The sequence below is a fragment of the Metopolophium dirhodum genome, chromosome 1, assembly GCF_019925205.1.
Source record: "Metopolophium dirhodum isolate CAU chromosome 1, ASM1992520v1, whole genome shotgun sequence".
Lineage (NCBI taxonomy): Eukaryota > Metazoa > Arthropoda > Insecta > Hemiptera > Aphididae > Metopolophium > Metopolophium dirhodum.
The window spans coordinates 77,096,976-77,241,154 of NC_083560.1; the positions used below are offsets into that span (position 1 = coordinate 77,096,976).

Below are 144,179 nucleotides of genomic sequence, written 5' to 3' on the forward strand. Positions count from 1 at the left end.
AACCTTAACGGATGGGCTATGAGCCAGTACATGCCCTCTGGAGGTTTTAAATGTGTCGAAGCCAAGCTAGATGGACTTAACAACTTGAATGAGACCTCCCCCATCGGGCGGATGTATGAGGTTGACGTATCGTACCCGGTAGATCTGCACGATAAACATAATGATCTACCATTTTTACCCGAAAACGGAATACCTGAAGGTTCAAAAATAAAAAAACTTATGGTGACTTTTGAGTCAAAGAAAAATTATGTCGTACATTACCGTAGTCTCCAACAAGCTATTAAGACTTTTAATCCTCCAATTCAACCAATCATCCTGGCTTGCAGAATTTATTAATTTGAATTCGGTATTTGGATGAGGAAAAGAGCTTTGAACGATTTTGAGAAAGACTTCTTCAAACTTATGAATAATAGTATTTTTGGTATTTATCTATATGTGTGTGTTTGATTGATTTTATACTAACCCTTTCAAAATTGTATAGGTAAGCGCGCATTTTTTAAGACGAACAATAATATGTAGGTCATACGACTGTAACACGTTATACGCTCGTGTCTTAAAATGTTTGGTTTGGGTGGTTGAGGTCATTCAGCGGTGACCTTGCAAGTTAGGGTACAGTCGGCGGCGGACAAATGTATGTGCATGTGTGTGTATGTTTTTGTTTGCGTTATATTATCATATACGTATCACATTATACACGAATATTTTTTAAGTAATTACTTTCCGACGTATTACGTACCTACACATATAAATTTAATAATTATTAATATATTATGATAACTGCTCACAGAAATCTGAAAACTGATAACGCGGGATAGGGTTGTGCAATGTGGAGGGTACAACAGCCGGGGTGGTGGGGTCGGTCGGCCGAAGCCGGGTAGCATGTGGTCGAGGTCAGCTGTGGTGGAGTGGTGTCGGTGATGGTCTCGCCGGGGTGGAGTGGTGTCGGTGGCGTGACTGTACGCATGCGTGAATATATGTGATGTAAACGTATCGGATCGGAGGATGTGGAGGATCCGAGGGGATCATATGATCACAATGAACAGAGGGATCAGTGTTTTCGAATCGGCTATTATATCCTACTATGATTCATTGTTAAATCTTTCCAACTAGCAAATTAATTTAATAGTTTAAATCTGTACAAGTAACTTGTAAACTATTTGATTAATTTAACTTGAACTAACAAAAAAAAAAGTTCAATCGAAGTTATTATTATTTGTAGTTCATCTTCCTTTTTCTATATTAAGATGGTGCCAGACAGAACACAGCCAGAAAGAAACTCAAAACAATTACCTGTCACCAAACTTCCTATTGATTCTATTATTACAAAATAACAATCAAATTAGTTTTATTGAAATATTATTTAATTTATTATCTTTCACTGTATTTTAAAAATGTATAAAATTTAAAAAACCCAATGAACTCATTTCTGCTATACAATTAATTATGTAACACATATAAATCGTTCCATTTTTACTATTTATTTAATTTATTCAAATATACGATATTTAGATAAGGTATCAATTAATAAAAAAAATGTATAAGATAAATGCTTTTATTAACAATAAAATATTTTCTGGTGTTATAACAATACTCGTTTTTTTGTTAATAAATAATTAGGTAATTAAAATAATAAAATGATCATATTTTAGATGAGTAATAATGACCATTTTTAAAGTCGGTTATTCAATTTATTAGCTTAGTAGGATGTTACAAGGAATTGATTTCATAAAACAAATAATACCAAATGTTTTAAAAAATCATTTGAGGAATTATTTATTTATTGAAATATTCATAAATATTAGAGGTGTGCCGTGCGAAGATACCGGACGCTGTTAGTGCAACGGCATCAACATTATTATACAAATAAACGTCCATTATTATCATTCGTACACCGTTATCATCTTATACTATTATCATTCTGTGGGTGACCTGATCCTGCAGCGTGTACGTACACTGTGCGCCTCGACTTTATCAAGTGCCACATACTCCCGCGTAAGTCCGCCAGCATTCGCTGTAGTGTGTGGGAGGCCGCCCCGATCATCATTTATCAAGTGCCACCTACTCCCACGTAAGTCCGCCAGAACTCGCTGTAGTGTGTGGGTCTACCTGCCCGGGTCTTTAACACCTCACCACCCGTAAATACTCTGATATCAGTTGTCGTTGTGTGCATTAGGTTGCCTACCCGATTTATTAAAAAGCGACATTAATTGGTCGGTAAATGACCGATCGGTAATTACGTTTTGAAACAACATTTGTATTAACTAAAACTTGTTAATAGGGCCAAAGAGGAAATAACATACAGATCTAAAGCCACGGTTGTGTCAGAGTGTTTATTAAAAGATAAAACGGAATAGGACGTAACAAATTCATCAAGGTAAGTCTTAATAAATGTTTTAATGTATTATTTAAGTAATTTCATCAAGTCAAATTGATTTCCCAGAAACTACAATATGTTGTGTCCATGGAGATACAAAAATTCAATTCCATTATTTATAACATGTATCCTATAAGATACAATTTCTTGAATTCAGTATTCACGGAATTCACCAGTTAGTACATTAATTTACAATTACTTTTTTTTTTCAGTTTCATTTAAACATATGTTTTCAAGAACACGGAAGATCATTGCTTTGGCCGGTACCCCTGTGGATAGTGGTTCTGAGGGTTCTGATGATGAAAATGTATCAGAAGTACCTCATCATGAAATGGAGAAGCTTATGGCCTTATTGGACGATGATTTAGAAGATCGGGTATGTTAATTTTATTTTTTAAATCATTAATTTATATATTTTTTACTTGGGTACTAAAATATTTTGAATTGTAGGAATATAATGAAACGTTAGTAAAAGAATTTGAAAGAGAACAAGAAACAGTTGATGAAAATGTATTACAAGAGCATAATATAGAACCAAATTATTTTATTGATGAACCACAGTTATACCAGGATACTCCATTACCTAATTATGAAAACCAGACATATTCTCTGCAAGCTACTCCATCACCTTCTCAAGTAACTCCATCTTCTCAATCAATTCTTTCATCCAGCTCAAGACGTTTAAAACGAATACATAAATCACCAAACAATGATAATCAAGGTAATCATAAAATACAAAGTAATAATCAACCAAATCTAATCAATCTCAAAACTCTAAAAATAAAGAAAGTTCATCTAAAACATTATGAATTTAAATGGAAAAAATCTAGTACTAAAAGCTGAAGTTCCATTAACTCAAGAGTATCTTGCCAATGAATATAAAAAGACTCCGTCGGAATATTTAAAATTTTTTTTTTCTGATGACATATTTAATTTTATTGTGGAACAAACTAATTTATATTCATTCCAAAAATTTAATAAACCAGTTTGAACTACAGTTACAGAAATAAAAGACCTAATTGGTATTATGTTAATTATGGGTATTGTAAAAATGCCAGCGTATTCAGATTACTGGTCACCATGTACAAGATATAGTCAAATATCAACTGTTATGTCACTAAAATGGTATAAGCAGCTTATGCCTTGTTTGCATTTTTGTAATAATGAAGAGACTGATGACATTGATAGTTTTTTTAAAGTTAGGCAACTTATAGATATTATTCGAATAAATTGTCTTTTAGTTCCTCAAGGGAAACGATTTTCCATTGATGAGATGATGGTGCCCTACAAAGGGAAAATTGTTTGCTTAGCTAGTTCATATACAACTGAGAGTACACAAAATACTAGCTCTATTTTAAGATACTCCAAAGAAACAAAAAAAAAGAATCCCTGTGCCATATCCTAATATTTTCAAAGAATATAATTCTCACATGGGTGGAGTTGATTTAGCTGATATGTTTGTGGCTTTGTATCGAACAGGATTAAAATCACACAAGTGGCTCATGTCATTTTTTTCACAAATGTTAGACATCCGTGTTAATAATGCTTGGATACTATATCGGAGACTGCACAGCACTAGGTGAGAAACAAAAAAGGCTAAAAGAGTTTAGACACGAAATAGGGATGGCGTTGACAAGTAAGGACAAGCCAAGAATTGCCCTAAGACCAAATGATGAAATCAGATATAATAAAATAGAGCATTGTTCTGATTTTACCAAAAAAGGAAGGTATCGTTTTTGTTCAACTGGGCAAACCAGTGTCATTTGCTTAAAATGTAACGTAAGACTGTGTCATATAGAAGGTAGGAACTGTTTTAAAATGTTTCACTATAAATTATAATTTTAGTTTGCAACTAAAGACTGGACAAGATGTTAATTTGTTTTCTGTTATTACATATAATTATTATGTTTTCTGTTATTATATATAAATAATATAATATAACTGATATAAGTATTAATTATTATGTTTTCAATTTTTTATATTTACAATTATCCAAACAAATTGTATAATTATATGTTATGATTATAATAAAAGGTTTTTTAAATAAATACTCTAAATTGGTTTTCAGATCTAATATAATTTATAAAACTAAGTAATAAGGAATATGGATTATGTATCTTCAGGAATACATGTGTAAAACAATCGCCTCAAAATGTTGTGTCCTATAAGATACATCTCAAAATTTCATATTTGGGTAGTCAAATTTTTTTAAGACAATGTTTTCTAAGTTCAGTAACCATGAGTTAACTAGAAAAACCTTACTTGAAAATGTTCTGTTGCTTTTCTCAACAAGTGAACATTTAAGGGTTAAGAGTATAATACATTTATATTATAATATTTAAGTGTTACCTACTTCCTAACTTTTGAGTCATTGTCGACAACCGATTTAATATTAGTACAGCGTGAATAGATTAGTAGAATAATATTAATGAAGAATAGCTTAAAAGTAAAATCAACATTTTTGAAAAATCCAATGTGTATAAATCTACTAGCTTATTATACAAACACAAAAGTATCAATATCCTGACAAATAAAATTTTTCAATCATAAACAAACTATGAATTGCTATTAATTTTTTCAAAAACTTGTAGTGTTATATTAACTTTTTTTTGTTTTGTTACTCACTCATGACTAAAAATAGGTAGGTAGGTACTTGGAATTTTTAATTTTGGTATGACCGACGGACAAAGAAAATATACAAAAGAAGAAACACACATATCATTGTAAAATTAATACACGTATCATTCCGTCCAGAACCTTAAAGGTGGTTCAAATGAAAACCTGAGATATAATTATATAAATGATTCAATCAATCTATTTTAAAATGTGTGTCAAAATTCCAATTTCGAGCATCGATTTATTCCCCATGGTATAATAATGAATTAAAAGATATCCTTACACAAAAAAAAAGCACACATATTGAATACAAATTAAATTCTAATGCTCTCAACTATACAAAATTTTCTGTCTTTCGAGATCGTTTTAAATTTATGATAAAAGCATGTTTAAACGAATTTAATTATCGTGTAGAATATTTTTTTTTTTAAAAATCTTATGATTTCTGGAAATGTATTAATAAAAACCGAAAATGTAGTTCCGTGCCTAAGGAAATGTCATATTATAATGTTGTAGTATCATCGGATAAATAGGTAGTTGCAAATATTTTTGCGACTCTATTTTCATAGACTCGACAGATAATGTAAATTTTGACAGTAAGCTATGTGATACCCCTACTTTTGACTTACCCAATAATGTATATTTTTCCATTGAGGATGTCTTTAAAGGATTGTCCCTTCTAAAAGGCAATTCGTCTGTAGGTCCAGACGAAATTCCTGGAGAATTCTTATATGTAATACAATGGATTATTGCGTATCCTCTATAACACTCTTTAGGCGATCGCTGGATGAAGGTACTTTTCCAACATTGTTTAAACTGAGGTCCGTTATCCCAATTCTAAAACCCGGTAGTCTATCTGACGTTTTCAACTAATCGACCCATTTCCATACAATCCCATAATTCAAAATTATTTGAGACCCTTATTTCAAAATATATACAACCTTCCGTGAATAGAATTTCAATGGAAGAACAATATGGCTTTCGTCCAGGATGATCTACTCTATCGTGCAATCTTGTTTTCACATTATCCGTTTTAAATGCGTTCAAAATTAATGCTCAACTAGACGTAGTATTTATCGACTTTGATATGCAGTAAAGCCTACAGAATGCTTGGATCTATAAAAAGTCTAGCCCAGGATTATAAACTTTATTTATTTTTAAAACCCTACAGCCGACTCTAGAATACGGCGCTGTTTTGTAGAATTCGCATACCTCTCGACAAATTGAAACGGCCCATTGAAAATTCCTTAGCTTTGATGGTTATATCCATATTCAAAATCCACCTAATAACCATAAGCCATTCTCTGACGCACTTGACAGTTAACATTGAAACACTTGCAAAACGAAGACACTCGGATAGACTTAAATTCTCAAACGAGCTGTTATCTGGGAAAACTGATTTACCATTCTGTCTTAATTTAATTTAATTTAAAGTCCCTCATCGTCATTCAAAAATAGTGTAATCATCGTGGTGTTCTTAAAAGAACCAATACGTAATATTTATATGTTGTTTGTAAAATCATCACTATAATATTGTTTATATATGTTTACTTTTGTCAAAGGACTAAGCCCGTAAATAAAAATAAAAAATAAAATAAATACCTTTGGCTGAAGTTTCTTACACATTGAAGATTTAAATAATAAATATAGTTAAGCCTAATTGTGCTATATTATCATGATTACAGTGCATAAATAAATTATAAAACAAATTATATTGTAAGGATTTGGGCTTTTTCAGTTCCACAAAAACTACCCACGAAGAAAGGGGAACACTTTCCTCGTGACCTGGGAGCCGCACCGCGTGAGACCCGAGGGTCAAGTCGGTGGAACTCAGAGGCTTTAATCCACGCATGGGGTATTGAAACTCCAAGATTTATTTCGGGGAAAGGGTGAATTGATAAAGACATAATAAGTTATGATTTAAGGTAATCACGTGGGTGTATTTTACATAAGTTTAAATAATAAATAATTTAATAATAATATTTTCATAATTTCGTTACAATAAGTATAAGGTGACACATGGCAAATGCACAAAATACAGTAAAAATAAAGGGCAAATACAATAAGTATAAGATGGCACGTGGCAAATGTCGGGATTAATATAATAGGGAGTCAGAATCTGAATAAAATTTAGGAGCCTGTCGCAAACAATTGTTTCAATATTATAATAAAATTCGGCGGCATGAGTTGACGAATTTGCCAACGAAGTTCACGTGTTTTTTTTTTTGTTTGGTGCTCGAGTGAGCGGCTTGCGACAGCTAATTATAATAAAAAAAAAATGAGGGGTAAGGAACGAAAAAGAAAAAGGAACCCACGCCTTGTGACGCCTATAAATCGTGCTTTGAAAGGGGGGACCAAGGGGAAAATATAATTACGATAAATGGACGTGACTGCTGCTGGCTGTATTGACGTGGGTGACGGGTACTTCGCCCGAACATCGGGCCTGCAGTCGTGTCTCGTCCCATCATGCTGTTGTAGAACAGCGCGTCGATAATAATGTAAAGGTGTCGTTGAACTGATTCAGGGCCGTGGAGCGAAAACTGGCCACGAGGTGATGTATTGCCAAAAAAAATAATACTTCGGAGGCCGATCGGGGTAGACGTCCCTTCACAGGCCGTGAGAAAAAATAAAAGTGAATAGACGGTGAGTACGCCGTCAGGCCGTTTGTCTGGTCGGAGCTTTCTTGCCGTGGAGTTGTCGTGGTGGGGTGGATCAGTGTCGTGTTGATGCGGGATTTGTTACATTATTGGTGTATCGAGACAGTATTGCCTGCGGCCGTGCCGGCGGACGTGACAAAAGCGCTGGAGGCGACGGGTGGAGGACAACCGCGGCACGTCTGCGACGTCACTGCATGATGAAGGGGGGAATGGGGAACAATTATTGCATAACACTGTGGTCATTAGTGCATTAGCGCGCGATATCTACGTTTTATTACTAATGGTTATAATAATAAAGGTGCGTTGACTTGTCAACAACGTTAGCAATAGGTGTGTTCGGGGAATAATATTATAATAAATAAGGCTAAAAATTCCGTGACGTTACAATATATTACACTTATATGAATCCCCTTACCTCGGCAATCTAGATATACAAATAAAACTGAATTAAATAAATATAATGACATTTTAATATGATGATTGTCACTGGCAGGGCTAGATTGGCCAGTCGAGTATTCGAGAACATCTCGAGGGTCCACTAACATTTTGGGCTGGTAGGAGAAAATACTTAATAGCGGCAAGGCCATATAACGATTTTTTTGACTGCTATAATGGACGGTAACCGGGTAAAAAAATAAGTAAATTTTTATGAATAAAAATATTTTGTTTTGTTTTCTCGATAATTTTTTGTTGAGTCGACCGGTGATACTGCTATTTGACAATATCTCTTTATAATGTTGTTATGATGTTGCTATTTTATTTATGATAGAATATTGTCAACAAATGTGATAACTACTGATACGGTAATCATTATTTATTAATAATAACGTTCGGCAAATATGGGCCGGTAGAAAAATATTTCTCGAAGGGCCGAGACAATCCAATCCCGGGTACATACTATATATTAAATACACTATGTATTACATGATATCATGTCTTATAATATTATACCCGTCAATATTATAGATGGTTGATTAATAATTTTTGTTTTGCAAATATCTAAGACTTTCATTATGATACCATATTTTTATGGCTATTGTGTACCTACTATCTATTTAAAAATTGACTAATGAATAACAAAGACGTATTACAAACTATGGTTGGGTTACAGACAATAGGACCATACTTTTTTATAAGATGACGCATTCCTATTAAAATCATTATGATGAAATGTTGGGATTAAATAAGAAACAATTAACTTCTTTAAATATAAATTATAATTGTATTAAAATTTCGTCATGAAAATAAATTATGTCATAAATTTGACTTCACTCGTTTAAAATCAGTAAACTTACTATTAACTTCTAAAAAAAAAATGCATTAAATAAATTATTTCACGTTATATGATATACGATGCACCAATATTATTATGATTGATTTATTTGATAAATCAAACAATTTTAAATCAAAATGTATAAACAGTCGTAACTTTTATTGGGTATAGCTATGTTTCGAAATCACCCTTTCACCGTGCAATAAGAAAGTTGTCAAGATGCCATGTTTCACCACATATTTAAGATTTGAGTAAATGAATGTCATGTTCAGGCTCTACAGCTTATATCCTTGCAGCCGTAAGTAAACATATTATAATATACGCTTTTATACAACTGAATTGAACATTTTTATAATATTAGTGATTACACCCTCTCTAAAACTATGATGGTAACGACGTTGTTAGTGTAACGGATAATATCAGTTTGTTCACAGCATATATTAGATAATCAGCATAGATCATTAATTGTTAAAAGGTATAATAAATAATAGTACTACGGGCGAACACAATAACAATTTGGCAATAGTCAAATACGCAGATACACAACCATGATAGGGAAGGATGTTAGCCGAATCGTCATATTGTTCCAGGAGTAACACAATACATATTTTAATCTTAAATGTTCAATATAAAAAAACCACACCATATTATATACGAACCATAAATCATATATGCGATGACAGGATATGGATATGTATATATATTAAACTAGAAACAACTACATAGTAGCTAATGAATGTTTAGCGTAATTGTAATTGTATTATTTTGACTTAGAATAATTTCACAGAAGAACATTTTAAATAAACACCTTAACTTTTCAACGAGTATATTATATTTAATTTAACCCTAAGAAAAAAATCCTCATCACAACGGTCTTTGCAACCGGTAATCAACACAATCAACACGATTGTTAGTTTACCACAGTAGCATAACGATGGAAAATCATCGAATTCTATTGATGCAAAGTCTTGTAGAACTTACACACATCATAATATGTGTGTGTAGGTTATCATCGTGGATGATACTATAACGTGCTTTGCCGAGAATGCTCGTGCCAACAGTAGTCCGATTATGGTGTACTACGTTATACCATGGAATAACTGTGACACTCTCGGCATAGCACGTCACAGTAATAGGATAGGTCAGTGTTTTTCAAATCATTAACGAATCGTAATAATAAATACGAAAAAATAGATGATTAACATATACATATACTAAAGTTTTAATTTTATACTAATATATTTTGAGTAAAATTAGTAGAAAATTAGTGAATGCCACATTATATTAGTAAGTAGTGTGTATAGTAGGAGACATGAAAAATGGCATGAAACTATCCCAGCGGTAAAATCGTCTAATGTGTTCTCAAACCTCAATAACCAGTTCACATATCATGTTGCACGCGCTAATGACGCAGCGGGTTGTGAACTATTGTCTGTTGGTGAGGTGTGAGTAAGTAGCATAGTTATTGAGTTACAGCGATCAGTGAGTAATTTTTTTTTTGATTTTATAAGTATAGATTATTTTTAATTCATTGCTATGTTGATAAACAAAGCGTTAGAAATTAAAATCCCATTTTAGTGGTTTTTCGTAATTTGTCGGTAGTTTTTCCCGTGGCATTAAATATATATAAAGATTCTTCCATTACCGTTATTTCCGTTAAAAAAATAGTCAATGGTTGGCGATAGCGGTTACTGCTGCTCTCCGCTACCTCCTTTTAATCACTTTTTAAGATAAGCAGCATTAACTATGGTTCTATTCTAACCACAAACCACACAGGTATATACGAGTATTTTTGACTATTACGTATTCGTAAAGATTGTAAAAACAATACCAGACTTTGTACCTAATATAACGACTATTATTTTTTTATTTAAATTATTAAACTACCTGCCTAATAAAGATATTGCAATTTGGGAATAGGTAACTATCAAAAATTGTCTTATTAAATTATACATGATGTTAACACGTGTAACTAAATTACACGATGTGGATACAATCATTTGGTATCTACATTAATTGTAACTGTGTTGTAATTTTGGGCGAATGTAAGTTCTTACACGAGAGTACCAGGTACAAAAAATACATACATTAGTTCCTCTGTGATAGAAAAAGGTACATAATATGTAAGTTCCTACACGGTAAAAACCGGTGATATTGAATTGAGTCCATGCTACTTTTATGTGTTTGAATTGAGTCCAGGGTAATATCTTAATATCTTTGAATTGAGTCCGTATAGATAAAATGTCATAACTACTTGTTAAGCCGGTGACCTTGAACCTTGCACATCATATTATACCGGATACGTAACGATAACGGATATTCATCAACGGTGGTATAAAGTTACTCGTTCAAAATCAATCAGTCGTGCCGAATACTTCGTGAACACACAATTAGTTAATACTTACACAATAATTATCAAATTATAACGAGTGAAAAATGGAGTGTATGTTAAGTGAAAAACAAAAAACATTAAAAATTATTAAAGGTTCGATTTGATGGCAATAAAACCATGTGATGACGAAAAAATTGATAGTTTTACAGATTACATTTTAAATAACTACGTTGACAATGATGTTGCACAGTTTCCCCCCAAAGTTTGGAGTGATTTTTCAGCAACCACTAATCGGACCACTAACAGTTGTGAAAGTTTTCATGCAAAATTAAATGCCTTTTTTCATTCGGGACATCCAAATATTTTTATTCTTGTGGACACTCTTCTGGGAATACAGTCCGATACATATATAAAACTAAGAAGCAAAGCAAAAAGACCATGTAAAAAAACATTAGAAAAAGAAAATTTTTTACGAGAGCAGACAAACAAATACATAAATATGCAAATTGGCAGATTTGAAGTATTGATTAATTTTGTTCGTTGTATAATCTGAAATTTCTTCATTTATGAATTCTTCTTTTTCGGTGGATTTTTTACTGATTTTGGTTTTTTGTTACTAATTGTGGTTACGATTGTGTAAATACGGTTTTGTTAAATGTTTAGGCTATAGAAATAAATCTCATAAAAAAATTTATATTTTTGCAATTTTTATTATATTTTTTAATCATCATATTGTACCGTGTAGGAACTAACGTATGTAGTTGTTTACCTGCTACTCTCGTGTAGGAACTTCCTATTCCCCGTGATTTTTTATACAAATAAATTGTGTCATTTATTTATTTCACTCGTATAAAATCAGTATACTTACTTTCATCGTCTAAAAAATAACAATTATGATCATTTTAATATTGAAAAAAAAATAACAAAATTTAATATTTAAGACGTATCTATACAATTAATAATGGAACTATTACACGGTATGTAGTAGATACAATTAAATTCATAAATTTTATTAAAAGATGAAATAATATTACTAACATTGTATAGTAAAACGTGATTTTCCCAAAATAGAAAAATCGATTATTTTATGTTAAAGTAAATTTTAAGTTCACTTTTTAATTTACACAAAAATATACATTTTATCTTTTACATACCAACTAAGTACTTGTATTCAAGTTCAGTAAACTTAGTATTCACATTTTGTTTTTGATACATTTATTTTACATTAAATAGATCGATATTAACATTAATAAATGGTTATTTTGTTGACAATCACATACCTAGGTGTAAAATTATATTATAATATTGAAAATATGTGTCCTACTTAATATCAATTTTATATTTAAATATAAATACAAATATAATATTAATTATTACCTTCTACATTACCAGCTTTACAATTTATTATAAATATAACAGTTAATGTCATAAAAACTTTATAAGAAATCATGGTTTTTATTGTTAAGATCACTACACTGAACGAGCATAAACTTTATTTTGCAAAGAATATGATATGATTGTCTTCTGAATAGGTATAACTTAGATGCAGTATGATATAATTAGAGATGTGGAATTTACCGGTAAAAAATTTTCGGTAAATTTACGTAAAATTCAGTAAATTGGTAAATTTTGAAAAACAAAAATTTTAGGTGTAATTTTTTTCAATTTTCAAATAATGCTTAAATACTAAATTTCTTACCTTCTTCAAGTTTTTATGAACTGTTCAAATGTTGGAAGAATATTTATTTTCCTTTTTTACCTACCAGTCTATCAAACCTATACTCTATTCCACGAGAGAGCAATCAGTCCGCCGACCGATTTTCGTCCGTGTTCGCGCATGTCCCCACTCTTGAGACCACGTTCGAGCGGTTTCGTCGGTGCGCGCCGACGACAAGCGCTTGAACGTGGTCTCAAGAGTGGGGCGAACCACTTGTGGAATGCCACTGCTATAAAAAAGTATGTGTAAATACGTATTGGGCTATATTGACCGGGCGTATCGTTTTGGTGGCGCCAAAAAAATGTAAAAAAAAATGAAACAAATAACAATTTAGTTGACAGTTGTTGTAACTAATAACTGTTAATTGACTTACAACTAATTTACGAAATTATGAGAGGCAACAAAACGAGCAAATCAAATACCAAAAACAATTTTTATAAAATAAAACTAAATGGATCATTTTATACATATAAAATATTACCTATTTGGTTTATTTTGATATTAATGATAATACAAATAATAATTTTACATATTTCATTTTCTTTTTGTGCATATTAAATGTTTATATGTATTGTTATAACTGTTTTCTAATAAAATAAAATTCTATACATGAAAAATAATGAATTGTATAATGTAGTTTCATTTTTGATATACAAAAAATAGAATACCTATTATTTTGTGAATTAGTACGTAAACATTTTCAAATTGTGTAGAAAGAACACAGATATACAAAGGTTGAGAACCACTTGTTCGGGGGCCCTTATATATTAGTTATAGTACGAGGGTTCAAAATTACTGGAAAAAAAAATACCTCGGTGTGTAATGTTGCGTTGTGCATCAGCGTTGTCTATTGTGTAATGAGTGTCCGGTGATCGAGGGACCGACTGGCTGGAGCCTGACAGATGTTATTCCATAATATGGAATGTATACAAACTACCAACATTCAATCTACGGTCACTAACAATCAAACCGTACGCTAAGAGAGTACTCTGTTTGCACGTTATTTTTTATCCACGTTTTTTTGAATATTTTGTTATTTGAAATTGTAATTTTTTCAAAATTTTTCAAATTATGGAACGAGAATCCGATAATACTATATCTCCAGGAAAGCCCAACCCATGCGGAAAGGTAAGTCATTTTTTAAATATATAATAAATAATAATTCTTGAACTCTGAACTCATTATAATCAGTTTTCTGTAGAGTACTTTTCAAATGTATCTTAATTCCGTGTAAAAAATTGTTAGAATAAAAAAAATAGATCTTTAACTTCGGTAACATTTCATAACTATAAAAGGTGGGTAAGTGGATGTTGCTCTGCTGTACAGTATGTGACAAGTGGGTCACTGTAATGGATGGTGTTAAATTTGAATTCAATGATATAATATTATTGTATAAGAAAAACGATTCTGAGCGAAAACATTATTATGACATGAAACTAAAAAAGTATATATAAATTATTGAACTAGTATTTGATAATATTATATTTTATATTCTGAGCGGAGCGATGAATGTATTGATTTTACAATGATGTGCGTTTTTTTTTAATTTTTAATTTATTTTTCAATTTTTTTTCATTTTTGTGTCTGTCATCACCTTTTAGGACAGTAAAAATTCTTAGATTTTTTTCAACAGTATCTTTTCTGATAGGAAAGTGAATCTAGTTGGTACTTAGGGGGGGTCAGAAGTAAAAATTTCCCAGTAATTTTCAAAAGCGCCATGAAAAACAAAATAAAAATTAAGGAAAAACGGGAATTTTTACGCAAAATCTGTTTTTGAGAAAATCAATTTTGATTACAATTTAAATTCATATTATTACAACATTGGATATTCACTCGATTTTCTATACACGATAAAACGTTGATAAAAAACATGACTATTTTTTAGCTGTTTACAGACATTGTCAGTTTTAATTTTTTTTAGTTTTTTTTTCTATAAATATTAATACAATTTTATTTATTGAGTAAAAAAGCGTTTGTTTTGTATTTAAGAAGAGAGTACTGAATTATTTTATAGTTAAACAGTTGTTTTTGTTTTCTAGCCACAGATTTATTTTGTTACTATTATTAATATTGTTATTTTATGGAAAGTCAAAAGATGAATAGTTATTTTAAAAGTGTTAAATTTTGTTGTTTTTTAATAATAATAAAAAAAACCAGTTATTATTGTATGTTTTAATATTCTACTTTTTATAATATCAACATGACTTTTCCATCACACATGATACATTTTCCCCGTTTCTGTGGCAAATTAAGCAATCTCCGTGCGTTTCTGTGGCAAAAGCGTCAATCTCCGCGGTTCCGCAGCAAATTTGACAATGTCCATTTTTTTTCCTTTATTATTTAATATTATCGACATTTAACAAATTAAATGATAACAGCGAATATCATCAAAATCCATTATCAATCAATGAAAAAAAAAATATCGTGGAGAAATACAAGAAATAACGGCAAAACAGTTTTTCCTAATTTACCGAAAATCACTGCGCTTGGAGATTGCTGACTGCTGTAGAACGCCTCATATATTTTGTTGTTCTAATGTTTGTAAATGTGTGTATATAATAATATGAATGTCTGTAATGTCCTATATATTATTACATTATGTTGTTGACTGTTGTATAATTGTCTATAATTACTTTGACTTCTATTTTAAACATAGTGATGATCAATATATTATTTCTAATTATGTCTAACAAAAGTTTTATCCTAGGTAATATTTTTAAAAATATATTTGAGTTTTTACTAGTGACAATTGAGTAGTTTGATTAGCATTACGAAAGAATTTATATAAAATTATGTTGTACATAACAGACGTACAGTAATTGCGCCGTCTGGCGACTGCCAACAGCGTAGCGCCGTACTGCCGTAGTGGCGTATGCGCGCTGCGCGCGTAAACTTTAAAAGAAGGAGTATCGGTTTGTCACGTGACCGTCCTCGGCTGTCGCCGTGGATGTATGGAAGGGGAAATTGGGGTCCGCCGTCTCTCAAGCCGTCATTCGTGATGCGCGAAAAGTGATTGCTCTCTCGTGGAACGGAGTATATTCCTATATGACAATTGAGTAATTAATATTGGTCTATACTCTTTATCTAAAATTTTAAATGGATTTTTGAGTCTTTGGAAAAAAAACTATTACTTATTTCATTTAGATCAGAAAAAAGTAAGTAAAATAAATCATGAAACTTATATTAAACATTAAACATAACTTACATAGCTATGTTTTATATTTTTTTTTGATAAAATAACATTTATGTTGTGTTACAATCTATTGTTTTAAATACAAATGGTTTTGGTGTAGTAACTATAATATTCATTAAGGACTCATTTCTGAAACATGTAATGTGATTGTTATTTTAAATTGTATATTAGATACTGATACCTATACATTAATAATAATATAACAATGTGTTTATTTAAATAAAGAAATATGTAAAAAAAAAATATACCTAAAAGTTATTAACGCTAATTATTAGAAATTAGTTTGATTAAATAATCAGTTATTAACATAACATTAAAATGTTTTGAAGATTGTGTCAAACAAGCAACTACATTTTTAGTTTTTTATCAAAGTCAATTAGGGTAAAATAATGTAAATTGTAGATGAATTATAAAATCAAAATTAATTTCAACATAAATCAGTTATTGATGCTATAGTTTTAGTGTTTTACCATTATGCAGTTTTTTGATGCTAACCTTATATTACTCCAACCATCAATTTGAATGCCATAAACCTTACTGTTTTTAATTTGATTGTTGACATCAAAACTAATTCTTTCATACTCATTATTCAAAAGTCTTTTGGATAACACATAACGTGAAGGTGGTGTGTAACTTGGCCTTAGAGCCTTAAAAAAGTTAAGCCAATGAGTGTTTTCTACAATTGAAAATGGTGTAGTAGATGAAAATATAGCTCTTGCCATTAACTCGTCCATACGTGACTAAAATAAAGTAATTTCAAATTTATAAAAAATGTTCATACTTCAAAATTTATAAATTAAATATTGCCATATTCATATCAGAAATACACTGTATTCGCAGAAATTAATTTAATTAGTTGATTTTAAATTAATAATATAATTCCTATCATCAAAATAACAAATTTGAAGTACTTTAACCTATACTTATATTAAAAATATATATTATGATTTTTTATAGACACAAATAAAATTAATTAACTATTTTACCTTTTCTTCAGTGCTCATGGTATCAACAAAGTTTAATACACTTTTTTGACTAGGCTCTTTAGGGTTTTTGGTTTCAACTTCAGTTGGTGTCAGTTTGCATGTCGAAGTGGTTGAAATATTCGTTGAAGAAAAGTTGTCTAATGTATACTTTGGTACTTTTGTACATTCTTTATATGTATTGCCATTCTGGTGACATTTTCCTTGTATGGTTTGTTACAATATTTACATAAATACTTGTCACCATGTTTTATGTAGCATTTATTTTTTATTACTTTTGGTTTCATCTTTGTTATGTTGACTTGTATTATTATAAAATTTTCAAAAAATATATTTATATAAATAATATAATTCACATAAATTGCAATAAGACGTAATAACACTAATAACACTGATAAGACGTGATAACCGACAATTAATTTTAAAACGAGGGATTAAACAACGACAATATAAATCATGCTTACTCCTGCATGATTAATACAGTACAAGTGAAACGTGTAACTGTGTAAGTGTGTTGTGTGTAACAACTAACAACTAACAGTCACATAGAACAAGTAACGACAGAACGAGAATATGGTCAGTGTTTACTTTTAAATTAATGTATAAATAGATTATAAACTAAAACATATAATAGTGTTTGCATTTTATTGATGTATTCACGTATTGGATACACCGGCTTTGGGTAAAACCACTAAAACCGTTGATTATAAACACTAGTATTTATAATTATCTATGATAACATTTATTGCACTTGTAAAAACATTGAAAATGAGGGGTCACTCAATTTTTTTCAACGGTAAAAAATTTACCGGATAAAAAAATACTCGGTAAAATTTACGTAAATTTACTTTTACCCGTACATTTTACCGGGTAAATTTACCGAGCTCACATCTCTAGATATAATATGGTGTTTGTAATATTGAAAAACTAAATAAACATTTCTTACAAACAATATAGTCGTTTATAAGATATATTTTAATTCAATATTTGTTGTTGGATTGTTGCTATTGTTCTGTAGGTACCTATTATGTAGAAAACACGATAACAAAATACAAACTGTGTTACACATCTGCAATTGATTTGATTCATATGACGTGTTTAATACAACCATATACTGCAACTTAAAATCATGGTTTTCAATATTTCATTTATCAAATGGATTTGTCAAATGTGCAATGTGATTCTGCTTAGGACCGGTTTAATTGTATTGTTTTGTGGTTGGTACTTATTTCAAATGGGTCTATTCAATTTTAAACATTTAAATTTTCAACTTTAAAGTCGTACATAGTAAATTATTTAGATTTAAATCCACTGAATTAATTTCATTTCATTGTATTTTGCAAATAATATATATTGATAAATGAAATATTGAAAACCATGATTTTAAGATGCAGTATATGGTTGTATTAAACACATCATATGAATCAAATAAATTGCAGATGTGTAACACAGTTTGTATTTTGTTATCGTGTTTTCTACATAATAGGTACCTACAGAACAATAGCAACAATCCAACAACAAATATTGAATTAAAATATATCTTATAAACGACTATATTGTTTGTATGAAATGTTTATTTAGTTTTTCAATATTACAAACACCATATTATATCATACTGCATCTAAGTTATACCTATTCAGAAGACAATCATATCATATTCTTTGCAAAATAAAGTTTATGCTCGTTCAGTGTAGTGATCTTAACAATAAAAACCATGATTTCTTATAAAGTTTTTATGACATTAACTGTTATATTTATAATAAATTGTAAAGCTGGTAATGTAGAAGGTAATAATTAATATTATATTTGTATTTATATTTAAATATAAAATTGATATTAAGTAGGACACATATTTTCAATATTATAATATAATTTTACACCTAGGTATGTGATTGTCAACAAAATAACCATTTATTAATGTTAATATCGATCTATTTAATGTAAAATAAATGTATCAAAAACAAAATGTGAATACTAAGTTTACTGAACTTGAATACAAGTACTTAGTTGGTATGTAAAAGATAAAATGTATATTTTTGTGTAAATTAAAAAGTGAACTTAAAATTTACTTTAACATAAAATAATCGATTTTTCTATTTTGGGAAAATCACGTTTTACTATACAATGTTAGTAATATTATTTCATCTTTTAATAAAATTTATGAATTTAATTGTATCTACTACATACCGTGTAATAGTTCCATTATTAATTGTATAGATACGTCTTAAATATTAAATTTTGTTATTTTTTTTTCAATATTAAAATGATCATAATTGTTATTTTTTAGACGATGAAAGTAAGTATACTGATTTTATACGAGTGAAATAAATAAATGACACAATTTATTTGTATAAAAAATCACGGGGAATAGGAAGTTCCTACACGAGAGTAGCAGGTAAACAACTACATACGTTAGTTCCTACACGGTACAATATGATGATTAAAAAATATAATAAAAATTGCAAAAATATAAATTTTTTTATGAGATTTATTTCTATAGCCTAAACATTTAACAAAACCGTATTTACACAATCGTAACCACAATTAGTAACAAAAAACCAAAATCAGTAAAAAATCCACCGAAAAAGAAGAATTCATAAATGAAGAAATTTCAGATTATACAACGAACAAAATTAATCAATACTTCAAATCTGCCAATTTGCATATTTATGTATTTGTTTGTCTGCTCTCGTAAAAAATTTTCTTTTTCTAATGTTTTTTTACATGGTCTTTTTGCTTTGCTTCTTAGTTTTATATATGTATCGGACTGTATTCCCAGAAGAGTGTCCACAAGAATAAAAATATTTGGATGTCCCGAATGAAAAAAGGCATTTAATTTTGCATGAAAACTTTCACAACTGTTAGTGGTCCGATTAGTGGTTGCTGAAAAATCACTCCAAACTTTGGGGGGAAACTGTGCAACATCATTGTCAACGTAGTTATTTAAAATGTAATCTGTAAAACTATCAATTTTTTCGTCATCACATGGTTTTATTGCCATCAAATCGAACCTTTAATAATTTTTAATGTTTTTTGTTTTTCACTTAACATACACTCCATTTTTCACTCGTTATAATTTGATAATTATTGTGTAAGTATTAACTAATTGTGTGTTCACGAAGTATTCGGCACGACTGATTGATTTTGAACGAGTAACTTTATACCACCGTTGATGAATATCCGTTATCGTTACGTATCCGGTATAATATGATGTGCAAGGTTCAAGGTCACCGGCTTAACAAGTAGTTATGACATTTTATCTATACGGACTCAATTCAAAGATATTAAGATATTACCCTGGACTCAATTCAAACACATAAAAGTAGCATGGACTCAATTCAATATCACCGGTTTTTACCGTGTAGGAACTTACATATTATGTACCTTTTTCTATCACAGAGGAACTAATGTATGTATTTTTTGTACCTGGTACTCTCGTGTAAGAACTTACATTCGCCCAAAATTACAACACAGTTACAATTAATGTAGATACCAAATGATTGTATCCACATCGTGTAATTTAGTTACACGTGTTAACATCATGTATAATTTAATAAGACAATTTTTGATAGTTACCTATTCCCAAATTGCAATATCTTTATTAGGCAGGTAGTTTAATAATTTAAATAAAAAAATAATAGTCGTTATATTAGGTACAAAGTCTGGTATTGTTTTTACAATCTTTACGAATACGTAATAGTCAAAAATACTCGTATATACCTGTGTGGTTTGTGGTTAGAATAGAACCATAGTTAATGCTGCTTATCTTAAAAAGTGATTAAAAGGAGGTAGCGGAGAGCAGCAGTAACCGCTATCGCCAACCATTGACTATTTTTTTAACGGAAATAACGGTAATGGAAGAATCTTTATATATATTTAATGCCACGGGAAAAACTACCGACAAATTACGAAAAACCACTAAAATGGGATTTTAATTTCTAACGCTTTGTTTATCAACATAGCAATGAATTAAAAATAATCTATACTTATAAAATCAAAAAAAAAATTACTCACTGATCGCTGTAACTCAATAACTATGCTACTTACTCACACCTCACCAACAGACAATAGTTCACAACCCGCTGCGTCATTAGCGCGTGCAACATGATATGTGAACTGGTTATTGAGGTTTGAGAACACATTAGACGATTTTACCGCTGGGATAGTTTCATGCCATTTTTCATGTCTCCTACTATACACACTACTTACTAATATAATGTGGCATTCACTAATTTTCTACTAATTTTACTCAAAATATATTAGTATAAAATTAAAACTTTAGTATATGTATATGTTAATCATCTATTTTTTCGTATTTATTATTACGATTCGTTAATGATTTGAAAAACACTGACCTATCCTATTACTGTGACGTGCTATGCCGAGAGTGTCACAGTTATTCCATGGTATAACGTAGTACACCATAATCGGACTACTGTTGGCACGAGCATTCTCGGCAAAGCACGTTATAGTATCATCCACGATGATAACCTACACACACATATTATGATGTGTGTAAGTTCTACAAGACTTTGCATCAATAGAATTCGATGATTTTCCATCGTTATGCTACTGTGGTAAACTAACAATCGTGTTGATTGTGTTGATTACCGGTTGCAAAGACCGTTGTGATGAGGATTTTTTTCTTAGGGTTAAATTAAATATAATATACTCGTTGAAAAGTTAAGGTGTTTATTTAAAATGTTCTTCTGTGAAATTATTCTAAGTCAAAATAATACAATTACAATTACGCTAAACATTCATTAGCTACTATGTAGTTGTTTCTAGTTTAATATATATACATATCCATATCCTGTCATCGCATATATGATTTATGGTTCGTATATAATATGGTGTGGTTTTTTTATATTGAACATTTAAGATTAAAATATGTATTGTGTTACTCCTGGAACAATATGACGATTCGGCTAACATCCTTCCCTATCATGGTTGTGTATCTGCGTATTTGACTATTGCCAAATTGTTATTGTGTTCGCCCGTAGTACTATTATTTATTATACCTTTTAACAATTAATGATCTATGCTGATTATCTAATATATGCTGTGAACAAACTGATATTATCCGTTACACTAACAACGTCGTTACCATCATAGTTTTAGAGAGGGTGTAATCACTAATATTATAAAAATGTTCAATTCAGTTGTATAAAAGCGTATATTATAATATGTTTACTTACGGCTGCAAGGATATAAGCTGTAGAGCCTGAACATGACATTCATTTACTCAAATCTTAAATATGTGATGAAACATGGCATCTTGACAACTTTCTTATTGCACGGTGAAAGGGTGATTTCGAAACATAGCTATACCCAATAAAAGTTACGACTGTTTATACATTTTGATTTAAAATTGTTTGATTTATCAAATAAATCAATCATAATAATATTGGTGCATCGTATATCATATAACGTGAAATAATTTATTTAATGCATTTTTTTTTTAGAAGTTAATAGTAAGTTTACTGATTTTAAACGAGTGAAGTAAAATTTATGACATAATTTATTTTCATGACGAAATTTTAATACAATTATAATTTATATTTAAAGAAGTTAATTGTTTCTTATTTAATCCCAACATTTCATCATAATGATTTTAATAGGAATGCGTCATCTTATAAAAAAGTATGGTCCTATTATCTGTAACCCAACCATAGTTTGTAATACGTCTTTGTTATTCATTAGTCAATTTTTAAATAGATAGTAGGTACACAATAGCCATAAAAATATGGTATCATAATGAAAGTCTTAGATATTTGCAAAACAAAAATTATTAATCAACCATCTATAATATTGACGGGTATAATATTATAAGACATGATATCATGTAATACATAGTGTATTTATTATATAGTATGTACCCGGGATTGGATTGTCTCGGCCCTTCGAGAAATATTTTTCTACCGGCCCATATTTGCCGAACGTTATTATTAATAAATAATGATTACCGTATCAGTAGTTATCACATTTGTTGACAATATTCTATCATAAATAAAATAGCAACATCATAACAACATTATAAAGAGATATTGTCAAATAGCAGTATCACCGGTCGACTCAACAAAAAATTATCGAGAAAACAAAACAAAATATTTTTATTCATAAAAATTTACTTATTTTTTTACCCGGTTACCGTCCATTATAGCAGTCAAAAAAATCGTTATATGGCCTTGCCGCTATTAAGTATTTTCTCCTACCAGCCCAAAATGTTAGTGGACCCTCGAGATGTTCTCGAATGCTCGACTGGCCAATCTAGCCCTGCCAGTGACAATCATCATATTAAAATGTCATTATATTTATTTAATTCAGTTTTATTTGTATATCTAGATTGCCGAGGTAAGGGGATTCATATAAGTGTAATATATTGTAACGTCACGGAATTTTTAGCCTTATTTATTATAATATTATTCCCCGAACACACCTATTGCTAACGTTGTTGACAAGTCAACGCACCTTTATTATTATAACCATTAGTAATAAAACGTAGATATCGCGCGCTAATGCACTAATGACCACAGTGTTATGCAATAATTGTTCCCCATTCCCCCCTTCATCATGCAGTGACGTCGCAGACGTGCCGCGGTTGTCCTCCACCCGTCGCCTCCAGCGCTTTTGTCACGTCCGCCGGCACGTCCGCAGGCAATACTGTCTCGATACACCAATAATGTAACAAATCCCGCATCAACACGACACTGATCCACCCCACCACGACAACTCCACGGCAAGAAAGCTCCGACCAGACAAACGGCCTGACGGCGTACTCACCGTCTATTCACTTTTATTTTTTCTCACGGCCTGTGAAGGGACGTCTACCCCGATCGGCCTCCGAAGTATTATTTTTTTTGGAAATACATCACCTCGTGGCCAGTTTTCGCTCCACGGCCCTGAATCAGTTCAACGACACCTTTACATTATTATCGACGCGCTGTTCTACAACAGCATGATGGGACGAGACACGACTGCAGGCCCGATGTCCGGGCGAAGTACCCGTCACCCACGTCAATACAGCCAGCAGCAGTCACGTCCATTTATCGTAATTATATTTTCCCCTTGGTCCCCCCTTTCAAAGCACGATTTATAGGCGTCACAAGGCGTGGGTTCCTTTTTCTTTTTCGTTCCTTACCCCTCATTTTTTTTTTATTATAATTAGCTGTCGCAAGCCGCTCACTCGAGCACCAAACAAAAAAAAAAACACGTGAACTTCGTTGGCAAATTCGTCAACTCATGCCGCCGAATTTTATTATAATATTGAAACAATTGTTTGCGACAGGCTCCTAAATTTTATTCAGATTCTGACTCCCTATTATATTAATCCCGACATTTGCCACGTGCCATCTTATACTTATTGTATTTGCCCTTTATTTTTACTGTATTTTGTGCATTTGCCATGTGTCACCTTATACTTATTGTAACGAAATTATGAAAATATTATTATTAAATTATTTATTATTTAAACTTATGTAAAATACACCCACGTGATTACCTTAAATCATAACTTATTATGTCTTTATCAATTCACCCTTTCCCCGAAATAAATCTTGGAGTTTCAATACCCCATGCGTGGATTAAAGCCTCTGAGTTCCACCGACTTGACCCTCGGGTCTCACGCGGTGCGGCTCCCAGGTCACGAGGAAAGTGTTCCCCTTTCTTCGTGGGTAGTTTTTGTGGAACTGAAAAAGCCCAAATCCTTACAATATAATTTGTTTTATAATTTATTTATGCACTGTAATCATGATAATATAGCACAATTAGGCTTAACTATATTTATTATTTAAATCTTCAATGTGTAAGAAACTTCAGCCAAAGGTATTTATTTTATTTTTTATTTTTATTTACGGGCTTAGTCCTTTGACAAAAGTAAACATATATAAACAATATTATAGTGATGATTTTACAAACAACATATAAATATTACGTATTGGTTCTTTTAAGAACACCACGATGATTACACTATTTTTGAATGACGATGAGGGACTTTAAATTAAATTAAATTAAGACAGAATGGTAAATCAGTTTTCCCAGATAACAGCTCGTTTGAGAATTTAAGTCTATCCGAGTGTCTTCGTTTTGCAAGTGTTTCAATGTTAACTGTCAAGTGCGTCAGAGAATGGCTTATGGTTATTAGGTGGATTTTGAATATGGATATAACCATCAAAGCTAAGGAATTTTCAATGGGCCGTTTCAATTTGTCGAGAGGTATGCGAATTCTACAAAACAGCGCCGTATTCTAGAGTCGGCTGTAGGGTTTTAAAAATAAATAAAGTTTATAATCCTGGGCTAGACTTTTTATAGATCCAAGCATTCTGTAGGCTTTACTGCATATCAAAGTCGATAAATACTACGTCTAGTTGAGCATTAATTTTGAACGCATTTAAAACGGATAATGTGAAAACAAGATTGCACGATAGAGTAGATCATCCTGGACGAAAGCCATATTGTTCTTCCATTGAAATTCTATTCACGGAAGGTTGTATATATTTTGAAATAAGGGTCTCAAATAATTTTGAATTATGGGATTGTATGGAAATGGGTCGATTAGTTGAAAACGTCAGATAGACTACCGGGTTTTAGAATTGGGATAACGGACCTCAGTTTAAACAATGTTGGAAAAGTACCTTCATCCAGCGATCGCCTAAAGAGTGTTATAGAGGATACGCAATAATCCATTGTATTACATATAAGAATTCTCCAGGAATTTCGTCTGGACCTACAGACGAATTGCCTTTTAGAAGGGACAATCCTTTAAAGACATCCTCAATGGAAAAATATACATTATTGGGTAAGTCAAAAGTAGGGGTATCACATAGCTTACTGTCAAAATTTACATTATCTGTCGAGTCTATGAAAATAGAGTCGCAAAAATATTTGCAACTACCTATTTATCCGATGATACTACAACATTATAATATGACATTTCCTTAGGCACGGAACTACATTTTCGGTTTTTATTAATACATTTCCAGAAATCATAAGATTTTTAAAAAAAAAAATATTCTACACGATAATTAAATTCGTTTAAACATGCTTTTATCATAAATTTAAAACGATCTCGAAAGACAGAAAATTTTGTATAGTTGAGAGCATTAGAATTTAATTTGTATTCAATATGTGTGCTTTTTTTTTGTGTAAGGATATCTTTTAATTCATTATTATACCATGGGGAATAAATCGATGCTCGAAATTGGAATTTTGACACACATTTTAAAATAGATTGATTGAATCATTTATATAATTATATCTCAGGTTTTCATTTGAACCACCTTTAAGGTTCTGGACGGAATGATACGTGTATTAATTTTACAATGATATGTGTGTTTCTTCTTTTGTATATTTTCTTTGTCCGTCGGTCATACCAAAATTAAAAATTCCAAGTACCTACCTACCTATTTTTAGTCATGAGTGAGTAACAAAACAAAAAAAAGTTAATATAACACTACAAGTTTTTGAAAAAATTAATAGCAATTCATAGTTTGTTTATGATTGAAAAATTTTATTTGTCAGGATATTGATACTTTTGTGTTTGTATAATAAGCTAGTAGATTTATACACATTGGATTTTTCAAAAATGTTGATTTTACTTTTAAGCTATTCTTCATTAATATTATTCTACTAATCTATTCACGCTGTACTAATATTAAATCGGTTGTCGACAATGACTCAAAAGTTAGGAAGTAGGTAACACTTAAATATTATAATATAAATGTATTATACTCTTAACCCTTAAATGTTCACTTGTTGAGAAAAGCAACAGAACATTTTCAAGTAAGGTTTTTCTAGTTAACTCATGGTTACTGAACTTAGAAAACATTGTCTTAAAAAAATTTGACTACCCAAATATGAAATTTTGAGATGTATCTTATAGGACACAACATTTTGAGGCGATTGTTTTACACATGTATTCCTGAAGATACATAATCCATATTCCTTATTACTTAGTTTTATAAATTATATTAGATCTGAAAACCAATTTAGAGTATTTATTTAAAAAACCTTTTATTATAATCATAACATATAATTATACAATTTGTTTGGATAATTGTAAATATAAAAAATTGAAAACATAATAATTAATACTTATATCAGTTATATTATATTATTTATATATAATAACAGAAAACATAATAATTATATGTAATAACAGAAAACAAATTAACATCTTGTCCAGTCTTTAGTTGCAAACTAAAATTATAATTTATAGTGAAACATTTTAAAACAGTTCCTACCTTCTATATGACACAGTCTTACGTTACATTTTAAGCAAATGACACTGGTTTGCCCAGTTGAACAAAAACGATACCTTCCTTTTTTGGTAAAATCAGAACAATGCTCTATTTTATTATATCTGATTTCATCATTTGGTCTTAGGGCAATTCTTGGCTTGTCCTTACTTGTCAACGCCATCCCTATTTCGTGTCTAAACTCTTTTAGCCTTTTTTGTTTCTCACCTAGTGCTGTGCAGTCTCCGATATAGTATCCAAGCATTATTAACACGGATGTCTAACATTTGTGAAAAAAATGACATGAGCCACTTGTGTGATTTTAATCCTGTTCGATACAAAGCCACAAACATATCAGCTAAATCAACTCCACCCATGTGAGAATTATATTCTTTGAAAATATTAGGATATGGCACAGGGATTCTTTTTTTTTGTTTCTTTGGAGTATCTTAAAATAGAGCTAGTATTTTGTGTACTCTCAGTTGTATATGAACTAGCTAAGCAAACAATTTTCCCTTTGTAGGGCACCATCATCTCATCAATGGAAAATCGTTTCCCTTGAGGAACTAAAAGACAATTTATTCGAATAATATCTATAAGTTGCCTAACTTTAAAAAAACTATCAATGTCATCAGTCTCTTCATTATTACAAAAATGCAAACAAGGCATAAGCTGCTTATACCATTTTAGTGACATAACAGTTGATATTTGACTATATCTTGTACATGGTGACCAGTAATCTGAATACGCTGGCATTTTTACAATACCCATAATTAACATAATACCAATTAGGTCTTTTATTTCTGTAACTGTAGTTCAAACTGGTTTATTAAATTTTTGGAATGAATATAAATTAGTTTGTTCCACAATAAAATTAAATATGTCATCAGAAAAAAAAAATTTTAAATATTCCGACGGAGTCTTTTTATATTCATTGGCAAGATACTCTTGAGTTAATGGAACTTCAGCTTTTAGTACTAGATTTTTTCCATTTAAATTCATAATGTTTTAGATGAACTTTCTTTATTTTTAGAGTTTTGAGATTGATTAGATTTGGTTGATTATTACTTTGTATTTTATGATTACCTTGATTATCATTGTTTGGTGATTTATGTATTCGTTTTAAACGTCTTGAGCTGGATGAAAGAATTGATTGAGAAGATGGAGTTACTTGAGAACATGATGGAGTTGCATGAGAAGCTGATGGAGTTGCTTGAGAAGGTGATGGAGTAGCTTGCAGAGAATATGTCTGGTTTTCATAATTAGGTAATGGAGTATCCTGGTATAACTGTGGTTCATCAATAAAATAATTTGGTTCTATATTATGCTCTTGTAATACATTTTCATCAACTGTTTCTTGTTCTCTTTCAAATTCTTTTACTAACGTTTCATTATATTCCTACAATTCAAAATATTTTAGTACCCAAGTAAAAAATATATAAATTAATGATTTAAAAAATAAAATTAACATACCCGATCTTCTAAATCATCGTCCAATAAGGCCATAAGCTTCTCCATTTCATGATGAGGTACTTCTGATACATTTTCATCATCAGAACCCTCAGAACCACTATCCACAGGGGTACCGGCCAAAGCAATGATCTTCCGTGTTCTTGAAAACATATGTTTAAATGAAACTGAAAAAAAAAAGTAATTGTAAATTAATGTACTAACTGGTGAATTCCGTGAATACTGAATTCAAGAAATTGTATCTTATAGGATACATGTTATAAATAATGGAATTGAATTTTTGTATCTCCATGGACACAACATATTGTAGTTTCTGGGAAATCAATTTGACTTGATGAAATTACTTAAATAATACATTAAAACATTTATTAAGACTTACCTTGATGAATTTGTTAATTTATTTGAACACCAGACGAGCTTTCGCTCCTTGAGAACGATTGAACAAAATGAAAAAATGGTTATCACAATCACTTCACTGATAAGCGTCAATCATGTGGTATCTATTAACTGAAATCTGTTCACATTCCCGCCAAATATTTTTTTTTTGGTCTATCACGAATATATCAAGTGTAGCCAATAGTCCGATAATAAATAATTTTTCAAATGTCACGAAATTTATAGTACAACCATTATGTATCTAGTAAAATACAAAATCTATTTAAGGGTAATAATTAATGGCATAGTTAATGAGATGTATTCGAAAAACGATAATTCAAACTATTTTATTATTTAAAGTAATATACATTTCTATCGTAGCAAAATAAATATAACTTATAAAATAAACTTATTAATAATATAGGCTGATAGATACCGCTCAATATCGTTTTTTGCATGCAATTTTCACACAATCGTTACCACTGGACCTAGTACCTAGGTACTCAATGACGAGGTACGTTCAATACATTCTACAGACCCACAGTAAGATATCAGAGAGGTTACCTACCTATTGCTCCAGTTGTCCACATGATTTTTGTAAAAACAGACATTGGGCAGTTTGAATTCAGCTTTACAAAAGTTGGAACCGACTTAACTATTTTTAGATCATTATATATTTGATTAAAATATTTGGCTTTCATTTCAATCAGTTAACTTGGTTAATATAATATTTTTTATGATGTACATGTTTAACAGATATTTTAACGGAGTTGGGGCTTTCGGGTATGTACATAATATATTATGTTATATGTGTTATGATAACAAAAACTTATATAGTAGCTATTTTTAATAATGATGTGTTGTCAATTAAAGATTATTACAACTTTTATTATATAATTTGGATAAAATAAGAAAACTATTTTATAATGATTGGTATAACATTTGGTCAATAAGCATCAAGTATAACATCAAGTTACAATATATTTATGATATTATATATTATGTACTTACCTATAGATAGTTCTGGATTCATAAACCTCTGTATTGTACGTCAATTTAGTAAGTAATTTAAAGTGATAATTATCTATAAATTATAATTTTTAAAGTTTGTAAATAATTTTTATACTGGTTACTTTGTCGCTATCGACGTCCGCGAGATTGCGACCGACAACCGGTCTGGCCGCCGGCCCGGCCAGCGGCAGTGGCGACGAGAGCAGCTTTTGCCGGACAGTGGTCGTCATCGCACGTACTACACTTTTTGTCTGTGATAACCATATTATAGTATATGCGTAAACGTGTCGCCGTTGAATAAACGTGTTGTATAGATTAAAAGTGTCTATTCATTTCAAAACCGTTCCTACACCTACAAGTTGTATACAACAATATTATATTATACGTTTGAAAGCATTTTTAAGAAAACTATAAAATGTATAGCTTACATATTCACATATTGTGAAGATGTTTCAGTCATTTTTTTGTTTTCTGATTATGACTCACTTCCTGCAGAATTCTCCACATAATTCTTTTAGTTTTTTTTTTGATAATTAATTCAAATCTTAAAACAATCTTTGTGCATCGTTCTTCAGCACACCGATTTTTATCAAGATCTTCTTTTCGAAAAATCTCATGATTCATATCATCCGGTTTTGTGATTAATGGGTGATGAAATGGTAAAAGTTCCACGTGGCTAATAGAACTTTGTAAAGAATTGTTTTTAACATAGGTTCTTTTTTATTTTTGAACTTACACTATTGTTAATTACAGGAGTGGTTGAGTGTAGCGCAGTTTCTGCAGATAGGTTTGTTTGCGGGGCTAGTGTAGTATATGAGTAAGGGGTAATTATGTGGGTAAATTAGAATTGGCTATTTCATACTAGTAATAGTACATTTAATCCTTCGTATCATCCACTGTCATTAGTCTATCCAATTACACTTATTTGTAAAAATAGTATATATCAAATATATGATAAGTTTGTATATTTTATCGATATAGCATTTATTAGTTATGGGTAACTTTAAGAAAGGGTTCGGCAAGGATGGATGTGAGCTTGGATTTTAGAGCACTAATCAATAATCATGCATGTATGAAAAAGTAGGTTTTAAAAATACCAATATGGCTCCTTTTGCTTCTAAGTCCAAGTAGTTGTAATTTGGTGTAATACAACGATGATCCATATTGTTTTAGTTCGTAGAATCGGGATCCAAAGCATACCCACATTCCCACCCATATACATCAAAAACCACTATTGTATAGCATAAGAATCATTATATTTATCGTCAATGCTACTGTATCGCTATATACACTTATAATAATTTTAGTTGTCGAATATAATGTATTAATAATATATAAAATCACAAGTCTACTACTATTTAAATGTAAAACTAGTTTATGACACTTAATATCTATGTACATTCCTCTATAGTTATGTATTCATAAATGATAAAATCGTAGATCCCATAGGTGGTATAACCCGATATGCAGTTAGTTACCGTCATGAACTGAGATAATATGGACTGTAAACAGCACTCGTATCAGTGGCCCAGTTTGCGAAAGGAAAATCCGTTTAAGGGGAAATTGGAAGGCTACAGTGCAAGTAACTTGTCATTTCCCGGCGAATAATTTCCATAGTCCTATATATATATTTAATTTTTTATCTATGACCCTATATATAAACGTTTATGTAAATCCCTATACCAAAATTATAATTATAATAATTCTGCACCAGGATCAGAGTGATCCGTCAAATTCCCCTTCCATATTCCCCCATATTTCCCCTTCACCCCCCACACCGACCAACCACGTCGTTTCTACTCCATATTATCATAGTTCACGGTTACCGTAAAATGTCTATAATATAATAATATGATAATAATATTATTTTTTATAACAAGTTTATATTTCATGAATTTATTGTCAATCATCACTTGGATGGATGGTTATCATGAAAAATTTAATATACCAGAAGATTTAAATGCATTTAGGAAAAGTTTGGAAAGAAATGAAATTGCATTTGTAGGTGAGTATTTGCCATTATTATACTAAATTACCACCGTATTATAGTTTCCGATTTTAATAAACACACTTTTCTGATAAAGGAAACAAACATGGATGATGCTACTGCAACAGTTGCAATTTTCTTTTAATCAACTTTTGTTTTTGCGTCCAATGCACTGTTTATTCTTTACAGGTTACTCGACGACCCTATGTACATAGATAAAAAAGGCGTTGCGCGAACATTTTGATTTAAAACAGCAGATAAACGATAGGAGAAAAGCTTCTAACGCTCCAACCTCCAAGCGTGGTTAACAAAGTGGCCGCTGATGCGCGCGTTTCTGGTGGTGAATTGTTGTGATGGTTTCGCAAAATAAAGCGTTTGTACTTTGAAATGTATTAGATATAGATACAATTATCTAACACAAATGTATTAGAATGATGTTGTATACGAGTTTTAGAACACCTGTTTTTGAAAAAAACAAAAGGTTGCTAGATATGCTATCATATTGCTAGTGGCCACTTTTCATTCTTCCGACTATATAATGCAAATGCGCTAACTTTAATTCTTACTATGACAAAATCGTTATAATTCGTGCAACAAAAAATAAATTTAGTTGAGTAACGTCCTGTATACCTTGTGTCAATCGTCGTCCTACGTGATGATTATTGTGATAATACTATTATAATTACATGATGGCTGCATAGATATTAAACATAATATTATGTACCCATGCGACATTAATCCAAAATCGTCAAGCCAACATAACGGAGAGAAAAACGACGTTTGTTTCTAGTACGGCGAGAGAGAAGTATAGTTTAATGACGTTTCATAAATTAATATATACTACGAACAAGCTTAATATAAAATATTTCTCTAACTTTACTTACTCGATTAAATAAGATTAAACTAAACGATGGATGATCACGGAATTCTATGAGCCAAAAAATTAAAAATAAGGACAATTTATTAAGTTTAATTGGCAGTGATAGAGTTAAGATACATTTTAGAACAATTAACGTATCAAAATCATTTAAACAACTTCTATAAGATGTTTTATAATATACAACGGTCGTAATCAAAGTAATCTACAGTATTGCCGAAAAAATTAAAACAACTTCTCCATGAAAGGAGACCAATATTTAATTGATAATTAATAATTATGTTTGTCGTGAATAGATTTTCCACAATTCTATAAAATTTAAAAATTAAATTTGATATTTTAGTTGCCACTTCAATTATAAGACTTTTACTCTAATCTACTACCCGATACCTATTTAGAGGGGTTGATAGGATATATTATATCGAAAAAAATTACTTTACGGGAAGAACTCTCAAGCTTTGTAGAATTGTCGGATTTTGAAGATTATTTTTTTATCTAAAAGAAGAAGACTTCCTACAGCCCGCATCGATCTCTGATTTTGTATTTGATTTCTAATAACTGTATTAAACAATTTGTAAAAAAATGCTTTTTTTTTGTATTTCTTTAGACATATTGTAAAGTTTGAGAATAAAATATTGAAAAACAGAGTTCGGATGCGGGCTGTAGAATATTTCCCTCTAGCAATTAAAATAACAATTATAAAATTTGGTTGATTCTACACGGTGGTATCGTTATTCCGCAGAATGCATTTTTGAGAAAAAAATGCCATCGGCACCTGGCGTCTTAATATAATATAATTGAGAAAAAAAAATAATTTAGAAATAAAATTTATAATTCACATTCACTACGTGTGTTACATGCTACGACGACAAATTTTTCAAAATTTCGAAAATTAATGTCAAACTGTTCAATCTTTTATAGCATACCTATTGTACTATAAGATCGTATTTATAAAAATAAAATTTATGTTCGACAAAAAAACCAAGTTATATGAAATATACAATAAAACATTCATTTTTCCACTCTTATAATCGAAATATGCAATAATAATCATTTTATTCAATATATGAAATAATATCCATTTCATCCAAAATATGCGAAGACATGCAAAATAAAAACACCACCATTTATCTCATCATGAGGTGATTCGTGAACATTACTGACAAAATCAATAATCAGAAGTCGCAAAAAACAAATGCTGTTACATATAAATCCTAGCCCTGCTTATAACTCATAAACTACTAGTCCCAAATTCAATGTTTATGAATCAGAATACCTACTTAGAAAAATATTATGCTTTGGAATATGAAATTAAAACTCAATATTGTCATTCAAAAAAGTAAAAACTTAAGAGGTTATAAGGATAAAAATATTTGAAAATAGAATTTTTTAAATAAAACATTTTTTTTAACAAGTTGACACTATGTAAATAAATATTTTCGAAAAAATTAATACTTTTTGAAATATAGAATGTTTTATGATAAAATATTCACGCTGTATAAATCAATAATTATTTTTGTCATGAATAGGTTTTGTGGATGGATCACGTGAAATGACCGAAAAAGAAGGTATTTATCTAAGAAAATATAAATTAAAATAGTTAAATGTTTAAAAAGAAATCTATTACATCGAACAACCCATAAAATACATACATTTTACAAAGTATACCTACAATATGATGAATTATTTCACAAAATAAATAAATGCATAAAAAATAATTATAATAATAATAACAATTAAATAATAGGTACAAAGTTACATGTATTTATTATGCAATGAAAGGCGTAAATATGCCATGATAGCTTTATAATCTGTTATTTGGACGGATTTATATTTTATTTCTTTTAAATTGAATTAACGAAAAAATTATTTGACGATAATGCTGTATCCACTTTTTTGAATCTATTATATTTTATAGTCTATAATAGGTCTCATAAGAATGGAAGTTGATTTGTCAAACTGTTGAACAACCAAATTAATTTGATGTTCAAAGTTCATTATAAGGTTTTACAATATTATTAACAACAACAAGCATATAATTTTGTAAAAAAAAAACTTTTCCTTTTTTTAAATATGTTAGGTATATTATATCCTAGAAAATTTATTAAGTAAGACATAAAGCGGACTGCTCACCATGTTAGTTGCCAATTTCACACAGTTCACTACTCAGTACAATGTGTATATGGCTATTTTTAAAAGGATACATATTGAATCACATTAAATAAAAGGAATAAAAATAAAATAGAATAAAACATCAATTGTAACTATTCTAAGTAGTTTAAATAGATATATAAATCATATAAAATAATATTTTCAAAAAGTGCATAATTTATTTAATTTATAATACAAAGAAGAAGTTGTATTGTCAATTAATTTTAATGTTAAAGTTAAATGTTGAAATGGTAATTTATTTTTGTGTAGACAAAAATAGTTTTTGTTTTTTTAATATTATATTACATAACTTCCGGAGAGGATATATTCCCCTTTTATTAAATATTTTATCTCCTGCAAATAATTCTTATATTTAAAAGATCCATAATTTTCCAAACCTCCATGAATTTGTACAAACAGATGTATAAGTTTTATGGCGAGAATTCTGAAAACAGATTTGAATTTGTCGTCAAGTCATAATTCCCACGATTTTAATATTATCCCCCAAATTCCTAAAAATGTCATATTAAAAAAGAGTATTTAAAGATTTTTGTATTTAAAATTTTGGAGAAACCAAAATTCACCATAGCATCAATGTTTTGTAACTTCCGTTGCATAGTGGAACATGTATAGATAGGTTAGATAATAAATGTTATAAATATAATTTACAATTTATTTTTTATTTTAATTTCTAGTTTTATTTACTAAATTCTTCAATGATAACTTTGATATAAAATCTAAAAGTAAGTATTATTGTTCAATTCAATTGTTTTTATTATTATTTACATACATAATTTGTAGTAGAAAGTAGTTAACTATATTCACTACAATAGTTTAACAAAATTATATATTTGTGTTTACAATGCATTGCAATTAGGTACATGTAATGAGTGTAAAAAACAACATTACTGAATACCTACTATATTTATTTTTTAACTTATTTACAGACAAACTATACACCCCAATTGATTATTGTCGGAAACGCAGTGAGTATAAACAATTAAATATGAAATCATAACATCGTAAATAATCCAATATAAGTACATATTAATAAATTACATGTTAACCAACATATCATAGAATGTTATGATTTGATTTGATATATACTAGATTACTCAGCAAACGTTGTTTTACCATATACATTAGAATTAGAATTGGAATTACACGGGTGTATTTTTAGTAACATTTTCTAGACATCTTTTATTAATAAATAATATATAAATACTAAATACTACAGAATATATTTGTATACAACGCTCACAGTTTTTTTGTCATGTGACAATACAAACATGCTTTCTTTAGAGGTTACTCTTGAAAGAGCGACATATAATTGGCCATGTGAAAAACACTCAACGCTCAAATCTAAACCTGCAACGTTGAAAGTTTGACCCTGTGATTTATAAATGGTCATTGCAAAAGATATCTTTACTGAAAATTGTAGGCGTTTAAATTGGGACGGTAAATCCGATGGTATCAGAGGAATTCAGGGAATCAATAATAATAATAAACTAATAATAATTAAATAATAATTTAGTTTATTGTTGCAGATTAAAATAATAATAGTGTATTATATATTGGTTACTATTGAGCGGGCTAATGAAAAGGTTCTATGTCCAATTTCTTCAAAAATGGTATTATTGCATATATTTATTTAGTTTTCTTCACTTTTTTTCCAGTTTTTTGGGTTTTATAAAATATGTGGATGTGTAATACGCAATATTAACAATGTATCTTACAATAATTGTATTTATTTATTCATTAAAATTATGGTTAAATTCATAAGATAAAATATTGGGTTTTAAAGTTAAGAATCGCTCTGCTGAAAAATTTGATATTGTGACATATGTTACGTCCCAACCGACGTCGACACGATATACATCAACACAGAAATGAAATACGTGATGTAAGGTATGATGAATGTTTATTAAGGTAGTACAAAATTACAATATTATAATATATGGTGTAAAAGAGTGGTGTTACGACTCTTTAAGATAGAATTTAAACTGTGACTGGTGATACGACCTGACTCTGAATGTCTCTAACCGTCTGAAGAGCTCTTGTCCTGGGCTTCTATATATATGATTGTGTCCTTTGGAGTGGGTGGTTGTAGTAGTGGCTAAGCTCGGTCATAAGACAGAGTTCGGGTCTCGTATTTGGTATGCTGGTCGACTCGTATCCTGCGTATGGGTGTTGGCTTTCCAGGAAAGATACGTGTGACGACACCTTCTATAGTTTAATTGTTTTCTCTACGCATTTGCAACGACCTCCGCATGTTATACTATACTAATTGCCTTATAAGTTATAGTGTCAAATATTATTAGAGACGTGCGGCGCGCTGTACATAGTTAATATATGACTATTTAATACGTCGGTACGTAACACATAGAACCTTTTCATTCTCAACCCGCGAATTTGGTTAATCGGGCATGTTTGTTGATTTATCTTATTATTTTTTGTCAATATACAGTGTGATCACGATAAGTGGAAACACTCAATAACTATGTGCAGGCTTCATATATTTCAATTCTGCTTTTTTGACTAACTCATTAACATTATTATACACATTTTCAAATAATTAGACTATTTTTGTGACAGTTAACATTACGCATGCGCTCAATATTTATTTATTTTAATGGCATGACCTATTTTTGACCACAAATAATTTTTTTGTATTTTTTTAATGAATTTCAGTGGTTGAATTTCTATTCTAAGTTAAAAAATGTCCGAGTTATAGTAATCTGATTTACATGGATATTGTTATTATTACGTATTTATTATTATTAAATACGTATTCCATAATCAATTACACCAACGCAAATAACATAAAATCAGATAACTATAACTCGGCCCTTTTTTAACTTCGAAAAGAAATTCAACCACTAAAATTCATTAAATAATACAAAAAAAAATAGTTTGTGGTCATAAATAAGTCATGCGATTAAAAAAAAATATGATTGTGCACATTCCCAAAATTAACTGTCACAAAATAAGTCTAATTATTTGAAAATGTGTATAATAATGTTAATAAGTTAGTCAAAAAAGCAGAATTGAAATATATGTAGCCTGCATATAGTTATTGAGTGTTTCCACTTATCGTGATCACACTGTATATCTAATATATTAAATTCTCGTGTCACAGTGTTAGTGATTGAACTCGTTCGAAATGGCTCGAACGATTTTGATCAAATTTCCTGTGTATATTTTGTAGGTCTGAGAATACGTTTAGGCCCATTTAAAAAGGAAATTGATCACGCCCCCGGTGGTGGCTGCGACACGATTGAGCCAAATTGTCGGCGTATCAAAGGAAATCGGATTACAAAAGAAAACGTACACGTTTGAGCATAATAAACTATGCAACGTTGCCATTTTCCATTTTAAACTATATTATAGAAGAATATTTATTTAAATAAGAACCCAAACAAAAATTTTCAGATTTACTTTATTTGTATGTTATTATATTTTATATTAAGATATTAGGATTATAATACAAATCAGGATTTTTATAAAATGATAATGACAGTTACTTGATACGAATTATTGTGATATGGTGTATGTGGTTACCGCGATTTATTTTTATTTTATATTTTACTATAATTAATAATTACTAATCGTTATTTTTAATAAAGGGATTAAATACTAATACTTTATTTTATATTTATCTTGCTTACTTTACATAATATTGTGAAAAAATTCAACAGGTACACTATAAATTTAATTTTAATAAAAATTTACAAATTTTACCGTAAATTTGGTAAATTTACCAAAAAAATGTTTTACGTTAAATCCACATCTCTAGTTGTAGGTAATAATGAATACAAAAAATCACATGTTTAAAGTGCAGTTGTTATAAACTATAATTGTAAATTTTAAAGAAAACTGTAAGTACTGGCCGAAAAAGGAACGGTAAGTTTTGGCCGAAAAGGGCCTGTGAAACAGAATTTTTTTCCCGGGCAACAGAAAAGTTCAGATAATTTTGAACACCATACACCGAATATTAAAATATTAAAATAAAGAATTGATCAAAGTTTGAGTCATATAGAGTTTGTACGTTTAACGGGCAACGAAATGCACGAGATCAGCTAGTAAACTATAAATACAAGTTACAATGGGTTTATTTTAAATAATATTATTAATACAATTTATTATTTTAATTGACTTAACTAGGTAGGTATACTTAATAATATTAAATACTCAGTTTTGAGTTGCATCACTATTTTTTCAGCAGGAAATATATACAAAAAATAATTATTTGAGTCACGAACAGTGACGTACTGACATAAGTCAAAATGTTTTCAAATATATTTTGTTGTTAAAATTAAGAGGACGCCACACCCGCATGTGTTGTCTCCGTCTTACACACTTACGACATTGACAAAACGTATTTACGCAGTCTGAGTAGAACTCACTCAATGTTGGTTCTAGAGTAAAAATACTTATCATAAAATTGAATTAAAACAATATTTCTTGGGGCAAGACGTTGCGTTTTTTTTAAAAAATTTAAATTTTGAAAAGTTAAAGGTATTTAATTATAATTTCATTTTTATGAGTAGTATTTAGTATTTACCTCAAATCATAACATTTTATCTACACATCAAATATTTATATTTATAAATTTGCAGATTTTGGCAATTGTGGAATTTTGGGTATTATAATAATACATTTATTTTAAATTACAATGATAATACATATAAATTATATAGTTTGAGTAAATTTAATAGGTATTCATATATTTATTAATTTATTCTCTTTCCTATACATTTAAATTGACAATCATGGTCAGATAATTTTTAATGATAATATGATGACGTGGATGCCAAGTGCTAACTAATATATTCATTAGCTTTTGAGTACATTTTCTTGATTTATATTTAATACATAATATTTATATAATTATAGTTTATAATACACTATTAATATAAAATTGTGAAATATTACATAAACATTTTTTTCCATTTAAAATAATTATGTAATTGTTCTTAAAATTTACCATTGTATATTCGTAATAATTTATAATTCTTTAATATATGATTATTTGTACATAGGCTGGATATCGCGCTGTAAGTCCACAAATTTGATTCTTAATATTGTATTAAATTTAGTACGCTTTAGTGCTACTTATTACTTAACCATATTGCATGTAAGTATGCAATCTGGGTGTAACATCCTCTTAAAGGACCATAAAACACTCAACATTGACTTTTATTTAAAAAATCATAATAAAAAAATGGTGCTAATAATACTTTTCTGGGTTCAATAATTTTCGAGTTACTAACTCTTTAAAATCACGCGTGACGTCATAAGATCCTACTCGCGGCGGCAATGTGTACATTACTAATTTTTCTAAATATGTAATTATTATCTTTTTGATATGATACTATGGTATGATATTGTTTATTTAAGACGAATTACATCTGGTTCATATGAGTAACAAAACAATGTATTTTATTACGTATTAATCATTATTATTTATGAACTTACTAGCCAACCAGTCACAGTTTTGCCCGTGATTGGTTGTTTATTTTGTTTTCAGACGATGATATGTATCATTTTTAATTTAAATTTCATCAATTAATGTGATCGGCAAGTGAATAAATAAAACGGTTAATGAAAACGTATTGAAATATTTCTAGCGGTATTAATAGTAAATTCATTTTTATAGCACCTAATTACCCGTAAAAGAAACGCAAATCTTAAAAAAAATATGATTGTTTAACTACTTTTGGGTGTAACATGCTGCAGCCTGCATTAAGTGCAACTCAGCCACCCTCGTATACAATCCGACTACGTCGAATCGTGGATAAAGGGCAACTCTTTCACCGATCACCTTCGTAGTCAGTTTTCAATAATTCGATTTGATACTTAATCTGCCCAAAAAAACTAACGGCAACCGGTAATAAATAAACACAAATAATTTCTACTGTTGTCTAGCTGTAACTGTTACGTCCCAACCGACGTCGATATATACATCAACGCAGAGATAAAATACGTGATGTACTAGGTATGATGAATGTTTATTAACGTAGTACAAAAATACAATGTTATAATATATGGTGTAAAAGAGTGGTGTTACTACTCTTTAAGATAGAATATAAACTGTGAGTGGTGTTACGACCTGACTCTGAATGTCCTAACCGTCTGAAGAGCTCTTGTCCTGGGCTTCTATATATATGATTGTGTCCTTTGGAGTGGGTGGTTGTAGTAGTGGCTAAGCTTGGTCATGAGACAGAGTTCGGGTCTCGTATTTAGTATGCTGGTCGGTATCAGGTCACTTCCCCGTCTGCCATTTCCCCGTCAGACATTTCCCCGTCCAATACGTTTCCCCATACGACATTTCCCCGTCCATATTATATTATTTATAAAATCTTGAAAGAATAATATAAAAATTCCGATTTCGTACTATCTATACATCACGTATACATATCGATATATCCCCGTCCATTAATCTAAATGAAATCGGCTTCAAATTGTATAGATATTTTTCGCTATCGGTGCAAACCCAAATAATACGCAGATAAACTAATAGTCAACACACATTATAGATTGTCTGTAATATTATCTACGATTTATACGGTGACAACGAATCTGATGACGGGCCTACAGTTCAGTCGTCAATCCGCTTTTGATGTTCAATTAATTTTGTTTTACGCCGTCCGTGTTTGTCCGTTGTTTTGCTTATTGTTATAGTGCGTTATTTTAATTCACTCCATTAACAATTTTTACAATGTCTTTAAATTACGTGAAAAGTTCAAAAGGAAAAGACTTACTAGTGTACTCAGGATATATTTTTGAAAAAGATTATATAAAAAAACAAAAAACTTATTGGAAATGTATAAAATACAATACTGATAAATGCCGTGGAAGGGCACATACTAAAAATAGTGAGGTTTCTTTTCATAAAGACGATCTGCATAATCATACGCCAAATAATGAGGACATTGGTGTTAAAAAATGTATTGCACAAATAAAAGAAATGTCGAATCAAATTGAGTCAACTCCACAACAAATTGTTGCTAAAATGTCATGTTCTCCTCAAGCAGTATCTGCCGCCTTACCAACAGTTAATGCAATGAAAAAAACCATTAAACGAATAAGGCATCGAAAAAATGCCCCTCCAGCAAACCCGAGTATGTTATCAGAGTTAATTATTTTTGAACCATATAATATTACCTTAGACAACGAGAAATTTCTTCTATACGATAGTGGCGTGGATGACAATAATAGATTATTATTATTTTCGACAAAAAATAATTTAAAGATTTTAGCGTCTGAGCAAAGTCATTGGTTTATAGATGGCACGTTTAAATCAGCACCACATTTGTTTACTCAAATTCTATCCATACATGCGATAAAATATAATACGGTATTGCCATTAGTTTTTGTACTTTTACCTAACAAATCAAAAGAGAGTTATACTCGAGTTGCCCGTGAACTTTTGATTTTGGAAAAAAATTTAAGTCCGATTAGTATAATGACTGATTTTGAACATGGTCTAATTGAAGCATTTACTAATGTTTATACTGGTACACAAATGAGAGGCTGTTTTTTTCATTTTGGTCAATGTCTATGGCGAAAAATACAAAGCCTTCCAGAAATACGTAAAAAATATACGAATAATGCAGATTTTGCTTTGAAAATAAAGCAGCTAATGGCTTTAGCTTTTGTTCCTGTGTCAGATGTTGTTGAGAAATTCAACGAATTGATGTCTCAACAGTTTTTTGTAGATAATGAAGAGTTATTAATCCATTTAATTGATTATTTTGAAGAGACGTGGATTGGGAGACCAACTAGAAGAAATATACGACGACCTCCAATATTCGATTTAAAATTATGGAACCAATACGATACTACACAAGCAGGTTTGCCAAAAACAAATAATAATATTGAAGGTTGGCATAGAGCATTCTCATCTTTATTAGCTGCGTCTCATCCTACCATATGGCGACTTATTGAGGGTCTTAAAAAAGAACAACAGTTAACTGAATTAAAAGTTAACCAATTCATTGCTGGACAAGAACCTCCAGCAAAAAAGAAAAAATATCGCGATGTTGCTAAACGTATACAAAATATTGTATCTACATATGACGAACGTGATCTGGATGAGTACTTAATTGGCATCGCTCAAAATTTAGAGCTACAAAATTAATTAAAACATTATTACTATTACAGCTCGACAATGTATATTATGTTATATTTACGTGATCAATAAATTATGAATTACTTTTTTTAAAATTCATTATAATATATAAATAATATAATATGGACGGGGAAACGTATTGGACGGGGAAATGTCTTACGGGGAAGTGGCAGACGGGGAAGTGTCCATGAATCTGCTGGTCGACTCGTATCCTTCGTATGGGTGTTGGCTTTCCAGGAAAGATACGTGTGACGGCACCTTCTATAGCTTAATTGTTTTCTTTACGCTTTTGCAACGACCTCCGCATGTTATACTATACTAATTGCCTTATTAGTTATAGTGTCAAATATTATTAGAAACGTGCGGCGCGCTGTACATAGTTAATATATGACTACTTAATACGTGGGTACCAATGGGAACTATTGATAAATAAAAATAAAATTCCTAATGTAAACTTCAATGTCCCCGTTTGAGCACCTCTTTAAAATGAGAATTTTGGCAAATCCATTCTTATTGCACGATGGAAATATGAAAAGAACCTCTATTCCAAATTTCAAGTTCGTACGTTGCGTAGTTATTGAGTTACAGCGATCAGTAACTAAGTAACTATTTTGATTTTATATGTATAGATAACCAATAGCGACCTTACAATAAACAAAAATATATTATTATTTAGTTAAAAATAAAACAAAATATTTGTACATACGGTGAGTAATTAGAAATACAGAAATTAGGTAGGAAGTATCGTTGGGCCAAAATCCTATATAAACACCATATTCTTCTGAATAAGTCTGTCTTATTTTATAAATCACACATGATGGAATTACTATCCTATTGCCCGTTCCAATCGTTGTCTATGCATTTATCCACGAAATAAGCTGTTTGTAAGCCAAGTATCGCCAGACTTTATTTTGTGGTTCACTTTTACACAAAACTTTTTTTTTTCTGTTTTTTTACTTTTAAATCATTTTATGATGAGAAGTAATTAAAACATCTTTGTCTAAAACTAGTTTGTCGAATAAAATATTGTTTGTCACACAACCAGCTATTCCACTAACTTGTTTTACTTTTTCACTTTCTTGACAACAGACGCTTTCTTGATCCGTCGTCATAACTACGCACTGTCCACATTTGCACCAATATAATTTACCACTTCGATTATCTACGTTAATTTCAAAATCATTATTTTCAGTAAAATTGTTTGAATCCTGCTGATTTATTCAACCTGGTTCAAATTTATGATGTTTTACACTCGCCATAACGAACTACAACTGATCCAAAAGTAGACTAAGACATTACTGCTGTAATACTGATCGATAATAATAATAATAATAATAATAAACTAGAAATGGATAATATTATTGTTTTAATAATAGTTGGTGGTTAGCTTATCAATTTACATTCTTCAAAACTATAAATTGTAAATCGTAATGTATAAAAATACTTTGAATGAATTTCTCTCGTATTTTTTTTTTCTTGTGTAAGAAAGCGTCGGAATAAACCACCAGAAATAAAAAATAATTTGAACATGAGCCTATTGTTATAATTTTTAACACGTGAAATTACAGTAAAATTACATATAAATAATAGGAAAAATCCTTGACATGGTAATATTGTTTTTAAATATTTGAAAACATTATTAAACTATACTTATTTTTGTAATAATTTACACTACTTAAACCTATAATACTTTTTTGATTTTAATTCTTCAATATCTGGTTTTGGTGTCTGTACAATATATGTTGGTGTTACATTTTTTTCTGGTAGTTTCAGTGGTCCCGAAGAGCCTTCTATTGCCATCAAATGGACCTTGTTCATAATGTCTATTTTCCAATTTCCTTCCGTGTTTTCATAGGTATTTTTTATTGTATACCGTCCTAGAGTTTTGGAATAAACCATTTTATCTCCAATTATTTTTTTGTCGGAATTATCGTCATGATCTAAAATAGCAATTATTGATTGAATATACATGCCTTCGTACTTCAAATGTATACGTTTTGGCATGCACTTTAAACGTGTGTTGAGGTATGACTCTAGACGGTACGTGTGAATAAAATGAAGCAAATCTTTCAATAAATCTTTGGCAGTAACAAAATTAAATTTTTTGTCTGTGCAAATTCGTAATAATAATAATAGACAAAAAAAAATTATGATTTTTGTGTTGTATGGTCCTTTAACCATATTATTATAGGTATGTAATATGTGGGGAAAATAGTCTATACAAGATATTTGATGAGTAATAAAATGATGAGGAATAAAGACGATTTTTTATTTGCTCGAATATTTTAAATAAATGTATAATTTATGTATTTCAATAATTTTGATACCTATTACGTTACCAAAACTAAAAAAAATTAATTAAAACTAGCATTTATAACGTATAATGTAAATGTATATATTTTGACTATTTTTGGCACATTTCTGTTTCAATATAAATATATTTTGTTGACAGTTCTATAAATTAAATTGGTGTATTTTATTTGTCATGAAAATAATTATCCTAAACAAAATTATTGAAATATTCTAATAGTGTATGATGCATAACAGTAATCAATTAATTAACTTAATATAGGGATGAAATCCGCTGAAAGTAAGCATATGATTCATTGTATACACTATTTTACCTAATATTTTATAATAAATATGCACATAGATCAGCTTTGAGCTTTATCTGTTATACTTTGTAATGATTAATCAAGCCCGGATTCAGGGGAGCCAGAGTGGGTCATGACCCCGGGCCCACAACAGATAAACATTAGTGGGACCCTTCGGGATACTATTTTTTTTTTATTAAATCAGAAATAATAGAATAAAATACATTTAGGTTACCCATAGGCTATATTGCTATAATATATCGATAATTGATATGTTATTATTATAATTATACTGACAATATTGTCTTTATTTAGCAGGATAATAATTGTAAGGAAATGGGATTTATAGGCGTACTTGAGTTCAGTGAATACCGTAGATTGCGAATTTACGACGATTAAAAGTGAAACATTATTACTAGGTAGGTTAGATTATATAAAATTGTTGGGGTTATGAGGTTTTACACTCGCCATAACGAACTACAACTGATCCAAAAGTAGACTAAAACATTACTGCTGTAATACTGATCGATAATAATAATAATAAACTGGAAATGGATAATATTATTGTTTTAATAATAGTTGGTTAGCTTATCAATTTACGTTCTTAAAAACTATAAATAAATTGTAAATCGTAATGTATAAAAATACTTTGAATGAATTTCTCTCGTATTTTTTTTTTTTTTTTGTGTAAGAAAGCGTCGGAATAAACCACCAGAAATAAAAAATAATTTGAACATGAGCCTATTGTTATAATTTTTAACACGTGAAATTACAGTAAAATTACATATAAATAATAGGGAAAATCCTAGACATGGTAATAATGTTTTTAAATATTTGAAAACATTAAACTATACTTATTTTTGTAATAATTTACACTACTTAAACCTATAATACTTTTTTGATTTTAATTCTTCAATATCTGGTTTTGGTGTCTGTACAATATATTTTGGTGTTACATTTTTTTCTGGTAGTTTCAGTGGTCTCGAAGAGCCTTCTATTGCCATCAAATGGACCTTGTTCATAATGTCTATTCTCCAATTTCCTTCCGTGTTTTCATAAGTATTTTTTATTGTATGCCGTCCTAGAGGTTTGGAATAAACCATTTTATCTCCAATTATTTTTTTGTCGGAATTATCGTTATGATCTAAAATAGCAATTATTGATTGAATATACATGCCTTCGTACTTCAAATGTATACGTTTTGGCATGTACTTTAAACGTGTGTTGAGGTATGACTCTAGGCGGCACGTGTGAATAAAATGTTTAGCATGAGGCAAATCATTCAATAAATCTTTGGCAGTAACAATTTTTTTTAACGCAAAATATACGAATCACCATTTTTAGGAATCCAGAGTTTATTTTTTGTTTCTTCATCGGTGAGTTGATCATGCTCACATTTTTTTATCTGTTCATTATCATTCCACTGGTGAATATTTGAAATGTGATACAGAACTGATGTAAATTGTTCAACTAATACAGTTCCATTACCATCGCACGTTTGAGCAGACCATCATAAGTGGTTTATTATACTTGTTTTCCACATAAAAGCACTATGATGATTTTCTTCTAAAGAAGAACAAAATGTTTTTATTTGGTTAAATTATACACCGGATAACGTTGATGCAGGTCCCATTAAAATGTTTCGTACAAGTCGTTTATCAGATAATGGCTGAGACGTCCATTTAAAAATATGTCTATTTTCACATATAGTTTGTTCGGCGAACATTGCTTCCTTGGTATAATTATGAATATTTTCTACTTTAGCATTAGGTACATTAATGACAAAATATATGAAATAATAAGAACTTCATTATAATTAAAAAATATTATGATATCGTATACTATGCTAAATAAAATAAAACCCCGTTAACTGCTAAGTATATAAGGAGGAATAAACAAATAAATAATAGAACTGTCAACTGATATGAAATTTACTAACAGCTAAAGTAGGACTAAAATAAAATAAAATATGTTTGTACATAATTATATTATTTTGAAATTGGTTGGTACTTACCACGAGTATACGAGTATATTTGAAAATGAAACAAAATAATGATATTGAAAAAAATATCCAAGAGCTACGTAATACGTATTTTCATCAAAAGTGATAATAAATCGACAGAATCACTAATTAATTTAGATTTATAAGACATAAGTAGATACTAGATCGATACCACGGAGTACGGACTAAGATAATTGTGTGCTATCTTCTAAGACCGTGGTGCTAGGTATAAATAAAATTGTTTTCACTAATAAAATATAAATAACGGTCGAACAGTTTGATAACTGATAATGCGTCTATTTTTCCCTAAACAAAATTATTGAAATATTCTAATAGTGTATGATGCATAACACTAATCAATTAATTTCCTTAATATAGAGAAGAGATCCGCTGAAAGTAAGCATATGATTCATTGTATACACTATTTTACCTAATATTTTATAATAAATAGATCAGCTTTGAGCTCTATCTGATATACTTTGTAATGATTAATCAAGCCCGGATTAAGGGAAGCCAGAGTGGGTAATGACCCCGGGCCCACAACAGATATCAAACATTAGTGGGCCCCTTAGGGATACGTTTTTTTTTTTAAATCAGAAATATTAGAATAAAATACATTTAAGTTTCTCATTGGCTATATTGCTATAATATGTCGATAATTGATATGTTATTATTATTATTATTATTATTATACTGACAATATTGTCTTTATTTAGCAGGATGATAATTGTAAGGAAATGGGATTTATAGGCATACTGGAGTTCAGTGAATACCGTCGATTGCGAATTTACGATGATTAAAAGTGAAACATTATTACTAGGGAGGTTAGATTATATAAAACTGTTTTTTGTGTTAACTTTTGAATATTACCTAGAATAATGAACACATTCGTACAATAATATTTATAATTTGTTATGTTCATTGTTTAAGTACTATCATTTTATAAAAAAGTATTTAAATAATTAAATATAATATACCTATATAGTAACAAAAAAATGTCATCTCTGAAATATATTTCAATGGTTTTTTGATTGGTCACCAATATTTTGATTATGTTAATGGGCCCCTAAAATTATTTCGCCCCAGGCCTAAAATTATCCTAATCTGGGTTTGTGATTAATGAACGAGATTAAGAATTATATAAGGGTGATGTGCTATCATGGTGCTATTTATGTTGGCAGAAAACTATGTTTTCTTGGAAAAATCATGGAAGAAGTTGTTTATAGATTTGAAGAGTGGTGATGGCGAACAGTGATAAGTACAAGGGAACCGGGAAGGAATTAAGTAGTATTTAAACAGATATGAAGATGTGTGAATTTGGAGAATGTAGTCGAGATATTATCAGGATTAGGCATGCGATGAAGATGTTGGGAGATTTAGTTTGTCAGTGTGTGTGAATATGTTCAAGTTTCTACTTAGAATCTATGGATTCTTTGTTTGTTGAGTGTGGGGGGGGGGGGTCTGGAGGGTACAGTCAATTGGTCGTGGTAAAATCGGTTGTCTGAAATTGGACATTTGGTAACTTGGTCGTTTTGAAAATTAGTAGTTTCCAAAACAATATGTGCATATAATATCATTATGTAAAAATAGTAATTTGTCTTGATTCTGTCGAAACTACTATATCTATATAATATTTATCTAGAAATATTTAAAATTATATCAAACATAAAAAAAAATATTAATCATAAGAGTTATTCAAATTTGTATAAGAGATAATAATGTTAAATAAATTATGGCATATAATAAATTTATTATTTTTATCAACTACTTTTGACATAACATTGAAATAATTAAAATTTTTTTTTTCAAATATTAAAAAAAAAAAAACGGGCAAGTGGGCAGCGATATGGAGTATTGTAGGTAGTGTAAAACGGGTTACATATTAATTCAATGATATAAACGAAAACGATTCTGAGCGTAGACGGTCAGTGAACTTATGATTTCAAAATAATGTATAATATTATAAATCATAATTGTAAAATCAATACATTCATCGCATCGCTCAGAATCTAAAAATTAATCGATTATTATATTATATATTATATACATAATATACAAAATATTTAGAATTATATTAGGTTATAATATTATAATAAAAAAAATTAAATTATTGTTTACACAAATTGTAGGTAGGTAAATTGTATAGGTACCTAAATACCTCTGAAAAAAATCGTGAAAATTACAATATTAATTTGCGAATTCTAAAAATTAAATTGCAATTGTTTGCAATTGATTTGTTTTATTATTGACTTTGGTTTGAAACAGATTGAATTAAGTGAGGAGGAGGGTTCACCTTATATCATTATGATTATTAAAAGAAACAGTTATGACAAAAGTGTACCTACTAATTTCATTGGAATTTTTTTTTCAGACGCACTTCTTTAATTTTTAAATGGTTTAATATTTTTTTGTTCTTTGAAATTTTTTTAATATTATTATTAGCACTGTTAATTTTGATTTAAGTATCCTTCTGTATTGCGTATTTGCGTTTTTAGTTATATGTAAAAATGTAAAAAATGATGGGAGTGCTTTATAAATTGGTTCGTTGAAATGAGAATGGAAAGATTCACAATTATTGGTTGTTCTTTTTAATGTCGCTGTATGTGAAGCCCACATACTTGGCGGAAAATTCGAGTTTTCATCAATATAATTTTCCAAGATATAATCGGCGTACTTACCATATTTGCTGTCTTCAGGGATGTCTGACATAAAATCAAATGAAAAACAATCTGATACTTCCGAAGGGTCCAAATATGTTAAACCAAAAATGTGTTTTAACCAATCATTTTTTTTATACTCTAAGGTTAATATTCTAATTCTTGTATTTTTCGATACCAACTCGGAATTAAATGAAATCGGCAACCCACTATTATTACTGATGGACATATTCACAATACATCTTGGTGAATGGCAATTTCAAAATTAATTGTAATTGACTGTGGTTTGAATATAAAATTTAAATTTAAACATTTTTGCACTACTTGAAATGATGCTTCTTTATATGTATCAATCATTTTATCTTTTAGTAAACAAAAAACTGAAGGTATATAATACGTATTAACTAACCCATGTATTGTAAATAATTGGGTAAATAAAGAAGGACAATATGAAAATGTGCCCTCAACAAAAATTATTTCGGATTTACATAACATTTTTAAATTAGTATTGCAGGAATATTATTATTATATTAGAAATGTCATCATTCACTAATACAAATTCTTCATCATTAGTCGTCAAAGTATTAACTGAACTTACAGCACTGTAAATATCATCTATACGTCATGTTGGATTCGTTGGTAAAAATTGACGACGAGCGCGGTATACACATTTTCGTAATGCAGAAATATCATTTGTTGTCATTGTTGAGAAAACTCCAAAAGCATTAATTTCTCCTGAAAAACAGTTTTTCCAATAATTTGGACTAATGTTATATAAGTTTAATAGTTGAATCTCACCTAGTATTATTTTTCTTGGTCTTTGACAAATATCTTCGACAGCTTTCCGCTTACATGTCGTTGCTAATTTTGACGATCTATATTTTTGACTGAACAATTATTGTCTCCATGATCACCTATAATAAAGAATTGATTAATTTAATTTTCATAAATTATAAAATAAAAATATTAATTTTATTCGTAGATAGAAAACTTACATTTTGTTTTAAGTAATACTCTTTCTTTTTCCAAAATAATGGCTGGACAGTTTTTCATAAAACATCTCCACCGAGTCACATGTGTTTGTGACGTATAACCAAAAACATATTTAAATTTTGATCCAAAAATCAACATCTTTTTACCTGCTTTGCTCATAACAAATTCCATTTTAACCGTTGTTAAACTGGTGACGAACAGACCAGATACTGAATCGAAATATTAGAATTTAACATGTGTCAGATAATTATTGTGTGCGAATTATAAATAAACTTCCGTTATCGGCGATTATCAACAACTATCGAATATTATCGACGTATATATTGTTGTACCTATGATCTTCGCAATTATTTTCAAATGTCATTGCTTTTACCTACATGTTACATTACTATATTTTATACATACCACAACATATATTGCTTAAAAATTAAAACCTATGGTTTCCAAACTTTATTAGACGGAAACGGGAATCGTACCTTTTTTGTTTTTGGCGGAAACGGGTAACTCCCCACACAGTAACTGAAGTACACTAAAACTGAGATACACTAAAACCGAGATATACCTAAATAGCAATGGTTCTTAACCGGTGTTCCGCGGAACACTGGTGCTCCGTGAACTGGGCTAAAGTGGTCCGCCAAAATTATGGTGAAATATTTGGTGTAAAAAATTGGCGTATTTAGCCGATATTTTCAATTATTTAAATACTGTGAATACTATTATGCAAGGTAAAAATGAAAAAATTTTAACGTCTTCGGATAAACTATCAGCATTTCAAAAAAAAAAATATCCTTTTGGAGAACGCGTATAGTTTAAAAAAAGACGCTAGACATGTTTCCTTCGGTCCAAAAAAATATACATGAAAATATGAAATTATTCAAATTATAACGCAACATTTAGAATTATTAGAAGAAAAAATTACGAAATATTTTCCCGCATTTAATATTGTATACGAAACCCATTTTCTACAATCAATACATTAATTTATGAGTTCACGTTACAATAAGAAGAGGAATTTATTACGTTGTCAACTGATCGTACACTCAAAATTAAATTTTCCGAAATAACAGTTGAAGAATTTTGGATTTATATTCAAACAGAGTTTAAAAATATTTCTGAAAAAGCTATTACAATTTTATTACAATTTTCAACATCATACTTATGTGAGGACGGATTTTCAACATTAACAAATATTAAGACAAAAAAACATGAAAGGCTAACTAATTTAGAAGAGGAAATGAGAGTAGCACTTTCACATATAATACCAAATATTGAATATATATGAAACAGTCATCAGGGCCAAATATCACATTAAATAATCTAAAAATTTCTTTAAAAATTGTATTTATTTTATATCATTTAGATGTCATGTGAGATTTGATTTACGAGATAAAATAGAATGCGTATGGTAATAAGTCGTTATACAGAATTTTTTATTTATGAGAAACGGTCAAAGTCACTTATTTATAATTATAACTTATTGACAAAGGGCAAAAATATTATAAAATTACATGCAATAGATCTTAAGTCATGATGCGAAAGGGCTGAAATGAAACAGGTATAATATGCAATAGGTCATAAATCATTATAATTTGAAGAAAATAAATAAATACTAAAATATATTTAATAGTAAAATAACAAAACATTTGTTAAACATGATTATGAATACAAAATTTAAAAACATTAAATATTATGTACAAAGTTATAATGTTTTTGTCTCCTGAAAAGTATCAATTTTTCTCTTAAAAACCGTTCATTATATTCTGTAATATTATGATAAATAAACATTCATTGTACAAGCTGTTAATCAATTTACTATCGCAAAATGTGTAGGGACAATGTAGGTACATAGAATATATTATAATAATTTGTATTGTCTATTTGTACCTAGATAACGTTCTTAAACCAGTATTTACGTCTCGTGACGAAAATGTATGATGACAATTTACCGAACGACAAATTTTATACGACCAATTTACGTAAACTCAGTACCGGGACATATGCCGTCAGGCCATTTGCGGCCAGTCCCTTTTTCGTGCCAGTTTATATCTACCAGAGTACAAATCAAATGCGCTGTACATTATATTATATACAAAATATATGCTATAATAAATATTAAGATATATTTTAACTTCCATTCACACTTTTCCAGGAATAAGACTAGCAGTATTTTTTAATGATGATAGTTTAAAAGATTATTGTTATCATTATTATTCTTACCAAATACCATTTTAATAAATACCTAATTCATTTAATAATTCTAAATTTGTCAATCGATTCAGTTAGTAATTTAAGTAAATACTTAAAAAACATTTGTAAGTAAATATACTATATTAAATTTATCAATAATGATACAATTATACCCATAAACAACCAAATGTCAAAATAAAAACAATTTTTTTTAATATCCAATTATAATACGCTTATAATCTCTCCAGTATATGACAACACGTTTTTAACATATATTAGGTATACTATATATTATAATCTAATAAGTTATAAAGAGCCTACAATTTGATATGTAGGTGGATAAAAATAAAATAACCACAAACAGCGCGAAAAAAGGTGCTGACCGCATAGGTGCCACCACGTTTTGTTTGCCAAGAAATGTAGTTTTTAATATGACGACATAAATACTTTTGTTTTTCAATGGATGAAGGGGAGATTAGTATCGGATATTTTGTGTGACAAAGGCCAAGATAATTCCGTTAAGATTAAAAGATTTTATAATGTGTTCGTGAGGCTGGTCATTTTGTATGGATCGGAATGTCGGACAGTGACATAATATAATTGAAGAGAGGTTTGTTGTAGCAGTAAAGAGAATGCAAAGAACGAGTAATTAGGGTGGAGAGAATAAAAAATAATTCATTAGAGGAAACATGGCATTCATTTTAGACAAAATTAGAAAATACAGGTTGAGTTTTTCGGTTATATTATGAGGAGACGTGACTAGGAGGCAATAAGAGCGTCAGTATGTTAATGAAAATTAATTTACAAGGAACAAGACAGAAAATATTAGCAGAGCAAAACGTCCAATTTCAGAAAATGTGAATTCCCTAACCAAAAAATATGGTTAAATTTAATACGTTTATAAAAATATATGTTTAATTTACAATTGTATATTACCTTTAGAATGTGAAAGTAAGATAATCGATTTTATATATAAAACTTTTAAGCTTATCAGTTGTAATAGGAAACTTATTTTTAAAAATTATATAGCTTAAGTTCTAGAGTTTTTAAACTGAACTATTTTAAGTACAAGTTGATCGAATCAAATAATTAACTCTTTATAACCATTTTATATCTGCTGTCTTAAACAACGTTGTATCCTGACTTTTAGTAGTTTTTGATATAGAAAGATGAAACATAAAAATAATAAATAAAGATACATAATTCTACATAAAGATGCAACGTAACAAATAAAAATACAAATGGTTGACACAAATTACAAATATAATGTCTGTTTATAATGTCTTGCCTCATGGGCCAACAAATTATGTAAGTCATTTAATATATTATTTTGTATATCGTGCATACAATTTTGGTTGCCTAGCGATTCCGCACAAATAAAATAAAACGAGTTTAAATTACTTTGGCTCAAAATAATATTCTTTATTGAATTGTAATAACGTTTAATTATATGAAATGCTCTAAAATGGTCTGTAATGGTCTGTTGTGACACCAACACTACACTCACTGCTCTGTGTGTGAGCCCCGCATACGAGCTGGTCGTCCGTTCAAAAAGGGTTTATTCTGCAGATTCCTTAGACCAGTCGTATGAAGAAGGGAGTCCTACTCGCCTGTGTCACACACGTATCAGTTTACAATATTAAGAAACATTATTAAACAGTAATTTACTTTAATACTACTAGAACCATAGAATAATATAACTAACAGTATTCAGGGGTTCTTAACAATATAATTGTATAGTCGTGGTTAATTGTATTAATATCATTCTGTAGGTATCTAATTTGTAAAATATTTTTTTTTCTTACAGAAGAAATAACAAAAGAATGTGATGGCAAGTACTTACAATAATTTTATTATAAACATCACAAATACCATTTTGATTCAAATAAAATATATTATATAATTTGATCAAATAGTATATGGTTATAACAAGGAACAGAATCAGACATTTCAAAATTATAGTATATTAACATTGTATTTAGTAAATATAGTTTTTCGCACAAATTTGTCATCATATAAATATATAAGTAGCGTTATCCACACCAAGTGCTTTGTTCTTACAGTATAGCTATTCCAATTAATTTATTTTGTTAGTGTTAACAATGAAAACCATGGCATCTATTCAATATGGCTAGTCATTAAAAACAAACATAATTTAAATGGGTTACTATCAAACTGACCGCATTGCAAAATTAATGAATATATTGTCGTCGGTGCAAATCTACCATCAAATGTAATAATTTATTCTAGTGTATTGGTACCTTGAAGTTGTTTAACCTTGAAGCAAATGGTAGTGGAATTGCAATCAGACAATGAAAAAATAAAACTCCAGATTTCTGAATCGTCCACTAGAAATCTAAAGAACCTTAAAAAAATCAAGGAAACGAACAATGTGACGAAAAAATCTATTATAATCAAAAATTAACTACAATGTGGAAGTACAGTACGTAGAGTCAATTAATTAAAAAAATACATTGACATTTTTATTGACAACGAAGTGTGCGGGATCAATTATATTATAATAAATTAGAATAAATATGGCATATCAATTTTGTTCAAATATATTTATTAAAAATACAAACCATATGCATGAAGAACGTCGGGCAGAACTGCTAGTATATAAATATATACATTAATATAATATTGAAAATAGTATAGTGCAAAAATGAGAAGAAATTTATAAAAAAAAAATTTAAGCTATCCAAAACAAACTTATGTACAATTAATTGTTAGTTACACATACTAAATATAAAATAGCTAATTTAGTTTAGTTATTCAATTTAATTAACAAATAAAATAAAAAATTTAAATTTGCTACATTATTACATTCATCTAAATGGTGATACTCTGGTCTGAACTTGACAATGTTAGTAGAGCAATTTGGAACCAAAAAGTGACAATAAATTCTTGATTAACTTAAAATGTATTTTTTTTTTAAAACTCTGGATTTGATATTTTGTAATTAATTATTTTATGTATGAAAGTCACGTCATTGAACAACCTCCTGGAAGCCAATGGTTTAATACCTAAATCCATAGCCATGGTCTCCAAGGAGACATCAATACGACCAAGCTTATGTGCCATTACTCTTAGAAAGTTCCATTGAATTTTATCCAGCTTATCTATTAGGTTCTTATGTTTAGGGTTCCATATCAATGAAGAAAACTCCAAAGCTGACCTCATAAGAGAGCAGTATTATAATACTTTACTATAAATAGTGTCTATATGAGCATTAAATGTCAAGTCTCATGACAACATAATGCAGATCTTTAATGGTAGAAGAAGCTTGAATTCGAAACCATTTATTGTGTATGTGCTTGTAGGTTGATTTCTCTGGCAGCTAAATGAGACTACTTTGCATTTAGAGGGGTTAACTGAGAGATTATTTCTTCACACTATTTGGTAAACTCATTTAGGTTGCATTGCAAAAGAGTCAAATCATTAATCAAATTTATTTGTAGAAAGATCTTTAAATCGTCTAATCGTCTACAAATAATAACTATTTACGAAATTTGAAGGTAGCTCCAATTTTGTTAATGAATATAATGAACAAGAGTGGAAATAAATAACCACCATGGGGTACACCAGATGAAGCTGAAGCGAAATTATATAAAATGGTTATCCAAGGAAGAATACCAAAACACAATGAAAGGTTGAATAAATAGTGGATAGGTATGGTTAGGAAGCAATGACACATTTAAAGAAATAATGGTGGAATTAAGTCCGGATCAGAGGTAGGTAGGGTTAAGACCAGTATTACAAAGTCCATCAAATACGTCTGATATTGATATAATGCAGTTTGATGGATCCACAAACTCGTTCAGATCCTGAAAACAACCTTCGTTAATAATATTTAGTTTAAAAAAATATTCAGCAAATAAATTGGCGGTACCTAATTTGTTATTAGAGTATTTATTCCCTCGTTGCATTACCGACGGATGTCATTTACCTTTTTCATATTTTTAATAAATTGCCAAAATGAACAAGGTTTAGATGTTAAATGATTTTGAGTGCGCGTCAAATATGCAGAATAAGATGTTTTGATAATTTTTTAACATTATGATCTTATTTTGGAAAATTAATCGTTATCACTCGCAAATTTCGACTGCTGCATCCAGTTCAAATGAGTCTGTCGTTCTCATGGTGGAGTTGCAATTTACTAAAACCAAAACAGCACCATTGCAATTATACCACACATGACCATCATCAGTCGTCAAGCAAGTATATACATTTTGTACTTCTTCCATATACTCCAGCTGGATCAGCGCTCCTTGGGGAGAACTATCACAGTTTACCAATGCTTGGGAGTAGAGATTTCAACAAAAATTTCAACGATTCTGAAGCACAGCCACTGCTTGAGTTCTTGAAAGACCAATTCGGACTACAGATGAACTCAAACAGAATTCAACATACAACACAACATGGGACAACCATTGATGTTGTTTTCCAACGGGGGTTGTATATGTTACCGTTAAAGTATTAAACCAGTTATTTTATAATTTAACGTAACATTTTAATTAAAGTGTTTACATTCAAATTATATAAAGACTTTATCTAGAAAATGCATAAAATAACTAGTTATATTATAGAATTACAGATAATGAATCGTTAAAGTGTTTACATTTTAAATTGATAACTAGTTAAAGTGGATAAACGAATATTATTAATATTAATTGATATTATAAATTATTCTAAAAAAATCTAATAAATCATAAAAATGAATAAATGTAATATTTTTATATTTTTTATTAAGTTCAAATAACATTCAGTTCCTTCCTCCGTGTCCAATTGACTTATGAACACTGTTTAAAATGTCAAACATATCGTCTATCATAACGTATATTTTGAAATTAGGATTGTTTTCATTAAATGGGTAAATTAATGTTTCAACGCCATTTATTGTTATTAAATCGTAATGTTTCGCAAGCCAATAATCACGGGTTTGAGTTTTTTTAATTTTAATATTTTTGACGTCAGATATCAAATTTAAATATTTTTCACTAGATAAAATAGCACTATTATTTTTGTACTCACGTTTTTCAATTGATTCGTAAAATTGTTGTTTCATAAGAATCATTGTTTCATCCATATTGAATATAATTTCGAATTAAAAAAAAATTAAAACACGTGTAGGTAGGTAATACAGCTGTATAATGCGTTAAATGTATAACTATGGTGTACTGCAAACAACTGGTTGAGAAACAAACATATTATAATATAATATTATGTTATTATGTTAACATAGTATGTTCTACCACAACGAAATAATAAATTGATCGGAACGTTGGGTTAGATTTGACCGTCACTTATTATTGACGTTATCTCGCCTTATCTTAACGAAATCTAATATATAAACTATAACTGAGCAATCACGAGAAATTCATAAAATACCTAGTTAAATTTAATATTATATGTTTTATCGCATTGATTTGGTTAATGTATGTAATAGCTAGGTATTTCATGAAATATTGCCATTAAATACTTTAACGCTAACATATACATTACAAACATAATATGTAACATATTTCAGCTATCACGAATCCCTTATTCCCAAAATTACCCGGACCTCAATTAGCCATTTCACCCAAATCTGTATCATTTTAATTACCTGACACATTATAAATGAAAATAAAGTTACACATATTTTTAAATTTTGTTGAAAAAAGTTATTTATTCCAAAAATCTGAACCGATCAAAATAAGGCGTAAAAGATGTTAACACATCAACATTGAGCGTCAGATACAAACTCTAACACACCTTTTTGTACCTTTTTGTAGTATAGATTGTATAAGTTCTTTAATTCGAGATTAAAAATAAAAAATAAAAAAAAAGTTTATGGCTCATTATTATAGCCCGTCCACTTAAAGCGCAGCGCGAGCCAACCATTCGATATTGTTAATCATTGACACACACACAAACACATACACACACACACACACACACACACACACACACACACACACACACACACACACACACACGTCAATATCGATAAACAATGATTACAACGGTGATTGTGTGTGTGTGTGTGTGTGTGTGTGTGTGTGTGTGTGTGACCAGCTGTTCCCCCGTGGCCGATATCTTATTTCTATGCTTAATCTTATATTTGTTATGTGGCGGCGGCAACAAAGGTGGTTGGCCTAGGATGGTTATAAAATAATGTTCACCCCAGAGATCTGGCAACTTTCATACAAGCAACAAGCTGAAATTAATAACACAAGTGTGTAGGTTAAAGCAACGTCGTGCAACAATAAATATAATATAAATAAATGAACAAATACTCGGTGTAAATACCGTACAATAGTATAAAATAATAAATAAAGCGGGCGTCCAGTTAAATATTACAAGTACATAATAATGATGTAGAATAATAAATAATAAATAATACAGCAAGATTACACTTTGACACGGCAATAAGCCGATGATTATAATTATGATGATAATCGAGAAGTGATAACGTTGCGGTTAAAGCAGGGGCCAGTGTGACCACTCCAGTAGTTGACAGTCGTAATGAAGGACCGTTGAAAGCTGGTGTTAGACGGCAGGTTACTGACCTCCGATAATATGACAATAATATTATAGACACCACGCGTCACTTCGTCTGCGGCTGATTAGTGATTACCGGTGTCCGAATATGCCCAAGTCTGAATCCCCTTAATGGTGGCAACGAAGGCGATATAATAATATTTGAACACAGAATAATTCAAAAATGGTACACTTACGACCGACGCGTCGGGAATGCTATTTGTAAGAACTCACTCTGCAGTAAAACGATATTGTCACTGACGTCGTCGAAAGAATACACGAGTCTGGACAATGGACGGACGCGTAAAACGGTTGACGGCAAATAATGTAATAATGTACCTAACTTTGATTTTTCTTTTGATTCATAACTTAAATTAAAAAAATATTATTTTGAACATGAATATTAGTACTTACATATTGGTCTTTATCGTATGTTATATATTTGTTGCTTTTTTATAACTACTTTATCTTTGTTTAAATATTTAGATCCTTGATGTAAAATGTATTGTAAAACTATAATTGAACTATTTACCCCTATGGGGTGTTTAAACTTTAAATAAATAAAATATTAAACAACCTTAATATTATAAAAGTTCTATTATGAATATTTCTAATGTTTAGATTATTATTGGTTAATAAAAATCCAACTGTATTTATGTCACTATTAAATTTGTAACATATAATTTTTTTAAATAGACATAGAAACCACTATATGTAAGTAAATTATTATTACTAAACTAACGAATACCTATTTGTTTACAAATGTTGAGCTATTTATAGGCATAAGAAAATTTGGATATTTATTAGTTTTTTTTTAACTATTGTCGATAATAAATTGATACCTTTACCTACTTTCCCGCTTTTTGTATTGCTTATTTTTTTTTTTTTCAGTAATGAACGATTTATCTGTCTAATCAACATCCATTCTTCTTTATTTAATTCATCAGCCTTCAAAATATTATGTAGGTACCCGTTACATTCAGCCATTTCAACCGTATAACCTATGAAAGTCTTCGGTCTTCCTCTTCTTTTCATCTATTGATTCTTCCTACAATTATGTTGGTCATGAGGGGATTATGTTATAACATAATATCTTATTTTATTGGCCGTAGCCATTTCCTCCAAAAACAAGATACCACTGTCCATTTTCCCATCCAATAAATAAATATAATAATAAATTAGTAAATATAAATAATTTTTGCATTTGAAAAAAAAATTCTGTCATATGTTGTTTGCAATTAAAACTTTGTTCAACTTTTGATTTTATTGTTATCCAGAATTAAAACGTTATAACAGTTTTGCATTTATCGTTATTTAAAATAGTGTTAATACCTATAAAATTCAAAAATAATAACTTATTCGGATAGGTAATGGCTCGGATACGAAATAAAATATAATCAATTTTTAGATTGTCGCATGCATTAAATACTTCTACGAAACCAATAGACCTTTTAAATAAATAGATTTTAATATATTTCGTTTTTCGTTATATTTCGTTCAATGATATTCTATAATTTACATTCTCGTTATTTTTCATTTAATGATATTTTATAAATTAAGTTTTGCGTTATGTTTTGTTTAATGATATATAAGCTGACCCGCCAATGCTTGGCTAATGCAAGATTACTTAGATATTAATTTGCTATTATTTTATTTTCTGAATGTAAAATAATAGTTTTAATTTTGGACCACTTTTAGTCACGTTTTTGTGGTAATGTAGCAATATAAATTTAGCGTCGCCACCGCGGATTCTTCATAATGATGAAAAATGTTAAATCGCTTGTGTCAATAGAAAAATTTATGCTTATTGCAAATTTTTTTATTCAATAGATTTATTGTAATGCTAAAATTATAGTTCGCGTATGTAAATGTTGTAAGTATAACTATGGATGGAACAAAATATATGAATTATGCCAGTATTTTGATAATTCAAAGACTTAAAAAAATTCTTTGTAAACGACGTTATCAACTTTTACTGGATTCGGGGCAAAAAAAAAAAACAAATTAAATTAGGATGTCACACGTGACAGGGCGACGTATAGTAATGTTGACCGTGAGAAAAACATTGGACGCATAGATCTTTTCCAGCAACGTTAAGAGTTTGTCTCTGTGCTTTATTTATAGTCATTGCAAATGCTTATTTAACGGGAAATTGAATACGTCTAAACTTAAAAGGTAAATCTGAGGGTATAATTGGTATTCTTGGTATTAAAACAGTTTTTTCATTACCACAACAAAAAATTAAGATTATGCACTCGAGCATTGTAAACCACTATGTGATGGGGAGTATAAGACCATTCCCTCGGGGGTTGTTACACCTTTAGCCATTTATCGCGAGGGCGGCTCCTTCACGCCTTTTGATGACACGGTCACATCCCTCCGACGGGTTTACATCAGGGCGCCCTGGCGCCATACTGACGGTCCCCCGCCGGCTACTCTCGTACGAGGTAGATCAGTGGGTCTCGTTGATCCGCGTCGGCGAGCGCTGGATTCGACCCAGTCAAATAGCTCCCCTTCTACTAAGACGCTACTCCCAACAGTCTCCGCGAGGCCATCCACATAAGTCGCGAACGCGCGGCCAACGAGCGCGAGCACGCGAGGTACCCGCGCGCGTCGGTCGGACGCACGCCACAAAGCTCGACGGGCACTGATACCGCTCGGGCGTTAGCAATGTCGGGTTTTCAGTGGGGCTTTCCCGCCGCCCAAGAAATGAGATTGAAGGATCTGTTATCCAAAGTATTTACAACGACTTTTTCCCACTAGCATCGGCATCGGAACAGTTTTTACGCTGCCGCGGTGCGACCTTTTTGGAGTGGTACGGTTTTCTTGTAGCCTCGTTCGGACGCCCCCCCCCCCCGCCTTCCTACCCATTTCAGACCTTTTGCGACTTAGCGTGTTCTAAACCACCAGGTTGCCACCCTGGAAGGTACAGGTGGCCCAGGGACTCTGAGGTCCTTGGTCATTTAGCTAGCACCAAGCTTGGCCTGCCCCGAGCCCTTGAGATTACAGTTCAGTTAACTCGAAGCTCTAGGGCTAGCTTCGTTAAGACCGTACCCCGCCTGCCCCTTTCCCGGACTAGATTGGTCAGCCAGTTTATCAACGTGACCCGTCTTAGCGCGGCCGGTAGCAGGCGTCAATCCGCCTGACCAGGTTGGGCCGTCCAAGTCAGGCGGGTGGGCGTGCCAGTAAGTCTTCACGGGGTTACCTCGATGCCCTTTTGGCGACCTAGGTCAGACGGCTCCAGGAGGCCGCCAGCCCCCCCAGACCGGCGGGCGCTTCACCCAGGAGGGCGCGGGAACACCAGCCCGGTGCGACCAGCAGTCCCCCGGACCCGCCTTCAGAGTTCTGGTGTCCTCGTGTAGTTTGTATCGGTCGGTTTCCGCGCAGCAACGGGGGATCCGAGCCCGCCGTCGCGGTCGTCACCGCAGTTTCTTTAGCTGTTCTTACGGCAATGGCGGGCCTTAGCACCCGTTCCCTTGTTTCCACCTAACGTTACTAAGATGTGCCCGTAGTTTAGGTATGTGGTTCCTGACTCCACCCACTCATCGGTGGTTTCAGTCTTACGGTAGCAAATTGTGCTTGTTTTTGACGACAAACTAGGTTTGCCGGCCCCGGAGAGCTAGTGCGTTCAAGGTTTTGCCGCTAGCGGCACCGTGTTTTTGAGGTTGGTTCCGGGGCACAGCGTCGGAGTCCTCCCTCCAAAGCAGGGTCATTTGCGAACGTTTTTGACTGAATCCAGTTCACCGCCTCTCCACGGCCTTGTCGCTGGTACGCCTTTCCTTCCCCTCGGTTTGATCTCTTCCGCCAGGGACGCATCATTGCACTTAGCTAATGTGAACCATCTATCGGTCAAGGTACTCATGAGGGATGTTCGGAGAAGTAATCATCCGACGCGTCGCCTTAAGCATATAGGAGCTAGCGACGGCCTCTTGTGATTCTCATCTCACGCACTTCAAGTGAGACGTTCGTCAGAGACGCCGTGATTGGATCTCGTGTCACCGGTTGATTCACTTAATCAGCCGTAAATGGGACGGTGGCTCGGTGTTAGCAAACTTTCAAAGTCAGTATCCATCCACCGGCGACGTGGACGCCCCGGCCTTCGGCAAGCGCCGCGGTCTGTCAACCCCGCGACGCCCAGCGAAACTCACAGGCCTCACCTACTTGGATGTGGTTTCGCTAGATATATGCACTCGAGCAAGGAACTTTTCAATTTTTTGATTTGTAGTCTTGTACCAGTAAAAATTGTGGGTGGGCTCAAATTTCTCATTAAAATATTAGGTGCCCCTTTTTTTAAAATCAGTGTATGTGGTAGGACTCCAGAAGGCGTTAAATAGTTAAGAAATTTAGTTGAGAAATGGACTGCATCCTCCTTTTCTAAATCTGTATCAACTGAATAGTACATTTGTGATTGTGCGTCAAACCTAGATAGAATCAAATCATTTAATTTGTCGACTTCCTCATTTATTGGTGACAAAATAGCCCTATCTTGAAACCGTTTCAGTAATTTAGAATATATATTTTGAATGTTCAGGTACACGTTATGAATCAATGTTGTTATAGTGGGTACTGAATTACAGAAACTTTTAATATTTATTTTATCATTCGTTGCTTGGAATTCGCTATTGCCTATTAAAAGTAAATCTTTGACAATATTTATATTATCTTGACCGGTAGATAGCACTCTCATATTACATTCAAGTTCTAATATTTTTAGATAAGTAGGATCATTTCAAAGACTCGTTGACTTCATCAGCTCTTGTGCTTCTTGCAATCACAGGCAAGATCTGACGGAAGTCTCACTTGAAGTGCGTGAGATGAGAATCACAGAAGGCCGTCGCTAGCTACTATACTGTGCAGCCACCCATAGGATTAATATGATTGCGCAAGTCTCGCATCGTTCTATCTAAAGCTTCAATTGAAGGTTTTTGGGACATTGACGCATCGTCCCAAATAATTAAAAAAAACCGACACCATTTTATAAAGTTGTATAGATAATATATTTTGTTAATTTATTGTTATGTTTTGTTTTGCGGTATTTAATTATTTTTTATTATCGCTTTCCATTATAATTAAGTTTACAAATTTCAATCGTATTTGTCAAATAAAACGTTATTATAACGTTTGCAAAACCTGGATCCTAGGCTTACTCCATCTTTATAATACGGAACGTAATACTACAACAATGGCTAAAATATTGGAGGAAAATAGACATAATATCAGTCTAAAATAATGTGGAGGAAAATGGATCCGTCCATTTTATTAGCTGTCCCATAAGTTTACCACTCCTCGATCTAATACTAGATATTAATATTGTAATTTCCCCTATTGTTTGAAAAATGTCTGCATTGCTTTTTTTTTTCAATCCAGCTACTGTGGAGTAGTCTTCTCCAGGTCCATATTTCCATTGCCTCTAACTGTTTTTTGTTTCTACCATACAACAGAATACTCCGTATGTAGGTAACTTTTACAAAGTTTTTCCAGGTCCTTAGACTAAGATTATTATTCATGAGTAGGTTGTTGTCATTTCTGAGAAGACATTCTTTTTGCATTCGCTATTCGATATTTCATTTCTACTGAACATCTGGTGTCATTGATTCATGTACCTACTCCTTAATATTTGTATTATTGTAGTTGATTAATTTTTTGATAATCAAGTTGTTAACGATAGGTGCTCTGCTTTCTTTACTAACTATCATGGCTTCTATTTTGTTTTTATTGATTTTCATAAGGCATCTACTTAAGATTTCAGTAAATGTATAAAGTGATTTATTATATTTTAATAATATTTTTTTTGTGTTTATGTCAATATAAAATTTATAAAATATTATTTTTTTTAATTGTAGTACTACCAAATGGGAATGGTGGTGGCAAGTATATTATTATTATTTATTTATGTATATTTATAAATTATGTAAAAATCTTTTACAACTGAATCAAATAGTTATAACTATGGACTGCCTCAGAAATTTGTAAGATGCTAACATTGTAACTCATAAATTTCGTTTTCTCCTATATATTAATGTTTTACAACATTTTAAATATTAATGGTCTACTAAGAGATTTTCCATTAACCTATCTTCTTTCAATTTTATTTATTGTAAGAACACACACATAGGTACACAAAATATACGGTCAGTCTTTACATCTAAAACTACAAAACATACGAACATTAATTTTGTAATAATGGTTCCTCAAATGATCTAAATGTGCAATAAGAATGGATTCTCCGATATTCGCATTTTAAAGAGTTGTTAAAAAATCAAAAAGGTATCTTAAGATTCAATATGTAAACTGAGTAAGTTTAGAGAGTAAGAAGTATGTTAACCATGTTAAAAAAAACACCATCTACTAAATCCAACCTGGGACTATGCTCAATTTTTATGAGTGAAAGATGAACATTATATTGATCAAACTGTATTATAAAAGTTTTAACGCGTTTATTTTAATTGTTTAAAATATAATTCATTAATCATAATTTAACCGTCAATATTACATATTTTGTACAATTTTAAATTTTTAAACAGGAAGTATCGAATATGACTGCAAGTATATTATAATTATTAATATAATAAATGACAAATTTATTAAAAAAAAAAAATCTTTTGCCTATAAATCGATAAAACATTTATAATCAGCAGGCGATTGCCTCAGAAATTAGTAATTACCTAGCTATCATCGTAATACATACATTTAGTTTTCCCCCATTTTTTGCGTTCTATAAAAATTTAAAATTTAAAAATATTACTAAGGTTTTATCTATAATTCTATCCTCTATTCGTTTTCAATTTTTAGTTATTTAAAATTTGATTCTGTGAGTTTTGATCATAGATACAATACAACAAATCTACCTATATAAGAATGCAATAGTTTTGAAGATCATTGTAATTCTATTAAATGTTTATAAAATCTAAAGTAGAATCTTGCCACAAATGTTTAAGAGATCCGGGACTTTATCAGTGATAAATTGAAACATTAATAATTATGGTGATGTAAATATTAAATTTGTGAAATATTATTCTTTAAACAGCTACAATATCCCAAACATATAGTAAAGGTATATTATAATAGACGTTAAAAATACATTTTTTATTTTAATATAAAATATTATATAACTTATCAAAATACCCAAAGTCAGAGGGTATCCACACTGGGGGCCATCTTCCTCACGTCATTTCATGTTATGTTCCTTAGACTCTTTGAACATATTTTTTAAGTGACTTGCCCTCAAGGTTTATCTTAAAATATTATTTTTGACAGTTACAATGAACCTAATTACAATTGTATTAACATATAGTTTAACAATAGATGCACTACACATAACTAATTATCTTGAAAGAAATATTATATAGACTGGTGTAAATTAAATCAAATGTGTATATTTTTAAAGGATCTTGGAACTACATTTGTTGGGACTTTTTCAGCCAGCTCGTCTTCTCTCGTCTTCTAACAAGCTGAGAGAATAGTCAAGCGACCAATTTTTTTATCTACCAGTCATGAATACGCTAAATCTTTGTTCTCTCTAGGAGAGGCGTCTAAGGGCTGATCACAATTTTTTATTAAAATTAAATCAGAGTAATACCAATGCACCACATCTCCTTGAGCATGGCTTTGGCTTATCATAGAGTTTCAGCCGTCCATACTAGATCCCCTGACACCTTTCACATCATAACTTTCCATTCTAACTTTTTATCGAATGATCCTTTTGTTAGAAGCATCCGTAGCTTAAATGATAATAATGTTGATATAAAGGACATATATTGCTATAATTTGAATGTGATTTGTTTATTTTTAAATGTATTAACATATTTTTTGTCTATTACGCTTATGTCATTATGATATTATAATAATTACCTTTATATGTATTATTTCATACGATTTATATGTAAAAGCTGATTGGCGTTTGTATAATAAATAATAAATTATATAAAATTTAAATCTTAAAATAATATAAGTACAAATAATATGTAATAAAATATTAATATGAGTTTGTATTTATTAAATCTTAGAAAATCCGTACGAAAATTTAATTATATCATATAATTTAAGTAAGAACATAATTATAGAATAAATGAACCTACTTAACTTCAATTGATTAATTAAATTAATTATGCTTTACTAATAAACATTAATACAGATCACATTTCTACAAATTTCAATACAGAAACAAAGCCAGTTATTAATTTTCACTTTGCAGCAAAAAAAATGTTTAACAATCGTCTGAGTTATCACGTGTTGCTTTGAAGACATAAACAATATTTATAATTTACACTTTTTTATTTTATGTTGTAGGTTTTTTCAATTATACTGAGAGTGGCAAAAAAGAAATTAAGAGTATGTTAATTATATTGTACTATGTAGACTGTAATGATTAGGGATAGATTAAAAAAAATCTTTTTGCTGTCGTTACAGAACACTTGATGTCATGGCCAGGTAGATAATGTTTACATAATTTTTCCAATGTAAAAATTTGAAAAATGTTTTCATAACATAAAAATAATAGGCAGTTATTTTTCTGGATCTGTGATTTAATAATATTGATTAAAAATCATAATGATTTTTTTCTAAATTAAAATTCATTTAAGTCAAATGATTTGTAATAAATGATAAATACATAATATTACCTACATAGTTTTACATTTTAATAAATTCATTTTTCCCTACATATTTACACAATTTGAATAATATAGGAATACGATTATATTTGTAAACTAAATATACATAATTTTCTAGTTTTGTGACAATTTCTTGTTTGCAATAGTATACGTCCACAAATTAATATATTTCAGGAAATTTAATTTATGGTCGACATAAGTTAGATTATCGAGTTTTATGACCTATAAAAACGATTGTTTAATATTAGTCCACGGTAATGATAATTTTAAATAATTATCCATAACCATGCGTTCAGGACTCGGTTCAGGACGGGGTAGTAGGTACCATTGGGACTGGCAGTTAAAGATAAAATGCACAGTGTATTAAATACAAATACTGATTTAAACCACCTACGATCAATCGGAGATATCCATTGCGGAATAAATGGGATATTTTTCAAGACAGATCTCACCCGTTTGGACATCGAACATATGAAATTTCCACCCCTGTGTTTTCCTTTTTTTATTTAATATATTTACATAATTTGGTTATTTTAATATATGATAATCCTTGCTTTATTCATAACTAATACCTATTTTAAATAATGTAATATATTGTCGTTCACCTAAAGTTAAAATATATTATAATTCAAATTATTAAAAAATTTAACAATATTCTTTGTTATAGAATTTAAAACGGGCTACTTCATTAAGGTGTATGAAGAGTTAAAACGCCAGGATAAATGTTTGTATAATTGTGCAAACTTATAATGAATAATAATATTTATTAATTTTCAATTAATAACTAAAATAATGATAAATTATTAAATTCTTAATTTTTATCCGTTTCTATTTTCAGTGCATACTAGTTGCCTCCCAAAATATACGAATTAACTCACATCCTTATCGCAAATAAAAAGGTTAATTTACATTAGTTGCCTCCGATCACCAGGTAGTTCATAATTATATACTCGTGGCCTCCCAAGAATTTTGGTACTAGTTGCCTCCCGTATATAATTAGTTAGGGGTTTTATGATTAGATTATGAAATATTATCTATATTACCTATACTATTTGCAATTATTATAGTGTTCACAGAAATGCACAATATACTATGTGTTCACTTTGTCATTCAAATTACGGTTAGGTTTGTATTATCGGCAGCCTTCACCAAGCATGAAAAATCCAAGGACCACAGAGATGCAGAAAATGAATATTTAATTTTAAAAAGCAGAATTTCAAAAGACATTACAATCCAACAAAATTTAATGAAAGTTCAAAAGTCTCAAATAGAATTTAATCGAAGTGTGTTAAAACGATTAATTGATCTATATTTATTCCTTTCAACAGATGGTCTTCCATTTCGAGGACATAGAGAGGACATTAATCAGGATACACAAAGTAAAGGACTTTTTATTGAAATAGTTAAACTTGTGTCAAAATATGATGCTGTTCTAGCTAAACATTTGGCCGAGTCAAACCGAAATGAGACATACTTGAGTCCGAAAATTCAAAATGATATACTTAAATGTATGGCAGATGAAACATTACATAAAATATTAAATGAAGTAAAACAAGCAAAATATTTTACAATTATAGTAGATTCGACAATAGATATTGGAAGAATTGATCAATTTTCTTTTAGCTTGAGGTTTGTAGATCAACAAGGAGATATCAAAGAGCATTTTCTGTGTTTTGAAGAACTACATAATGCAACTGCAAATGATTACTTCGTCATTATAAAAAAGTTAATGGAAGAATATAAACTAGATATTTCTTTATGCCGTGGTCAAGCCTATGATGGTGCCAATACCATGTCTGGACGATTTTCTGGCCTGCAATCTAAAATAAAAGATGTATCACCATTAACACTATATATTCACTGTTGTGCACATAATTTAAATTTGGTGCTTATAGATTCCATTAGATCATCTATAAATGCAGTTTCATTTTTCGGTATTCTTGAGGCATTGTATACATTTATAACTAATAGTTTACCAAGACTAAAAATATTTGAAGAAGAACAAAAGAAAATTGATGGCCTAGTACTAACACTAAAACAACTTTCAGAGACAAGATGGGCAAGTCACAAACGTGCGGTAGACTCAGTATACATAAACTTGCCGGAAATTGTTACCTCATTAAAGCGAATCTCAGATGGAGAACTTCTCAATATAAAACTAATAACCATTTCAGGAGCACAAGGATTACTTTTTCAAATAATGAATTTTAAATTCAGTTTTTTATTAGTTTTGTGGAAGAATATACTAGGAAAAGTTAATATTTTATCAAATTATTTACAAAATTCTAAAATTGATTTAATAACTGCACATGATATGGTTTCAACATGTTTTCTAGATATTTCATCTTTAAGAAATGAAGAACATTTTTTAAAAATAAAATGTAATGCTACTGAATTGTGTGGACAGTTTGGAGGCAACGATAACTTTGAGCAAGGACGTATGAGAACTAAGAAGAAAATACATGGTGAAAATAATTTAGAAAATATTATTGAGTCTGCTGATGAAAATTTTAAATGCAATACAAAATTTGTTATTTTAGATTCATTTACAAATACATTAAAACATCGTTTTGAAGATTTCCCTAACATAGTTAAAAAATTTGAAGTACTTAATCCCAAAAAAATATCAAAAGAAAACATAGATGAAAATATTATTTCTATTCAAAATTTATCAACATTTTATAATGTTGACGTAGATGAAGTAGATATAGAAGCGGAATACCGTTCATTTTGTTTGGTTTACCATCAAGTATATGATGAAGTTGAACCATTAAAACTTAATGAAGTATTGAAGTTCATGATATCCCGAGACATGGTTTCTTCTTATCCAAATTTATTTACTTTGTATAAAATATTTTATACTCTTCCAGTCAGCAGTGCAACTGCTGAAAGAAGTTTTAGCAGGCTTAAACTTCTCAAGACATCTTCGCTCAACTATGACAGAAGACCGGCTATCAAATTTGGCAATATTAAGCATAGAAAGCAACATAGCTCAAACAATAAATTTTAATAAAGTAATAAGTACATTTGCATCAATGAAAAAACGTAGAAAATTATTGTAATATTATACTTATTTTTTATATGTAATATTAAAAACATAATTTTGTATATGAATTATTTTTGTATTGGGTTTTAACTACATTTTACTGTGAAAATGAAAGCAGTAATGCAGTTATTGGACATTAAGATAAAATAAATATACTGCAACTATATTATATATACAAATATAATAATAAATATGTATAATCTCTTCTCAAAATCTAAAGTAGGTACTCAAAATTATTTAAATATTCCATGTAAGTTTGTTAAATGAATTTCAATTTTAATGTAACAAATAAAAAAAAAAACATTAAATTTGAATTAATTAATAATATCAATGTTTGTAAGTAAGTTTTAAATTGTATTAAAAAAATAGTTATGACTTGTGCTTTATCTCTTCAGTTATAATAAATGTAATCTAACTAAGGTAAATCGCGAGCGTAGCGAGAGATTTTGTAATGTTACAGTTGATTGAACCTTCTACACAGTGGCCTCTCGTAAGTGAGGCAGACCCACAGTACTAAAATCCTGGGTTCGCCACTGGTTGACAATATCTTAAAAAAATAACTAAGAACCAACCAAATTGATTTTATCTAATAACAGAAGATAAATACACAACATAGATAAACGATGTACCTTGTGTAATATGTCATATATTGTAATATCATCAGTAAAAATAGTTGATTATTTTTAATAACAAAAAATTACGAATCATTTTGCATTTGTCTAGGAGGGGACATGCCACCTCCTTGCACCCCCTAATGGGCGCCCTTGATGTTTATGCGTATAGATAATAATATAATCGTATCAAATATCAAATATAACAAAAGTCATTAATTACGACCATTAAATTACAAACTTATTTTGATACATAATGTTTGAACATGTTTGGTACCACTTATACATTTACTAGATTGCTACCTACCCGTTAGGAGGTAGCTAGTATAGTTGTAATAGGTATCTACTCTTTTCGTTCCCACACAATTTAGGGTGCGTTCAGAGGAGACTCGCATATAGTCGGATGGCAATTCATATAATTTATACCAGAAACTACCCTGAATATTGTAACAACATTTGCCTGTCTTAAAAAGTATTTTGAAACAAAAAAAAAAAGAGGAAAGTAGGTAACACTACTTTTACTTTAAGTGTATCTCATCATTGAGTAAGTCAATGTAAAATATGTGTTGAATTTGAATTTGACAATGAGTCATTTCATAACGAAAATTGAGCCTTATACAGGGGCGTAGGTATAGATTATTAATGGGGGGGGGGGGGTTCCGACTTAAATTATTAGTAATAGGCTAACGTGAAAAAAACCAAATGCAAATATAGGCGTATATTAATAAAATACTTTTAATATTATTTTTTTTAAATCAAACATTATACAAGTAAATTTAATCGTTTCCTACGTTGTGTTAGCTTGTTCACAATGAGTAAAGGATCGACAGTTACATCTCTATAAATATTTAGAAGAGTAAGTCCAGTTAGTCGCTCTTGACCAATGGTGTTTCGTAAATACGTCTTTAACCGCTTTAATGTAGAAAAGGAACGTTCCGCACTAGCAGTAGACACAGGAAGAGTGGCTAAAATTTTGAGAAGATTATAAATGAGAGGAAAAAACTGTTTATCACACTTTTCCAATGTTTTAATTGCATTAAACTCATTCAAGTCATCACTTATTCCTTCCCACTTCTTGGTCCATAATTGATACTCACACAACAGATTTTCAAGTTTTTCATTTACCAGGTACATTTTATGGATTTCTGTCAATTTGCTTTTAGCATCATTCTTATTTTTCATAAATTTTGGAATTAAGATCTGTAGGTTCCCGATCTTTTCGTGATGGTTAGAAAATCTGGCTGCTAGTTCGCTTAGAACATAGTCAAGAAATGGATAGTAAACATTTATTTTATAATATATTTCGGCTGTCTCTGCAGGATTATTGCTTCGTCCTTTTTGTCTGTTTGTGATTCTAGGTGCTGTAAGTGACTCAATACCTAAATATTCTTTAGAATCTGTCACAATTTTTAAAAATTCATCATCATTTCGTATGTCTTCTAATGTTTTTTTTACGATGTCTACATATTTGCACGCTTCGGTCAAATCAATATTTTGAGTTTGAAGAATTTTATTAAGAGTTGACGTGAAACTGAAAACTTTTCGCAAAATGAGCATCGATACTACAAACTGTGAGTTTTCTATTGCTTGTTTTAATTGGTAGGCTTGTGATGCACATTCTCTTCGACTATCTTGTAGAGCTTGCAGTGCTTCTGTTACTACAGAAAACATTTCTGCAAATCGTTCTACTGCCAAATGTTTTTCAGTCCAACGGGTTTCACAAAGAGAAACCAGATTCAAGTGAATAGCTCCAGCTGACTCTGCTGCATCTTTAAGAAGACCATCAAGTAACGCGGATTGTCTAAAAAAATTAATTACAGTCTTAATAGTACCAATACAGTTTCGGATCATAGGGATTTCACAAGAGTGTGCCAAAACCAAATTTAAAGTATGGGCTGAGCAATGGATGAACTGAGCTTTTGGGTATTTCTCTGAGATTATTGTGCGCACTCCTCGAAATTGACCACTCATCACAGCAGCGCCATCATATCCTTGGCCAACTAACATCTCCATATCTAATCCAAGAGTCATTATACATTGCATGATGGTGGTGGCCAACGCTGAAGCTGTCACATCTTTTACATGCACAAACTCTAAGAAATCTTCTCTGATAAATACATTATCTGCAGAAGAATCGTCTACGTACCGAATGCACAAAGCTAATTGTTCGTACCTTGATATGTCTTGCGTTTCATCAGCAAGAATGGTAAAAAATCCAGCATATTTTATTCTATTGACAACATTTTCTTGAATAAAATTGCCACATAGATCAATAATTTCGTTCTGTATAGTTGGTGACGTGAACATTGATCGACTGTCGGATGTTTGGGATAAAATATGTTCCTTTAGGAAATGATCACCCGATCTTGCACGAAATCGCAAAATTGCACGAAAGTTGCCATCATTATAGGGGGGTTCTGTTAAACCTATTTTGCCAGTTTCATTTTTACCCCTTAAAGCTATTTGTTGACGACCACATAAGATTACAGTTTCAACAATAGAGATCAATTTTTTCCTATTTTCTTCGGCTTGTTTTTTATTTTCTGAGTTTATAGATGTTATAATATCAGTAGTTTTTCCTGTCATAACTGTTATAAACCCTTGAGCTTTTTCAACTGAAAACATATGATAGTCTGCCTTACTATGACTGTCAAATATTTGTTTAGCTTTTTTCCAATTTATAAATGGGATGGCAACTAAAGACCGTAGTTCTTGTCCACCACGACCACCATGATTACGACCAAATAAAACGCACACTTTGCAAAGAGCACCTTTGGCAACATCTGAAAATACGAGCCAAGAATATTGTTCCATCCAGTGGCGTTGGAAAGAAAGACGTCGTTTATCACTCACAGGAAATTTATATGATAAAGGTGGCATCCACGGGTTTTGAAAAACTTTAAACTTTTTTTCGTTATCTGTCGGTGGATTTCCTAAATAGATTCCTACATCATTTTCAAATAATAGCTCTTGTTCTCCTTCAACGGAAGAAACTTTTTCAGAAGGACTTGAAGCTTCAGGATCAGTTGGGTCAGACACAAAAAGAGATGAGGGTTGATTAATTTGCAGGGTGGTTCTACTTTCGGATTTTTTTTTCTTCTCGAAAAAGTTTAAAACCGATGGCTGACTTATTCGCTTCATTTTGTTTCTGTTATAATAAAAATAATTAATTTTTTAATATGTAATCTTATAAAATAATTTGAATTATCGAAATATAGAATATTATAAATTAGAATCTCTAGAGTGAAAATAGTCTGCCCAATGAACAACAAAAACATTATAAAATTCGACGTTCAAAAAAATTACATTTTTATTTGAAACAGTAAACGTATAAAATACGTGTATTGCGAGTAAACTCAAAAAAAAACGTAGAAGTAACAGCCGTAACAATCTAACATAAACCCGATGTACAATAAAATTATAATCTACAGATGATAATAAGGAATAATTTTATATCAATATCATAGAAATACAAAAAAAACCTAAGCAACAATGAATACGTAAACATGGATAGCGTCAAAAACGTGCTGTGTTGACGTCGGTCACCGTGGCAAGATCGCGAACGTCAACTATATGTGTTGACATCGGTGATCGGCAGTGAACGTTTTAATATAAATGACAAAACGAAAAACAATTTGAAATAAATAATTCTGATTGTATTTATATAATATAAATTATAAAAATTAATAAATTACCTGTTTTGGCTGGAAAATAGTCTTTAGTTACACGACAACTACAATGCGCGACAGCTCCAGGATAAATGGCCTGATGTAAAACGGGGATTACGTAATTTCAAACACAGTGATAAGTTCTTATACTATTAATAAACTATTATTAGCAGTATTGCTGGTACGGCCGTATGCGTCGTGGGTAAAAATAAGACCGTCGGGCACGCAATTTTGTAGTTAATATTTTATATATAGCTATTACAATATTGAATATAACATTAGATATCTATTATCTATCTTGATAATCATTATTTTTCGTAACAAACACGTACTTGTAAAATTGTATTACAAAAATATTTTTTCCTGATTATTATTATTATATTATTATATATTAACTGATTGGGATTTTTTAATGGGGGGGGTTTGAACCCCCCAAACCCCTCCCTTACCTACGCCCCTGGCCTTATATACAGATTTTTACTATTGCACTATACATTACACCTAACATGTTTTAGTTTATTACTTTGTTCAATTCGCATTTGTACGGATACAAATCTTCTCATTGTGCTGGCATAAAACTAAACAATCAGTAATCATTTAAAAAAGTACCAAAGATATTCTAAGAATATGATATTACGTCCAAGGTTCATTGTCACTTCTTTCTAATTTTTAAACTAATTCAGTTATATAAAAACCTTGCAAATGGCAAATGATTTGATTAATTTAATTTGATGCAAAAAATAAAAAAAATTTCATTAAAATCATTATTATTTGTAGCTGAGGAATACTGGACTAAAACAAAGTGGTGCAGGAAATATTACAATCCGGAACCGATTCAAGATAGCACACCTGTAACCAATTGACCTCTTTTATAAGAAATAAAAAACTAGTTAGTTTTATAGAAATGTTATTTAATTTAATACGATCTTTCACTGTATTTTAAAAATGTATAATATTTACAAAAACCAAGAAACTTATGCTATATACTAATATTATATTACAAGTGTGAATCAGTCCATTTAAATTATTATTTTATTTTATTTAAAATTGTTGTTTAGAATAGGTACACGTACATATTATAAAGTATGAAAATGTATTAACATTAATGTATAGGATAATAACTTTTATGAATTTACAAAAAATATACTGGTGTGTAACATATTAACATTACTAGTTGTCTTGGTAACTAATAAATGAATACTTAAATTAACAAAATAAATAGAGTTTAGATAAAATAGTGTAAAAACGGTTATCCAGTTTACCAACTTGGCATGACGCTACAAGTAATCAATAAGAAAATAGTTCTTAACATAATATAATTTTAGGAATTATTAATTATTTATCGAAACATATGCCATGATTTAATGGGTGTTGGGTGAATGGGGCTAATACAAATATATATATATATATATATATATATATATGTGCGTGTGTTAAGAGGACGCTACACGGGTGAAAATACCGTACAAAACATGGCAATTTTGTTCCAATAATAATAATACGGTTTGAAATTACTGAATGGTTTTAGAGAAAAATACCTTAATTAAAAGTTGTAGAGGAGAGTTATATCGGGTGACGTATAAGACTCAATTTTTGATATTTTAATTTTTTATTTATTCACAAGTAAAAAAGTGAAAAAAAGTGAAAACGCAAAACGATTTTATCGATTTTGAGAATGAAATATCGAAAATCAAGTCTTATACGTCACCCGATATAACTCTACTCTACAACTTTTAATAAAGGTATTTTGCTCTTAAACCATTCTGTAAGCCGTATTATTGGAACAAAATTGGCATAATTTACAGAAAAAAATTGTAATTACGGCCGTAATGTGTTGCTTTCTTTTCTAGCGGCAGCGTTTGTCCCGTCCTAGATCTGACATCCACGATCGCCGGCAGCCGGCAGTTAAAAACCGGTCTGTTATCGGCGGTCTGCGCTTCGCATGTCGTTGCATTATTTTTATATATACCTATTATGTTCATAGTTAATATTGTTATTTACATGAAATGAAATAAAATCAAATCACTAAAATTATGTTGGATATATTACAATGCCCGCGACCGTCCTTGCATTACCGTACAGCCCACGGCTGTGAGTAAAAACTTATATTTTTAGTTCCAAAAACACGGCTGACTCACTGGTTTTAGAGTAAAAAACCTCTTATAAAAGTTGAAGAGAAGAGTTGAATCTGTTAACGTAAAGGACTAGATTTTTGGTATTTAAATTAGATGAATGTTAATTTGGGTCTTATTTGGAAGTGTGCTTTAATTTAAGTCATCTTATGTAGCGAGAACTTAGTACCGATTTGGGGCACCTCCTTGTCTACTGTCGAAACCATATAGATACCAGAATAAGCCTAGAAATGCATTATAATTTCTTCGAAGCCTTCAGCCAAATCCTAGACAACACCAACAAAATCATCACATTTCTATAACCTATTGATATGTACAACTTAATTTAAAGAAACTATTGTGTTATTTATATGTAAAATTATTAATTTTACTATAATTTAGAGGTTATAAAAGCTATAATATGTGGCATATATAGTATTTGGGAGACTGATAAATGATGTGAGATTTTGGCCTATTAATATTACCTACCTATATTATATTAACAATTATTAATTAGAAACTTATTATTACAATTTAAACATTTAAAGTTGTATAATATAAATAACATATATTTTATTAACAACTCACAAGTCTGGAATAACGATTGAGTTTTATCTTCAAATAAATTATTATGTTCAATCTAATTATGGATCAGCTTAATTCGGCGTAGGTTGTACCCAGCGGTGAATACACGTGACTAGTGACAGTAATGGTCCAATTACGTCTTATCAAATAACATTTTGACAATAAGTTACTGTAGGTAGTCATCAAAAGGTACAATCACTAGGGCTGACAATTATATGCCCTCAAGACCAATAATGTATGTATACCTACAGTTTTGCTAAAATATGCTCTACAAAAAAAAACAATTATTAATCATAATATTTTAATTTAAATTAAATGACTTATATTTTTGTATATTATACTGAAAATATTGATTTATTAATATTGAATGATAAAATTGATTGATTTATTATGCACCGTATGAGTATAAACTAGAAGGATCTATGTCAATTGATATTGGTCAATTGATAGCGCGACAATAGATAGTTGGCAATAGATCGCGCGTAGTATAAACAATTGATAGTGTACGACAATTGGTGGTGTCATGATTTTTAATGTTTTTTTTTAATTTTTTTAATTCTTATTAAATATAAGACCTAATAAATAATTCTCAAATAATTTATCACAATAATTTAAATAATAATAATAATAATAGGTTTTCAGAAACAAACTTTAACAAAGTTCTCAATAATTAAAAATATAATATAATAGTGCCCAATAAAAAAATTAAACTTGCAGTTGAAAATTATGCGCAACCCCTCGTAAATAATCTTTTATACTTCTATTATTATAATCACTGCATATATTTTTAAGTTTTTTTGCTCGATCATTGTATTTTTTTTTTTGACGGTAGTTGATTTCCTGCAACTAATTGTTCAACTTTCAATCGATTGACACGTTCTTCTTTTTGTAGTGCAGTAATAAATTTCCATATAGATGGATGAATTGATGAATTCAACATTGATGACAAGCAGATGGACGGCGGCAGAGGTCCGACGAGGTCGACATGAATGTGTCCAAAACGTCGTTCGGGCGGCGTGAAAGGCGTGATCGGGGAAACGGTGTGTTTATGTACCTTAGTTCGTTGACACGGTTCGCAGCACCGGGTCCATCGTGTGATGTCTTTGTGCATGTCCGGCCAGCTATATCGAGATCTGATCAGACGTAGCGTGGCGCGGTTTCCGCCGTGCGCTAAACCATGTAGCGCGTTAAAAACTCGAAGGCGGTGTACGGACGGTACGAACAAACGCGCATTGCCGGTCGTATAATCCGCGTAGATTACGGCATTACGCCGTCGACTGATACGCGCGGTTGCAAGCGTAGTGAGCTCGTCGCGATACCACTGATAAGCTGTTGCAGCTGCGGGTCGGCGGCTTGATCAGCGGCCCACTGTTGCATCGTCGGAAGGTCAGCTGTTTCGGCGATCTCGATCCGTGATAGCGCGTCTGGCACGACGTTATCAGTACCTTGAATGTGTACGACGTCGTGTACAGGGCCGTAGCAACCGAATATTGCGCCCGGGGCGAAACTTCAAAATGCGCCCTTAAGTATTTTAATTTATAAAAAAAATAAACACTGTGTATTATTTATAAATGCAATATAAATAATGATTTTGCCTTATAATTATGTAAGCGTATGTTAACTTTATTTAAATCAATAACTTATTAAAATATAAATATACATAATTATTATAAGAACATTGATGTAACATAATAAATAATAATATTATTTTTACTTATAAGTAACATTTAAATTGCAATTTTTCTAGCTTTTTTCCCAGCAAAGTCTTCAATAAGTTTGTTTATATCTAAAGTATTTACCACTGTATGTTCAATAGATAAAATAGCCATATCAGATATTCGATCTTGTCCCATAGTCGACCTCAAATAGTTTTTTATGAGCTTTAACTTACTGAATGATCTTTCACACGTCGCCACAGTTATTGGCAAAGTCAAAAATATGCGTAAAGCTATTTCGACATTTGGATATTCAGCACGCAAAGAATATGTTGTAATTAATTGTAGTAGGGCTAAAGGTGTTGCGGCTCTTAAGTCAGGTAAAAGAGAAAATGCTTGAGACTTAAAATCTTTTATTTCAGAGATAAAATCGGAAGAATTTAGATCGGTTTTATACTTCAGAGATAAGTCAGCTGCACATTTTTGTATATAGTCCATAGAGTGGTCCGTCAAGCTACTACCATACAAAAATCCAAAATTTTCATTAATTTCTGACATATTTTCGAATCGATTGCTTAACTCTGTAAGAATTCGATCATAAACTTCAAAAATATCTTTTTTAAATTCATTCTGTTGAGATAAAACTTGCACATTATCTTCAATTATCTCGAAATCTAATTTTTTCACTTTCCTCTTTCGCTTATCAGAAAAATTTGCTTTAATACCGAGATCATTTGCAATCACTTTACTGAATTCAATTGTTTTTTCAATTCCTTCATTTCGCATTGTTTGTACTGATAAGATTAAACCTTTAACCATTTTGGTTGCGCTATCAATCGTTAAACTTTTCTTTTGTAAAGCTAAATTAACGCGATTAATTGTTGTTAATATTTCATTCCATAAATCCAGTAGGCAAAAAAAATTAAAATCAAGATGTTTCAAAAGATTTGTTGCTCCGAGAATTACCTCTTTAGGTAACTTTGGGTTTTCTGACATTTCTTTTAGAACATTATATACATTTTTTAAATTACGTTTAAGTGCTGATACAGAATCTTGTTTTGCAGACCACCGCGTGGCACTAGTACATTTTAATGAAATATTAATACATTTCATTAAAGTTGTCCATCTGCTTGTTGAGGATGAAAAAAAGATAAAAATTTGTTGGACTGTGTCAAAGAACGTTATCATACGTACACATACTTTAGCGGCATCATCGCCAACTAAATTCAAGCTATGAGCATTACATGGTACATATACAGCTAAATTATTAATTTGCATAATACGTGTTTTTACACCTTTATACTTTCCAGACATGTTGGAAGCATTGTCATAACTCTGTCCTCTACAATTGCTTAGTTTTAAATCATCTTTATTTAATTTTTCTATGATTTCTAAAGATAATCCTTCGCCAGTTTTTTCGTGACTTTCCATAAAGTCTATAAAAGTTTCTTCAACTGAAACAGTGCCGTTAGAAATGTACACGTATCTTAAAACCTGGGACATTTGCTCTTTGTGAGACACATCAGGTGTACAATCAAACATAATTGAATAATATTTTGATTCTTTAACACGATTTAACAGTTTTTCCCTAGTTGATTTTCCAAGAAGTGAAATTATTTCGTTTTGAATTTGAGGAGAAAAATAGCTGATAACATTATTCTTAGCGTTTACTTCTTCAATATGCTTTGCCAAAATTGGATTATAATGACTTAACAATTCAAGTGTACTCAAAAATATACCACAATTAGGTTTTCCAATTCGTTCATCAGTACCTCTAAGAGCGAGATTATTTTTCGCACAAAATAAAATAACGTCAAACAAAATTTTTAAAATAGCTTTCCACTTTTCTTTTTCAGATTTTATTGCATTCTGTAAAGTGCAATCAATGGTCTTGCCACCATGAAGTCTTTTTTCAAATTCCTTCCATTTAAATACACTCTCTTTGTGTGAAGGACTTTTCTCGTGATCCGAAATTTTCGGATTTAATTTTTTCCAATTGTTGAATCCCAAAGAAATGCTTGAAAAATATTGAGTATTTTCAATAGAAAAAATAACACATGGAAAACAAAACAATACATTTTTTTGTTTACTATAAAGTAACCAAGCACGTCTTACTTCTTCTCCATTTGGTAAAGTCCTGAAAAGCCATTTTTCATGAAAATGTCTACTAGTTTCATCAAGTGGAAAATTGTAGTTTTTGTAAGTTTCTAACTTTGGACCGTGTTCTACTATGAATTTACGAAATTTATCATTAATTAATGGCCAAGTAACTGGATCTTCGAAATCAAAATTTTCTGACAATTTAATTTCACATGGTGATTCTAGGAGTGAAATAAGAGGAGTAGGTTCAGGTTGTGATATTGCATCAGATAAAAATTGAATGTCATTATTACCATCGGTTTGTTTAGTGGCGGGATTTAAAAATATAACTTCAGAAGTTTTGTTTTGAACTTCAACTTCCAAATCTAAATTTTTTTTTTGTTTTGGGTCTTTGATATTATGAGGATAGTCCACAAGTGTTTGAAGTTTTTCTACTTGATTTTCTTCTAGTTCTACTAATTTAGAAGAGATAGGTAAAGAAATATGATTATCTGGGTCTATGTGGTTTAATGGTAGATCTACTTTAGGTTTAGATAGCCAGGTATCATTGTTTTTGAAAGTGATTCTTGAGTTTCTTTTTTTTTTTCTCTTAATTTTTTGAAAGCTGCACCGGATAATTTTGGAGCCATATTTAAATGTTTTTGGACCCTTTTTTAAAAATTACACAGCTATTAATATTTAAAAGTAACAATTTCTTAATTATGAAGGCTTAACAAATTGTTGTGAAAAAAAAGTAGCTATAACCCGGGCAAGTAGACGAATCTAAAGTTTGAAGTATTCTCAAATGATTAATTATTATCGCTCAAATCCAAATTCTACACCAATTTGTAATTTAACTTGTGGAAAAGTTGTAAAAAAAATATCAGTGTCAAAATTTGTTTTTAAACCAATTTTTTTTTAAGTAAAAAAAACAAAATTCGTCATCTTACCCATGTGCTGGAGTAAGTTGACATTTCCCCGGGGTAAGATGATATACATATATAAATAAAACAAATTTAATATTTTATATAATAATATTTTAACAACTTATATTATTAAATGTATTAACATAATTTTGAAATTTGTACCCGTCGGGAGCATACAGTTTTAGTACGCGCGCCCAGTGACCGAAATACTTCGTAACGCACTAACGCTACTTACACACCGATCGACCTGTTAATTATTGGGTATGGTGTCGATGTGTAATGGTGTATATACTAAATATCTCGAATAAACTGTATGGAAAAAGTTCACAGCAACAAATAGATAATACAGAAAACAATAGATTACGGCCCTTTTACCAATACCATAAATAAATAATAAATATACAGCTATTTGAGCTGTTGAGAAAAAGTAATAATAAATAAATGTATTAAATAAACTCACAATTTGGCTATGCCTGCTGGCCACCTGCTGCTAATATAAAATATTAAAATATAATTAACAGTGATCTACTGCGGACACGATATTATAATTAATAATTTGTAAAAAATATTACGTTTAACACGGGAAATAGCGCCCAACAAAGATAATATTACAAAAAAAGTACGTAAACGAGACGATTTGACGACGAATAATAAATAAATACTGGCAATTGGCGCGCTCGCGCATATCGCATATGATTAAAAATAATAATAAATACAAAACTTGTAAACATTGCGACGGACGCATCGATTCGCAATCACGTAATCACGTGACATAATCATAACAATATTAATAATAAATAATAATAGATATATTATAAGATGTATAAGAAATAAGAATAGATGAAATGCTCGGCGACAACGCAAACATAATTGGTAATTCCACATTTCCATAAAATAGTAATTATTTTTAATCAATTATTAAGAATTATTTCTTAAGTGTAAGGTCTTCGGTCTTCCTGTACATTGATAGATTGTATTTACTAACTATTATTGGTTTTATACTTTTATATAAAATATATAATAATTATTAGATATTATTTTCAACTATGCTTCAATTAATATACCTCAAGGACGTTGAAGTTTTTGTAAATAAAATATACAACACTGACCGCTGTAATTTTTAACATAAAATTAAAATTTATAATTTTTGCGCCCTCCCGAGAAAATGCAAATTTTTCATTTTTTGCGCCCTCCCAGGAATTGCGCCCGGTGCGTAGGCACCTCTTGCCCCCCCCCTTGCTACGGCCCTGGTCGTGTATGTGCTGCGACAGGAACGAAATTTGACGCACTTGCCGGTCGATCGTTTTTTCGGACTTGAGCGTGAACATGTACGTAAGCGGCTTGTGATCCGTACGTAACGTTGTTTTGCGTCCCTCGATCATGTGGATGAAGTGACGTGTGCCCAAAAAGGCAGCGAGCAGTTCCCGGTCGTACGTACTGTATCTCTGTTCGGTGGGTGAGAGCTTTTTTGAGAAAAAACCGAGGGGCTGCCACTGGTTGTTGACGTGTTATTACTGTCACTAGTCACGTGTATTCACCGCTGGGTACAACCTACGCCGAATTAAGCTGATCCATAATTAGATTGAACATAATAATTTATTTGAAGATAAAACTCAATCGTTATTCCAGACTTGTGAGTTGTTAATAAAATATATGTTATTTATATTATACAACTTTAAATGTTTAAATTGTAATAATAAGTTTCTAATTAATAATTGTTAATATAATATAGGTAGGTAATATTAATAGGCCAAAATCTCACATCATTTATCAGTCTCCCAAATACTATATATGCCACATATTATAGCTTTTATAACCTCTAAATTATAGTAAAATTAATAATTTTACATATAAATAACACAATAGTTTCTTTAAATTAAGTTGTACATATCAATAGGTTATAGAAATGTGATGATTTTGTTGGTGTTGTCTAGGATTTGGCTGAAGGCTTCGAAGAAATTATAATGCATTTCTAGGCTTATTCTGGTATCTATATGGTTTCGACAGTAGACAAGGAGGTGCCCCAAATCGGTACTAAGTTCTCGCTACATAAGATGACTTAAATTAAAGCACACTTCCAAATAAGACCCAAATTAACATTCATCTAATTTAAATACCAAAAATCTAGTCCTTTACGTTAACAGATTCAACTCTTCTCTTCAACTTTTATAAGAGGTTTTTTACTCTAAAACCAGTGAGTCAGCCGTGTTTTTGGAACTAAAAATATAAGTTTTTACTCACAGCCGTGGGCTGTACGGTAATGCAAGGACGGTCGCGGGCATTGTAATATATCCAACATAATTTTAGTGATTTGATTTTATTTCATTTCATGTAAATAACAATATTAACTATGAACATAATAGGTATATATAAAAATAATGCAACGACATGCGAAGCGCAGACCGCCGATAACAGACCGGTTTTTAACTGCCGGCTGCCGGCGATCGTGGATGTCAGATCTAGGACGGGACAAACGCTGCCGCTAGAAAAGAAAGCAACACATTACGGCCGTAATTACAATTTTTTTCTGTAAATTATGCCAATTTTGTTCCAATAATACGGCTTACAGAATGGTTTAAGAGCAAAATACCTTTATTAAAAGTTGTAGAGTAGAGTTATATCGGGTGACGTATAAGACTTGATTTTCGATATTTCATTCTCAAAATCGATAAAATCGTTTTGCGTTTTCACTTTTTTTCACTTTTTTACTTGTGAATAAATAAAAAATTAAAATATCAAAAATTGAGTCTTATACGTCACCCGATATAACTCTCCTCTACAACTTTTAATTAAGGTATTTTTCTCTAAAACCATTCAGTAATTTCAAACCGTATTATTATTATTGGAACAAAATTGCCATGTTTTGTACGGTATTTTCACCCGTGTAGCGTCCTCTTAACACACGCACATATATATATATATATATATATATATATATATTTGTATTAGCCCCATTCACCCAACACCCATTAAATCATGGCATATGTTTCGATAAATAATTAATAATTCCTAAAATTATATTATGTTAAGAACTATTTTCTTATTGATTACTTGTAGCGTCATGCCAAGTTGGTAAACTGGATAACCGTTTTTACACTATTTTATCTAAACTCTATTTATTTTGTTAATTTAAGTATTCATTTATTAGTTACCAAGACAACTAGTAATGTTAATATGTTACACACCAGTATATTTTTTGTAAATTCATAAAAGTTATTATCCTATACATTAATGTTAATACATTTTCATACTTTATAATATGTACGTGTACCTATTCTAAACAACAATTTTAAATAAAATAAAATAATAATTTAAATGGACTGATTCACACTTGTAATATAATATTAGTATATAGCATAAGTTTCTTGGTTTTTGTAAATATTATACATTTTTAAAATACAGTGAAAGATCGTATTAAATTAAATAACATTTCTATAAAACTAACTAGTTTTTTATTTCTTATAAAAGAGGTCAATTGGTTACAGGTGTGCTATCTTGAATCGGTTCCGGATTGTAATATTTCCTGCACCACTTTGTTTTAGTCCAGTATTCCTCAGCTACAAATAATAATGATTTTAATGAAATTTTTTTTATTTTTTGCATCAAATTAAATTAATCAAATCATTTGCCATTTGCAAGGTTTTTATATAACTGAATTAGTTTAAAAATTAGAAAGAAGTGACAATGAACCTTGGACGTAATATCATATTCTTAGAATATCTTTGGTACTTTTTTAAATGATTACTGATTGTTTAGTTTTATGCCAGCACAATGAGAAGATTTGTATCCGTACAAATGCGAATTGAACAAAGTAATAAACTAAAACATGTTAGGTGTAATGTATAGTGCAATAGTAAAAATCTGTATATAAGGCCAGGGGCGTAGGTAAGGGAGGGGTTTGGGGGGTTCAAACCCCCCCCATTAAAAAATCCCAATCAGTTAATATATAATAATATAATAATAATAATCAGGAAAAAATATTTTTGTAATACAATTTTACAAGTACGTGTTTGTTACGAAAAATAATGATTATCAAGATAGATAATAGATATCTAATGTTATATTCAATATTGTAATAGCTATATATAAAATATTAACTACAAAATTGCGTGCCCGACGGTCTTATTTTTACCCACGACGCATACGGCCGTACCAGCAATACTGCTAATAATAGTTTATTAATAGTATAAGAACTTATCACTGTGTTTGAAATTACGTAATCCCCGTTTTACATCAGGCCATTTATCCTGGAGCTGTCGCGCATTGTAGTTGTCGTGTAACTAAAGACTATTTTCCAGCCAAAACAGGTAATTTATTAATTTTTATAATTTATATTATATAAATACAATCAGAATTATTTATTTCAAATTGTTTTTCGTTTTGTCATTTATATTAAAACGTTCACTGCCGATCACCGATGTCAACACATATAGTTGACGTTCGCGATCTTGCCACGGTGACCGACGTCAACACAGCACGTTTTTGACGCTATCCATGTTTACGTATTCATTGTTGCTTAGGTTTTTTTTGTATTTCTATGATATTGATATAAAATTATTCCTTATTATCATCTGTAGATTATAATTTTATTGTACATCGGGTTTATGTTAGATTGTTACGGCTGTTACTTCTACGTTTTTTTTTGAGTTTACTCGCAATACACGTATTTTATACGTTTACTGTTTCAAATAAAAATGTAATTTTTTTGAACGTCGAATTTTATAATGTTTTTGTTGTTCATTGGGCAGACTATTTTCACTCTAGAGATTCTAATTTATAATATTCTATATTTCGATAATTCAAATTATTTTATAAGATTACATATTAAAAAATTAATTATTTTTATTATAACAGAAACAAAATGAAGCGAATAAGTCAGCCATCGGTTTTAAACTTTTTCGAGAAGAAAAAAAAATCCGAAAGTAGAACCACCCTGCAAATTAATCAACCCTCATCTCTTTTTGTGTCTGACCCAACTGATCCTGAAGCTTCAAGTCCTTCTGAAAAAGTTTCTTCCGTTGAAGGAGAACAAGAGCTATTATTTGAAAATGATGTAGGAATCTATTTAGGAAATCCACCGACAGATAACGAAAAAAAGTTTAAAGTTTTTCAAAACCCGTGGATGCCACCTTTATCATATAAATTTCCTGTGAGTGATAAACGACGTCTTTCTTTCCAACGCCACTGGATGGAACAATATTCTTGGCTCGTATTTTCAGATGTTGCCAAAGGTGCTCTTTGCAAAGTGTGCGTTTTATTTGGTCGTAATCATGGTGGTCGTGGTGGACAAGAACTACGGTCTTTAGTTGCCATCCCATTTATAAATTGGAAAAAAGCTAAACAAATATTTGACAGTCATAGTAAGGCAGACTATCATATGTTTTCAGTTGAAAAAGCTCAAGGGTTTATAACAGTTATGACAGGAAAAACTACTGATATTATAACATCTATAAACTCAGAAAATAAAAAACAAGCCGAAGAAAATAGGAAAAAATTGATCTCTATTGTTGAAACTGTAATCTTATGTGGTCGTCAACAAATAGCTTTAAGGGGTAAAAATGAAACTGGCAAAATAGGTTTAACAGAACCCCCCTATAATGATGGCAACTTTCGTGCAATTTTGCGATTTCGTGCAAGATCGGGTGATCATTTCCTAAAGGAACATATTTTATCCCAAACATCCGACAGTCGATCAATGTTCACGTCACCAACTATACAGAACGAAATTATTGATCTATGTGGCAATTTTATTCAAGAAAATGTTGTCAATAGAATAAAATATGCTGGATTTTTTACCATTCTTGCTGATGAAACGCAAGACATATCAAGGTACGAACAATTAGCTTTGTGCATTCGGTACGTAGACGATTCTTCTGCAGATAATGTATTTATCAGAGAAGATTTCTTAGAGTTTGTGCATGTAAAAGATGTGACAGCTTCAGCGTTGGCCACCACCATCATGCAATGTATAATGACTCTTGGATTAGATATGGAGATGTTAGTTGGCCAAGGATATGATGGCGCTGCTGTGATGAGTGGTCAATTTCGAGGAGTGCGCACAATAATCTCAGAGAAATACCCAAAAGCTCAGTTCAATTATGTTAAGTTTTTAAGTTATAGAAATAAACCTCATAAAATATAAAATGTCGTATTATGAGATTTTTATTATAATTTTAATCATCACATATTTATTATTTTTAATTCGTATATACATATTTAACCTTTTCCGCCGTGTAGGAACTATCAACTAATGTATGTATTTTTGTACCTGCTACTCTCGTGTAGGAACTTACATTCGCCCAAAATTACAACACAGTATAAATGTAGATACCTAATGATTGTATCCACATCGTGTAATTTAGTTACACGTGTTAACACCTTCCATAATTTAATAAAACAATTTTTGATAATTACCTATTCCCAAATTACAATATCCTTATTAGGCAGATGGTTTAATAATTTAAATAAAAAGTAATGGTTGTTATATTAGGTACAAAGTCTGGTATTGTTTTTACAACCTTTACGAAAACGTAATAGTCAAAAATAATCGTATATACCTGTGTGGTTTGTGGTTAGAATAGAATATTTTGTAGGTGTTTTCTAAATAATAGGTATCTACAGAACTATAGCAACAATCCAACAACAAATATTGAATTAAAATATATATTATAAACGACCAAATTGTTTGTATAAAATGTTTACTTAGTTGTTCAATATTACAAACACCATAATATTATTATATTATAGTTATTATACTGCATCTACGTAATACCTATTCAGAACACAATCATATCATATTCTTTGCAAAATAAAGTTTATGCTCGTTCAGTGTAGTGATCTTAACAATAACGACCATGATTACTTATAAAGTTTTTATGACATTAACTGTTATATTTATAATAAGCTGTAAAGCTGGTAATGTAGAAGGTAATAATTAATATTATATTTGTATTTATATTGAAAAATAAAATTGATATTAAGTAGGACACATATTTTCAATATTATAATATAATTTTACATTTAGGAATGTGATCATCGACAAAATAACCATTTATTAATGTTAATATCGATATTTAATGTAAAATGAATGTATCAAAAACAAAATGTGAATACTAGATTTACTTAACTTGAATACAAGTACTTAGTCGGTATATAAAAGATAAAATGTATATTTTTGTATAAATTTAAAAGTGAACTTTAAAATGTACTTAAAACATAAACTAATCGATTTTTCTATTTCAAGAAAATTACGTTATACTACACAATGTTAATAATATTATTTCATCTTTTGATAAAATTTATGAATTTAATTGTATCTACTACATACCGTGTAATAGTTCCATTATTAATTGTATAGATACGTCTTAAATATTATATTTTGTTATTTTTTTTTCAATACTAAAATGATCAAAATTGTTATGTTTTTAGACGATGAAAGTAAGTATACTGATTTTATATGAGTGAAATAAAATAAATGACACAATGTTTTTGTATAAAAAATCACGGGGAATAGTAAGTTCCTACACGAGAGTAGCAGGTATACAACTACATACGTTAGTACCTACACGGACATGTTTAAGTTCCTACACGGTACAATATGATGATTAAGAAATATAATAAAAATCGCATAATCGTATTTACACAATCGTAACCACAATTAGTAACGAAAAACCAAAATCAGTAAAAAATCCGCCGAAAAAGAATATTTCATAAATGAAAAAATTTCAGATTATACCTACTACGAACAAAATTAATCAAAATAATTATGTTAAGTTTTTAAGTTATAGAAATAAACCTCATAAAATATAAAATTTCGTAATATGAGATTTTTATTATATTTTTTAATCATCATAAATTTATTTTTTTAAATTCGTTTATACATAATTAATTGTGTACATACATATTTAACCTTTTCCGCCGTGTAGGAACTAACATACGTACACCTGGTTTTTACCATGTAGGAACTTACATATGTGATATGTACCTTTTTCTATCATATAGAACCTAATGTATGTATTTTATGTACCTGCTACTCTCGTGTAGGAACTTACATTCGCCAAAAATTACAACGCAGTTATAATGAATGTAGTTACCAGGGTGGTCCTTATTTATATAGATTATAGGTGGAATATTTTATTTTGAAATGGTAACACAGTACCTTCTTAATTTGTTTAGTTATATGAGTAAATAATATGGGTGAAATTTGGAAGGTCTCACTCAACCCCTTCTGATGCCACATCAGGGTTGAATATGACAAAAGAGGGTAGTTTTCTTATTATTTTATTTAATTCAGATACTATCGTACTCAGCGTAAAAATTTAAAAACCTAAATTATGTATTTTAATATCGTCTATAAAAAAGCATTAAACAAACATTGTCGTAAGTTCATTATTTTTTAAGAAAAATTGATAATATCAAAATATTGTATTTATTTATTGAAATTGATTTTTTTTTGGTAAATTAAACATAATATATTACGTCCGGTTGGGTATATGATGAATAAACCTTTTATAATTATAACACATAATTTGAGATTCTAAAAAAAGGTCAACACTAAAAATGTCATAAGATCAACTATTATAGGTTTTGGTTTTATTTACCTAAATTTTGTGAAATTATAATAAATTAATGAAATAATTTTCATTTTTTTTTTTGTTATTTTTAATTTTACTAATAATGAATTATTAACTCCTAAAATAATTCCTTGAGCGTTTGTCTATCACTTTGTGGATATTACTTTCGATAGTCTTGAACAGTCAAGAAAATATAATGACATTTTTAAGTTTGATTTAAGTTAATAAATTATAGTTAAATTATTTACCTGCAATACGAATTGTTTTTGTTCTTCGTTTTTTGTAAATTTGTGATTGTATTCTTCCATTAGCTTGACTCTTCTCTCAGCTGTGTCATTTACGATTTTTAATCATTTTATAATTTCTTTTCCAATTTTTTAGTCATCTTGGTTATGCCAATGAACCGGATCAATATTCAAAAATGTTGTAGAAATATTAAACCTCTTGAACATTCCAATTGATTTAGAGTTTATTAAATCAATTAAGAGATCTTTTTGAATAAAATGTGAAACATCTTCTAATTTAAGTGTTATTTTATTTTTTTTTCTATTTCTTCTTCGTTTTTTTTTATGGTAGAATTATTTATGCAAACAATTTTCTCTGCCATTTTCCGTTTTGTGTGGTTACCTAAACGGTCGTCAAATATTGAAAATGTTATACACTGTGGATTTAAATAACACAAATGGTTTATAATTTTTTTTAATGCTACTTCTGCTATTAATTTATTATAAGATTTATATGCTTCTATTTTTTTTTTAAAATAGTATGTCATTGAGCGGGGCTTCGATTGCATTAGTAGATGAAAACCAAGCTTGGACATAAGATTTTACTATAATACAACAAATTTCTTTTAATGCATTTTCCTCTTTGCTATTTAATTTAAATTATTCTTTAAGCTATGTTTGGCTCTATGGCTAAAATTAGATTAAATAATTGTATACTCCCAATGCATGTAGTAACAAAATTAAAAACGGACGAAGATTTAGAAAAAAAGCCTTAAAATATATTGAAAAGGAAGAAAATAAAGAAAAAACAGGGACAATGAATTGATTACAGTAGAAAATGAAGATAATTACAATTCTGAGGATGCTTTAAGCTCTAGAAAACTTTCTATTTACACAAAAAGAAATAAATCTGTACATAATTTAGAAATTCAAGCAAATAAAATGAAATCTATCTCTGAAAAAAGGTTACAATGAGGATTTTCTTCTTAGGGTTGAATGAAATATATACTCGTTGAAAAGCTAAGTTGCTTATTTAAAATGTTCTTCGGTGAAATTATTCTAAGTACAAATAATACAATTACTATGCTGTGATGGCAATGGATGAACACGTCTGCCTACAAGCCGTTTCCGGTCTGGTTTTATAAGGTCTCCTGACTCCCACCCTCCTACTTTCCCCTTGCCTATCGACTTATCCATATTGCGCAAAGTCGTTATCTGTATCCTAAACGTTTAGTCGTACCACAATAGTAAGCGTATACTACGCTACACATTCATTAGATACTATGTATTTGTTTCTAGTTTAATATATATACATATCCATATCCTGTCATCGCATAGATGATTCATGGTTTGCATATATGGTGTGGTTTTTTATATTGAACATTTAAGATTAAAATATGTATTGTGTTACACCTGGAACAATATGACAATTCGGCTGACATCCTTCCCTATCTGCGTATTTGACAATTGCCAAATTGTTAATGTGTTCGCCCGCAGTCCTATTATTTATTATAACTTTTACTTAATGATCTATGATGATTATCTAATATATGCTGTGAACAAACGAATATTATCCGTTACACTAACAACGTCGTTACCATCATAGTTTTAGAGAGGGTGTAATGACTTATATTATGAAAATGTTTGATTCAGCTGTATAAAATCGTATATTATATGTTTACTTACGGGTGGAAGGATATAAGCTGTAGAGCCTGAACATGACATTCATTCACTCAAATCTTAAGAGGACGTCGCACCCGCACATGTTGTCTCCGTCTTACACGTGTACAATATACCAAATTTTACGCTCAGCAGATCACGTTTAGCCCCGTTAGTTTTAAAATTAGAGTGAATTGACCTCTTATAAAATTTAAAGTTATGAATGTTATCTAGGGCATGTCATCGGCAATTTGTTAAATTTTAATTTGAAATCGAGTTATGAGCATTAAAAAATGTACAATTCAAAATAATAATTACTTCACACTTTAAAACTGAAATATAACAAAAAGCCGATGAGATGCCCTAGATAACATTCTTAACTTTAAATTTTATAAGAGGTAAATTCACTCTAATTTTAAAGTACACGTGTAAGACGGAGACAAAAAATGCGGGTGTGACATCCTCTCAAATATGTGATCTTGATAACCTTCTTATTGCACGATGAAAGGGCAATTTTGAAATATGGCTATACCCAATAAAATTAACGACTGTTTATACATTTTGATTTATCAAATAAATCAATCATAATAATGTAGGTGCATCATATATCATGTACTATAACGTGAAATAATGTATTCAATGCATTTTTCTTTTTTAGAAGTTAAAAGTAAGTTTACTGGTTTTAAATGAGTGAAGTAAAATTTATGACGTAATTTATTTTCATGACGAAATTTTAACACAATTATAATTTATATTTAAAGAAGTTAATTGTTTCTTATTTAATCCCAAGAATTCATCACAAAGATTTAAAAAACGCCGACCTATCCTATCTAATTCCATACGTCGTGGAACCTATCCGATAGCCATTCCATTATTCATACGTTGCCCGTGCTGTAGCAAGACTGCATAACCTGTAAATGATCATGTCTCGGGTGACCGTACTGTGACGTATAATGCCTACAGTGCTCATGACACAATTAGTCTGGTTATTCCGTGGTTTAACGTAGGACACCATAACACCTACTGGTGACACAAGCAATATCGGCAAAGCACGTCACAGTATCATCCACGAGGATAACCTACACACACATATTATGATATGTGTAAGTTCTACAAGACTTTGCATCAATAAAAATCGATAATGTTCCATCGTTATGCTAACAACGTCGTTACCATCATAGTTTCAGAGAGGGTGTAATGACTAATATTATGAAAATGTTCGATTCAGCTTTAGAAATGCGTATATTATATGTTTACTTACGGCTGCAAGGATATAAGCTGTAGAGCCTGAACATGACATTCATTCACTCAAATCTTAAATATGTGGTAAACCTTGCCTTTTGGCAACCCTCTTAATGCACGGTGAAAGGGAAATTTTGAAACATAGGTATAAACTTTATACCCAATAAAACTAACGACTGTTTATACTTAATTTTATCTTTATTTAAAGAACTTAATTGTTTCTTATTTAATCACAAGATTTCATCATAATAATTTAATAAGCATGCGTCATCTTATAAAAATGTGTGGTCCTATATATTGTCTGTAACCCAACCAAAGTTTTTAATACGTCTTTGTTATTCATTAGTCAATTTGAAATAGATACGTACACAATAGCCATAAAATGGTATCATAATGAAAGTCTTAGATATTTGCAAAACAAAAATTATTAATCAACCATCACCCATCTATAATATTGACGGATATAATATTATAAGACATGATATCATGTAATATATAGTATATATATTATATACTATATATTTGTTGACAGTATTCTATAATAAATAAAATAGCAACATCATAACAACATTATAAAGAGATATAGTCAAATCGCAGTGTCACCGGTCGACTCAGTGAAAAATTATCTAGAAAACAAAACAAAATAACCGGGCACCGTCCTTTTATATAGCAGTCAAAAAAATCGTTATATGGCATTGCGGCTATTTAGTATTTTCTCCTACCAGCCCAAAATGTTAGTGGACTCTCGAGATGTTCTCGAATGCTCGACTGGCCAATCTAGCCCTGCCAGTGACAATCATCATATTAAAATGTCATTATATTTATTTAATTCAGTTTTATTTGTATATCTAGATTGCCGAGGTAAGGGGATTCATATAAGTGTAATATATTGTAACGTCACGGAATTTTTAGCCTTATTTATTATAATATTATTCCCCGAACACACCTATTGCTAACGTTGTTGACAAGTCAACGCACCTTTATTATTATAACCATTAGTAATAAAACGTAGATATCGCGCGCTAATGCACTAATGACCACAGTGTTATGCAATAATTGTTCCCCATTCCCCCCTTCATCATGCAGTGACGTCGCAGACGTGCCGCGGTTGTCCTCCACCCGTCGCCTCCAGCGCTTTTGTCACGTCCGCCGGCACGGCCGCAGGCAATACTGTCTCGATACACCAATAATGTAACAAATCCCGCATCAACACGACACTGATCCACCCCACCACGACAACTCCACGGCAAGAAAGCTCCGACCAGACAAACGGCCTGACGGCGTACTCATTGTCTATTCACTTTTATTTTTTCTCACGGCCTGTGAAGGGACGTCTACCCCGATCGGCCTCCGAAGTATTATTTTTTTTGGCAATACATCACCTCGTGGCCAGTTTTCGCTCCACGGCCCTGAATCAGTTCAACGACACCTTTACATTATTATCGACGCGCTGTTCTACAACAGCATGATGGGACGAGACACGACTGCAGGCCCGATGTTCGGGCGAAGTACCCGTCACCCACGTCAATACAGCCAGCAGCAGTCACGTCCATTTATCGTAATTATATTTTCCCCTTGGTCCCCCCTTTCAAAGCACGATTTATAGGCGTCACAAGGCGTGGGTTCCTTTTTCTTTTTCGTTCCTTACCCCTCATTTTTTTTTTATTATAATTAGCTGTCGCAAGCCGCTCACTCGAGCACCAAACAAAAAAAAAAACACGTGAACTTCGTTGGCAAATTCGTCAACTCATGCCGCCGAATTTTATTATAATATTGAAACAATTGTTTGCGACAGGCTCCTAAATTTTATTCAGATTCTGACTCCCTATTATATTAATCCCGACATTTGCCACGTGCCATCTTATACTTATTGTATTTGCCCTTTATTTTTACTGTATTTTGTGCATTTGCCATGTGTCACCTTATACTTATTGTAACGAAATTATGAAAATATTATTATTAAATTATTTATTATTTAAACTTATGTAAAATACACCCACGTGATTACCTTAAATCATAACTTATTATGTCTTTATCAATTCACCCTTTCCCCGAAATAAATCTTGGAGTTTCAATACCCCATGCGTGGATTAAAGCCTCTGAGTTCCACCGACTTGACCCTCGGGTCTCACGCGGTGCGGCTCCCAGGTCACGAGGAAAGTGTTCCCCTTTCTTCGTGGGTAGTTTTTGTGGAACTGAAAAAGCCCAAATCCTTACAATATAATTTGTTTTATAATTTATTTATGCACTGTAATCATGATAATATAGCACAATTAGGCTTAACTATATTTATTATTTAAATCTTCAATGTGTAAGAAACTTCAGCCAAAGGTATTTATTTTATTTTTTATTTTTATTTACGGGCTTAGTCCTTTGACAAAAGTAAACATATATAAACAATATTATAGTGATGATTTTACAAACAACATATAAATATTACGTATTGGTTCTTTTAAGAACACCACGATGATTACACTATTTTTGAATGACGATGAGGGACTTTAAATTAAATTAAATTAAGACAGAATGGTAAATCAGTTTTCCCAGATAACAGCTCGTTTGAGAATTTAAGTCTATCCGAGTGTCTTCGTTTTGCAAGTGTTTCAATGTTAACTGTCAAGTGCGTCAGAGAATGGCTTATGGTTATTAGGTGGATTTTGAATATGGATATAACCATCAAAGCTAAGGAATTTTCAATGGGCCGTTTCAATTTGTCGAGAGGTATGCGAATTCTACAAAACAGCGCCGTATTCTAGAGTCGGCTGTAGGGTTTTAAAAATAAATAAAGTTTATAATCCTGGGCTAGACTTTTTATAGATCCAAGCATTCTGTAGGCTTTACTGCATATCAAAGTCGATAAATACTACGTCTAGTTGAGCATTAATTTTGAACGCATTTAAAACGGATAATGTGAAAACAAGATTGCACGATAGAGTAGATCATCCTGGACGAAAGCCATATTGTTCTTCCATTGAAATTCTATTCACGGAAGGTTGTATATATTTTGAAATAAGGGTCTCAAATAATTTTGAATTATGGGATTGTATGGAAATGGGTCGATTAGTTGAAAACGTCAGATAGACTACCGGGTTTTAGAATTGGGATAACGGACCTCAGTTTAAACAATGTTGGAAAAGTACCTTCATCCAGCGATCGCCTAAAGAGTGTTATAGAGGATACGCAATAATCCATTGTATTACATATAAGAATTCTCCAGGAATTTCGTCTGGACCTACAGACGAATTGCCTTTTAGAAGGGACAATCCTTTAAAGACATCCTCAATGGAAAAATATACATTATTGGGTAAGTCAAAAGTAGGGGTATCACATAGCTTACTGTCAAAATTTACATTATCTGTCGAGTCTATGAAAATAGAGTCGCAAAAATATTTGCAACTACCTATTTATCCGATGATACTACAACATTATAATATGACATTTCCTTAGGCACGGAACTACATTTAAAACAGTTCCTACCTTCTATATGACACAGTCTTACGTTATATTTTAAGCAAATGACACTGGTTTGCCCAGTTGAACAAAAACGATACCTTCCTTTTTTGGTAAAATCAGAACAATGCTCTATTTTATTATATCTGATTTCATCATTTGGTCTTAGGGCAATTCTTGGCTTGTCCTTACTTGTCAACGCCATCCCTATTTCGTGTCTAAACTCTTTTAGCCTTTTTTGTTTCTCACCTAGTGCTGTGCAGTCTCCGATATAGTATCCAAGCATTATTAACACGGATGTCTAACATTTGTGAAAAAAATGACATGAGCCACTTGTGTGATTTTAATCCTGTTCGATACAAAGCCACAAACATATCAGCTAAATCAACTCCACCCATGTGAGAATTATATTCTTTGAAAATATTAGGATATGGCACAGGGATTCTTTTTTTTTGTTTCTTTGGAGTATCTTAAAATAGAGCTAGTATTTTGTGTACTCTCAGTTGTATATGAACTAGCTAAGCAAACAATTTTCCCTTTGTAGGGCACCATCATCTCATCAATGGAAAATCGTTTCCCTTGAGGAACTAAAAGACAATTTATTCGAATAATATCTATAAGTTGCCTAACTTTAAAAAAACTATCAATGTCATCAGTCTCTTCATTATTACAAAAATGCAAACAAGGCATAAGCTGCTTATACCATTTTAGTGACATAACAGTTGATATTTGACTATATCTTGTACATGGTGACCAGTAATCTGAATACGCTGGCATTTTTACAATACCCATAATTAACATAATACCAATTAGGTCTTTTATTTCTGTAACTGTAGTTCAAACTGGTTTATTAAATTTTTGGAATGAATATAAATTAGCTTGTTCCACAATAAAATTAAATATGTCATCAGAAAAAAAAAATTTTAAATATTCCGACGGAGTCTTTTTATATTCATTGGCAAGATACTCTTGAGTTAATGGAACTTCAGCTTTTAGTACTAGATTTTTTCCATTTAAATTCATAATGTTTTAGAGGAACTTTCTTTATTTTTAGAGTTTTGAGATTGATTAGATTTGGTTGATTATTACTTTGTATTTTATGATTACCTTGATTATCATTGTTTGGTGATTTATGTATTCGTTTTAAACGTCTTGAGCTGGATGAAAGAATTGATTGAGAAGATGGAGTTACTTGAGAACATGATGGAGTTGCATGAGAAGCTGATGGAGTTGCTTGAGAAGGTGATGGAGTAGCTTGCAGATAATATGTCTGGTTTTCATAATTAGGTAATGGAGTATCCTGGTATAACTGTGGTTCATCAATAAAATAATTTGGTTCTATATTATGCTCTTGTAATACATTTTCATCAACTGTTTCTTGTTCTCTTTCAAATTCTTTTACTAACGTTTCATTATATTCCTACAGTTCAAAATATTTTAGTACCCAAGTAAAAAATATATAAATTAATGATTTAAAAAATAAAATTAACATACCCGATCTTCTAAATCATCGTCCAATAAGGCCATAAGCTTCTCCATTTCATGCTTACAATTCTTATATTCTAATCCACAGTCACTTCTAATAGTTTTAATAACATTTTTAGTTTGAGTTTTAACCATACTCAGAAAACAATTAAGTTTTTCTTTAACCTCAGATTTATGTTTCATAAAATAAACATAAGTATATTTAGAATAATCATCTTTAAAAATAATGAAATATCTTTTACCTCCTAATGAATTCTCTTCCATGGGTCCACATACGTCACTGTGTATTATTTGCCCTGGTTCAATAGTTATTGTTTCGCTCTGAGTGAACGTCTCCTTATGCTGTTTGCCATAGATGCATGGTTCACAGAATAACTGTCCTTGTATATCTGTAAATTGTATTTGATTGTGTTTTAAATACTCACGAACATGTTTGACATTCTGATGACATAGTATTTTGTGCCAGTGTTCTAATGTTAATTTCTTAACTGCAACGTTAGCACAGTGTCCAATTTCCTGTGAAATATCTGTTTTGATTAGCATTGAAAACAATTTATTCTCACGAACACCGACTGCAATTACACGATTATAATAAATAAATAAATAAATAATATTTTGATAATCTAGCCCTTAGATCTACCCCTCTACGGTTCCTACGCTTTTTAATTGTTTAGATTTGCATAGGTCAATAAGTTCTGATTTTTTATGTGAATAAATATCTGTTAATTTAGTAATTTTCGAACCTAAGGCTGTTCGTCATTCATATCATATTAAGATTTAATTGAATTAAAGAAAAATTTTGTAATGAAAGAGGTTGATTTTTATTAATATATTTATACTTAACAATAACTACTTAATTTTTGAATAATTTTTTTTTTTTTGAAATAAACTAAATACAATTTTGAAAGACGAACGAAAATTAAACTAATTAAAAAATTATTTAAATTATTAAAAACTAATCTACAATCCTAATATTAATATGTAAGTATATTATAAAACGTTGCTCACCTTGGCGTATATGTGTAGACGCACGGTTAGCAAAATTGTATTCACGCGGCACAAACGTTGTTTTGTCGGTAAGACAAAAAATCGAACGCGTATTTGTTAGTTAATCGGTATACACGCACACAATTGCGTTCTGGGTTTCTACTGCACCCAAAACTCTTATAACTGTTATTTTAACTTGTAAAGCACTAAGAATTTGATCCCGGTTACACTACCAGAAATGTACAATTAGTCGCACTTCACTTGTACAAAAAATATATTAGTGTACTCACGAGGTACAAGCGTTGCTTTTTCCGTAAGAAAAAATTTAACGAACGCGTTTGTGTTACTCACTCGGTATACACAAGCACAAAATTGCGTTCTGGGTTACTACTGCACCCAAAACACACAAAAAGTATATTTTACTTTAACAGGTAAAAACACTAAACTTGCTCCGGGTTTTACTACCCGAAACGTACACAATCGTCGTACTTCACTTGTACAAAAAAAAAAAATGGTGTGCCAAAGAAATTTTTCCCAGTCCACACGTTAAAACTGTTGTACTTCTCGTACATAAACACTTCGAAAAATTAAACGTGCCAAGGTTGAGGTACCAGGGCATACGCACAAAAAAGAACCTCGTTGGCGCCACTCTGTGGTATCACCCGTATTAGCCAATACGCGGTAAACCAACTATACGCCTTACCCTCGTATTCTCTAGTTAATGACACTCTCTAAAGTTAATTAGAATGGCACTGTTAACTCGTTGAGGTACGATGGTATGCGCTTGTCAATTCTTAGTTCGTTCCTATCTAGTTGAAATGACTCAAAGATTACATGTACCTTGGTACTATTCAGTTTAATAAAACTTCATTGACACATAGTACGTATATCTCGGCGCTGTTCCTATAAAAGGTAAGAACGTAAGAATGACTAAAATAATGTTTAATTCGGGTTTTCAGGTCGGAAACACTTAAAACAACCATAAATAAAACACTTAGCAAATTCAGATCGAATAGCCCGTACTACAATCGGCGTTTCACACGCACGTCGTAGCTACATCCTCGCCGAATCACTCAGCGACAACGGGGGGGAGGGGGGCGTGCCTGCGCGTAGAAAATATTATCGTCGCCTCAGCACGTCATATTGCTTCGCTGGCCTGACCTATGTCAATAATTTACAATTTGAAATATTCCCACCTATATTACATATATATTAAATAATATTATTTTGACGACTGTCTACAATATACGACAGACTTTAAATTAAATTAAATTAAGACAGAATGGTAAATCAGTTTTCCCAGATAATAGCTCGTTTGAGAATTTAAGTCCATCCGAGTGTCTCCGTTTTGCAAGTGTTTCAATGTTAAGTGTCAAGTGCGTCAGAGAAGGGCTTATGGTTATGAGGTGGATGTTGAATATGGTTAAAACCATCAAAGCTAAGGAATTTTCGATTGACCGTTTCAATTTGTCGAGAGTGACCAGACGTATGCGAATCCTACAAAACAGCGACGTATTCTAGAGTCGGTTGTAGGGTTTTGAAAAATAAATAAAGTTTAAGATCCTGGACTAGCCTTTTTATAGATCCAAGCATTCTGTAGGCTTTACAGCATATCATATCAATATGAGGTCCGGGGATGAGGCAATTATTGAACTTAAAACCCAAGTAAACGATAAAATCAACACGTGAAATAATTCAGGATAATTCATAGGGCCATTTTATAGAAGAACGCTTTCTGGAGAATGACATTGTATGAAATTTTTAAATGGCAAGCCTAATGACTGCGACCACTCAGCAAAATTATCAAGGTCACTTTGTAACCTATGACAATTTTCTAGAGGGTTGATTTGCATAAAAATCTTCATATCATCAGAAAAACAGAGCAGTTAGCTATGAGACAAAATCTTAGATGCACTGTTGACAAATAAGAGAAATAATATTGGAGATAAGTAACCTCCTTGTGGAACACCAGGAGGTGTCAAGAAAACATCAGAACAAACATCCAATACATTGGCTCTAGAACAGCGGTTCTTAACCTGTGGTCCTCGGCCCCCTGGAGGTCCGCGATACTCATGTCGGGGGTCCACGGCAGCCTTAACACATACATACGTCAATAAGTGACATGAGTGCATTATTACAATATTGTTGGATTGTTATTATTTTTTTTTTATATATAATATATAGATTCTACACCAAATAATTATACTATTAATATTTATTATGTAATTAGTATTTATTGTTCATACGAAATATACATGCATACTGCACTGTAGTCTCGGCAGTCATATATTTACGGCCACTAAGTGCAGCTGATCGATCGTAGTCAACTATAGTTGTATACATATTACATTTTTATAAGAAATGATATGTAATAAAATAATTATAAATGTGTATGTTTTGTTATGTCTACTTATGTAATTTGTTATATAAAAGAATGATTATAATTTTGGTTATGATAACATGAGATGTTTTGTAAAAAAAAAGGTATTTGAAAAAAATTTGGTAAGGGGGTCCGCGATCTACAAAAGGTTAAGAACCACTGCTCTAGAATATCTGTACCTGAGAAATTACCTAAGCCATGATACAAGAGGCTCAGCAAACCCTGACTCAATGAGTATTTTTATTAGTGTATCGTGGTTTACTAAATCGAATGCTTTTTTGAAGTCGATAAATACTACGTCTAGTTGAGCATTAATTTTGATCGCATATAATTAACGGATAATGTGAAAACAAGATTGCACGAGAGAGTAGATCATCCTGGACGAAAGCCATATTGTTCTTCCATTAAAATTCTATTTACGGAAGGTTGTATATATTTTAAAATAATTTTGAAATATGGGATTGTATGGAAATGGGTTGATTAGTTTAAAACGTCAGATAGACTACCGGGTTTTGGAATTTGGGTAACGGAGCTCAGTTTAAAGAATGTTGGAAAAGTACCTAAATAAATTGTAAATAAAGGATACGATTGTATTAGATATAAGAATTCTTCAGGAATTCCATCTGGAGCTACTAACCAATTGCCTTTTAGAAGCAATAATCCCTTAAAAACATCCTCAATAGAAAAATATACATTATCGGGTAAGTCAAAAGTAGGGATATCACATACCTTAGGTACTGCCAAAATTTACATTATTTGTTGAATAGACTAAAATAGAGTTGTAAACATATTTGCAACTACTTGTTTATCCGATGATGATACAGCATCATTATATGACATTTCCTTAGGCATGGCACTACATTTTCGGTTTTTATTAATATATTTCCATTAAGTTTTTAATAAAATAGAATTCATAGTTTTTTTTTTTAAATTCTACACAATAATTAAATTTGTTTAAACATGCTTTTGGCATTAATTTAAACCGATCTCGAAGGAAAGAAAATTCGTATAGTTGAGAGCAATAGGATTTAATTTGTATTTAGTATATGCGTTTTTTTTTTTTGTAAGGATATCCATTAATTCACAATTATAACATGGGGGATAAATCCATGCTCGAAATTAGAATTTTGACACATGTTTTAAAATAGATTGATTGAATCATTTATATAATTATATCACATGTTTTCATTTGAACCACCTTTAAGGTTCTGGACGGAATACATGTATTCCATGAATAGGTACAGGTATTAATTTTACAATGAATGTGTGTTTCTTCTTTTGTATATTTTCGTTGTCCGTCGATCATACCAAAATTAAAAATTCCAAGTACCTACCTACCTATTTTTAGTCATGAGTGAGTAACAAAAAAAAAAAAAGTTATATAACCCTACAAGTTTTTGACAAAATTGATAACTATATTCATAATTTGTTTATAATTGAAAAATTGTGTTAACTTCTTCGTTACACTAACTAGTAAAAGACGCAATACTTATTACACTCATTTATTAAAGACACTTATAAGTTATAAGTTATAACTATAATATAAAACATTTAATAAGACGCGTTTCGACGTATGGACGCATACCACCTACGTATCGTCACGCACACTCGTCCTACACTACTCTCCGGCCTCCGCAGTGCTCACTCGGCTGAACCTCAGCACGGATGGCAGGGAGGGGGCCGCCGTCGTCGGCAGGACCGACCCGCCATCTGGAGGAGTTTACATGCGACCCTCCTGACGTTCTGTCATCCCCGACAGATATCGCTTATTATACAATATAGACTTTTTTTTTTAACAATGTAAAGTAAATTAAAATATAAAATTGACACAAATTAATACAAATTAATACAAAATAACTAACACCATTGAACAATTTAACAATTTAACAATACAATTAGGTAATGATCAAAACAAGTAATAATTAACATCATTGATATGAATACAAGTAGGCATTAGGCAGCAACAACTCTTTACCTACCAATTAAAAGTACAAATTAATCCAAAATAATTCAAAACAATCTAACATCATTGATATGAATACAATAAGATTATTCGGTAGTCACAACTCTTACATACCGAATAAAGGAACAACTTTAACGGTCTTACCAAGAATAATCCCTCATCCAACACGGCTTATACCCTACTCGCTGGGAATACATTCCATCAGTAACCAGTGTCTTTGGCAGTTGCGGATCAGGTGGAAGTGGCTCCCTACCATCAGGCGGCTCTGTCTCTGGCTCATCTAGTTCTCCTTCAGCTCTATCATCAGCTGGCAACATCAACTTCGAAACGTGAGCTGTCATTGCAAACCGGCTACCCTTATTAGCATCCAGTTCCGTCACTTGGTAGACATCCAAAGACAGTTCTTGATTCTTGTCCTGACTCACCTATCGAATTGGGTGCCCTCTTCATGCCAACTACATCCTCCACAGCGTAATGGGTGTTGTCATGTTGATGCACGTCGTAGACTACCTTCTTTCGCTGTGTTGACCCGACGATCCTTAAAATCGGATATCGCCTGGTACCTACAAGGTCCTCAGGGTTGTTGTAGAGTAGGGCAATTAATATAACATCAAATGATAACAAGTAGTTTTAACTATCAATATTATGTGTATTATTGTACAACACGAGCAGTAGGTACAAACAATTCTTTTACATACAATATTAAATTCAGGGGGGGGGAACACCGACTGAGCTGCCTCCTTGGCAGATGTCTTGAGCTGATGAACTACGGTGGCGGATCTGCTGCCCTGGAGTTGCGGAGCTGCTATTTTTGAGGTTTAAACACCGGTACGAACGCGTGCACCGACGTGTGGTGGAGCAACGCGTGTTTGACTGCGTAGACGGATACGCGGTGTATCTACCGACGTATGCGGTTCAGAACTGAACGACGACAAATAATAATAAGAACAAACACAATAAAACGGCTAATCGGCCGAACAACCTCTAGATGGTAAACCACGTTTTTGCGTCGCACTTTCAAACAGGAAAGATGGCCGACGGGCGAGCGAGCCGAGCACAAAACGTATCGACGAGCTGTCGAAAAACCGTTAAGACGGAGAGTGTGGCGCGGACGACCGAGCTCGCCTGCGCCGAGCACCGGTAACGGTCACCGATAGTATTGCCAACCTTGCGGCTGCCGGCGCGCAGCGCACACGAACATGGTTGATGCGGCGGTCAGCCGAGCGTGACCACCGACGGCGGCAATTCTGTTATCAAACGGATCGAACACGCTGGGTCACCAAATCTTGTTCCATCAAGACCAATTTACGGTCAACCTCCTCATACTTTTTGTCAGCCTTCTCAGCAATAAGCTCGGCCTGAACCAATTGATCTTCGAGAACGGCCACTCGACCATCCTCTATATTTATCCGATTCTCCAACGCTTCTCGGATCCGCTCAGACTCATCAGCAACTTGTGCAGCATCGGCCAAAGCAGTGACCGTGGCCAAGCGCTCTTCAGACCTTTCATAGTCTTCTTCCAACAATTGGACACGCCTGTTAAGTGCAGCAAATTCACTTTCAGCATCCTCACGTCTCACGATCTCCAACTGGAGTTTCTTGCAGAAATCCTCGCACTTAGCTGGTGTCGCGCAGACAACCGGCGAACTACCTGACACCTTCGTGTTGACAAACTCGGAGTCACTCAATACCAACATTTGCCTAACCGGCGGATCTCTGTCAACTTCCACGACGGGTAGATAGTCGGCCTCTTTGTCATGACTAGCAGCTCCCACTGAGGTACCGTCCTTACTCGCCTCAGCGTTGTAGACATACAAATGTCCGTGCGCTTTACGATAGGCCACTGACGGCAGGTCCAACCACGACCGTCCAACAATCACGTCGGGAGACTGGACAGCGTCCGGCACCACGACCAACAAAACCTTGCCTGGGTTGACACCATCGAGCACAACGTCTGCCATCGCTTCACCCACAGTATTTACCGACGGCATGGTGGTACTTCCGATACCGTAAAGCGATCGCGCGGAAGGACTACGCGTGAGCCACACCTCGTCGCGACGCTTTCTTTGATGAGAGAGTAATGGCTACCAGTGTCGAGCAACATGTTCACTTCTGTTGAAATATACAATTAATATTAGTATTCAAACCATGTAAACACACGTGCATGTACAATGTCGTTTTCTAATAGATACTTATGCAGTTACGATATAGCTGTGTAACACCTTTACTATCGCTTTCAATATTATATACGGATACAGGATGGCCTCGATTGTTCATATAAATAGGGCCTTTGATGTATGTAATAATCACTTGCACAGACGCTGTCATACCGAGTGTACGCTGTGTGTGTGTGTATAGTCACAGTTTAATTGTCCAGTTGTACGTTATTATATATTATACTTATACATAATCATATTGTCGTGTTATTAATTATTATATTAATGCTAACATCATTAGTCCGTCAAGCTCCACTTTCAACAGGTTATGGGCCCAGGACAATAGCCCAGGACATTAGCCCAGTCAATAACCAAGACATACAGTCTAGTGGATTCGTGATCGAAGTATTTTTATATTTGTATTAACGCAGAAAACTACAACCAGTCGGAGATATCCTGGATTTCGGAAAACGGCGGAACAGTGTACATAGGTAAAGTTTTGTTATAAATTGTTATACAGGAAAGTATACGGGAAACCATCGGTCATGGAAGACACGGTGAAGATAACAAAATTATGTGCGGAAAACTGGTCGTTATGGAAGTTCCAGATGAAGGTCATTTTAAATGCCTTGGAAGTAGGTGAGATAGTTTCAGGTGAATGGACGAACCAAGTCTACCTATAAAGAAGTCGGCAGGAGAAACCGACGAGGATGCCAAAGCACGTTGGCAAAGGCAGACAAACGCTTGCCAAAAAGCGGACGGTAAATGTCAGAAAATAATAGTTACCTCAGTGGACGATGGTCCATTACAATATTTGATTAACTGTGAGACTACATTGGAAATGTGGGAGAAACTGCTGAGTATTTACGAGCAGAAGTCTGAGGCAAGTATACATTTGCTTCAACAACAATTTTTTAGTTATTCAAAGGAGTCGACAGATGACATGTCGACGGATATTTCTAAATTGGTCAATTTAGGAAGGAAACTGAGAGTAGCGGGTGAACCAGTTACGGATACATGGTTATGACAAAAATACTAATGACATTAACAAAAGAATATAATCATTTTTACAGTGCTTGGGATTCAGTCCCAACGGGAAGTAAAAATATAAATAATTTAACTAGTCGGTTGTTGATTGAAGAATCACGGGTTATCCAGATCAAAGGTGAAGTTGGTGAACAAGAGAAATCGAGTGCATTTCCAGCCAAATTTCAAAACAGATCCGATGGAAAAAACGGCAGTTATGGTAAAGGTAAAAAGCAATTTACTAATAAAAGTAATGTTAAATGTTATTACTGTGGTAAAATTGGTCATTATAAAAGAAACTGTAAGAATTTTCTAAGTAGTATGAAAGGTGGGAAAACCGGTACTACAGGTACAAATTTAAATGCATTTGTAAGCGAGTCAAGGATAAATGAAACTACAACAGATACGTGGGTTTTAGACTCAGGCGCATCGGATCATATGAGCGCGAACCTAGAATGGTTTACAAGTTATGAACCATTGAAATATACACAACAGGTAACAATAGGTGACGGAACAAATCTGTACGCAACAGGAAAAGGTAATATTAATATATTATCATACGTGAACGGTAATTGGAATAAAAATTACTTGGCAAATGTATTGCACGTGCCGGGATTAAAATGTAATTTATTCTCGTGCGGGTCAGCGTTAGACAAAGGTTTAGAACTAACGTCAGACAATAAAACGTGTGTGTTCAAAAGAAATGGGATTCCTGTATGCATAGGCACAAGATGCGGTAGGTTGTTTGAATTACAGATCAAAGTTGAAACACCATCGAAAGCTGAATGTTATGCGAACATTGCAGTAGAAAAACGATTAGAAGTATGGCATACGCGTTTAGCTCACCAGAATATTCAATACGTGAGGAATTGTTTGGCAAAACATAATATTGATTATTCAGCCAAGGACGATCAATTTGTATGCAGCGACTGCATAATCGGGAAACAACACCGTCAATCGTTCAGTAAAAATGAGACCGAATATTTTAACGTCGGCGATTTAATACATGCAGATTTATGTGGACCGATGCAGAGGGACTCTATCGGTATGTCAAAATATTTTTTATTATTTAGAGATGACTACTCACGTTACAGAACGGTATATTTTATTAGAAATAAATATGAAGTAAAAAATATTAGGGAAACATTTATAAAAAGTGTTAAAACAGAAACAGGATCTAAGGTCAAAATATTAAGGACAGATAATGGGTTAGAATTTGTAAACAAGGATATTACATGTATTCTACAGAAATATGGCATACGACACCAAACTACGGTAGCATATACACCGGAACAGAACGGGAAAGTCGAGCGTGATAACAGAACAATCGTAGAAGCTGCCAGGACAATGATATGTGCGAAAAATCTTGACGTATCATTATGGGCAGAAGTTGTGAACACAGCAGTTTATACACTTAATCTAACCGGAACGAGCTCGCAGAATGGTAAGCCACCTTACGAGTTATATTATAAAGTCGTGCCAGATATTAAACATTTACGAGTTTTTGGTACTGCGGTATATACACACATACCAAAGCAAAAACGTCAGAAATGGGATCCAAAAAGTGAAAAAGGAATATTTGTTGGCTATTCGAACAGCACGAAAGGTTATCATGTATGGTATTCGAAAACAAATAAAATATCCGTGTGCAGAGACATTATATTCGAAGACGAATGTAATAATTATGAAAATGTAATTGCTGACACAATAGAGTTTACAGACACTCAAATTGCGTGAGAAAGACGAAAACATAGTCGATGATAGAAATGTTATGGTTCTACGTGACAGGAATACACTTAAGAAGCCGGACAGGTATAATGTTCAGACTTTTATTGCTAACTGTGTCAGTCCATTGAATTATGATGAGGCAATTACTGGGTCAAACAAAAATGAATGGAATAATGCTATGAACGACGAAATTAATTCATTACACGAAAATCAGACTTGGACTCTAGTCAATTTGCCACAGGATAAAGTTGCATTACGAAATGCATGGGTGTTCAAAACAAAATATAAAACTGACGGTAGTATAGATAAATTTAAGGCCAGATTGGTCATTAAGGGTTGTTCACAGAAATATGGTATAGATTACCATGAAACATTTTCGCCAGTGGTCAGATACGAATCAATTAGGGCGATATTCGCAGTAGCAGCTGTGGAAAAATTAATACTACGACAATTCGACATCAAGACAGCATTTCTGTACGGAGAACTACAGGAAGAAATATACATGGTACAACCACCTGGATACGAAGATGGATCGAATAAAGTATGTAAGCTTCAGCGTAGTTTATATGGCTTAAAACAAAGTCCAAGATGTTGGAGTATACGCTTTAAGAATTTTTTGATTGCATTTGGTTTACAATGTACCGAAGCGGATGCATGTGTATTCAAAGCTGATAACAGCCAAATTATTCTTGCAATATTTGTTGACGATGGTTTAATCGCGGCAGATAATGAAGATATTATAGAGAAACTTTTAACAAACTTGGAGAAAGAGTTTGAGGTTAAAAAGGGAAACTTAGAAGATTTTCTAGGTATGCAGGTAAACTTAATGAAAAATGGTTCATTATTTGTGCATCAGACAAATTATGCATGTAGCATAATTAATAAATTTAATATGCTGGACGCCAAGGAACTTTCAATTCCGATAGACAAATCACATACTATTGAACAAAAGGAAGAATCGGAGATATTAAGTGAAGAAATACCTTATAGGCAGGCAGTAGGTAGCTTACTGTTTTTATCACAGGTAACGAGACCAGATATAGCATATGCAGTAAACTTTGCTAGTCGTTACTTAGCAAAACCAACTAAAGCTCATTGGAACTTGGTAAAACGGATTATACGATATGTCAAACGAACATTTAATTATGGCTTGTATTTTAATCACAATACATAACTGTCATTAGAAATATTTAGCGATGCAGATTACGCAGGTGACGTTCAGACACGACGTTGAACGTCAGGATTTCTATTCAGATACGGGTCAATCATAATTTCATAGACATCGCAGAGACAACATTGTGTGTCATTGTCATCGACAGAGGCTGAATATATTTCGGCCAGTGAAGCTGTAAAAGGGATCATGTGGATTACGCGGTTGATAATAAGCTTATCAAAAACAGGTGATAAACAACCGGCATTATTCATTGATAATCAGAGTGCTATTCGTTTAGTTAAAAATCCGGAGTTTCATAAGAGGACAAAACACATAGACGTACGATATCATTTCATACGGGAGACATACGAAGAAGGACAATTTCAACTACAGTACATTGGAACAGAGGACCAGATTGCGGACATTCTAACCAAGCCTTTGGTTAAGGAACGATTCGAGAAATTGCGGTCAGCTGTAGGAGTGACTACAATTAAAGAAATTATTAATTGAGGGAGGGTGTTGAAATATACAATTAATATTAGTATTCAAACCATGTAAACACACGTGCATGTACAATGTCGTTTTCTAATAGATACTTATGCAGTTACGATATAGCTGTGTAACACCTTTACTATCGCTTTCTATATTATATACGGATACAGGATGGCCTCGATTGTTCATATAAATAGGGCCTTTGATGTATGTAATAATCACTTGCACAGACGCTGTCATACCGAGTGTACACGGTGTGTGTGTGTATAGTCACAGTTTAATTGTCCAGTTGTACGTTATTATATATTATACTTATACATAATCATATTGTCGTGTTATTACTTATTATATTAATGCTAACATCATTAGTCCGTCAAGCTCCACTTTCAACAACTTCCTTACCATTCACGCAACCAACCTTCTTATAAGGATGGCTCATTGGCTCGTAAGCACCGGTCCCGCTTCAGCAAAATTCGCTTGATTCTTTTCCGGGCAGTTGGGTCGGATATGTCCCTCGACCCCACATCCAAAACACACGGTTTTTCGACTCACCTTGTCAGGACAGTCACGCGACAAATGGCCAGTCTTTTTGCAAACCCAACAGCTAGAGGGGGACGCGTCGACCCGGGTTCCACTTGACATCCCGATCGACTTATTAAACTTTTTCCACCTACTGTGATTCGGCTCCTCTTCCGTTTTTTTTTTTAATTGACGGACAGGTGTTCCCTTCGCGGGTCGCGGAGCAATGTACTTCGGCGTATCACGAGTTTACAATAATTGTATTTGACGGGATTTTTATACTTTTGTGTTAGTGTATATAAGCTAGTAGATTTATACACATTGCATTTTTCAAAAATGTAGATAACTTTTAAGCTATTCTTAATTAATTATATTCTACTAATCTATTCACGCCGTACGTTATTAAGTCGGTTGTCACCAATGACTAAAAAGTTAGGAAGTAGGTAACAATTATATATTATAATAGTTACTCGCTGACGTTTGTCGAGTGTAGACCTATATTGAAACGTTCGGTCTCTTATCTTTCCGTATCTCTTTCTTAATTTGTTTTATTCAGTTTATTGTGTTTTGTTCAATATTCATCTAATGGCTACTACCTTATCTTGTTTTGTGTGTGATTCTTGCTTCGGTGATTTGGATTCTCCAATCTACTGTGACAGCTGCTCTCAACCTGCTCATACCAAATGTACTGGCCTTTCTGCGGCCGAAATAAAGTGTCTTGCACTTAAGAACAGAAATTTAAAAAATTTTTGTATTTCATGTGATAAAGGTTTGAAAGAATTGCCCGATTTAAAACAACTTATAAAAATGCTTATCACTGATGTTGAAGACTTGAAAGTTAAACTACAGAAAACTGATACGACCACATCATTTGACAATGATTTTATAATTAATGAAATTGCTGATCGAAACGCTCGAGCCTCCAATCTAATCTTTTATAATGTAACTGAAAATGAATATAACCAGGTCGAAGTCCGTATTACTCACGATCTAGAACAGGTAAATAGTTGTATTCGTTCAATTATCTCTGAAGCTGATGCTAGACCAGTGCCAGTGAAGGCCATTCGTCTCGGACGTTATCGTAATGATAACAAACCACGACCATTAAAAATAATCTTCTCTTCGCCAGCTGATGCGTTTGATGTTATCAAGTGTAAGCATAAGCTTTCACGTCAAAATTTGCCATCTCAAATTACTATCAGCTCGGACCGTACTCAACTTCAAAGAGACTCCATGAATAAACTACGTAATGAACTATATCAACGCCTTCCAAGTGAGCCTGATTTAACTATTAAATTTATTAGAGGTGTTCCTAAAATTTTACTAAAAGAAATAAAAGAACAAAATTTTTAAAGTTGCATGTTATTTATCAAAATGTAAGGGGCCTTAGGACTAAATTAGATTTTTTTCGTAATTCAGTATACAATTGTAATTCTGATGTTATATTTTTATCTGAAACCTGGTTAAATAGTTGTATAAGTAATAATGAATTAGATATTAGTAATTATAACATTTTCAGATCTGATAGATTAACTGACAACTTTGTAAGAGGGGGTGGAGTTTTGTTAGCAGTTTGTAATACTTATAAATGTGAGCTTATTCCCACGGATGACATACCAAATATTGAACATATTTTTGTCTTATTAATTGTTGGCAATACTAAGTTCATTTTATGCTGTGTTTACATCCCTCCTAATTCTCCTTATCATATTTATGCTCAATTCTGTGAACTTGCTGAAAATACTATACATTTACATCCTAATACTAATATTTTACTTATAGGTGATTTTAATTTATCGAACTTCAATTCCCAAGATAATGAATTATCCCATAACCCAGCTATTAATATTATTAAAAACAGTTTTGTCAATTATTTGGATCTTGAACAATATAATAATGTACTTAATTTTCGAAATGAAACTCTTGATTTGATATTCTCAAACTTACAAGTACACACTGTGCGGATTGGAACCTCATTAACACCTCTACCGGATGCTTATCACCCAATACTTGATTTCATTTGTGAGGATCGTACTACTACTGGTATCTCAATCTCAACCAATCCTATCGTTTATAATTTTAAAGCCTGTAACTTTAATAATATTTGTTCTTTCCTTTATGACTTAGATTTTATATCGAATCTTAATTCAATTGATTTGGATTCATCTGTTCTAAAGTTTCATGAAATGATACTTCATTCTTTTGATGTTTTTGTTCCAAAGATTCAGTTGAATACCAACAATGTACAAAATACTATCTGGTCGAATAAATCGTTGAGAAACTTAATAAAATTGAAAAAATTAGCTCACAAAAAATATAAACTAACTAATTCTAATATTGATTATGTCACTTTTTCAGATCTGCGTAAGAAATGTAAAAACTTATCGGTACTAGCTCATAATCAATTCATTTCTAATTTAGAGCTTAACATTAATTACAACATAAAATCATTTTGGAAATACATTAAATCACTTAGATCAAATTCAAATAATATTCCTGAAATAGTCTTCCTAGATAATAACAAATCGAATATCATTGAAGAAACCTTAAGCTTATTCGCTACCTACTTCTCATCTGTCTTTGTTGATTAAAATTCAAACACCGACTACTTTTACATCGAAGCTCCAAATGATTTTAATCTTAACATTAACTCTTAGAATATATCAGAAGTAGAAATCTTGGAAGCGCTTGGTACTCTAAATGCACATTCAGGAATTCGTTTTTGAAATTATGTAAACGTTCTCTTATTAAACCGTTACATATTTTATTTAACCGGTCACTTAATCAAGGTATTTTTCCAAAACTATGGAAAAAATCTTTTGTCACCCCCATTTTAAAATCTGGTAGTAAAAATAATGTTCGTAATTACAGACCAATAACTAAAATGTCCTTAATACCAAAAATGTTTGAAGCAATTATCACAAAGAAGTTATCATCATTACTTTCGAATTTAATAAGTCCTTCTCAACATGGCTTCTTAGCGAAACACTCTATCTCTACTAATCTATTAACATATCAGTCTGATCTCATAAAATCCTCTGAAAATGGTCACCAAGTTGACACCATCTATACCGATTTCCAAAAAGCCTTCGATAAAATAAATCATTCACTTCTTTTATACAAGTTAAAATTTTTTGGTATTTTTGGATCGTTTTGGAAATGGATTGCCTCATATCTGCACGATTGAACACAAGTTGTAAAAATGTCCTTTCAAATTTCAAAAGAGTTTCAAGTGTTATCTGGTGTATCTCAAGGCTCTCACTTAGGACCTCTTCTTTTTTTATTATTTATAAATGATTTGCCCCAAAGTTTCAGTAATGACGTAAAAGTTCTTCTTTTTGCTGATGATGCTAAATTTTATACCCAAATCAATTCAATTAATGATTCAATCAATTTACAAAATAACATGCTTAAATTTTCAATTTGGTCAAAAAATAATTTTATTCCGTTAAATATTGAGAAATGTAAAGTTGCCTCTTTTACTCGTTGTAAACATCCTATTGTTTACAATTACTCTTTAGATAATATAGTGTTAAATAGAGCTTATTCAATAAAAGATCTGGGTGTTCTCTTTAGTTCAGATTTATCCTTTAAACTAAATCATGAGCATATGCTCAGCAGATCTTATAAAATGTTAGGATTCATAAATAGGAACACTCAAAAATTTAAAAACCCTACTACAATAAAAACAATTTATTGCTCCCTTGTACGATCTGTTCTTGAATATGCATCAATAATTTGGAGTCAATCGTTATCCAGTCATATTCATGATCTAGGTAATATTCAATTTAAATTCTTAAAAAGAATCGCCCATATGAAAAACATACCCATTTCTAAAAATTCTATTACGCCATTTCAAAAATTAGTAAACTTAGACTCCCTCCAACTGAGACGTCAACTATTTGATATCATGTTTGTATACGACTTGCTTAACTATAATGTTGTAAGCCCTGAGCTTCTAGCGCAGGTCAATTTCCGTATTCCCTCCTTCCACTCGAGAAATCATGATCTTTTTGCAATCCCATTCTTTAAATCCAATTCAAGTAATGATTCATTCTTTGTTAGAGCTCTGAAACTTGCTAATTTAGTCTCCATCTCCTTAGATTTTTTCAATACTCCTCGTGATACCTTAAGATTTAAGTAAATTATGTTTTTACAAGAAACCTTACAATCCTAATATTAGTCCTCGTCGATCAGTGATTTCTTATTCTTTATTGTTTCTTTATTGTTTTTATGTATTTTATATTTTTAATCATTTGTATACTTTATATTTATATACGTTTCATTATTACTTAGTGTTGTGCTTAATAATTATTATTTTCTGTAAAATTTTTTTTTTTCTATACATTATTGGTCTATATACCACTTTAAATTTTGTAAAAGGGCTAGTCCCGTTGAATTCTAAATAAATAAATAAATAATATAAATGTATTATACTCTTAAAATGATTAATGGTATAGTAATTGAGATGTATTCGGATAACAATAATTCAAACTATTGTATTATTTATAGTAAAATACATTTATATCGTAGCAAAATAAATATAACTTATAAAATAAACTTAGTAATAATATAGGCTGATAGACACCGCTTAAAATCGTTTTTCACATGCAAATTTCACACAGTCGTTACCACTGGACCTAGGACTTAGGTATTCGATGACGAGGTACACTCAATACATTCTACAGATCCACAGTAGAATAACAGAGAGGTTACCTACCTATTGCCCTGGTTGTCTACATGATTTTTGTAAAAACAGACATTGGGCAGTTTGAATTTAGCTTTACAAGAGTTGGAACCAATTTTAACAATTTTTTGATCATTATATATTTGACTAAAATATTTTGCTTTCATTTCAATCAGTCGAATTGGTTAATATAATAATTTTTATGATATACCTGTTTAACAGTTATTTTATCGGAGTTGGGGTGTTTGGGTATGTTATAATGTTATGTATTATGATAACAAAAACTTATGTTGCGATTTTTAATAATCATGTGTTGTCAATTAAAGATTATTACAACTTTTTTTTAAATAATTTGGATAAAATAAGAAAACTATTTTATAATGATTGTATCTAATCAACCAATTGGTATTACATTTGGTCAATAAGCATCAAGCATAACATCAAGTAACAATACATTTATGATATTTTATATGTACCTATAGATAATTCTGGATTCCTAAACCTCTGTATTATACGTCAATTTGGTAAGTAATTTAAAGTAATACTTATCTATTAATTACGATATAAAAAATTGTAAATAATTTTTTATATGGGTTAGTTTTATACAACTAAATTATAGTATACGTTTGAAATCATTTTTAAGAAAACTAAAAAATGTATAGTTTACATACAGTCATTTTATTTTGTTTCTGGTTATGATTCATTTCCTGCAGAATTCTCCATACAATTATTTTAGTTTTTCTTTGATCATTAATTTAAACCTTAAAATAATTTTTGTGCATCGTTCTTAATCACATTGATTTTTATCAAAATCTTTTTTTCGAAATCTCATCTGGTTTTGTGATTAATGGGTGATGAAATGGTAAAAGTTCCACGTGGTTTTTTAGAACCTTGTAAAGAATTGTCTTTAACATAGCTACTTTTCCATTTTTCAACCACACTATTGTTAATTACAGGAGTGGGTGGGTGTAGCGCAGTTTATGCGGATAGGTTTGTTTGCGGGGCTAGTGTGGTATATGAGTAGGGGATAATTATGTGGGTGACCTGGAATTGGCGTTTTCATACTAGTAATAGTACACATAATCCTTCGTATCATCCACTGACATGAGTCTATCCAATTACACATATTATTTGTAAAAATAGTATACATAAAATATATCACAAGTTTGTACATTTTTATCGATTAAGCATGAATTAGTTATGGGTAACTTTAAGAAATGGGCCTGCAATGATGGATGTGAGCTTGGATTATAGAGCACTGATCAATAATCATGCGTATATGAAAAAGTAGGTTTTAAAAATACCTAATTGGCTCATTTTGCTTCTAAGTCTACGTATATGTAATTTGGTAATTATGCAATGATGAACCATATTACTTTAGTTCATAGAATCGGGATCCAAAGTATACGTACATTCCCACCCATATACATCAAAAACCACTATTGTATAGCAATAGAATCGTTATATTTATCGTCAATGCTACTAAGTCGCTGTATACACTTGAGTAGTATATATGTACCGTTCCTGGCGCAGTGCATTATATCATCTATAAAAGATCACAAAGAAAACAATGTGCAAAAAGATCAGAAAATTGAAATGCAATAATAATTAAAATATTTTTCACAAAACTTATTTTATTATTAATAATTAAAAATCGAAATGTAATATTTTATTAATTAATTAAAAAATCAAAATGCAATAATAATTAAAATATTTTTCACAAAATTGAATTGTAAGATGATTTAAATTGAAATGCAATTAGATTGCAAAAATGTTTTAATAGAATTGTTCTATTAAAAAAATCTTCGATATTATTATATTTTCAATCTAATTTATTTTGCTTTCTAATATTAGTGTATTGAGATGTTTTACAAAATCATTTCTATCTATATTTATTTTATAATGTCCCCAAGATAATATATCAATACCATTTTCCAAAATAAATCTTTTATCATCATATATACTTAATGCTTTTTTATTTTGTTCTACAGTAAAAATATCATGCTTCTTAGTTTTAAATAAATTTTGATTAACATAATTTGGTTTTTCAGTTAATAATAAATAAAAAATTTTCAAAATCATTAAAACATAGTTTATTTTCCACTACATTTTTTTTAACACCTTTAGCTTTTTTAATTTCTTTTTTAGAACCTAAGATTCGATGTGAATATAATTTGGATCTTAAACCTATAAATTCAGTTATAATTTTTTAGTTCGATTCATCTTTAAACTTGCCTAAAACTTTTTTGTTAACTAATGGTAAACCATAAATATTATCTTTTGGATAATCTGAAGTGTCAAAATGATCTAACATAATTTTCATATCTTGATAAAAATCATTAGTTTTTATTTCTAATATTAGTGAATCTGTATCTGTATATAACAATCTAACTCTTTTTCCATATTTTGTCTTAACCCATTCATGCCCAAGGTTAAAATTTTTTTTAAATTAACTTTTTTTAAACTTATTTCTACTATTGTTGTTCTTGGGGAACCAAAAAAAATAAAAAATAAATTTTTTTATACATAGTTTGCTTGATAATAGGTGTCCTATATGTAAGACAGTGGGAAAATAAGGTGTAATACACAAAACAAAAGTATATACTCATATAATTATAATTGAACAACATAATTTCTACTGTCTACTTTTAAAATTGATAAATTATTAAATTATTTGAATAAATATTAATTATTTTAATGTGTGAAACTGTATGTTGCACTTCAAATGCACTACAACATCACATTTGTTACATCTTGAAGTTGTTTTTTGATGACATTCTGCGCATCTTGTTTGTTTTTCTTGTGGAACTAAGTAATGCATTACTCAATCATATCGAGGAATATAACTAGATGGTTTTCCACCTTTTCGTCCAGGATTTGGTGCTTTATTGAATTTTTGTAGATAATAAGTAGCAATATGTCTACGAAAAGCCAAAAGGTCCATAGGTTTTTCAGTATGGAGTTTATGCAACTACCAAGCATTCTGTACAGCCAAATCAATAGAGTATTATCATACAGTATTAATAAGAAGTTTTGTTATAATAAATACACTTTCAGGTAGTAGATAAAAACAGATTGGGGAAAATAATTCTAAAAATAGATTAGATAACGATGCGATAAACCGGTGTACTGCATATATACATTAACATTTTAGATAAATCTAAGACACACATTCCTATATATATATTGGTTGTTTGAAAGATATTTGTGTTCTTTTCATATGGATTGCAGCTAAATTTTCTGTAAAAATTGTCCTTCTATCAAAATTTGGTTTCACAATTAATTTTTCTAGTTGGAGTGCATCAGTACATTATCTTATATCAACATGATTTCAAACATTCATCATCGTACGTCTATAAACACTATTGTTTATTAATTTTAAATATTCTTTTTCAAAATCATTCTTAGCTTTTGATCTAAGATCAGTATTAAAATCAATGAAAACTTTCAACCAAGCAGATTGACTAAATTCTAAAACTCTATGAATTTTCTCTAATTTTAAACCTAATTTAATATATGTTTTTAAAGTTTCATAATGAATTATATTTATATATTTTTTCTTATCATATAAAGTTGTTAATAATAATTAATAATTTAGGGAGTTGTTTATTATCAAATTTACTTTCTGGTGCTAAAGGGAAATCTGAATGTAGATCATGAAGTTCTTTAGGATAAGATAAATCTAAAACTAAGAAATATCTCTAAAATTTTCCATTATATCTGTTAATAATAAAACATCGATCACTTGTTCTACATTCCATGATTCCATAGGAACTATTTTATCATATATTTCAGAAATATCTATTTCTTTATCTTTTATACATTCAAAAAATTTTTGAGCTACGTTTGGACCAGAATATTCTACAGAAGGTTTATAATCACCATATTTAATATAATAATAAAAATTAATGGGTATAAATTTTTGATAACATTTTGTAAAAGACTCTGTATCATTTGGTTTACAAGTGTATATTGGTTGGAATGTACATTCAAAATCAAAATAAATCACAAAAGGGATTCTTAAAGAATTATTATACTTCTCAAATTTGAAAGTTTTATTATAAGGTTTTGGTAGAAATATTTTAGCAGGTTTATTATTACCACAATAATTTTTATGTTCATTTAACTTATTTTCTGTATTAAAACTATTTAAACACATTTTACATAAAAATCTTTTATGACTATCTTTTGTAACTTGACTTCCTACTAGTTTCCATAAATCTTTAATCCAACAATAATGTCCTTTATTCACATTATTCATATTAACATCATCAGTATCCAGTAACACTGTTAAATACAATAAATCAATATGATTTTTTTTTCAATTTTAGTTATTTCTAAAGGTACAATACATTTTGATCTAAACAATAAATATTAATAGAAATATCTTTTGTTCTTTTAACGAATTTCGGAACATCTGTGGTTTTTACTGGAAATTGAATATTTTTAAATTCTTTATCAAATTCACTTTCCCATTTTTTATATTTAGTTACTCTTTGTCCATCTTTTTCAACAGGATGTTAAGCAGAGAGTATTTACCAAAGAAAACATTTATTATCTTAATTTTTAACATTTATAATAGCATGTTTATTTTGAATATGTTCAGGTAATTTAGTTTATGAAGAACCTTTAAAAGGAACATATTTATTTATATTTATTCCCAAACTTAAAATTTGATGCATTTAATTTTTGCATTTGTATAAAAATCACTTAAGTTAGAATTTTGTGTTAAAATTGTATTTTGTTTTTTAAAATTACATTCTTTATATTCCATACTTTCTTCATCATTACCTCTCTTATATATAGCAAGAAACATTATATTAACTTTTAAATTTTTCTTTTTTAATGCTTGTTTAAGTTGTCCTATTACTGGATTATCTAAACGATTTAAAAACAGTTCATCTTTAATACCCATGTTATTTTTAATAATATAGGTTATTAATCTATTTTGAAATGCTGTTTCTTCAGTTTTTAAAATAGGTCGAATCGTGTTCATTTCAAACATTTTTTCACTAAAATTGAAAACTCTATGTGGTTTGGGAATTGTCTCTTTAAGAGGTTTTGGTATTTTCTCTATTTTCTCTTTTTTTGTTCTTATTTGTTTTTTTGGTATACCTTTGTATGTTTTTCTAAATGTAGGTTTAGTTGTTTGATCCATATCATTGTTTTGATGACGAATAGATTTCAAATGTCTAGACCAATTTTTGTAAGTAACTGTTAAGCAAGGCTTGGCAAGTTAATGATTTTTTTTAACTCAATTAAGTTATGTTAATATGCACCAATAACAAAAAGTTAAAAGTTAAAAGTTAATTTAACTATAGGTTAACTCAGTTAAGTTAAAAGTTAATACACATTTTTTGTTAACTTTTTATTAAGTTAAAAAAAAGTTAATTTGTTTATACAACGCTAACGTACTTAATTTTTTTCCAACCCAAAACTAAATTATAGGATATAGTGTTAATACTTCATACAGATTTCCATATAAGTAAGATTCGAATGATATAAATTTTTAACTTTAAACAATTTACAATACATATTTTTTGACATGAAAACGAAATAGATTGAAATTGTGAAATATTATAAAATTAAAAACAAAATAAATTAACTTAACTTACTTCTTAAAATGAAAAATTAACTCGTTAATTTCACGTTAATTAAGAAAGAAATTTAATAAGTTAACAGTTAAGTTAATGAAAAGCCAAAAGTAACTAGTTAAGTTAAAAAGTTAAAATAAAATTAACTTTTTAACTTAACTTTAACTTTTTAACTCGTTAATGCCCAGCCTTGCTGTTAAGTTACATTTATCACAAGTTTTGTTATCCATTTTATTATTGTTAACATTTCCTTTAACATTAATTTCAATTATTTTATTATACAGAATATTATTATTTTTTTACATTCATTTTTTAATAAAAATAATTTTTATTAAAAATTCTATAAACTTATGTATTTTATGTCTATTTTGAATAATATTAAATTCACACATTTTAATATTTCCTAAATCTTGAATCATGTTAATTTCATCTACAAAATAGTATTTATAATCACCTGTTGCAATAATTTGATCATTGGCTATTTTACAAAGTTCTAACCAAGTTGGTGAGTGTAATAGTTTAGAAATATATGGATTTCCATTTCCAAAATAAACTTTTCCTTGATTAATAAAAAAAATATTAAATGGAATTTCATTTAGATTATATTTAACATTCTTAGAATTTTCATAATATTCAAAAGCACAAAACTCCACATAACATTTGTTATTTTTAATATTTTTTTTATATTATTTTGCATTAATTTGAAAAAATTGTAATTTTTTACTCTTTCTTGATAAATTGGTATATCCTTGTATTTTGTATTAAGTCTACAAGGTAAAATTGTTTGATTTATATCATTTTTTTGATGGTTATAAGACTTCAAATGAGCAAACCAATTTTTGTAACCAATTGTTATATTACATTTATCACAAGTTCTAGTAGGATATATATATATTTTATCTAATACATCCATTTTATAGTAGGTATCAATTTCTTTAACTAAATGGTAAATTTTTTTTTTAATCCTTCCATTCTTTATTATACAGAATATTATTTTTTTTAATAGAATAATTTCTATTAAAAATTAAAATTTTGTTTTTTGTAACTTCGTTATAAAAACTCCCTTCAATCACTTCATTATTTAAATCTATAATTTTATAGATAATAGGATTTGTGTTTAAAATTTCATTAAGTATAAATATTTCTTTTGTCCAATTATTACTATATTTATTACCAAATGTTTTTTTTATAAGCTTTTATTCTTACTCACCACCACTAAATTTAATTTTTGGCTTAGGTTGGTTTTTTGTAGAAAATAATTTGTGGAAAACAACATCTTTGTTAGATTTATTTACTTCACAAGGTTTCATACCAATATATCGATGTATGTCTTTGAAATTATATTCATCTAATAGTTTGTAAAATTTTAATCCATTTTTTAGAATTTGTAACTTCAAAATGTAATCTCATTTTACCGCTTATTGTCCTATTAAATCTTTCAATAATTGTCGATTTTTCTTCATTTTGTGTGTGATACATATTAATTCCATATGTTTGCAAAATACTTTAAAATGTTTATTTTCAAATTCCAAACCTTTATCTGCGTGAAGTAATTTTGGTGCGTGATGATTTTGTGATTTAGCTTGTTCTATTATTTTTTCAAATGCTTTTGAAACACAAATTCCATCTTTCTTTTTGAGTGGTAAAGCTCAAGAAAATTTTGAAAATGTATCGATAACAGTTATTATTTATAATGACCCTCATTTTCATCTGAATAATTTCTTATTATAACTAAATCAACAGCCCATAAATCATCAATACCTTTAGTAAAAATTCTGCTTTTAAGAAATCTTATTCTAACTGGTTCATGAAGTTCTTAAGCTAATATCAATTTATCTGTATCATTTAATTTTTTATTTGAAATTTTTGATTTATTGGGAATATTATGTTCAATTTCAGGATTTTTTATAAATTTACTTTTATTTGTTTTACAGATGAAACATTTTGATGAAATTCTCCATCTACCGTTAACTGTTTGAAGTTTAGTTGCATTTATATTTTTTGTTTGTAACAATATATTAGATCGTTTTCATCCATTTTATATTATTAAATTTTATATAAATTGTTTATAGTTTTTGATAAATTCTAAGCACAAATGTCCACATATAGGTGGATCGTTATAATCTTGGAATTTGTCATCTGTATACATAGGCGTGCGCAGAGTTTCAAGTCGGGGGCAGCGAATATTGTTGCCGGCCCATACATGGGTATTAAGTTAATATTTTTAAGCTCAAAATCAAAATTTAACCTTTGACCTTTAAATAAAACTATTTCAAACGATAATCATTGGTTAATCATAAATTGTTTTTGCTCAACACCGGTATACCATATCAACATTTTTCCTACTGATGCCAACAGTTTCATTTTTTTCTCTCGGATTTTCTCTGCACTACCTTTACGTTTATTTGAATTCATTTGAATTATATTTTTAACAACTAATATTAAAAGTATAAAAAGATTCAAAATAATTAAAATTGCACTGCACCAATCCTTGTATAGTTGACAGTTGTATAAATATAATACACTAATACTTATATAATATTATAAGAAAAAAATAAAACTGTTAAACGTATGTTAACAACAAAACAATGTTGCATAAATGCGTGATATAAGATATTATACGCGACTGCCGACTAGTGCCGACTAGGCGAGTATGCATCAACAACAATCAACAGCAAATATGACCATGACAAATCGAATGTAATAAAGTATTAACTGCAATAGAATGAGGGAGTGAGGGACAGTGGTAAATTGATAATGAAATTATTAATAGTATCTGTGTACTGCATCGTTATGACGGAACACGGGAATCATGTTTATTTTTAGTTTTCATTTTTCAATCAATTATACTATTGTCTATTACTATATAGATAACTTCTCATATTATGCATTTATGCACATGATAGTATGATACATCTGTAATAAATAATGGTCATAGAATACTGTAGAAGTCTGTTGTCGATGTGTTTTTTTGTCTTTTTGGATAACCAATTCATTTTTTATTGTCCATTACCGGTGTGTTGGCCCAGCTTGGACCAGTTCGGCCCATGCAATATTCAAACCGTCCAGGGGCAGCAAGAGCACACCTTGCTGCCCCTGTGCGCACGCCTATGTCTGTATACTTAAGGTTATCTTCACCTAAATATTTTACAAGTTCTGGAGGAGGACCATTTTCAAATGAATCGAAATTATTTTTATTTTTTTCCATGCAACCTAGTGTGACCCATCTTTAGTAGTTATTTAAAATTAATATTCCACATTCATCGAACCATGGTTTTTTAGGTATTTCATCTCTCATGAAACAACCTCTGAATATTTTTATACTATTTCCAAATTGTACTATATCAAAATTACTTAAAGGATCAATTTTTGGATATTTTTGTTAAATGTTTTTTAAAAATGTTGATTTATTGAAATTATTCATTTTTTAGATTTTTTTTTTTTTCAAATTAGAACTTTTATTTTTTCCCATTTCTTTATTATGTCGAATTGTTTCTTTTTCAACTGCTTTTTTATGTTTATAATCATTAACAGTGTTTACAATTACAGTTACACCACCAACTAACGTACTAGCTGCACCTATCCCTAAAAAAATTAATGGTAAAAATCCACCTTTTTTATCTTTGATTTGTGAATTTCGAATCTCTAACCTTACTCCTGATTTTTTTCCTTAGCGTTTTTTAATTTATCTAATTGAATTTCATCTAAATAATAAATATTTTCTCCTTTAAATATTTGTTACTAGCAATTTGAAATATTGCATTAGTATTATTTTTATGAGCTTCTTGTAATTTTTTAATTTGATAATTATTTAATTTAAAATAGAACATTTTATAATACAAAATATTATAAAATGTATTCAAATATTAAATTCATTCCTAAACGTCTTTTTCCTTTCATTGCATATGCAGTTAAAATAGCCGGATTTTTTTCAGACATAGAACTATCAGAAGCATTATATATTTCCAATGCTTTTTGTTCTAAAATGTTATCAGCAATATGTCTTGATTTAATGTCTTTATGATTTTGGTAAAAATAATCGTGTTCTTTCGCAGCTTCGTCTAATTTGTTGATCGGTTGTATATTTTGTTCTTAATTTTTTTCTAAATTTGTAAATGGTCCTAAATAATGCATCGGAGGTAAAAATTTACAATTCAAAAAATCATTAAAAAAACCTGCACCTTTTACAATTTTCTTTGATAAACTTGAAATATATGACCATAAATATATCGGACCTTTAACGGGAATATCAATTACTTTTTCCATTTTTTAATACAAAAATTAAGAATTTCCTGTTTATCATCATGATAATTATTATTTCCCGCTCTTTCTTCACTAGATATATGATAGTTTTTTTCTCTTAATTGTTTTAAATTATATTCTATGTCATGTGTTATTACTTTTGGTAAATTTAACACATATTGTAGTAAAAAATCAATACCTTTAGGATCATCTATTAAATGTTCCATTTTCGTTTTAAATAATTTAAAAATAGCAAGTTTTTCATTATGAAAACCATAGTTTCTTGCTAGTACTTCAGCTGCTATTAAATTACATCTTTCATTTAATTGTTTCATATTATCTATCCAACGATATTCAATTTCGTTATTTGTATAATTCATTAAACCAGCTCCTTTATTTTCTATTGGTATTGTAGGATTTAAATTTTTTTTTTTGTACCTATTGTTGGTGTTTTATTTTCTTTCGCATTTTTATTTGAAATAACTGCTTTCCAAATAGGACTAATCAATTTCATATATCTGTCACCTCCACTTGATTTAGCTTTTCCTGTTGATCTATCATTATTTTGATATATTGAATATGTTTCGATTAATATTTTTGCATATTTATTGAAATCTTCATTATTATATTCACTTTGTTTTGCAACGTCTTTTCGAGACAAACACCACATACCTGGAGTACGTTCTTATACGTTCTTATACGTTCTTTACCATTTAATATTATATTATCTAAATTAAATTGTATTGCGTCTTTTCCAATCATATGTTTTTTAGTAAGAGTATTATAATATATTCCAAATGAATTAGTCTCAGATATAGATGATAGACCTTTTGATGCATTTTCGCCTAATATTGTATCAGGAGGCATAGGAGAAATATTTTTTGTTTTTATCGGAGAACTTTTAGGTGTTTTAATATTTTCATAATCCTCTGTACTTAATAATCGTAATATCTTTGGATTACGAGGTTTATAAGTAGAAGGTCTTAATATTTTTTTTAATTTCACTATCGGTTTTAAAAGCAACCTCTTTAACATCATTAACAGATGATTCAATTTTTGATAAACCTTCTAATATTGGTTCAAAATGTTTTACTTTTTCTTCTGCTGAATATTTATCATCTATAATTATTTTTCTAGTTACTTTTTAAATTTTTTTTTAATATTAATAATTTTTTCTAAATTTGCTGGTAAATATTTTTTTTCTTGTAATTTTTTTACATCATATTCATTTTTTCTCAAATTATTTAACTTTTTTTCAGTATGTGATAAATCTGATTTTTTAAATTTTGTTCAAGATGAATTAATTTTTTAATATTTTCAGGTTCGTTTTCTAAATTAGTTCCTTCCTTAAAATTGTTTTGTGTTTCTGCTAGATCTGTATAAATGTAACTTTTTAAAAAATTTTTTTTAATATTTTTCTTAAATTCTTTTGAGTTTGTTTAACATTCATTTATTTTATGAAAAATATTAATTTTTTATTATCGAGTATTATTGAGCATTATCAAGTAGTTTTTCAAGTTTATAGTAGAAACGATTATTGAGTAGATCGATTGTTATAAATCCATAGTCATTTTTCCAACAATCTGAACATAAAGTTTTAAAATCATTTAAAGAAATAGTATTACTTAAAAAATCATTCCAAATGTTTTTAATATATTGAGTTGATTTAAAAGCTATTAAAAGAGTTAAATTATTTCTTATATATTGTTTATTTGCTGAACTATAACATTGATTTAAAAAAATACCTGAAATATCTTTTGGTCTTGATCTATTCATATATTCATAAATAGGCTTTAGTTTATTTAAAGGAATATCATCAAAAACAACTAAGGTATCACGTTCACATTCGTCTACAGATATTATATCTGTATTAGAGATATAAAAATAAATCTCAGGTATACCTTCAAATATTTTTATTAGATCATTATAAACTGGTGGGTCGATATTTTTTGTAAAAATATATAAATTTTCATAATTAGTCCAATGATTTAGAACTATACTCCTCAAAACCTCGGTTTTACCAGAACCTGATGGACCAGTTATTTGAAGTCGCATAGGTAAATGAAATAAAAATTTTATTTTATATGGTTTTATTATAATAAGATTCATTTTATAATACATTTTTTTATTTTTGCTATTATAAGTAATATAAGGTATTTTAGAATATAGGTATGGATTATTTTCATCATAATAAAAATTATACAAAAGATCTTCCTCAGTGTGATTACTATCCTTAACAGATGAAAAAGATGTTTCAATTATATTGCAATGTACATCTAATAATCGTTTATTTATATTATTATTTAAGATGTCTCCAATGTGTTTATATAAAAAATACATCTTCAATCCCTAAATTTAATTTAAAATTTTGGTCCTAAAAAAAATCAGTTTTTGAAGTTAATGTAATACAATTTTTATCATTTTTTTTTATCATTTAATATCTGAAGGTAATATATTATTCAATTGTTCAATTGAATAGTTTCCTTTTATTATAGTTTTAATTTCATTACTTCGACTTGTTATAACACCATTACAATTTTTAAAAAAACCTTTTGTATAAAAAATTGTGAAATCTGGATCTGGTTTAGGGCTTACAGAATTAAAGAATGGTAGTAAATATTCATCCATATTATAATTATAAAAGTTAGTATTAATATCTAATTAATTTTATCATTTATTGTAAGTGTTATACAATCGTCGTTTTTATCAACATTCAATATCGATTTAGTCATCTTTTGAATAAATACCAATAGGTATTTTATAAATATTATTTGAATTTTCATCATCTTTACTTATTATAATTTTACATTATTTCTCTATAGTAATATATTTTTCATCGGAAGTAGGAACATACATTGTTGATTTATTAATAAGTAATGAAAAATCAATTGTTACGTTTTGAAAACCTAAATATTTTTTTAATTTTTCATCTAAATTATAATGACAAGGAGATTTTATTTCAAATTTTTTATTAACATAAGGTAACACTATAGGTTTAAATAGTTTGTTTAATTCTGTTATACTATATTCCCCTTTATTTATTTCTATAAATTTATCAAGAATTTGTATTTTACAATCTGTTTCAATATTAATCGAATTTAAACCTTTTAAAAATATTGAATCCAGACCTATTTTATAATTATAATTATTATTGTAATATTTTTCTGATCAACGAATACAACCATTTTTAACTTTTATAAATACCATTTATAAAAGTAATTATATTTTATTTTAATAATTTTATCAAATTTTATCAAATGCATTGTATTTCCATTATCTAAATTTTTCAATCCATTATAAATAAGATTAAATTTAATTTTCGATTTTTGATTATATAATGAAATATTTTCTTTTGTAAACACCTCTAAATATCTATTTGGTAAAAATACTTGACATTTGTTATCTAATATAACAACTTTTGTTTTACCATAAGTTGTATCAATATATTTGAAACGAGTAACCTTATATTTTTTTCCTTTTTCTAAATCACATAGTTTAACAAACTCACATTGATCGTTGTATTTGTTTAAAAGTGTTTTCAAATTTTCCATTTCTATTCTTTATTATAATAGAAATATATTTTTTTTTTCAATCACATATTTAAATTATATTTATTTCCTAGAAATGTTTGATTAAACAACTAATAACATCTAACGAACGAACGACTAATGTTGTTAGTTTTATGGATACATATATTTATACAAAAAAATATTAGAAGTTTATTTTACATGTTTTTAATAATAATAATAATAATAATAATATATATTATGTCAAACGTTTTGTTGTATGTTTTAGTATTTCGATGTTAAAAAAAAAATAAATATTTACTAATATAAATAATAGAAATGGATAGCTATGCTCAACAAAACGAAAAATATTTAAATATTGTTAAACAAATTGAAAACGAAGTACGACAATCTGTGAACGAACGTGATTATGATGAATATTTTTCAAATGAAAATTAATGTTGTTACGAAAATGCTATAAGATATGTTCATTACAAAAAACATAAACAATATTAGAAAGACTACATAACCATTTAATAAATAAATGTTGTTTCGTAAATATTATAAGATTTATGCATAACAAAACATTTAATAACCAACTAGAAAATGAAAACGACTAGAAAAACTCAGTAGCGGCTCGTGAGTAAATATTCTGGGGAGACTTATTATTATACTAATTATACTAATTATATAACATAAATTCTATATAACAACGAACACGAAAAACCTTTATATTGAAAAAATGAATTATATTAATAGGTATTTAAGGTAATAGGTAATAGGTATTTATATTTTTTGCTTAATTTAATACTAGATTTTTTTATAGACTAGTTTTGATTGATGACAATCCATTAACACTCCATTCCTTTTCCCCTCCGAATATTACGCAAGTAAAACAAAACACTTTATTTCGTTTATCACAACCAGTGAGCCATGAAAATTTATTATACCAACTGTTTTGAAATTTTCTAATATATTTACCGTCTTGACAAGTTAATATCAGATGAGGAGTTGGGCGATTAAGTTTTATTTGATTTTTTTCTTCGTATGTTAATGAATTAAAACCACGGGTCAATAAAAAATCAATAACTTGGTGTTTTTGCATTTTTAATGGTTTTTAAATTATGAAAACAGCGATTAAAACGTCTAAAACTAATTACGGACGGCGCGGCGGCACGGCAATTACTATCGTGAACCCAGGTTCAATAGCGTCTATAATACGCAGCTTAATCTCCCCGGCCCCCTCCGACCAACCAGCCATGCCATTACATATTACGATTGAAACTGTCTGGCTTCAGTTTCACTGATACCGGCGTGGCGCGCGGCGACCGTCGCTCGTCGTAGAAATTACTATAAATAGTATTTCTATCGAGAATCGAGATAACTATTAATAGGTTTTCGATTTTGTGACCTTCAATTTATAATAATAAGCAATGAAAACGATATAATATATTTTGAATTCAAATAAAAATATTTCTATACATTATTATTTACAAGTAGCCGTTTTTTTTTTAAGGGGAGACGCAGTCTCAAAGTCTCCCCTGACGAGCCGCCCCTGGAAAAAACTACACAACCATTTAATGAATAACAAAATCATAAATAATAATATGTAGCTATAGTCTATTCACAATGAGATCATTACTCGGCGGCCAAGTTGTGCGCATGGGCGTGGCTTTGTTCTGTGGCAGCGTCTGATGCGTTGCCGTAGTGGGGACAGCGTCTGACCATATGTCTGACCGCCGCCGGACGAAAACTGGTCGCCGTCGAGTAATGATCTCATTGTGAATAGACTATAGACTGATTATTTTTTAACATCCTGTTGTGGAATGTTATCTACTGACTACTATACAGCATGAATATAATACTTACGAAGTATTATATATATTATAGTATACAGCGTGGTATAATTATACTAGTTTAATATTATTTAAATAGTGTTAAATAGTATACATTACATATCTCAGCATTGGGGTGTGGTGGGTAAGTCGTGTGCTTTGAGAGCAATCACATTGGGTTCAAATCTGCCAGACGGTTTTTTGTAGCGCTGCATAAAATTTTCATATGATTTGTTTCTACTGTGTTTGCTCTCGTAGTAGGATTTGAAATTAGGTGGGGGTATCACAGAGCCGGTAATAGTAGTGCTTCGGGCGATTGGTGATTTGCATGTGAATTTAAGTTGTCACGTGGTGCGGCCTACATTATCACCTTGATATCTATCTACCTCGGTCACCAAAGGAGATCTCATACGTATATGATATCCCCTCTGACCTTTAGATTCTATAAATAAACCACGGCACCTATTACACCACAATGCTTAGGTAAAAAAAATATCTCTGATGTACAGACATCCAGTTAAAAAAATAAATATAAAAATAAAAAAATGTGAGAGGTGGCCATGGTGGATGGCCTCTGGATGTCTGTACAACACAGATATTTTGCAAATTTTTTGTGTTTTTTTTTAATAATTTGACCTCGTTAAATATTATAAGTCCTATATTTCATTTAATATTTGATATTATCAAGTTGGAACAACGCAGATATGTTTTATATGCTTATTTACACTACATATTAAAAGTTTACCCCGCTTCATATTTTTCATTTAAGTATAACTCCGTTGTGGAATATGTTAGAATGTTAATTTTTTCACTAAACATTTTTGATTTTAATTCTTTATAAGTCCCCCTCATAGTATCATAGTGTAAAATTGTTTTCAAAGATTTTTGGATTTTAATGATGCGTGCCTCATATGGACACGCGTGAAATATCGAACATTTTTAATAGAATTGTTCTATTAAAAAACAAATTAATAATATAGTTATATTGTAAGCATTTTGTGATCGGAAGCTGTACCTGTATTTTGCAATTCAATTTTGTGAAAAATATTTTAATTATTAATGCAATTCACGAATATATTATTAATATATTATTTTAATTATTAATATATTTAAATTTTGTGAAAAATATTTTGGGGGATTTTGCAAATTGTATTTTAATTATTATTGCATTTCAATTTTTTAATAAATTAATAAAATATTGCATTTCGATTTTTAATTAATAATAAAATAAGTTTTGTGAAAAGTATTTTAATTATTATTACATTTCAATTTTCTGATCTTTTTGCACATTGTTTTCTTTGTGATCTTTTATTGATGATATAATGCACTGCGCCAGGAACGGTACATATATACTACTCACTTGTAATAATTTTAGTTGTCAAATGTAATATATTAATAATCATAATAAAATCACAAGTCTAATATGTATTTAAATATAAAACTAGTTTACGACACTTGATATCGATGTACATTCGACTATAGTTATGTATTTATAATTTATAAAATCTTAGATTCCATAGGTGGTACAACCTGATTTAGTTAGTTACCTTCATGAACTGATATAAAATGGACCGGAAACAGCACCAGTTTGCGTACGGAAATTCTGTTTAAGGGAAAATTGGGAGGCTACAGTTCCATCTAAGTAACTTGTATAACTTGCGTATAATTCGCATAGCCCTAATTATATATTTAATTTGTTATCTATGGTCTTATATATAAACGTTTATGCAAATCCCTAGACCAAAATTATAATTATAATAATTCTCCATTAGGATCAGTGTGGTCCGTCAATTTCTCCTTCCATACAAAATTCATACGAAAACCGGACCGGTACACCCACACCCCACACATCAGCCACGTCGATTCCACTCCATATTATCTTAGTTCTTGGTTACCGTAATATGTCTATAATATAATAATATGATAATATTATATTATATAACAAGTTTATATTTCATGAATAATTCATTCATACAATTATTTGTTGTCAATCATCACTTTTACGGATGGTTATCATGAAAAATGAACTATCCCAGATAGTTATATTGAATATACGAAGAGTTTGAATAGAAGACGAATTGCATTTGTAAATGAAAGTGAGTATTTGCCATTTTATACTAAATTACTTCCGTCTTATAGTTTACGATGTTGAAAAATACACTTTTCTGATAAAGAAAACAAGCATGGATATTACTACAACCATTGCTATTATTTAATTTTCATATAGTTTTGTTTTTAACAAATTAATAATTATTTGTATCGTGAATATATGTTATATGAGGAGTATGGACCGAAAAACAAGGTATTTATCTTTTTTTTTTTTTTTTAACCACCCGAAGGTTTTTTTTAGTATACCGATCAATGATCTTTAACAGTACATTTAACAGGTGTACATACGTATTAAATATTAATAAATTAATGAATAAATATTAAGTAAATATATACAAAAAAACATGTTTGGGTTATCACTCCCAGTGGAGAGTCTATTAATTTATACTAAGTTATAGGGTCTTCGACGTTTGAGACGCCTAATATCTTGAGAGTTATCAAGTAGTTGAATTGCTGCTGGATTGGTGTGTTTATCTAGTCTTTTCCCGTGTTTTCTGACAAACTTGGTAACCTCGTCCTGAACGGAGGTCATCATCAAATCTCGGTGGATAATGTAATTTATATCGTACCGGTATGCTGCGACAATAGTACGGAGAACAATGTTTTGGCAACGTTGGATAATCTCAATATTGGACTTACTGGCACAGCACCACAGCTGTATTCCATAGGTCCATATTGGTTTAATTATCGCTATATACAAAAGGCGTTTGCATGTGAGATATAATTCGGAGTGTCTACCGATCAGCCAATATAGTTTCCTCAACTTCAGTTTAATTTATAGTTTTTTTCTGGCGAACATGATGTTTCCAATTTAATTGTGAATTGAGGTGCATTCCTAGGTATTTTGCAGAATCGTTATGCGGGATGATCTGCTGATCCAACCATACTAGGTAGTATTTATATTTTACGCAAAGTATAATTTATGTGTACTGATTTGTCGCTGTTAATTTTGATTTTCCAACGCTTGGTCCAATTGGAGACTTTGTTCGTTGAAGTTGATCAGTCGCAGATTACTGGTGTTCATCAGTTGCCAGTATTGCTGTATCATCGGCAAACATAGCTGTCATTGAGTAGTTGGTAGTTGGAAATTGGAATGTCAGCTGTGTAAAGTAAATACAAAAGAGGTCCGAGGACACTGCCTTACGGTACTCCAGCTGATATGTTTTTCCATTCAGTTATTGCTTCATCGCGTATGACTCTGAACTGACGTTCAGTCAGATAGGATTCAAGGAGTGCGCACCAAGTGTGTGGCCAGCTGTTCACGTAGCTTAATATGTAATCCTTTGTGACAAACTTTATCGAAAGCTTGTGCAACATCATGGAATACTCCTCACCAATAATTTTTTCCTCTAGTGCATTGTTTATCACTTTTTTGACACGATGAACCTGTTCAATAGTTAAGTGTTTATTCCGAAATCCGAACTGGTGTTCAGGAACAAGCTGTCTTGCTTCTATTATTGGTTTTAATCGCTTTAAAAGTAGTTTTTCAAATAATTTTGATAAGCTCGGAAGAAGCGATATCGGTCTGTATGAAGTTACGTGTCCAGGGGGTTTCCTTGGTTAAAGGAGCATCCTCACTTGAGCTCATTTCCATTGTTTAGGAACGTATTCTGTACGTAGGATGGCATTGTATTGTGTTAAATTAATTATAGCCTTTTTGGATAGTTCTTTCAGGATTTTTGGGTTTATTTGGTCGTATCCAGGTGCTTTTTTTAGATTGATATTCGTATCGATTTCGTTTGCAATTTCGATTGGAGTGAAGAACTTAATCTTTTCATGTATTTCGTTCAATGGTTGACACTGTTCTATATCGAGTTCAGAAGCGATATTGTTCGGCTGGAATGCACGTTCCAGATGACGTGCATGCGTTTCAGCTTTGTCTTGGTCACAGCGTGCCCATGATCCATCTTCCTTGCGAATTGGTGGTACATAGGCTCTGGACTTTTTCATTTGTTTTGTAACCTTCCACAACGAATAATCAGTGTCTTTCGTTGCAGAAAGATTACTTAATTAAGATTTAAACGTTTCGTTTTTGACTTCTTTTATTTTATCATGTAAAAGTCTGCAAGTGCTGTTCCAGATAGTTTTATCCAATGGATCTCTCGTACGATGTAATTTTTTCCGTGCTCTTCGTTTTTTTCTTTACTAGCTCCCTTATTTCCATAGGGTAGGTGATTTCACGATTACTTCTTGCTGGTATTTCAGGTATTGTAAATTTAGCTGCCTTAATAACAATGTTAGTTAGTTGTTCAATAGCGCCATCAATTTCAATTGGCGTTCTAAGCCTTACAGAGAGGGTTACTATTTAATCTAGAGTAGATCTAAAGACGTCCCAGTTTTTTTTTTATTGGTAAGCGACACCTTACGTTGTTTTATTATAACATTTGTGCTTAACGTGAGAAGCACTGGTATATGTAATCCGACGTTAATTCTACGAGTTCTATTATTTCGACATAATTAGAGGATATACCTTTCATTACGATGAAGTCTAGTAAATCTGGAGTCTTGTTCTGGTCAGATGGCCAATATGTTGCTTTTCTAGTAGAAATTATTTCAGCATTGGTATTGCTTGTAGTTTTTAATAGCTATGAATCTAGCACCAAAGGTTTGGAAAAATGCAGTGAACTTAATTTCATCAGCACCCCCTTGCGGTGGAACATAAATTGCAGTGACTATGAGGTTGTTTATGCCGTCATTTACGACAACACTGGTAGCTTGTATATGGTTTTCAGAGTATTTTACGTGTTCATTGTGATTTATGGACTCTTTTATTATTGCAGCAGAGCCAACACGAGCTCTACCACTGGGATGTAATGTGATATACGTTTGGTAGTTTCTTATCTTCAAGAAAGTCCGCGTTGTAAAGTGTATTTCTGATATAAGAGCTAACGATGTTATCTCTATGTAGGTGATCTTCAAGCTCCTGTTTACGCTGTACTAGCCCATTGGCGTTCCATGTAATTCCTAAGTGTATTGTTCATTTCTTTTTCTGTTTGGTGTTTTTGGACTTAGTATATTTTGTTTCTAACTTGTCCATTCTCGCTGTAATATTTACTAGTGTTTGAGCTACATTAGTTAACGCAACTAAAATATCATTAAGTCTTGGATCATAATTTTCCTTAGGTTGTTGTATTGACATTTGAGGTACAGATTGGTTATCTCTTGAAGCACTTGAAGTACTAGCCATCTGCGCGTACGAAATGTTTGTTGAGACCGGCTGAGCTGGTTTCTGTTGCATCCGTTGCCCATCAGAGACTTGTTTTGGGTGTGCTCTTTCTATTGCTTTTTTATAGGCCGAGCATCCCTTCCAGTTGGCCGTGTGATTTTCATTACAGTTAGCACATTTTGGTTTTATCTTTTTAGGTCTAGGACAGTCTGTGGTTAAATGACCTCGCTACACTTAACGCATACTGCAAATCTGTGACAGTAATTTTGTGTGTACCCGAATACTTGGCAGTTTTTTCACTGCGGTACTTTTTTATTTTTACGCGGTGGTTCTATTTTTATAATCTGATGGCATAACAATTTTATATTATTTATGTCTTTATTATTCTCCTTTGGCTGTAAATCTACGAAAAATAATGGTAGATTTATATGAGTCCATTCACTGTTTTTGTTTTTAGGGTCAGATTTTTTCTTAATCAGAATATTAGTTAAATTGATTACTTCGTGACCTTGGTCGTATAGTTCACTTTTTATTAGACCTACATCTGAGTCATGATTTATACCTCGTAACACAACTCGAAACGGTTTTTCACTTTTCAATTGATACCGATGGTATTCAATATTATTTTCTTTAACGTCTTTACTGTGCTTCTGAGTTGACTTTCATTTGTTGTCAGTATTTTTGTCTCATTATTTGATAAAATGTTGAATTTCTGTTCTTGCCCTACTGGTTCTTTGCACGTTAGTAATTTTTTTAGTTTATCAAAGTGTTTCACACCTTTGATGGTTATTAACGGAGACTTATATACTTTTTGAGTATCTCCATTTAATTGGTTTTTGATATTTTTTTGTGTATGTATTTCACCTACGTTAACATTATTAGACACATGACGCATTAGAAATGGTAATATTTAATTGTGACTTTTTAGCTTCCAATGATAGTTCTTCGTTATAATGTTGTAATAATTTATTATTTGCCTGCATTATGGATAATTCTTGGCAGAGTCCATTGTTAGTTCACATTAATTCTGATATTACATTTTGCATTTGCTCAGACGTCGGCTGTATGTCCGAGTTCATGACGGTGCACGACACGTGACGGTGGGAACCACCAGTACGCCGTTGCTCGTGTGACCTACTTAATTATACAATGTAAACACTTACCAATGTCTTCTTTGCGTGGTAAGCATTTTCCATGATATTTGAATTACTGAAAATAACATAACGTACGTGTATGATCGTAGACAATTTTATTAAATAAGACATAAAGCGGACTGCTCACCATGTCAGTTGCCAATTTGACACAGTTCACTACTCAGTACAATGTGTATATGGCTATTTTTAAAAGAATACATATTGAATCACATTAAATAAAAGGAATAAAATTAAAATAGAATCATCAATTGTAAATGTTCTAAGTATTTTAAATAGATATTTAAATCATATAAAATAATATTTTCAAAAAGTGCAAAATTTATTAATTTATAATACAAAGAAGAAGTTGTATTGTCAATTTATTTTAATGTTAATGTTTAATGTTGAAATGGTAATTTATATTGGTGTAGACAAAAATTCTTTTTGTTTTTTTAATATTATATTACATAACTTCCGTAGGGGATATATTCCCCCTTTTATTAAATATTTTATCTCCTGCAAATAATTCTTATATTTAAAACATCCACAATTGTTCAAACCTCCATGTATTTATTATACAAACAGAGGTATAGGTTATATGACAATAATTCTGAAACAGATTTGAATTTGTCGTCAAGTCTACTTGTAATTGATATCTTTGATATTATCCCCCAAATTCCTAAAAATGTCAAATTAAAAAAGAGTGTACTAGGGGGCTTAGTCCCCCCTGACTAAGATTTAGCCCCCCCCCTCCCCAAAAAAAATACACCTTATTGATTTAGATATAAGCCGGGATTCTTTGACATATTAGGAATTTCTTCTCAGTTTTTTAATAAAGATGTCGACCATTGTGATGAAGACGAAGATTATAAAAAAAGTAAAGCAATCGTTCAGTCAATGAGAGTTGTCAACGATATTGCAGAGAGAGGAGTGGCTTTGATGGAGGAATATAACAAATTACACACCATAAATGAAGAACAAAAACAGTTCTTTTTGTTACTAATAAAACAGTTTAGGCAAAAATATCCGGACAGAAAAAATCAACTTTAGTATTATAATAATGTAAATACTTGTAGAATGTAATTATAACATAGCTAATTAAAATAAAAATACCTACCTTATATGTAAAAATTATACTAGATAATAAAATATACAAACAATTAATTTTTTTCGAAATTTATCAATTTTCAATTCCAAGTAGCGACCTTTAAAAAAAATTCAAAAAAAAAATGTTTACATGTAATAGTATCCGAGGTAGGTATAAAATAATTACGAGGTGCCCTCAAACAAATTGAAGAAAAAAATTTATTTGCCCATATATAAGCATCACCCTAATGAGCCCCCTATGGGTTATTTTATTATCTTTTTTAATGTTTTTATTTTTTTACGCTGCATAATACTGTTGTATATGCATGCACGCGTATGTATGTATGTATGTATGTATGTATGTATGTACTATGTATATATATGTATGTATGTAATACATATATAGCCATATAGGGATAAATGTGTTGGCTCAGGGTAAGACGAGTGTGTGACTGATTCGGTTCTCACGATGGTCTACGTGACCGAAAGGGCTGGGTCAGCACATTCTTAGAGGCCTTGACGGACCGTTGCGGCGGGCCTCGCCCGGCGGACGGCAGTCGTGTAAGGTCGAAAGAGTGAGTAACACCCGCGTTACTGGTCAGAGCATCTTTTATAGTTTATTACAGAGCCTCATATAGTTTTAATCAGAACCTCTCTCAGTGTCAGTATTTATATAGATTCATTACATAAATTATATATACATTAATTATTTTGTGTTCAATTGAAATATTTAGCATTAATATCAACTTATAAAAGCATTATAATATACATTATTACAACAAGTGTCTAATTTAATAAATTGGTAATCTTAGTATACGTAATCTACGTGTTACTTATTTAACACCAATACCTACGGTTTAACGTCATTCGACGGTGGATCACACTTCAATACCTACTTAGTATTATTATTTCTACATGACTACATTCATTAATTTTAGGCATAAACATTGTGTAATATCAAATGTTTACAATTTATCATAGTATAATATGCATTTTTGTTTGTTTTCATTTATTCTTAAAAATAGTATCGGGCCAAATTATAGTATTAATGTTTTTAAAAATATTTTTTTACATAGTTTCAAATTATTAAAAAAACAACGTTTTTATTAAAAAATTATATTTTAAATATTTTTATCCTTATAATTTTTTAAGTTTTTTACTTTTTTGAAGGACTACATAAAGTATTAATTTCATATTCCTAAGCAAAATATTTTTCTAAGTATTTTGATTCATAAAAATTGAATTTAGGGCAAGTAGTTTTTGAGTTATAAGTATTTAAAGTTTAGATGGGATAATGCGAAAAAGTTACCTACTATTACTATTATACACCTTCTGACTGGTTATGTATTTTATATACACCATATTACAATTTACTATTCATCTCGATGGGTAGTATTCTAATAGGTTAGGCATAGGTCCATAAATGTAGGGGTAGCCGGTTCGAATTTTACGGCGAACAAGTGACAGTGAATACATTTTTTTCCTGGAATTTGGGCACTTTATGCGAAGTTTATGCGATATATCAAACTGATTTCTCATGGAAGTTACAATGTAATGAAACATAGATGTTTATTTTGCGACATCTCATGCACTAACTTCCCAAAACCGGGAATTAAGCGTCACGGTAGACGGTAGTGTCTCAGAGTAGTCTGAGTCATAATTATCAACTTCGCATGTCTCAATGTGACTAATATGTAATGTCTATGAGAAAATATTTTGCACACAAGGGTAATTTTATTTTGAAACCAAAATTCACCATAGCATAAATGTTTTGTAACTTTCGTTGCATAGTGGGACATGTATAGATAGGTTGGATAATAAATGTCATAAATATAATTTATAATTTATTTATTATTTTAATTTCTAGAAATATTGACTAAATTCTTCATTTATAACGTTAGGATAAAATCTATAAGTAAGTATTATTGTTCAATGCAATTGTTTTTATTATTATTTTACATACATAATTTGTAGTAGGCAGTAGGTTAAAGGGTAATCTACCTATATTCACCACAATAGTTAAATAAAATTATGCATTTGTGTTTACAATTCATTGCAATTACATGTAATGAGTGTAAAAACAACCCTACTGAATACCTACTGTATTTATTTTTAAACTTATTTATAGACAACCTACATACCCCACTTGAATATTGTCGTAAACGCAGTGAGTATTAACAATTAAATATAAAATCATAATAATCGTAAATAATCCAATATAAGTACATATTAATAAATTACATGTTAACCAACATATCATAGAATGGTGTGATTTGATTTAGTATATATATATAGTGTTTGAAAATTTCATGGAATTTAATAAAATGAAATATTTCATACTTCAAACACTATATTATATGTTACGGTAAATGATGTTATATCGGAAATTAACGTTATTCGCCGGTTATTAACGTTGTTTACCTACGAATGAAGGAATTATCGTTAATTTCTAGTTAATAACGTTAATAACCGTACGATTTGGGAAATGTTTATTTGATTATAAAATAATGTTCAACGAGCAATGATAAGGTGATCGCCAAACTAATTGTGGTACTAATTGGGTAAACCAATATAAATTTATCGGCCACAGATAATGTGGACCTATACAGTATACAATTACTATACATATTATAATATCGGTGGAGGTTACATTTGAAAATATCATACCTAACAAGTAGGGAGTACAGCTTGTAAAAATTAATACAAAATACTATTGCATTTTTTCTATTTTTAAAAATCATCATTTTTCAAATTGTAGTATTTGAGATTCATCACGTACATCACATATATCTGATCTATAACAACAATTACCTTTGTATTTGGTCATTAACGTGATTATCCGGTTTACAACGATAATTATCTGTGTATTTGGTAAATAACGTTAATAACCGGCGAATAACGTTAATTTCCATTTAACATAATTTACCGTAACATATATATAATATACTAGCTGACTCAGCAAACGTTGTTTTACCATATAAATTAGAATTAGAATTGGAATTACACGGGTGTATTTTTAATAACATTTTCTAGACATCTTTTAATAATAAATAATATATAAATACTAAATACTACAGAATATCTTTGTTACAACGCTCACAGTTTTTTTTTGTCATTAGACAATACAAACATGCTTTCTTTAGAGGTTACTCTTGAAAGAGCGACTTATAATTGGCCATGTGAAAAACACTCAATGCTCAAATCTAAGCCTGCAACGTTGAAAGTTTGACCCTGTGATTTATAAATGGTCATTTCAAAAGATATTTTTACCGAAAATTGTAGGCGTTTAAATTGGAACGGTAAAACCGATGGTATCAGGGGAATTCAGGGAATTAATAATAATAATAATAAACTAATAATACTAAAATACTAATAATAATAAAATAATAATTTAGTTTATTGTTGTCGATTAAAATAATAAAAGTGTATTATATATTGGTTGCTATTGCGCGGCCTCAGAATGAAAAGGTTCTGTCCACTTTTTTCAAAAATCGTTTTTTTGCATACATTTGTTTAATTTTAAATTGTGCATCTTTTTATTCAAAAACGGTGTTTTTACATACAATACTTAGAGAGATACAGAAAATGAAAAGGTTCTATGTCATGAAAAATGACTGAATCGTGATTAGGTATAGTTCGTGGGTCTAGAATCAAAAGGTTCTAAATCGTTTTTATGAAATTGTCAAGGAGAGCAATTTGAAGGTTTGAGTTCAAATGTTTTACTCCTTGAATAACATTTTTTAAAAATTGAAGTTCTAAAGCATGCAGAACATGCATTCTGATAAGTTTACGTAAGTAGGTATGAAAAGGTTCTATCGTCATGTTATTCAATGTTGGTTGGTACTAAAAGGTATTATGTATGTCGATGATACAATAAAACAAAAATTACAATACAATCGTACAATATTTTTGTAAAAGTAGGCATAATATAACATGGATTTAATAATATTATCTTATTACTAAAAATTGAATTTAAAAACTATTTAGTACCACCTATGTTATCAATTTCAATTGCCACCAATTTATATTTATAATTTTGTTTTAATGTTTTTTAAGACGTGTCAACGATGATATTGTGATAATGTGATATTACTTATTACAGTTAGTATTAGAGCGGGGTTATAAACTATAATGTAGTCTCAATCTGC

General features: G+C 30.5%; 4 protein-coding genes and 2 pseudogenes across 4 annotated transcripts; 3 read left to right on the forward strand and 3 right to left on the reverse strand.

Annotated features, from left to right (window-relative positions):
• The first annotated feature begins 24,144 nt into the window (after nt 1-24,144).
• Nucleotides 24,145-77,435, forward strand: LOC132941784 (uncharacterized). The gene is made up of 22 exons (XM_061009958.1): nt 24,145-29,739; nt 29,982-30,008; nt 30,243-30,284; nt 32,117-32,241; nt 34,630-34,668; nt 35,947-35,994; nt 36,199-36,237; nt 39,871-39,894; nt 40,294-40,308; nt 45,958-45,975; nt 48,360-48,377; nt 55,626-55,649; nt 61,040-61,057; nt 66,187-66,210; nt 66,868-66,885; nt 67,371-67,397; nt 68,350-68,388; nt 68,633-68,674; nt 68,753-68,773; nt 69,623-69,679; nt 69,794-69,854; nt 77,058-77,435. Exons 4-21 carry the CDS (start codon nt 32,127-32,129, stop codon nt 69,826-69,828), a joined length of 621 nt encoding a protein of 206 aa, XP_060865941.1. The 5' UTR covers nt 24,145-29,739; nt 29,982-30,008; nt 30,243-30,284; nt 32,117-32,126; the 3' UTR covers nt 69,829-69,854; nt 77,058-77,435.
• LOC132936190 (uncharacterized) lies at nt 51,338-54,746 on the reverse strand (annotated as a pseudogene).
• On the forward strand, nt 69,794-73,223 carry LOC132936945 (zinc finger MYM-type protein 1-like; annotated as a pseudogene).
• LOC132941793 (52 kDa repressor of the inhibitor of the protein kinase-like) lies at nt 73,375-75,753 on the reverse strand. Its single transcript, XM_061009970.1, has 2 exons — nt 75,255-75,753; nt 73,375-75,071 (listed from the first exon to the last, which is right to left on the reverse strand). The coding sequence occupies exons 1-2, from the start codon at nt 75,751-75,753 to the stop codon at nt 73,375-73,377; spliced, it is 2,196 nt and encodes a 731-aa protein (XP_060865953.1).
• A 3,268-nt stretch (nt 77,436-80,703) lies between the features above and the next one.
• Nucleotides 80,704-85,018, reverse strand: LOC132941801 (zinc finger MYM-type protein 1-like). Its single transcript, XM_061009982.1, has 3 exons — nt 84,926-85,018; nt 82,733-83,379; nt 80,704-82,648 (listed from the first exon to the last, which is right to left on the reverse strand). Exons 1-3 carry the CDS (start codon nt 85,016-85,018, stop codon nt 80,704-80,706), a joined length of 2,685 nt encoding a protein of 894 aa, XP_060865965.1.
• Nucleotides 85,019-88,497: 3,479 nt separating this feature from the next.
• Nucleotides 88,498-89,778, forward strand: LOC132941809 (52 kDa repressor of the inhibitor of the protein kinase-like). The gene is made up of 2 exons (XM_061009993.1): nt 88,498-88,996; nt 89,180-89,778. Exons 1-2 carry the CDS (start codon nt 88,498-88,500, stop codon nt 89,776-89,778), a joined length of 1,098 nt encoding a protein of 365 aa, XP_060865976.1.
• Nucleotides 89,779-144,179: the final 54,401 nt, after the last annotated feature.

What these genes read in the sequence shown, in the direction of transcription:
- LOC132941809 (XM_061009993.1), top strand. Translation starts at nt 88,498, where the DNA reads ATGAAGCGAATAAGTCAGCCATCGGTTTTAAACTTTTTCGAGAAGAAA. An exon ending in ACAAATATTTGACAGTCATA is followed by an intron (nt 88,997 to 89,179) that starts GTAAGGCAGACT and finishes GTCAACAAATAG; the next exon opens with CTTTAAGGGGTAAAAATGAA.
- LOC132941801 (XM_061009982.1), bottom strand. Translation starts at nt 85,018, where the DNA reads ATGATCGAGGGACGCAAAACAACGTTACGTACGGATCACAAGCCGCTT. An exon ending in AAAAAACGATCGACCGGCAA is followed by an intron (nt 83,380 to 84,925) that starts GTGCGTCAAATT and finishes TTTTTAAAAAAG; the next exon opens with GGTCCAAAAACATTTAAATA. An exon ending in GAAGAAGTAAGACGTGCTTG is followed by an intron (nt 82,649 to 82,732) that starts GTTACTTTATAG and finishes ATATTTTTCAAG; the next exon opens with CATTTCTTTGGGATTCAACA.
- LOC132941793 (XM_061009970.1), bottom strand. Translation starts at nt 75,753, where the DNA reads ATGAAGCGAATAAGTCAGCCATCGGTTTTAAACTTTTTCGAGAAGAAA. An exon ending in ACAAATATTTGACAGTCATA is followed by an intron (nt 75,072 to 75,254) that starts GTAAGGCAGACT and finishes GTCAACAAATAG; the next exon opens with CTTTAAGGGGTAAAAATGAA.
- LOC132941784 (XM_061009958.1), top strand. Translation starts at nt 32,127, where the DNA reads ATGAATTTATTGTCAATCATCACTTGGATGGATGGTTATCATGAAAAA. An exon ending in TGAAATGACCGAAAAAGAAG is followed by an intron (nt 34,669 to 35,946) that starts GTATTTATCTAA and finishes TTTAATTTCTAG; the next exon opens with TTTTATTTACTAAATTCTTC. An exon ending in GTTAAAACGCCAGGATAAAT is followed by an intron (nt 69,680 to 69,793) that starts GTTTGTATAATT and finishes TTCTATTTTCAG; the next exon opens with TGCATACTAGTTGCCTCCCA.